We start from the raw sequence: 141,138 nt of genomic DNA, 5'->3' as shown, positions 1-141,138 counted from the left end.
ACCCTCGCCCTCACCCACCTGGCCCATTGCAACCCTTTTATTCTGATTTTCCTGACTCACACCTGTCTCCCAGAGGAGACAAAGTCACCTGTCTAATGGGCAAACCTGATCATGTCACACTCCGACTCAAAACTGTGTCATTCTCCCAAAGCCTAAGAGAACACATCTGAATACCTTTGCTGGCCGCCTGGGACTTCCCCAGTCACAGAGCCTGAGCTGCCCCTTCCCTGCCCCCTCTCCCACCCCTGCCCCTCACTCCCTAGACTCTCCAAGATGAATTACTTACAGCTTAAAAAATACCAGCTGCTCACTCACCCTGTTCTTGCCTTTGCACCTGCTCCTCTGAGTACTTTTCACTCCCTCCCTGTGCGTACCTTGGTAACTCCCGTCCATCCTTCCTCTCCGGGAGGCCTTAAATATCTCAGTTCACATCGTACTCTGTACATAATCTCACTGCAGTCTTTCCCAAGCTGGGGCTTAAGGTTGTATCCTCAAAATAACCTTTAGGCTTTTTTTCTATGTCAACGATAACCTCTTTCACCTGGGTATAAGCACTCCGATTATCTGGGCGTCCATCTTCTGAAAAATACTACCGCTCTGAGTCAGCCCCAAGTTGACGCTTAAGTTCACAGCTTACCAGTTACATGTGCCCCTAATCCATGTCTCAGCTCAGCCGTGAGAAGGAGAGGGGGGTGGTGTGAGGAATTATGAGAGGCAGGAGAGAGAGCCAGGTCAAAGTCCCGTGATGTCATGTCTGCCGTGTGAATGAAGGTCTTGCAACTGATCAAGCAGAGGACAGTGAGGGGAAGACCTGAATCAGCCAAATCGAGCAGCGGCAGAGAATGCAACAGGACTGAGGGCGTGGCACGGCCACGGACTCATTTAGCAAAGCAGCAACTGGTTTTCATCCAAACCACATCAACCATCAAATTAATTGGAACTATACTGGTTTGAAGTTTTAAGGTTTTGCTTGAAATTAATGTATATGTTCGTTTTGGTGTAGAGGAGCTAAAAGTATAATAAACTTAGAGCTAGGTTTATGGTTCTACAGCTTTAAGTAAAACATTAAAAAGAATTAAGTCCTAAGTCCAACGTGGTGTCCTGGACTGGCTCCCAGGACAGAAAGAGGACATTAGGAGAAAAGGTGATCAAATCAGCAGTTTGGTTAACAGCATTGTACCGTGTTGATGTCTTGGTTTGGTGCCTCTGCCACGGCCATGTAAGATGGCGAGGCCAAGGGCAGATGACAAAGTGCATGTGGAACTCTGCCGCCCATCTGCTACTTTGCTGTTCTCCAAAGATGGTTTCAAAATGAAGGGTTTTTTTACAAAAAGAGTTAAGGCAACATTGAGAGTCTGAGATTTCTTGTTCACGTACACATTTGGACATGAGTCAAGGTTGAAGAATACTGTCTTATAATTTTTTTAATTTGCTCATCCACGTCCCATTGACACCCAGGCTGCAGGACACGTCATCAGCTCTGTGATGCCTCCAAAGTCTCAGCCTGTGTGGATGCTCCCGAAGTGTGCGTCGAGAGAATTAATAATAATAAAATCCCCGAAGGTCATGGCATGCACGGGAGGCGATGCTGAGTGAAATGTCCCGCACAAGGCACCTCTTTCCATCTTCTAAAACCTTTCAAGGAAAGCAGTATTAATTTTCCAGTATTGCAAATGAGGAAAATAAGGAAAATGAGAAAAAACTGAGGTTCACCACAAAGAAACTTGCCCGAAGATATTAATAATGGTTCAATCTGTATAAGGGGTATGTGAATTGTTGAAAATACTGTTTTCTAAACTTTTCTGTATGTTTGAAAGTGTAAAAAGAAAAACAGACCAATTTGCCATGGGTTGCATGAGACAGCAGGAGGCATATAATCTGGGTGACTGATTATCACTTTCTCCTCCTCCTCTTCTTCCTCCCCCTCCTCCTCCCCTTCCTCACATCCTCATCCTCTTTGCCCTTTTCCCTGTTCTGTGCTTATATCCCATATCTGCCAGGTTCTTAATTGTAACAATTCACAGACCCTGGCCAGTCTAAAAGGAAAGGGAATTCATTGCAAGGCTGTTGAGAGGCTCGCAGGACCCCCAGGAAAGCGAGGGAGCCCGCTCAGAAACCAAGCAGCAGTAAGGGAGACTGGACCCTGTCTGCTATGGGAGCATACAGGAAGGGTGGGCTTCAAGGAGTTCTAAACCCCGCCCTCCCCCAAATGGATGCACAGTACCTGTTTCCTACAGAAAAGAGTCATCAACAGATCCCTAAAGGGATGGGGACCTGAATAAGGTTAGGAACAGCTGCCTGGATGGGGCCTTGGAATAAGCCTTGCCAGGGCCGCACACTGACCAGGCAATGCTGTCCACACTGAAGTGGCGAGGCTTCCAGTTTCTCTACTGCCCAGCCCGTGGAGCGGCTCTGTTTCTTCTAGAATTTGTTTCTGCGTTCTCTCTAGGAAGCATTACAATATTCTGTGGGTAGATTTCCCAACTTCATCTAGGAAACCTCATCCCTGGCCTTCCCCATCTCAGTAGATAGGATCGCCCCCACCAAGTGTTCACACTCCAAATCAAATCCCCCAGAAAGTCTTACCTGCTTCATCCCAGAGAAGGTTTTCTAGATTCTGCGTTGCCATTGCTACTGCCCCACTCCCAGCTAAGCCACCACCCCCGGGCTAACCCCAGAGCCTGCCTGATGGCCTCCCAGCTGCCACTCCCCCCTGCAGCAGCTTGTTCTCCCCTCAGCCCTCAGAGACATCTTTGAAATACTGCCCCAGATGGTATCACTCCCCTGCTTACCACCCAGTGCACGCACCTTTAAACCCCAACTCCTTCCTCATGGGGGCAAGAGCCTGTGCAGCTGGCTTCAGCCCAGCTCTCTGACCTTCTCTGAGGGCGCCTCTCAGAGACTGCAGCCACCTTGTCTTGCTTTTATGGCCCCAGCATCTCTGCACTTGCTGGTCCCTCTGCCTGGAAGGCTCTGGCCTCAGCTTGCCCGTGCTGGCTACTTGGCACCCTCGGGACCTCAGCCGGAACGTCGCTCCCGACCCCAGATGCCAGTCTCTGGCCCACAGCAGCCCCTCTCTGCCCCGGCAGCCTCCATCATATCCCGGTGCGGTATCATCTTTACCGCATTTATTATCTGAAATGCTTCGGCTCCTTGACATGCAACACCTTTAAACTCTGATTGATACCCGCCCACTGGAATGAAAGCCCCGCAAGAGCAGAGACCTTGCCCATCTGATGGCTGTATGTGCAATACTGTGCAACGCTGAGGACAGGACAAGCACAAGACTTGTGGACTGAATGGAAGAGGAAGAAGCTGCTCTGAGGGATCATCCCAGGTCTGAGCTCCAGTCCCGCGCAGACCTTCAGTCATCACTTGAGTTTATTCATAACCTGTGGAGGAATCGTCCCTACCGTAACACACCACTGGCGACTGGGTGAGTCTTCCCTCGTGTAGCACACACCGCCAGAGGCTTGGTGGCTCACGGTTCAGTAGGGCAGGACACGGCACGCTGTGGCTGGGCTCTCTGGCTCAGGGCACAGAAAGGTGGAAACGAAGGTGTCGGCGGGTGTGAGTTCTGTTCTGGAGGCTTCCGGGAGAGATCAGCCCCCAGGCTCCTTCCTGTTGTCTCCTGCCGTTGTCACGCCGAGACCCCCTGTTTGGTGTTTGTTAGTTTTGCTGGCGGTCAGCTGGGACGGCTCTCAGCTCCCGGGAGGGCCATCCCATCCCCAGGGCTTTGGGCTTCCCATCCCATCAGCACTCACAACAGGGACGCTGCTGGCTTCCTTCCAGGCCAGCCAGAGGGGGGCGCTCTGACTTCCTTTTCTGCCTCCAGCCCAGAAAGCGCTTCCTCTAAAGGGCTCGTGGGAGGTGGTGAGGCCCTATCTCAAGATCAACTGATTAGTAGCCTTAGTAGCATCTGCAAAATCTCTTCTGACGCGAAATTAACATAATGTCTCACATGCAAAGAGGAGGGAATTATACAAGGGCGAGTCATCTTAGAATTCAGCCTGCTGCAACAATTTGTACAGTCATTGTCGCCGTCATCATTGTCATCGTCACCCAGCACAAGTTACCTTTCCCACCGAGGCAAAAAGAGAAGCGTTCCTCCCTCCATGCACGGGACTCCTGGCTCATAGCTAGGGTTTGAGAAATTACAGTCAGGGAAGCATGTATGTATGCGGCTCCCACTACGTGTAAACACCTTGTTTAAACTGGATTGGAGTATCTTTAGGACTTACTGTACATTTTTTGGATTTTTTTCATGCTATTTCAATACTTCTTTACTCTTGACCATATGCACTATAACCATATCCATTCATATATTCATTCAACAAATATGGAGTGACCCCTACCTGTCCAACACAGTTTGGACATTCGTCAGTATGTCTGCTTTAGGCTGTGAGCTTCGAGAAGGCAGATTTCCAGTAATGACATTGCTGTACAAGGGAAGGCGCTGCTCTGTGGGCTGGACCGCGCTGCAGGTTTCGGAGTGTGCGTTAGGCACTGTCAACATTCTCGGGGGTGCACAGGCAGTTCGTACTTGGTGCTGCTCTTTGCCTTTACACGGCCTTACGTTATGCCTGTCGTTCATCTTACACGTCTTGAGCAGAAAAGAGAGAGAAATGTACGGTCAATGCTTTTACAGTTAAAAACACTGACTTTTTTATTGTGTTTAAATCCACAAGTGGCCAATGATACACTACAAAATGTTTGACCGTGGAGATGCATGCCTTAGTTATGACTTAGTTATAATAGGGACTCAGTGTCTGTGGAAAGAATAAGTGAATGGACAACTAAGTGAAAAAGGTTAATGTTATATTCATGTTATAGTAAAATAACATGCCATAAATGCTATATTAGAAATTTATTGTTGTTTTCATTAGTATTATTAATATAGTCATTTAATGTCTTGAACGAATAAGAATAAGTTATTATCTACATTATGGACAAAGTTAAGCTGGACTTTTAAAAAAGAATTTATTTATTTGTTTGTCTATAGGTTTTATTTATTTATTTTTAGAGAGCAGGAGAGAGAGGGAGAAATGTGGATGTGAGAAGCATCTATCGGCTGCCTCTTGTACGCGCCCCTACTGGGGACCGAACCCACAGGCCAGGCCTGTGCCCTGGCTGGAAATTGAACTGGCCGCCTTTCACCGTGCGGAATGACACCCAACCAGCTGAGCCACACTGGTCAGGGCTAAGTTGGACTTCAGAGGAAGGGAGGTTGTGTTTTGTTTGCTTGTTTGCTTTAGGTGGTAGGAAGTAATGTCAATTATCTTATTTCCATGAGGTGAAAAAATCTAACCCTGAAATCTCTCTTCTGTTTCCTCCCCTCTTCTTCCCCTTTCTCTTTTATTCATCAGCCAAGCATTTATTGACCTATTGCCAGGCCTTGGGAATATTCGGAGTAAAAGGCTGAATAAGACATCGTCCACTCTGCCACGGAGTTCCGTATGGGGAGAAATCAAGCCAGGGAAGCTGAGCATAAGACATATTGAAAGACTTGTTAGACTTGACCACAAAGATTCTCCCTAGGGCCTGGGCCCTGAACCAGCGGGCGGGAAACACCCCACACCCAGCCCCAGATAGTGGGGTGCTCCCTCCTTCCCAGGCCCTCCTGCCATCACTCACTCACACTTTGTGTACATAATGCCAAGTGCAAGTGCGCAGGCACTTCCAGCTTATTAGGAAGGGGACATTTCGGAGTGTTTCATGTATGGAATGCTTTGAATAAGAACAGTTGTTTACCGAGGATGGGCACAGATTAGTTACAGTACACAGGACCCAAACTGGCCTCAAGGCGACTTCTGTGCTTGAAAGCTTACCGCAGCCTCCACCTCTGTGATGGAATTGCCGGCTGGCATTTCAACCCCAAGGTCAGAGCTCTCCCTGTCCTGGTCACAGAGGGCCTCACCTATAGGCTTTTGTCCATTGTTTTCAGAACTGAGTCATTAGATTATAATGCTAGTGAATAGTCTACTTTCTAAGAGCATTTAAAGTGATCAGGTTACAACAAGAAACAAAGCCATTGACTTGGGAAGAAAGCAGCTCCCTTCATGGACAGCTTGCTTGGGCCTCTGGAACTCCAGAGCCACCTGCACCCCAATGACATGGACGATGACAAGTGTGGGACGTGCGAAGGGCCAGTGCAGTCACATAGAGCCCACGTCAGGAAGGCTGCACACTTGGTGTAAGAGTCTGCTGTCGCCATCTTGAAGTGCTTAATAATTTTTTCTTAATAATTTTTTAAACTTTTTTAATCCTCACCCAAGGATATGTTTATTGATTTTAGACACACACCCACAGAGAAGCATCAGTGTGAGAGAAACATTAATCAGTTCCCTCCTGCAACCTGGATGTGCCCTGACCAGGGATTGAACCTGCAAGCTTTTGGTGCACGAGACGATGCCCCAGCCAACTGAGCCACCTGGCCAGGGCACTGAAGTATTCCATAATCTTTGAATAAGGGGCTGCACATTATGTAGCCAGCCCTGTGTACAGGGCAGAGAGGGCAGGCCGAGGAGGGGCTGGAGAGGCTTTCAGAAAGAGGAAGGTACAGGGAGTACCAGGACACACAGCTGAAAAGGTAGGAAAGGGCCAGGTCATGAACATGGTGAATGAAGTTCAAGGTCAGGCGATCAGACTTCATCCTGGAGCTAACGGGCTTCCAGGCAGAGTGGCAGAGTCAGATGTGCACAAGCAGTCTTTCTGAGTGCAGCTAGATCTGTGGGGTCCAGCTGGCTAGGCACCTAGGAGAGTCCAGGGGAAGGCCTGTGTCAGCATAGTACTAGTAGTAATGAAGAGGTGAGCCTGGATCCAGCAACCGGTGAGACAGAGGCATCAGCAGCCCCTAATGACTGTCGTTAGGGCTAAGGGAGAGGGCAGTCAAGGGGCTTCCTGGTTTCAGAGTCAAGCAAGAGAGCAGACAGCAGTGGGTTGGAGGAGAACTGGGGGACACAACTAAATAATTCTGGATGAGGTTTATCGTTGAAATGTCCATTCTCATCACATTAATTTATAGATACGGTGTAATCCCAATCAAAATCCCAACAGGCTTTAAATTTTTTTTTTTTTGATAGACATTAGCAAACTGATTGTAAAATGTGTAAAAATGCAAAGAGTTTTTTTTTTTTTTTCCCAAAAACACTTGGGAGAAGAAAAACAAAGTTAGAGGACTTTATACTACCCAATTTCAAGACATAGTATTAATTGAAATTGTGTGATTCTGGAGTAAGAATCAATACACATGGCAGAGAAGAGAATAAAAAGCCCAGAAGTAGACTCCAATTAATGTAAATCATCCAATTTTTAACAACGGCACCAAAGCAACCCAATGAGAAAAGGAAATTCTTTTCAACAAAATGCTGGGGTAAGTGGACATCCATATGGGGAAAATGGAGCTTGAGTCCTATTGCATACCATACCAAAAAATATGATTCAAAATAGATCACAAACCACAGATCACAAATACCATAAAGCTTTTTAGAATTTTTTTTCACTCATTCTAGAACGAGGGGAAGGGAGGAAGAAGGAGAGGTAGAAAAACATCAATGAGTTGCTTCTCACATGTACCACTACTGGGGACCAAACCTGCAACCCAGGCATGTGCCCTCGCCAGGAATTGAACCCACCACCTTTTGGTCTGTAAGATGATACCCGTCCAACTGAACCACACTGGCCAGGGCTAACCGTAAAGCTTTTTAAAAGAAACAGGAGAGTATCTTGTGACTTGGGGGATAGGCAAAGGTTTCTTAGGTCACAAAAAAAAACCCATAATTGCAAAAAAAAATTGGTAAATTCGAGTTCATCAAAATTAGAAACTTCTAATCATCAAAAGACACAGTTGCAGATTGAGAGTAAATATTCACAAAACATAGCTGACAAAGGGCTTGTATCCAGGATATATAAAGGACTCTTGCAACTCGCCTCGTAAAAAAAATCCAATGAAAATATATTAGTATATTAATGACTAATAAGCACATGAAAGTGTCCTTTACGTAATTAGTCATCAGAGAAATGCAAATCAAAACCACAATGAGTGTTATTACACACACATCTGAGTGGCGAAAATGAAAAATTCCGACACCACCAGGGATTAAGGAGAATGTGGAGTGACAAGAACTATCCCACATGGCTGGTGGCTGTGTGAATTAGTGTGATCACGTTGGAAAACCATCATCTACCTGAGTTGGACACACAGAAACCCTAGGGCCAGCGATTTGATTCCCAGATACGTATTCAACAGCAATGTGCCCACGTGTTCAACAAGAGACCCAGACGCGAACCTTCTCTACAGCATTATTACTCACAGTAACCCAGCACTTGAAATAGACATCCATCTGAACACACCACAGGATCCCGACATTGAATACTGTACACCAATGAAAATGAATGACCCGGCTCTCGGTGGACAGAGGAGGGGATGTCCTACCTACACACACCTTTGCTGATGAAGCCAGGTAGTTTTCTGCCACCGGGCATTGCACTTCCTGCTCCCGTGTCCCTGCACGCCCTTCTCTCCGCTCCTCAGGTATCTGGGTCATTCTAAACTGGCAGCCTGGCGTTCCTTCAGGGAGGACCATATGTAAAGTGGATTTCCCTAGTTACTCTCGGTCTCATGGCCCTTTCTTCATAGAATTGTAAACAAATGTATGAATTCCTCATTTTTATTTACCTATTTACCTGTGTGGGGAAGGGGGAAGATTCCCTGCTTCATCCTCTGGTTCTTCTGGCTGGCCAAATAATCAGATCAGCAAGAGACAGACCCACGAGGGAAAATCAACTTTAACTTTGTACGTGCCTGGGAACCCCAAAGACGCAAGAGAGTCAGATGAAAGATCCCAAGACAGAAAGGGAAAGTGGGGTAGGTGTGCCATCCAGAGCGAGGAAGGAGGAGAGGTGCCTTGGGGACTCCAAAGGGTCAGTGCAGGACGATAAGAAGAGCAGAGGTTCAGTAATTAGTAGTTGGCCCTGCCGTGCGAATAGGTCAAAGGGCTTATCTCTGCCAGTCTCTTCTTCTGGGCAAGTCCCCTGATTCAGATTCCTCTAGATAATGAAAGGAGGTGGGGGGCAGACATTTCTCCTGAGCCCTGGCTGGTGTGGCTCAGTGCATTGAGTGCCAGCCTGTGAACCAAAGGGTCCCTGGTTCAATTCCCAGTCAGGGCACATGCCTGGGTTGCAGGCTGGGTTCCCAGTAGTGGGCATATGAGAGACAACCACACACACATGTTTCTCTTGCTCTCTTTCTCCCTCCCTTCTCCTCGACCTAAAAATAAATAAATAAAATCTTTAAAAAAAGAGAAGTTTTTCTTAAGGTCTTAGTCGCCTTTGGCTCAAACCAATACATGTACCGCAGAGGAACATCTTTGGGCGGCTTGTTCTGAACCCCCATACTTGCACAGGACCTATTTCTGCCCCCAAATGTGAACTCCCTGAGGTAGGTGGCCTTGCCAGTTGTGTTCCCCACTGTTACCCCAGCAATGAGCACACAGTAGGTCCTCCACTGTCGGGTGAACATGTGTGTGGGTGGCAGTCAGACTCGAAGACTGTGCCAGAAGTCCTCCCGTTTGGGAAGGAGAGTCATTAGCTGGCGGGTAGGGGGACTCAGGGGCTGAGGAGGAGGATTTTTCAGACAGAGCACCACTGAGTTTATTTGCAAGCCAAGGGGAGGTTTGGGAAGAAGGACAGTAAAACGATAAGGAAAAGGGAGGTGACCACTGATGGCCAGTTTGAGAGGATTTGTGGAGAGCACAGGAAGAGGTGCTCACACAGGCCAGGCAGCCGGGGCAAGTGGAAGAGGGAAGATGAGACAGATGAAGGACCAAGCCATTTGTGGCCATCCTGTGAATCGCAAAATCCCATCTCCCCTCATGAAGGACACTTAGGAGTACATAGTTCACACTTCTGCCCAACCAGAGGGTAAATGGCTTAAACCACCCACTCAGGGAGATAGATGGCAGAGGTCCAATTAGTGCTAACCACACCCAAGGACGGATGAAGTTAAGGGACTAAATCATATCTTGGTGCATCAGCATAAAGCTGATGAATATTCTATTAAGATTCTCCCCTAAGACCTCCCCTAAACTCCCAGCCTTTAAAACTCTCAAGACAAGGACTCAGGGTACTTTCTGCCTCCCAGAGTACACCCATGTTTTTCCCTTTCCCCTCCTCTTCCCCCACAGGCGTGGGTCTCCTAAACTCTAAGGGTCCCCACGAGACTTGCAAACAGGGGAGCAGTAGGCAGCAGCAGCTGGTCCCGGGCTCACCCCTGCACCTGTCTCCAAGGCCTGACTTTTTCAGGCCCCTCCATTTCTCTGACTTTCCAGTGAGCCAATAGCAGCCCCACCTAGGCCCAGTTCTGTCACTGTGACTTTTATTTCTCAGTGAGCCAAGGCAGCCCCACCTAGGCTCTCTCCTGTTGCTCCTTCTATCCTAAGCCCTTCCTTGTTTCACTGTGCTCACTGGAATAAACATACTCCCAATCGTATGCTCTTCACATACTCTGCTATTACGAAATCTTTCCTCCACAAAGTCAGGAGCCCACACACTACTGGCAGGCCCAAGCCAGACCCGCTCCCGGCCAGTTCCTGTCCAGTCACAGTGCTGGCCTCAAAGAGGAGGAACCTATCACATCCTCCGAGGTGAGAAAATAAAGGCGGCAGTGGGGCAAAGGGGTCTATGGGGTGATGAGTCCATGATGGCGGTATTAGAAGGGATGGGAGGGGACCGCTTTTCCTGAAGTAGGAGGCAAGGGCATGTACAGAAGGAAGACCGCAAAGCCCAAGGAGGGAACTCCAGCAGATGCTGACCCGGCTACATCGCCTCGAGGGCTGTTTCTCTGTTTGCTCTCTCTCCCACCAGCACATAGGTTCCCAGGAGCAGGGGCTGGGACTGCCTTGCTGACCACTCACCCCCCAGAGCCTTGAACAGTGCCGGCTCCATGCATAGCTGTGGAATGTATGCACACAGGTGTGAGCTCAGCCAAGGGACCTCTGGAGAAAGAAGGCCGTGTGCCAAGAGCGGTGCTGGTCAGCACTTGCAGGGCCCTTTCTGGGACAGCTGAGCTGCCAAGGTATAGGTGGAAAAGACACATTATAGAGCTGATCTAGCTTAGGGGTTTGCTGAGACAAGGTGGGGCATTTGTGGAAAGAGTAGGGCGCCGGGGAATCAAAGGTGCCCATGAGCGGGAAGTTCAGACAGTCAGGTCTGGCAGGAAAAGAGGCCAGATCGGGAGGAGGCGCCAGCGCGGGAGAAAGCGGGGGCGGGTCTGCGGTGTGTGCTCTGCGGGTGCATGCAGTGGGAGTTAGGCATGAGGGTGGGAAGGCCAGCAGGCTGTGGTAAGAGAGTGGGATATTGGTAATTAACTTGCATAGGTGGAGCAGTTTCAGGTGATGACAACGTGCAGGGTGTGGCCACAGGAGTGGGCAGCTGAAAGGACAAGAAAGGGATGGACCTTGGAGTGGAGGAGATCCAGGTGGTTAGAGGCAGGGGTGGACGTTGTCCTGGGGACACTCAAGCCACGCCTTCTTGGGCTGGAGAGCAATACTGTACCGAAGACAGAGGCCCGAGTCTTCCCTGAGGAAGGGGGAGTGACCAGATGATGCCATTTCACTCATTCATTCATTCACTCATTCCTTCATGACATACTGATTGTTGATTAGCTTGACCCCACGCTGAACCAGGCAGATGTGGGTCGTTCTCTGATGGGCCTTGTCATCTGCGAGGCCCTGTTGTTAAGACACACGTCTGCTTTCTCTGTCCTTTTCCAGGAGGGGCAGAGGGCGACTGATGGGCTGGATGGTGGGAGCCTCAAGGGCAGGGCCTTTCCAGGGACGTGGGGACATCTGGCCTGACACCAGCTGTTTCCCCCGGGGTCTGCTCAGGGAAGGCCCCGGCAAGAAGCCAAGGGAAGGAGATGTTCCGAAAGGGCCTGCTTGGCCTGGGAGATGGCTCCAGGGGGCCCTGAGGACTCGGGATCAGGGAGAGAACACAGAGCACCCCGGGCAGAACAGGCGTGAGGACAGCAGGGTGACCGGGAAGTGCGCAGGGTGGGGTGGGCCCCTGCACATTCACGAACACCTGGTTCAGGGGCATACCTGACCGGGCCTTCGGGCCTGCAAGCGCTCAGAGGGACTGAGCCCCACGTTTCACCGACACCTCTCGGCCCCACTTTGAATGTTGGTGTGTACAGGCTGCTTCCCGCTGCCGGCAGGTCCCACAGGCTCCGTTCCACACAGCAGGGCCTGGCAGGACATTCGTCGGCTCTTCGTGACTTTTCCGTGCGTTGAGAACCATTGCTCCTTTATGATCTCTCATGCAAAGCTCCCTGTGAGCACAGTGCTCGTTTTTCAAATGGAAGAATACCTGTGTGCTAAAAAAATGCTGTGTCCGTCCATGCTATCTTATCTCGTCTATCAGGGTGTCACTCCTGCCCCCTCAGTCCACGGGGAGCGGGGAGGGGGCGTACAGATCCACACGAGCGCTCACAGGTGCCACCAGCAGCTCTGAAAGGGGTCCTTCAAACGCTGGAAGAAGAAGGTGTTGGGCAGGAGCCTCACTTGCCCCCTAGGGCACCACCCACACTGTCCTCCCAAGGTGCAGGGGGTGAGGGTGTGGACTGTCCCCTGAGCAGGCTCTCTGTGGCATGAAAGGAGGAGGGGCAGGACTGGCCTGACCCCACCACTCTCCCCTGGGCTCTCCTGCCTCTGCCTGCAGACTCCCTCCCACTGGCCCCTGGGTCGGGCCAGGTGCAATGACCACAGCCAAGCCTTTCCTGAGGACCCACTGTGTGGGGGACACTGACACACCAGGGGGCAGTGGGGACTCAGAAACAGGATCAGGAGGACCTGTTTTGTCAGCAGAGCTGGCCTCAGGCTGAGGGCCGGGAGGGGGCGAGTGGCTCGGGGGGTAGCAGGCAGGGTCCAGCCACTCCAGCCACCCACACAGCCGCTCCCCCAAAATGTTGGCTGCATGGCGCTGAGACCAACATGGGGGTCAAGTATTCAGAGAATCTGACATTCTGGTTTTAAAGATTTATTTATTCTTTAATGTTTTATTGTTTATGCTATTATAGTTGTCCTATTTCCTCCCTCTGCCCCCCTCCACCCAGCCCGCCCCCCACTTCCAAAGTCATTCCCCACACTGTTCATGTCCATGGGTCCTTCACATATGTTCTTTGACTAATCCCTTCCCCTTCTTTCCACCATTCCCTACCCCGCCCCTCCCCTCTGGCCACTGTCTGTCTGTCCCATGACTCCAGGCCTCTGGTTCTGTTTTGCTCATTAGTTTTGTTTTGTTCATTAGATTCCTTTTATAGGTGATATCATATGGTATTTGTCTTTCACTGCCTGGCTTATTTCACTTAGCATAAAACTCTCCAGTTCCATCCATGCTGTTGCAAAGGGTAGGAGTTCTTTTTTATTCTCTGCTGCGTAGTATTCCCTTGTGTAAATGTACCACAGTTCTTTTATCTACTCATCTACTGATGGGCATGTAGGCTAGTTCCAGATCTTGGCTGTTATAAATAGTGCTGCTATGAGCATAGGGTTTATGAATTCTTTTGAATTGGTGTTTCGGGATTCTTAGGGTATAGTCCATGGTATGCTCATGTCCCCTTTCTCAAATATTAATTGATGATAAAGACATGGGTTTATTTCTGGGCTCTCTATGTTATTTATTTACTTTTAGAGAGAGGGGAAGGGAGGGAGAAAGAAAGAGAAACATCGATCAGTTGCTTCTCTCATGTACCAACCAGGCACTGAACCCGCAACCCAGGCATGCATGTGCCCTGACCCAGAATCGAACCAGCAACCCTTCGCTTCATAGGACGATGCCCAACCAATGGAGCCACACCAGTCAGGACAGAATCTGACATTCTTGACCTCTGATGTTCCAAGCACAGTGTGGTTCTCAGAATCTTAGTTTCAGCAATGTTTCTCAGCTGTTTATGCATCAGGGATATATTATTCATGGTAATGAACAACATATGTATTTACCGAATAATTCAATGTCTGATTGATACATGTATTCAATATGATATTTCTCAAGATGAGAATTCGCTTCTTAAACAAATACTTACTGGCAACCTGCCAGGCACTGTGCCAGATGTTGGTGATTCAAAGAAGAGTGAGGTGTGATTCCTGCCTGCCCTCTCATCCAGCCATGGGGACAGACAAATAACCCAGGACAGACAAGTGACCCATTGCGGTCATCGAAAACTGACAGGGGATGGGAGAGGCCAGGTGGTGTCGAAATTCAAACAAAGACCCGGGAAGTTTCACAGGCAGGTCATGCTTGGGCTGACTTTTTTTTTTTAAGGTTACTTTTTTAGTAGGTGATATTTGTGGTAGCTTTCTTTTTAGAAACAGCTATAGTGAGATACAATTCACATATCATATAATTCACCAATTAAACTGTACCATTCACTGGATATTTTGCCAGCCTGCAAAGGGAGATTTTCCTTTGGGGGGTAATTTTATATAATTTCAAAATTACAAAAAACTTACAAGAATTTCCACAGATATAGATATGCAGCTATATGGTGAGAGTATATATTTACAGAGAGATACATTACTCTTATTTTTTTGAATAGCTTGAGAGTAAGTTGAAGACATTATAACCCTTTACCACCCCCTATTTCAGCCCGGGGCGGGGGCCAGTCAGCTCTCCAAGGACTCCCAGTTCCTTTTAATGGACGATGCTATTGGGTGTGGACTATTGATGTTCAGAGCTACTGGTAAGTCATCGCTTCCAGGCACTCTCAATGAACAGAGCTAGGAAATGATCTGTCTGTCTGTCTGTCTGTCTATCCATCCATCCCTCCCTCCCTCCACCCATCTATCCGTCTATCCATCCACCTTGAAATCTAGGAGTTCATCACTCGTACCTCTAGTTCCAATGCAGTGACGCAGGGTTGACTGTAATGTTCTCTTTGTCTGTATTTGTGACTTCCTTCCCTCATGAGGGAGACCTGGCTTCCTTCCACGGTGCATTTGCTCAGCCTAGGGGACACCAGGACTGCCTCTCATACTGTTCTGAGAAGTGAACCGCTAGCTAGTGTTCAGCCATAACCTCCTTTAACCTCTTGATATAGTTCTTTTAAGATTTATATTATGTATTATACTTATACACCTTTTTTTTACAAAATTAGAATCTTAATTTTGGATTTCCACTTAAAATTTTATGCTCACTTCTTATGTCATTTACTCATCCTCTGAAACATTTTTAATGACAGAATGATATACATTATTAATATTAATCATTAATAATGATACAATAATGTAATAATGTAATAATGATATACATTATTCATATTAATCATTAATAATGATATACATTATTAACTTGACCAGTCCCTTTTTGCGGGGCATATATGTTGTGTCCAATTTTTAACCTTATAAACATACATGAATGATTATAGACACCGCTTGTGTTTCACATACATACCAATACTTATGCACACAGTGTTGTATCTTTGTGACCTTTCAAACCATTTAAAACTTCTGAAACAGCCCTGGCTGGTGATGCTCAGTAGATTGAGCACCAGCCTGTGAACTGAAAGGTCGCAGGTTAGATTCCTGCTTACGGCACAGGCCTGGGTTGCAGGCCAGGCCTCCAGCTGGGGTCGCACCAGAAGCAACCACACATTGATGTTTCTCTCCCGCTCTTTCTCCCTCCCTTCCCCTCTCTCTAAAAATAAATAAATAACATCTTAAAAACAATGTTAGTTAAAAAAAAAAAAAACCTTCTAAAACAGAATAGATTTAAGAAGAAGAAATAATTCTCACTCAGCTTCTCCCGATTCTTCAGGCAACCTCCAGCACTTGAGCTCCTCCTGGCTTTGGGTGATCCAAAAGTATTCACTAAGCACCTACCCCGAGCTAACAACTTGACCATGAACAAAACAGGTATGATCCTTACCTCCCTGAAGCCAGCGATCCAGAGTAAAAAGGTCAGCACACCAGGACCAGGCATATTTAGACATTTTGTGCTTTTTATCAGAACTCTAATAATTAGACCTTGACACCCCCATTTTATAGGTGATGAAACGGGAGAGTAGGGAAGTTGGGTGCAGCTAATAAATGATAAAAATGCAACTTGAGGTTGGATCCTCTCAGTTCTAAAGCCAGAACTCAAGACCCCTGGCAGGGCTCTTTGCTGTACCTCAAAGACTCTTCCCAGAAGCCCTTGCTCCACTCTGCTTCCTACCGGGTCAATGATATCAAAGACAGGCTTGAAGTCACGGAATGCACAAGTGACAAATGGAGCTCAGGTGTGCCACAAGGCAGAATCAGTATCTTCCAAAAGAACTCTGTCAGGGAGAAAGGGACCCTGGAAACCAGAAACAAAGAGAGGGAAAGAAGCAGAGAGGAGTGGGGCTTTTACGGCAGCCAATCCCCATAGAGACCTTGACTAGTACTTGGTTTGGCCCCGTCGCTGGGCCACGTCATTCAGTCCCCAGAAAAATCTTGCAGGACAAGTCCTATCATTCTCCCCATTTCACAGCTCACTGAAATCAGGTACCTGGTGCAAGTTCCCTCGGCCGATGAGTGGACTTTCACGGCTGACAGAGCCCAGTTCTTTGGAGAGGGCCGCAGAAGAGTCGTGTAGGTCTTATTATGTAACACGCAAGCAGCAGTAGAAGAATGAAGTTTAGGTCCCAGAGCTACCAGTAGCGGCACCCTTGATCTGATCGCTTGATCTTCTGGGGCCTGTTTCCTCATCTGTGGAATGAGGATCACGGGATTTCTCAGATGTTTTTACCTCCTCGTGAGCCTGCATCACACCCTGCGTGGTGTTCGGTCGTCACACCTTAGTGAGTTGGGGCTGCTCAGATTTCTGTTTCTCATCCTCGCTCTGCTCTACCACGAGTCAGAAAACTCTGATTTATTTTTACAGACCTCTCACTACCTTGTAGATACTGAAAAAACAAAAACACACAACCATAACTCGTTAAATGAGGAAATGATCAGAGGACCTTCCTCCTTAACTATGTCCATTTCGGCAAATAAATCATGAAAATTCCCCAGCCTTACTTTTTCTCCAACAGAAGAGCTGAAAACCCCCATGATATCTGGGTGTTGGCTGAATGAGGAAACGTAGATCAAAGTGCCCCCTTGAAGTAAGATGCTGTTGCTATTGCCACCTTGCTGAGTGAGCCCCGAAAGACCATCTGAGGAAGGAGAGGCTGTGAGAAGTAAAAGGGACCTTTACTGAGCACAGCGGGCTCTCAGGCTCTGTGTTAGGTGCCTCTATCATCCTATTCTCTATCATCAGGGCTATTCTCTATCATCCTCAGAACAAGTGGGAAGGTGGGCTCTCCGATGGGGGATGGGCAATCTACACTTAGCAAGGCTCAGCAGATTGGTCTGTTGACCTGGTCTGTTTCTACAACACCATCTGGCCTCACAAGGGACAATTCTGCTCATGTTTTTCTCCTCTAGAGACCAGACCCTCTGGGCTCTTCTCAGCAAAGCCTAGGAAAGTTCGCCCGAGTCACTTGCAGGGGGAATTACGTGCCTGTGCTAATCTGGACAGAGCGTCCTCTGAGGGCTGTCCCCACAGAGTCATAGTTGAAGAGGTCCAGAAGGGTGCCTTCTGGGAGGGGCGGTGGAAAAACAGAGCAACTAGGCCAGCCTTGTTCTTCTGGTTCCCAAACTTGACAGGACTGTTGGATCTTGCACAGACGTCAGCTGGCTCCATACATGACCACTGCCAGCTGCGGAGACATTTCAGGCCTATCTAGCCAAAGTCAGATTCATAATAAGCTAGAGATGATTCAAGGCAGATGGCATTTCCTGCTCAGCCTTTATTTTTAGAAGAGATAGCATTCTTCATGACCTGGGTCCTTCTGGGCTGTGTATATGAAGCACTCTCCATGACCCGGGGATATTTGACAAGCAGTGCTCATTCACTGCAGGTGTTAGAGACTTTGGGAGTGGGGGGGGAGGTTGGGGGATGGAAACTGGGTTGTTGAATGCTGCGTCAGGCTGACGAGGAAGGGAACGGCTTTCCTTCGATAGTGGGAATGATAGTTGATCTTCCCCTAAAACACCAAGGGACCGGGCTGCACAACTTTTGGCTGATTCCCCCCGTGACTGTGTTAAAGACTGATCTCATTCAATAGAAAGACTGGAGGGACTAACACACGTCACCTGAAAACTGATCGGTATCTGTGTGGTTGCCTCTGAAAATTTCAAATCAAAGAACCCTTGGGCAAGTGAGTGTGGGTTCCAACTCTCCCTTCCCCCCCTTCTCTCTCTCTTTTTTTTTCACGATGTAAGTTGTCTAACAAGATCTCTTTATTTGCTTTTGAAATGCAACGACTCTGACTCAGGTCTGAGGGTGACAAACTGCTGATGACACCAGGTTAAACTGCACTGATAAGATACATTTGACACATTTTGTGATCTTAAAAAAGCAATCACCAGCAGGGTGCCAAACTTTATGTGTAATACATCCATAATCTCAATCACGCCAAAAAGTCGATATGAATATGCATAAAAAGGAACACAGAGACTTTGAATGTTAACAGTGGTTATTGTCATGGAAACACAGGTGATTATTTTTACATTCTTCTTCATACTTTTCTGTGTTTCCCAAAAATCTCTATATGAAGCATAAAATTACCTTTATAAGCAGAAAAAAACGTTATTTGAGAAAAGTCAAGCTACCCGTACAGCATTAGTCACTATTACAAATTCCAATATTTAAAGATTTTATTTATTCACTTCTTGAGAGAGAGAGGAAGGGAGGGAGAAAGAGGGAGAGAAACATTAGTGTGTGGTTGCCTCTCACACACCCCCTACTGGGGACCTGGCCCACAACCCAGGCATGTGCCCCGACTGGGAATTGAACCTGTAACCTTTCAGTTTACAGGCCGGCACTCAATCCACTGAGCTATACCAGCCAGGGCTACAAATTCTGATATTTAACAAGAAGCTTAAGATGTGAAAGACTACAAAGACTGACCTTGAATTGAGAGATTTTCAGCAAGACAAGGAGCACTGTAGGTCCTAATGCTTCTCTGAACCGGATGTCCAGCCTTTATTTCGTGTCTGACTCTTCTTTCACAGCATGAAACAGTCTAGTTAGAGGAAACCATATGAATAGGAAGAGTGCTGCCACAGGCAAAGCCGGGGACTTCTAAATGTGTTGCCCGGTCTCTGAGAAGCTGGGTCAGTGGTTCTGAATGTTGAGGCCGGAAAAGCGTTGACGGAAATGGAAACCACGGGTCCTCTTTCCGAGTCATGCCTGCCCCTGGCAGGCTTGCTGGGAGCAGTGGGACAGACACACGACGTGGGTCAAAGGCCCCAGTCCCACTCGCGGCTGGGTCACTAGCCAGCGGTGTGGCGCCTGGCAGCACACAGGCTCTGTGCACGTTTGTCCCTGCACTTGTCTGTCCCCAGGGAGGTCTGTCCCCAGGAGGTCGGCCCCAGCTCCAGCGTTCTGTCTCCCCTGGCTGGAAAGAAGGGCATTCCTGGGTAAAGTCCAAAATTGGAGCTCCATTGTCAATATCCAACGAGGACACTCCTTCCCTGGAATTGCCACCTAATCTCCCTGCACAAACCAGGTTTCCTCATCCCTGGGTTTCAGGTGTCCTCCCTCAGGAAGATGTTGCAAGGACTGACTAATGCACAATGAGGATGAGGCAGAGCCAGGTGCTGGGAGTTCCAAGCTGCCAGACTCCAAACCCGAAATAGCATTGCAGCACTCTCAGCTCACGCTGTGACCTCAAAAGCCACTTTCCCACCCCAACCCGTGGGGTGACACCTGGCTCTCTTTCCAAAGATCTGATGGCACTCACAATAAGTTGACAGTCTTCGTTTATTAAGGGAGAGCCCATTCTGAAGGCAGCAACCATACCTTCTTCAACACCCCCTACTCCGCCCCAAACATTAATTCTGAGATTTTTTCTTTTTACCCCAGAAAGTACTGAAAACATCATCCACAGAGAAGAGTTACTAACGTTTCCTCCTTTACTCCAGGGAAAATGAATTCTCAGAGTTTTCTTTTTGTTTTGCTTTTTACTAGTCTCAGGTTATAGTGTCAGCCCGGATCGCGAGCTCCCATCGTGGTCCCGCACAGGGCGTCCTAAGTCCCTCCCCGCACAGGGCCATCTGGAAGGGGGGAAGGGGAGGTGGGCGCCTCGGGCAGTGGGGAGTTTCCTGGCAACAAGGCCAAGCTCTCGCCCACGTCCACGGGAAGATCCACTGCTCTGCCCAGGTGCGCTCCCAAACCTGTGGAGCTGTGGCGTCGCTTTCCACAGGTCAGTCCTGTCTCTCGGTGATTTTCCCTGAGACCCTCGTGCCCTGTCTCTGGGCCAGGGGTGGCGGACTGGAGGTGGGGCGGCCGCCGAGGGCGGGTGTCCCCGGCCCGGAGAACTTCGCCTCTCCCGCTACTGGGTCGTCTTCTTGTCCCGTCCCCTCTGCGATGTCGCGGGGCTGGCTACCCCTTCCGACCTCCCAGCACCTGGCCAGGTCTCGGCCCCCGCGGGGAGGGTCTTGCGGATATTTTCCGAGACCCGAGACCCGAAGGGCAGCGTCCCCTTTCCGCAGCCTAGGGAATGGCCCGTGGCCCCCGGTCAGGCGACAGCGGGAGGCGGGGCGGCCTGATGTGCGAATACAGGGCGGGGGGCGGGGCGACCTGCCGCTGGGATAAAGGCTCGGGGCGGGGCGCCGCGCTGAAGCCGCTGCCTCCCGGGAGCCGGCCGTGCGCTCCGGCCCCGCGCCCGCCCGCAGCCCGCCCGCGCGGCTCGCCGGCTCCCGGTAAGGACGCGCGGGATCGGGCACCCGAGGCGGCGGGGGGAAACGCGCGCACGCCGCGACCAGACGGGGGCCGCGCGAGCCGCCTGCGTCCCTTTGGTCCCCGCGGGCGCCGTCCTGGTCCGCCCTTTCTCCGTGGGAACCGGGGAACCGGTGTCACTGCTGCGCCCTCCCCGTAGCCTGGCAGGTGGCATCTCCCCAGGTTGTGCTCAGGCCAGTTTGTCCCCAGGTCATAGGACAGGGAGGAACTGCGATCGGTGTGCGGGGAGCAGGTTAGGAGGGACTAAGCTTATCTTGGAGCGGCGTGAGATGGGTGTGGAAAGGAAAGCTTCTTGATGGGTCTCTGGCTATATCCTGTTTTCCCCCCTAGCGGTCCGGAGGCGATTTGGGGGAGGCCATGGGAAGGGAGAGACAGAACGAGGGGAGGAAGGGGTGGGTGTGTACACGTCCGAGTGAGCAGAGCTAGTGGACCTGAAAGGCCGCAGACGCTGGACAGAAACTACCTGCTGGCCCAGCAAGTTACCTGCTCGGCAGAGTGGACACCCAGTCTTGTGGAAACGTGACTCTGGTAGTCCCTGCCCCACACTTTTTTTTTTTTAAACGAGTCCTTCTGAAGTCTATTTCAAAGCCAGCGTCCCTCTCCAGGTTGGGGGTTTGCCCAGGTGGGCTATTATGAAAGCTCCTCCTCATCTCATTTCCGCTTCCATCCCATCCTGCATCCCCGAAGATGCAATGTGGAAGGGAGAAAATAGTGCAGAAGGTCCCGGAGCCCAGCGTCCTGCGCCCCTGTTTTTGATGTCAGGTTTTCACTGGACTGGGGTGAGGGGAAGGAAAAAGCACACCCTCCCCTCCCTCCACTGCTCCAGAAAACCTGTCAGAACCCCCTAGGGGAGGAGGACCTTTGGGAATCTATGTGAAAACCTGAGGGCTTTTCAGGTGGAGATAAGAACAGGGCAGATGAGCATGTGCAAATGGGCGTCCTTGGAACTGTGGAATCTGAACTGGAAGGTCAGAGGGGCAAAGAATGGGAAACAGGAAAAGTGGCAGATCCCAGAGAGGGTGACTTCCCAGGGAAGGCAGTGGTGAAGAAGGAGAGGTATTTGACACCTCTCCTGTTTTTCTTTTTTCAATACATTTTATTGATTATGCTATTGCAGTTGTCCCAATTTTCCCCCTTTCCACCAAACCCAGTACCCCCCATTCCCTCCCACAATCCCACCCCCACTTAGTTCATGTCCTTGGGTCATGCATAATTTCTCCTCCTGCTTTTGTTTGTATGTGTGGCTGCCATTCTGGTCAGTAACTGGATAAAAGAAGACTGGAAGCATGTCGGAGTTTTGGTTAATTTCTGCCCCTGGAGATAAGGAAAATTTACAAGCACTGGAGAGGATGAACATGGTAACCTCCAAGTCCAACCTGTCTTATAACACCAAGTTCGCCATTCCTGACTTCAAGGTAAAGGTCCTGGGGAGGAGGAAGGAAGTGATGGTTTGGGTGGAGGCGGTGTCTTCTGGAAGCCAAGGAGAAAATAAGTGCAGCAAAAGGAGCAAAACTGAGAATCAGCCTGGGGGTGAGGATGGACAGGGTGGAGTCAATGGTCCGGATGGGACTTCATGCCACAGCCCAAATTTAGTCATGGAAACTACGGACTTAGAGCCATGGGACAGAGTGAACCAGAAGAGGAGTGTGGGGAGCAGTGTCTCCAAAGAGTGGGAAGAGCATCGTAACACTTGGCTTCTTGTGAGTTACTCTTAGATTCTTCCTGCTTCGTCTTCCACATCTACAGAATCCGATCATTCAGTTTAGAGCTGCAGGCGTGGAGAGCTTCAAGCCTGGACTGTGCTCTGGGACCAGGAACAGGGCAGGAAATCCAGGACCCTTCTGGTTCTGTTAGAGAGGCAGGAAGGGGATTTAGTGACACTCGGGGAGATGGCAGAAAGAGATCTGACTGTGCCTGAGTATCTCAGAACCAAGTTAGATTGAAAGGAACAAGACAGGGGAGAAAGACAGGTACAGTCCTCTCACGACATAGAGAGTGGACTTTTCACGACGCTTCCTAAAAGAGCAGGTTTCCGAGGAGAAGCGGCGTGGTGAGTGCTGGAGGGATGGTACAACCTGTGCAGAGGTGGCTTTTCTAGCACACCGTCATCTACGACTCTTTGAGCCTCAGCCTGCCCCTTGCCAGAAGAGCTGCACCGCCAGCTGCCACAGCTGATGGTGATGCCTCTGTGTTTGCTAGCGTTTATCAGACAGTATGCTGGGGGTCAGGCACTTCCAACGAGTCACCTCGAATCTTTGCAAGTCCCACGGTCTAGATCAGCACGGCCTGAGAGTGGGCACCAGGGTTGTAGTAGAGCTGGTAAGTGGCAGCTCTGGTTACTGAACCCATATCTTGCTGACTTTCAAACCTGCCACCGTTCATCCAATGAGAGACACTGACAGTGAGTAAATTCAGCACCCACTCATCATGTACTCCGTGAGGCAGTGCGCTGGCCTGGAAGGAACAAACAGAAAAAAAGACCGGAGTCCTGCCCAAAGCTGCTTACAATCAAATTTATTGGAAAGAAGGAACTTCACTTATTAGAGATATCCAGGCTTGCTCTCAGTTGGTTGGAGCATCGTCCCGAAGCCATAGGGTTGCAGGTTCGATTTCTGATCAGGGCACATGCCTGGGTTGCAGGTTCTATCACCGGTCTGGGCTCCGGTGTGTGCAGGCCCCTGGTCCAGGCACTGATCCCCATCCGGGTGCTCCTAAGGGATGTTTCTCTCTCATCCTTTCTCCCTTCCTCTTTCTAAAAGCAATGAGAAAAAATGCCCTCAGGTGAGGATTAAAAAAGAGAGAGAGAGAGACAAAGATCCAGGCTTCATAATTTCCTAGTCACTTTTCAGGGCCTGAATTGGTAGTTGGTAACATGACAACAAAGTTTTTTTCTTTTTTTCTTTTTTAATTGTTTTTTCCCCATTACCATTTTTCCTCCTTATACTTTCCTCCCCCACGCAATCACCACAGTGTTGTCTGTGTCCATGAGCCCTTTCTCCTCGATCCCTCCACCCCCTAACCACCTCCCTGCCACAGCCACAAAAGTTTTTCTTCTGATTCTGTGAATAGACCTTTAAACACGATTTAGGACTCTAACGATTTCCCCACTAAGAAGCAGACTGTGGTAAGTAATCAGAAAAGAAAAGGACGTCGATGAATGATGAAGCGGGGAAAAGCTGTCCCCTGCCCAGTGAGACCATTGTTAATAACCTTAGAGGACAGGGAAAGGGACTTGGTTGGACTCTCGGAGAAGAAAGGCTTTGAGAAATGATCATTTCTTTGACTTGCTCTCTGGTGATCCCCTCCTCGGCTCTGGGGATCAATCCGTGACCAGCAGGCCACCGCTGTAACATGAAAAGGAGCTGAGGGCAGGCCATGATCTCGTGGTCACTGCTTCCCACGGCGGAAACATGAAAATTTATCCTATTGGAAAAAAAAAAATGTTTTTAATTCCCAGATCCACTGACTTCCTTTAAGAGCTCTTCCCAGTTTCCGGGTTGGCCATTGACCAAGACAATTCACTCAAGGTGGAAATCACAAATTCTCTGCGCCATGGAGAAAGGCACCCTCGCGTCTCTGCCACGACACCCACGCCTCTCATTTCTTTATGGTCTTTCTAGGTGGGGACCTTGGACTCCCTTGTTGGCCTCTCTGATGAGTTGGGGAAACTCGATACCTTCGCTGAAAGGTAAACTGTTGCTTATTTACTACACACAAGCGAGAGCTGGACCTTGTTTTCAGACGACACAGTGCTCTGGCTTTGGCTGAGCCCATACTCACCAAAACCCAGTCCTAAAGTCACGAGGGGAGAGCCGGGGTGGGTCCAGTGAGGACACAGGGTCAACAGCGGCATGCGGGGCCCCCACATGGTTTTGTTGGCATGGGTTTGTTTCGGCATTTTTTAAAGGGGCTGCCTTCAAAATGAAGAGGGCGGGGGCGTAAGGTGCTGAAACACTCGGAGAACTGGAACAGTCTCCCCCCAAGGCTTTTTAAGTTTTGTGTGTGAGCTTGTTTTTGTAGTAACATATGCCCGTAGTAAAAAATTCAACAGCACAAAAGGAAAGCTATCCAGTGAAAATTGTTTTCCTCTGACCTGTTTTCCTCTTTCCTTTCCTCTTATATCTCCTCTTTTAAGGCAACGTTGTTAACGTTTTCTAGGAGAGGCTTCCAGAGACAGCCAGCACATGTACAAGTAAATATGAATGCATCGTTTAAAGTAATTTCATGCAGTGGACAGCATGCATTCCGCACTTTGCTTTTTTTCACTTTATCACATAATTGGAGACAGGTCAGTGCATAACGCACGTTCTTTTTATTGGCTGCATGACCTTGAATAGCTGTTGCCTCCATTTATTTGAATTTCCCTATCGATGGCCATTTACGCTTTGTGGTTTTGCTCTACAAACCATCTGTAGCGACTGCTCTTCCCCCCGCTTCTTTGTGCGCACGTGGAAGTGAGATAACTAAGAAATGCTGGTCCGAGTTTGCAGGTGAATTGTTACAGATGGGTGCCTCTTACCCTCCGAGAAGCTGTGGCTGTTCGCTCTGCCCCCCAAAAGTGTAGAAGGATGTTTGAAAGCCTGACAATCACTTGTTGTCTAAAAAGCACTTCTACAAGTTGGGTACAAAATCATTGAAAGTATTTATAGATCATAGAAAAGCACGAAAAAGAACATACAAATCACCCATAATTGTGCCATCGGAGATCACCAATGCTGTATTTGCGGTATATACACCCACAGTTTCGTGCACATAAATATTGTTCATGCATACATATGTTAATACATACACCTCTAGTAATAAAGGTGACATCATGTGACACATATTTTGTAACTTTTCATATCTCGGTCTTTTGATCTCACCATTAACTGTTCCACTGTAATGTTATGTCCTATGGATTGGCCGTCAATTATTAGGTTGTTCTCAAATAATAATGCCCTGTTTTGGTGAAATGAAAATCTGTTGTTTATCCAGTGACTTTTTTTTCTTTTGCTTCATTTTCACTTTTTTTAAGATTTTAAAAACTATATATTTTTTAAATTTATTTTTAGAGAGAGGGGAAGGGAGGGGAGAAGAGAGGGAGAGAAACATTGATGTGAGACAGAAACATCAATCCGTTGCTTCTCCCACACTCCCCGACCAGGGACTGAACCTGCAACCCAGGCACGTGCCCTGACCGGGAATCGAACTGGAGACTTTTCGCTCTGAGAGATGATGCCCAACTACCTGAGCCACACTGGTCAGGGCAGCAATGGATTTTGTAAAAATGCAGGTGGGGTGGATGGGGAAACGGCCTCAAGGGCCAGGCCACACACCTCCTGAAATGACCCCGGTTCGACTGCTAGATCTTGCCGCCACTACGGAGGGTTTCAGGATTTCAGGGCCTGTGCACACTTGCTACTTTTTCTTGTTGGTGGATGGTGACAGGGCTGCTACTGCCTTTTCTAATGCACTTTTATGGAAAAGGTCTAGGGTCTTTCTTTGAGGATTTCTGACCTTCAGAATCAGAGCCACGGGCCAGGAATTTGGTGTTCTGTGTGCAGTTGTTGTTCAGGCACCCATTGCCTAAGACTACAAAGAATCTGTTGCTAGTGTTTTGTTCTATGCGGATGTCAGGCTGACCACAAAGAGGCAGTCTGAATCGCCAAGAGGTTTGCGGCTCTTAATCTTCGAGAGAGAGAAGACTAACCCTTGGCTTTCTTATCTGTACAATGGGATAATCGTGGCCACGACTGTGCTTTCAGGGGAGAATGACGGGGGTAAAACAGGGTTATGTCAGGTATCATCAAATCCTGGGACTCACTCTGTGACAAGGTGACATCCAAGAGAAAGAGGCTCAATCCCTAAATATCAGCTCCTTTCCTGAGTGGCTCTGCATGGGGGTCTGGGGTCTGACAGATGGGGGGGGGCAGTGGTCAGCCCCCTGCCCTAGGCTGGTGGTTGCCTGCCTTTTTCTGACCCCGACAAACCACAGCGTTGGCTTAATTGAGCTGCTCCCAGGCCTGCTGCAGAAATGACACCGACTCAGCAGTTTATCTTTCTAGACCTTTCTAGGTCTTTCTTGGCTACTAGTTTTCTTCCCGAGGGCAAGTCCTTTAACCTCTTCTTCACCAGAGGGCTTTCCAGCTCTAAGATTCTGTGATCCTGACTCACCATTGCTCACTTTCATTTGCTGCTGTTGTCGTTTTCAGTCAGCATCGGGGGCTTGTTCTTTACCTGTTTGTTGTACAAGTTGCTTGTGATGGGGGGGCGGGGAGCACCTGTTTCAGAAACAGTGTGAATGAACATATGCAAACTAGCAAAGTTGAGGCCATCCTCGTGAAACAGATAGGACCCACATGAATTAAAGTGGTTCTTTTCTTTTCTTTTTTTTTTAAGGCTGCATGTGGTAAAAATGAAAACCACTGTGTATTTTCCTTGTAGGTATATATTCTCAAGAGCCTTCCGACCGGGAGAAAGAAACATGACGTGCTCTGAGACTCCCACAGTTCTTATTTCCAGCATTTATCTAGTCCAGAGAGCAGGGCTCCTTGTCTTAGGAGTTGATGGCAGAGCTTGGGGTGGAATCATGGGGTGTCCGCAGACTGGCTGCAGGTTTTCAAATGCCCTACCCCGTGCTCTGAAAGGCGCTCAGGTGTTATTAGATAAATAAATGCTCGCTGGCTGTGTAACCGGGGCAGCCGGAACCCGTCCGCTCTGCTTCTGGCCGGCAGCGCAGCAAAGGGACATGAGTTTTCAGGGTGTATTGTTTCCCTATCCTTTTATTATTTATTTACTCGGGGCACGGCAGTGTTTTTCCATGTAGCTGGAAGGCAGGGTTTGCTTACTGGAGCCTCGTATTTATTTTTGATTTATTCCCCCACGCTGCCTTTGTTAATTTACTCCGTATTTACACTGTAATTCATGCACATTTGAGAAACCAAACCATTTTATCTTTTAAAAAGCTACACAGCACCCCCACTCTGCTCCCCGTCCCCCCCCGCCCCCCCAGCGTTGGAGCCCTACACAGTATCAGCCGGTTTTGCTGAGCTGGTTGCAATATTGCATTTCCCAGGCGCTCAGGCACTCAGACGTACCTCTGTGGTAAACTGGTGACTGTCACATGCACCGGACTGCATTTCCTGGACTGGGGAGGAGCTGCGGACTTTCCTTTACCCACGTGCTTCCAGGCGGTTGACCGAGGGTTGGCTGATCAAAGAGGGTGGAAGTCTGCCTAGGGACGCAGGTCCAGCAAGTCTGTCCTCCTAAGGGCATTCTAGAGAGAAACACAGCGTGATTGTTGAAAATTACTGAGACTCCTCTGTTACTGCAAGACTACCAGGCGGAGGTCACCTGCGTGACATTTCTCTGATGCGTTAGACAAATATCAATCAAATGCCTGTGCGCACTGTGTGGTTTCCAGATTCCTCAGAGCTGCTTGGCAGTCCTGCTGTGTATTTGCTCTTCTGCTCTCTCCAAAAGCGGTTTCAAACCTTCCCCACACCCTGTTCACCCCCGTGGTCATCTGCTCATCCCGCTCAGCTGCCCCAGGCTTTCCCCCTTCCGATCTTCTGACGTACCCTCTCCTGTTCCAACCTGGGCACCCCTCTGCTGGAGCACTGGCCAGTGTGGAGTTTTACATTCCCACATGGGATTGTTTGCTTACCAGCTGTCTCCCCAGGCAAACTGTAAGTCCCACCAGGCCAGTCTTCCTGCACAATTGCATCCCCAGAGTGTAGAACATCGCAGGCCTGCAGTGACCAGCAGAACGAACGGATGGAAGGAAGAGCCCTGGAAGGGCGGAGCTGCCCAGGCCTCTAGAGACCTGCTCAAACCCTTCACGCTCCGAGTGAGGAAGAAACTCCCAGAAAGATCTCAGTGGGCTGGGGGTCTCGGTAGGGATGGGCCTTTGATCCAGATTCACCAGCGTGTCCATTAATGTCTGCCTGCCTGCCTGCCTGTCTGTGCCCACCCTGCCCCTAACTGGTTTCCACCAGCTCCTCTAGGACTTGTCTCACTCGTGACTCAGATGATTACCTTTGTTGTCAAAAAAAAAAAAGTATTATATTTACGCATTAGAAATATCAAATGGTATAAAGAACCAAAAGAAAATAGTTCCACTTTAACCCCAGTTCCTGTCCCTGTAGGTAACCATTAGCCTAGGGTCATGTGGTTCCTTCCCTGGTAAAACAGAATGAAAAGCACACATACACTTGCTCACAGTCGTTAGCCAGTTCAAATGCTCATGAATCTGGAAGACCTTATTTTGGGATCTCTACCAAGCAGGAACAGATATTTAAAAAGATGTATCCTCAGAGTCGAGGGCAGGAGCTGGCCCGTGGCTGGTGCCAAGATGCTAACAACGAGGCAGGTGGCACCACGCTGACAGCCCAGGGGTGGCGTCTGCATGGTCCTGAGTGTTTCCAGGAGCGGAGTTCGCCTTTCCGCTGACTCAATGCCTTTCCTTTGTCCTCTAGTAGAGCTTTAGTGTCTTATTCGGTAAAGGACCACACGATTTGTTATTTTTTCCCTAAGTACTCACTTTTTTTATTTTGTTGCTGTTATAAATGAGATATTTTCTCTAAATGCTTATTGTTTGTAAATAGGGGTTTTTATGTATGAACTCCATGACCTGCCCCTTACTGAATTTCTTTATTGTTTCTAGTGATTTTCAGCTTATCATCCAAGGCTTCCTAGGCTTGATGACTTTGTCTGCAAATAATGAGCTCTCCCTATTTTCTCTTATTTCTTTTTCGTGCTCAATTGAACTGGCTAGTGTTCCAAAACAATGTTCAGTTTGTCAGTGATGAGAGTGAACATCTTAGTCTTGTTGCTGCCTTTCATTTGAATAATTCTACTGTCTCGCCATTAAATATTATTTTGACTCTTGTTTTAAAATGTGTGTTATCATGCCAAGGAAGTATCTGTTTCTGTTCTACTAAGCGTTTGTCTTAGTGTGATATGAGAAAGGACAAAAAGAAAATAAGAATGAATCTTGCACATTTTTCAAATTCCTCTTGTGGGATGTAATAAATTGGTCTTATGTTTTGTTTTTTTCTTTAATGTGGCATATTTATTAATTAATGTAGTCCCTGAACCACCCTTGCATTCCAAGGAGAAACCTCACTTGGCAGGTTGACCTTTACTCGCTAATGTTGAACAATTTTGCACCAGTGCACAGGGATAACAATAGTGGCATCGTGATGCCGTCACTACAGCCTGATAGTTAACGTTTATCGAGGGCTCGCACTGCGACCCCCCAGGAATGTGCAGTGACTGGTGACGCCGAGGTTGGAGGCCAGGGAGCCTGGCTCTGGAGTCCCATTCTTACCCACAGGATTAAGACTGGTCCAGTGCTGACCGGTGTGGCCCAGTTGGTTGGACATGGTTGGTTGCAGCAGCAAAAGCGAGAGGTCACCGGTTTGATTCCTGGTCAGGGCACATGCCAGGGTTGCAGGTTGGGTCCCCAGTCAGGGCACATATGAGAGGCAACCGATCGATGTTTCTCTCTCACATCGATGTTTCTCTACCTCTCTTTCCCCCTCCCTTACCTTCACTCTAAAAATAAGTAGAATCTTTAGTTAAAAAAAATACACAAATAAGCCAGTGGCTCTCACACTGTACCATCAGAACCACCAGAATGTTTGCTTAAACGTAGATTACTGGGCTGTACCCCCAGAATTCCCGATTCGGCGGGTAGTCGCAGGCGGGGCCTGGGAATCTGCATTTGTGCATGTTCCCGGGTGCCAGGGTGATCTGTTCGTGGAAGGTTTAAACTATGTCATTTGACATGTTGGGACTTGGTCTGTTTCTAGGAGTAGTTTCTAGTCACAGAATTTTCCAGTGTTGTTGGACTCCTCTCTGTGGGGAGAGAGGAGTATCGGTTGCGGTAAATTTCACTTTCCTGCACCTAATCCACTTTATCTTCTCCACAGTATTTGCAAGGTCTATCAACACGTACTTGGGTGAGTTTTACGATGTGTCTGCTAATTTGTCTCTTTGGGAGGGGTTTCGTTTTCTTGGATGAGGCTACACAGTGGTTTATCCACCTCACCCCTTGTTTCAGAGAAGCAGAATTTTTCTCAAGCTTTTAAAATCATTTTTTATTGCTCTTCTCATTTCTAGTTTTTGTATCTGCAGTGCATCCCAATTTTTCCCCTCTTGCTTTATTTGGGTTAATTTTCTTGCTCCTCTCTGTAAAACTGAATTATATGCTTAGTTCCTATATTTTCTTTTTTCTTTTGGTCTGTAAACCTCAAGGCAATGAATTTTCCTCTGAGTATTCTGTACCTTTCGACACGTGGAATTTTAGTGTTTTTTTTTAAATCTCTGGAAGGTTCAGTTTTGTTCGGGTTTGCTTTTCATTTCTAATTCTATTGCTTTGTTGTTAGAGATGAAGTTTAGTGCTGGTTCTGCCTCGGGAGTCTGAGGTTTTCTTTGTGACCCGACACGGTGCTGCTCTTTGTAAGTGACTGCGGGACCCCGACCGGCGTCTTCCCCTGGTTCCATGGGGGGGCGTTGCTGATCCCACTGGACTGCGTGGTTGCCCTCTCTGCTGCACCTGCTTTCACACGTGGCACCCGTTACTGTTACTGCTCGCTGTGCCAGCTCTGTGACAGTTACACCTCTGCCGAGGGTTGCCGTGTGGTCTGTCCACAGTGCCACACCCCCGGGGGCCGTCCCGTACCTCTGTGGAAACTGCCATTTCTTTATTGCACCTTGGGTGCCAGCACTGTACCCGGTGTTTTCTCTTTCTCCATTTGCTCGTGACATCTTGGGCACAGCCCAGTGCACGGATGAACAGTCCCACGTTAGAGAGAACACACACATTCACACCCGTAAGTCCCACAGCTGGGCAGGGTCCCGTAGCTGATGCGTGTCAAGCCTTAATCCTGCCAACCTGCTTCTCTCCTGCCAGCCACAGGCCCTTGGCACTTGGCAGTTAGCTTCTCCCCGGCCTGCCCTGCCTTCGCCCTCCCTCCAGGCGCTGCTGGGATGTCTCTGCTTTGCCTTAGGTGGCTCCGTACCTGACAGACCCCCTCCCCCCTGCTGCCCTCATCCCACCCATAACTCCCAGCAGCTCTCACCGGACCAGAAGTCCAGCCAGCAGGAAGGAAGGAATGTCAGCTGGCCACTTGGGTAAGGGCCAGCCTGAGGCAATATTGTGAAATTCACGAAATAATTCCTTAGAGATTAAATTTCACTTAAGGCATGTCCACCTTAGTTAGGCCTTGGCCAGCTCCTGGAACCCGCGGCTGCCCCGTTCACCGGACCTCAGCCCGTGCCGTGTCGGTCTGTGACACCTTCAGTGGGTGGCAGCCATTCAGACTCCTTTTCAAGAGCTTAAGGAACATCTTGAAAATTTTTATTTATATTTATTTATTTTTAGAGAAAAGGGAAGGGAGGGAGAAAGAGAGGGGGAGAAACATTGATTGGTTGCCTCTCGCATGCCCTGACTGGGGACCTGGCCCACAACCCAGGCGCATGCCTGACCAGGAATTGAACCGGTGACCTTTCTCTTTATGGGATGATGCCCGACCCATTGAGCCACACAGGCCAGGGCAAGGGGCACCTTTAAATGGTGCTTTTTTTTTTTGCATGGCTTCATGCCCTAAGTTGATGTCATCTTCAACAGCTCATGTGGACACACCCTCCTTTGACGAGGCCTCTTCACCTCAGCACAGGCTCCCTGCCCTCACGCACCTGGTCCTCACGCAAACAGTCTGGCCCCTGCTCCCTGACTGTCCACTTGTGGCTCCAATAAGGACCAAGCCCTGCGGGTTCCACCTCCAAAGCCTGTCCCGTACCTGCCCACTCCTTAGCACTCTGCCTTCATCCACGCCAGCTTCATCTCCTTCCTGTGTTTTTACACCAAACTGCTAACCCATCTTCTGATTTTCTCTTATCCACTCTCCACACAGCTGCTAAAGTTCTTTTTAAAAGAAAAAGGTTTCACATGACTTTCTTGCTTGCGACTCTCCCGAGGCTGCTCAATGCCTCCAGTGTAAAGTGTGTGTGCTTGACCCTGGCTCCTGGATCCCTCGGTGCACCGGCCCCAGGTGTCTGCCCTCACGGCCACGGGTCCGCTCACCTCCCACCCCTGGGATCCACCTGGTCCTGGGCTCTGCTTAACCCTAGTCCGAACCACCCCCACCCCACCCCCACCCTGGCAGGGCAGGCTCCTTCCCGTCATCCAGTCTCAGTTTAAATGTCACCTCCTCCAGAGGCCCTCTGCAGACTAGCGCACCTGGTCCCTCTAGGGCACCAGGTTTTGATTCTCTGCGTTCCACGTGCCACAACTGGATGTTCGCCTGGTTTGTCTTTGTCTCGTACAGAATCTAAGCCCCAAGAGCACAGGGACCGTATCTGTAAGCCCAGCTCTAGAACAGGGTCTGGCTCACTCAGGTGCTGAGGGAATAGTTGCTGAAAACCCGTCCTCCCAGTCACAGTTCAGGGCCTCCGCTTTCAGCAGCTGTACGTACAGTCTCCTGGTGTGCGGGGATGTGGGCACCACTTGCAGCGATGCTGGTTGCGTGTGTCCAGGGAAGGGTCCGGGGCGGGGTCCAGGGCAGGGTCCAGGGCGAGGTCTGGGGCTGCCTCTTCAGCTGGGGCAGGTGGGGTGGAGACTTTGAAGCACATGGTGTTTTTCAATCAGCACTTTACACAGGTGTATTCCATTGAGTCCTGACGTACTTCTAAGAAGCTGATCCCAAGGCCAGGGATTATAAATGTGCATTAAAAAGCTTACAATAAAGCCTTTTTCCTTTCTGAACAGGTAGTCTGCTCACAGGCATCATTGTTGCATTCGGAACAATGCAAAAGGCTGACAGTGAGAAGCCCCCCTCCCACCATCTCCCCATCCTACCCTCCTGGCCCCCACTTAGTCGCTTGGATACATTTCCGGTGCTCCTTTATGCAAACACAGACAATTCCAGAACATGTTTCTATGTTTCCCCTTTTTAAACACAGAGTAGTACCCCACATGGGCTGCTGAGCGTCAGGCTGCTTTTTCATTTAACAGCGTCTCCTGGGAGATTTCCCCCATCCGGACCTAGCGCACATTCTGGCTGCCTGGCTTTCACTGCTGGGAAGCACCTGAAGTACCGGGCCGCCCCAGGGGTGGGTGCCAGCTCTTTGGCTTTTAGGGGCCAGGGCCTGTGGCCGACCGTCTCGCACCTGCATCGTTGCTGTGCATGTACAAGCTTGCAGGGGTATCTGCAGGATGAACTCAGAACAAAATCGCCGGTTCCTGGGGCCATGGCCTTGTAATTTAGGAAAATGACACCAGATTTCCCTGGGTTGGCCTTCTCGCTTCTCTGCCAGCCGTGAAGGAGAGTCCCCGTTTCCCTATGATTTTTCCAATGAACCGTGTTGTCAACTTGGGGGTTTTTATGGACCTCTCCGGTAAGAAACGCTGCCTCCGTGGAGTGTAGGCTTTTTAAAAAATGCTTTCATTCAAATATAAATAACATGCAATAAATGGCACATTCGAAAGGGTCCTTTTTGATTGTTGTTGAGTTTTGACATGCAGGGAGGGGCAAAAGTAGGTTTACAGTTTGTCGTGCGGCCAGTAACACAATAACCAATAACACAAGAGTAGACTCTTGCGTCCTCAGAACAGCAAACCTCCTTCTGCCCCACCCTGCACACACACGAAACCGTCACCGCAGTCAAGACGGTCGACATGCCCACTTCCCCCAAAAGGCCCCTGGGGCCCCTTTGTCGTCAGCCTCTTCCTGCACCTCGGCCATCACCGATTGGCTTTCCGTCACTAGGAGATCGTCTGCAGTTTTAGAACTCTTCTATAAATGGAATGACATAGTACACACGCTTGGTTTTTTGGTCTGGTTTTCCCTTGCTGTATCACTGTTTGAGATTTATTCATGCGGTAGGGTCGTTTTTCGCTGCTGCATAGCATTCCATTTTACGGGTAAGCCACGGTTGGTTTATCCGTTCTCCCATCGGGCGACGTTTGGATGGTTTCTAGTTTGGGGCGATGGTGAGTAGAGCTGTCGTAAACATCCGTGTACCGCCTTTGTGCGGACACGTGATTTCCTTCCTCTGGGTAGACACGCACCTGCTGAGGCAGTTAGGGTCCTGGGGACCCAGAGTGGCCGTTCACACATCCCCTTTGACCCTCCAGTTGTCAGATTGCTGCCTGGGCCTATGGGAGGGCTGTGGCTTACAGGGGCGCGAGATTGGGACCCTCCGGAACATGGGGTCCCAGGGCCTGGCCCCCTTGCCGGGGACGGAGCTTGATATAGCGGCTGCATGGAGTCCTATTTTGTTGTCATAGGAAACGTCCAGTCTTTGAGAAGTTCATGTTCTGGCAGAGGAGGCCGATGAGTAGAGAAGGTTAATTCTGGTGACACGTGTGTGATCAGGGGCCCTGGGCTGGGTCCCATTTCTCATCTCTGGGCTCTTGTTCCGCCTGCACCTCTGGCCGCCAGGTGTTCCCGTAGCCACCACGTGTGTGCAGGACTCCCACGTTTTCAGAGGTCAGTTCGTTCCGCGGGGCGCTCAGGGGAGGAGAGCAACGCGTCTGACAGTGGTAACTGACGTGGGGGGGGGTGGGGCGTTCCACTGGGAGCCCTGGGAGGGCAGCAGCCATGGTCAGTTTGCTCACCCCGGTCTCCCCATCACATTGCCTGGTGTGAAACGGACACTGTGTATGTGTGTATGTGGGTGTGCATGTGTGTGTGTTTAGTCCTCACCTGAGGATATGTTTATCGACTTCAGAAAGAGAGAGAAAGAAACACTGATTGGTTGCACCCCAAATGGGGATAGAACCCACAGCCCAGGTGCGGGCCCCGACCTGGAATCAAACCCGCAACCTTTTGGTGTACAGGACGACACCCCCACCACCTGAGCCACCCGGCCAGGACGCTCAGTGTGTGTTTGTTGAGTGTGAGAAGCAGCATGTATTGAGTGGGGTGTTATCCAGCACTGTTGTATTTGTTAGGAGTGAGTTGCCCCAGGAGGGGACCCACAGGCTGTTATAAAGGGTGTGTGGCATCCAGGTAGCTCAGGATAGTCCAGAGGGCCCCAGGACAGCAAGGGTGGGGTGAGGGGGTGGAGAAGGAGGAAGCTGGGCCGGCCAGGGTACTGCTTCTAAACTGTTCTAAGGAGTTAGAACCTCAGTATTGGGATGCCTTGGGAAACCAGTGGTGTGGGTGAAACACCACGGCGGCATGCGCAGAGGTGTATTTTTAGAGACCCGTCTGGCTGCCGTGGGAGGATGCATGGGAGGAGGCCAGACTGGGAGAGGCAGGGGAAGCAGAGGGGACACTTCGGAGGAAACCTGGAGAAAGAGGGCAGGATCCGCCTGGAACAGTGACCAGGGATTGGCCGGACAGACTCCTGGTAACTGTAAACTAGGGTGGTGTTGGAGAAGGGAGAGCAGAGCCAAGGGAAGGGACTTGGCAGAAGGCATGACACCCAGCATAAAGGGCCAGTCTTTGACATTGTCCTCCGGGCTGTGTCTCCACCCTAAAGCCAAGAGAAAGGCCAAGACATGTGTTTTCGTTTGTGCTACAATTCACCCACTGTAGCAGCTGCCCTTCGACGCACACAGTTCGTTCCCCTCCAGTGTGTGTGCAAAGCTGTGCGGCCCTCCCTGCCACCTACTGCAGAACCTTGTCATCGTCTAAAAGAGGAAAGAAAGCCTGTGCCCATTAGCGGTCACCTCCCACCTCTGTCCCCCCGCCATCGGCCACCTACTCTATGGATTTGCCTATTCTGGACATTTCGTGCATGTGGAAGGCCAGGAAACACAACCCCTGCAGATTTGCTGCAAACTGTGTTGATGGGGAACCAAATGGGGACTGGCCAGGTATGAAAGCCCACAGCTGGGGTGGTGGGAGAGGCCCCAGGGGTGTCCCAGCTGCCCCTGCAGCTGGAGAAGATGTTTGCCTGAACCACCTATTGCTTTCTCCTAAAACAAAACAAAACAAAACAAAACAAAAAACTCTCTTAGGGTAAGTAGGCAAGGAATTTAAATGCGGAGAGGTCTTATGGAAAAATACGGCCTGGCCAAGATGGAGCCGTAGGTAAAAACCCTTCGCTTCCTCACATAACCAAAAGGAGGATAACAACCAATCTAAAATCAATAAACAACCAGAAGTGCCAGAAAATCAAACTGCATGGAACTCCAACAACCAAGAAATTAAAGAAAAAATCAACCAGACCAACCAAACCAGTAAGAACCTGCAGCCACACTGTGGGCCACACGGCGGGGCTGGCTGAAGGCGAAACTGAGCCTCAGAGCTGACTGTGGACTACGGCGGGGGTTGCTGAGGTGGGAGAAGCTCCCAGACTCACACAAGAGTCCATTGGAAAGTGCGCTAGAGCCGAGCAGGTGAGCGGCACTCCTCCCTCACTGGCCCCTCCCCCACAGCAAAGAGGGTTGTCCTGCCTGGGTGACTACGTAAGGCCCCGCCCCCTTACAACTTATCAGGGGCACCAAGACAAAGAAATAGGGCCCAAATGGAAGAACAGAGCAAAACTTCAGAAAGAGAGCTAAGTGATGAGCAGATCGCCAACCTATCTGATGGAGAATTTAAAGCCCTAGTAATCAAAATGCTCACAGAACTGACTGAGCTGGGTCAAAAAATGAAAAAACAAATGAAGGATACCCAAAGTGAAATAAAGCAAAATATTCAGGGAACCAACAGTGACAGGAAGGAAACCAGGACTCAGAGCAACAATTTGGAACAAAAGGGAAAAATAAACATCCAACCAGAACAGAATGAAGAAACAAGAATTCAAAAAAATGAGGAGAGGCTTCAGAACCTCTGGGACAGCCTGAAACATCCCAATATCCGAATTATGAGGGTGCCAGAAGGAGAAGAACAACAGCGAGAAATTGCAAACTTATTTGAACAAATAATGAAGGAGAACTTCCCTAATCTGGCGAAGGAAATAGACTTCCAGGAAGCCCAGGAAGCTCAGAGAGTCCCAAAGAAGTTGGACCCAAGAAAGCACACACCAAAGCACATCATAATTACATTACCCAAGATTAATGATAAGGAGAGAATCTTAAAAGCAGCAAGAGGAAAGGAGACAGTTACCTACAAAGGAGTTCCCATAAGACTATCAGCTGATTTCTCAAAAGAAACCTTGCAGGCAGGAAGGGGCTGGAAAGAAGTATTTGAAGTCATGAAAGCTAGGACCTACATCCAAGATTACTCCATCCAGCAAAGCTCTCATTTAGAATGGAAAGGCAGATAAAGTGCTTCTGAGATAAGGTCAAGTTAAAGAGGGTCATCATCACCAAGGCATTATTATATGAAATATTATAGGGACTTATCTAAGAAAAAGATCAAAAATATGAACAGTAAAATGACAACAAACTCACAACTATCAACAAATGAACCTAAAAGAAAAGGAAAACAAAAACTAAGCAAACAACCAGAACAGGAACAGAATCAGAGAAATGGACATCACAGGGAGGGATTTCAGTAGGCGGGGGGGGGGGGGGGGGGGGGGGGGAAGGGAGGAATAGGGGGAGAAAGGTACAGGGAAGAAGAAGCATAATTAGTAGGCATAAAATAGACGGGGAGAGGTAAAAAATGGTATAGGAAACAGAGAACTCTAAGAACTTGTATGTACAACCCATGGACAGGAACTAAAGGGGGGAATGCTGGAGGGCGGGGCCTCCCCGCCCAGCCCCACGCCCCAGGCTCTGTGTGACCAGGGCCGGTGCCTGCAGCAGCGGAAGACTTTGTTCTCCATTTGGACATCAGTGACTGGCTCTGTCCTCCCTGTACACGCTGCCTCCCGCCAGGGAGCCGGGAGAATTTGGAGAGAAGGCCTGAGGCAAAGACTGGGCTCATCAGAACTTTTAGGCTTTGATCCTGGTTTGGCATTTTCCCAATTGCGGTTTTAATTGACCAGCTTCTATGAGTAGACCTTCTTTGCTACTACACGCCGGGGGCCTGATTAATTATATTAATACTTACAATTATCCTGCAAAATGGCTCTAATCCACATTTTACACCTGAGAGAGCTGAGGCTCAAAGAGATTAAAGAAACTTGGGTCAAGTTCCACGCCTGGTAATTGGCAGAGCTGTGCAAAGTTGGGTCCTTCTGCCTCCGAGTACTTTCTGAAGCCTTTCAGGGTACTTTCTGGGGACTTAAAAAGTTTTAATTTTCTAATGATAAAAGTGATACCAGCCCTGACTGGTGTGGCTCAGTGGGTTAGGGATTGTCCCACAAACCGGGAGGTCACTGGTTCGATTCCCAGTGAGGACACATGCCTGGGTTGCAGGCCAGGTCCCCAGCTGGGGGTGTGCAAGAGGCAACTGATTGAGGTTTCTTTTGCACTTTGATGTTTCTCTCCTTCTCTGTCTCCCTCCCTTCCCCTACCTCTAAAAATAAATAAATAAAATCTTTTAAAAAAGCAATACCCGATGATAATAGAAAATAACTAAAATAGGAAGACCGATTTTCACGAAGTTGTATCCATACTTTCTGTATAAGTTTGATTCTTGTTTGTTTTCCACATAGCATTATAATTCACACCTCGCTCCACAATATCAGAAATTCTTTGTCAACCTTATGTACAAAGGCTGCCTGATAACCACTCAGCTGCATGTACATCATTTACTAAAACAATCCCCTATTGTAGAACCTTCCAGCGGTTTCCAGTTCTTCACTGTCAGCCACACTGCTGCAAAGAACATCTTTTTCATTCAGACAGCTTTTCCTGTTCGCCCTGTTTCCTTAATTGATTCCCAGAAGCGGACATACTGGTTCAAAGGCCGCCAGCAGGTGAAGCCTCTTCCTCCGCATTGCCAGATTATTCCCCAAAGGGCGGCGTCCCCTCCTTTCCCCACCCGCGGGGCCGAGAGTCTCCTGAGGGCAGTTTGCTACTCTAACCTGCCCTGTGCTCTCTTCCTAAAGCCTCATAAAGAGAATGGCCCAGAGCGTGGTGGAGGTCATGGAGGACGCCAAGGGGAAGGTCCGGGAGAACCTCCTGGCCAACGGAGGTAGGTCGCCCCTCTGTCCTCACCTTGGTGGTGCCTCAGCTCCCCTGGCCCATCGGTAGTCCTGGTTGTGGCCACACAGGAGTGACTGAAATGATAAGGGGGGGGTCGGGGGGGGGGGCCAACCCAGGAGGCTCTGAAGTGGCAGACACTATGCACCCCGCTGTCAGCTCAAGAGCAGGGATGTTGGGAAGACCTGCCCCTTGGCCAGTTTATCGCCCCCTGTAGCTGAAACCCTGTATGAAATTCGAAGTGGAAGTGTCCAGTGGGGTATCCTGGGGGCCCTCCCCACCTTCTCCGTCAGCCTCTGCTCTCTCCCGCCTGGGACGCTCCACCCTGCCTCGCAGCCTCCCAGCTCCTGAAGGATTTATCAGCCGGTTCCCAAAAGGAGGCTCAAAATGCCTTGCTGTGCTGAGCCATGCCTCAAGCTGAGATCTTACATTGTGCCCAGTAAATAGACAGTTAGACCAAAAATGTTTTGGTCCATTCATTGTGTACCTAGAATTTGAGTGCACTTAAAATGTGCAAGATGAAAAGTTTGCGACTTTGGAGACTTTATTTATTTACTTTTCCTCTCTCTCTTTATTGTTGTTCAAGTACAGTTGTCTCCATTCCCCCCCTCCTCACTGCAGACTTTAGAATTAGGTGTTTAAATGTCTGTAGTTCATTAAACCCGTGACTCTACCAGGCATCTGTGCTGAAAGTGAGGGGTTAGATTCTATACTTAACATTGCCATCATCTGTTACACAGAAGTTCGTATTTTCCCCTTCCCGGCAACCTTAAAAAGCTTTTCATTTGCTTGTTTCAACTGACAAATGGAAATGTTCATACTCCCAGATCTGAACTTGGCTTTGTATGTGAATGCGGTTGAAAAATGACACCTTCTTACATTGCAGGTGTGAAGGAAAAAATGAAATGTTTAAAGAGTAGGTCGTGCATTGTTTGCTGTGTGTGTTCAGTGTGGTGCCCGCATGCCCCTTGGGAAGGGGGGATCTCGGTCTAGTCATCGGGGTACAGTGACCGGGCGATGACGGATTGCCCCAGTACCACCTCGCACATGGTCACTCTACCCATATGGCCCAGAGTGCAACCGTTTCATTCCCTTCCCCCCTCCTCCCTCAGGTCTCCCCGGCCTTCGCAGCAGCTCTGCATGCCTCCTGGAGTTGGGGTGCTTTGACTCTGGGGTCCCAGGTGGTCTTCTGCATCTTGGCCTTGCAGTCTGCTTCCTGCCTGGGTGGCTGGCCCGTGTCCCCCTGCCTGCTCTGGGAGGCTGCTCTGGCCATTTTGTGGCCCTTGGCAGCTGCAACACCAGGCTTGGCTCTGTGCAGCCTCGATGGGCAGGGAGCCTGCTTCTCTCGAGCACCCGGAGGGAGTCCCTGCACCCACACAGGCCTTTCCTGGTGTCAGCATTGGAAGAGCACCATTTGCCCCGAGTCTTCTCCCACCGGCTCCAGCTGGTGGAATTAAAGCCAGCACGCCCTCTTAGGACTCATGCAAGTCTGCACAGACTGAAAGCTAGCAAAACGCCTTCCCAAGTGCAATCTCTTCGTTTGCAGTGAGATTTCTTGCTGATGCTAATGCACAGATTATGTTATTAAAAACATCCAATGATCTTATTTCCCAGCACGTAACTTGTAAGGCCCTAGACAGAAGAGCTGACTTAAGGTAGAGAGCTCCTTTTCTACAAAAAAACCTGGTCTCTCGGGATCGAGGATTTGAGCTCACAGTCAAATGGTGACCAAAGCGCTTACATGCTACTCAACATTCACGAGACTTAATATCGAGTATTATTATTCAGTCACATCCCCCACGCAGAGGCCCCGACTCTAAGAGACCCTGCCTCCCTCCTCCAATAGAGGACATTCGGCTTTGCTTGTTTGTTTCATTATCTCTAGGCCAAGTGCAAGTTGGGTCCTCGTGAGCTTCCAAAGCTTGTTCTGTACCCCAGGCCATTGCCAACGAAGGCCAAGGATGCCAGGGCACCACCGTACAGGCTCTGAAAAGGACCGCGGTCAAGCGGCCTTTTACACTTAGTTTGGCTCGGGCTTTGGCTCTTTGGATGGGGAAATCCTTTTCTTCTGCAGATCCTGGAACCGGGGGCTGACAGAACCCTCTGGAGGAATTTGGGGTGGTCCCAGCAGGTGGGGTTTTAGTCCAGTCTCCTCCAGAGCACACCCCGGAACTCAGGTTGTGTGGAGGGCCAGCATCACCAGCCAGGGAGCAGTCAGACCTGGTCCTGCTGCGGAATGTGCTTCGTGGCCTTGGCAGGTCACCTCTCTGGGTCTTGGTGTTCTCCCCTGCCAATGACTTCATGCCTGTTCAGGCTCGTAGCTTTGCCTGGTCACCTTCCGCTTTTGTTCGCTTTGCCCTGAGCTGAGCCTTGGGCATGGAAGGCATGGGTGCGTTTGATCTCAGCTGAAACTGAGCAAGCATACCCTGGTCCAGCCTGGACCCTAGAATGTGCACAGATGCTCTCCACGCTGGAGATGCCCTCTGACCTCCGGGCGGCAGCCTGTGTGGTCACAGGTCCTCGTTCTGCTGCCTGCCTGCTGGGAAGGCCTGGCTTTGGTTCTCAGATGTGAGCATTGTAGCTCAAGAGCTGCCACCTGAATGGGCCTGTCCGCCTCATGGTCTGGACTCACAGGCCGCCAGTCTGAGGCCCATGTGGCTCCCTGGCAGACCAGGCTTCACTGACCTTGGCCAGGGGAGGGAGGGGAAGCCGGTTCTTTCCCAAGAGGACAGAGGTAGCTACAGTCCTGGACATACCAGATGGCCCGAGGGGGCTGTGCCCTCTGAGGGGTGGACTGTCCTCAGAGCCTGTTCTCACCTAAGGCTATGTGTGTGGACAGACAAGGCCTCCCTTGGATGAGTGACCGGGGCTGTGGTCAGTGGCTGGAGCAAGTGCTCCGGACGTTGTGGGGGGCAGGTGCTGCCGGGGAGGAGGAGGTCACCATCACAGACTAGAGCCTTCCGCAGGAAGGTCTGCACGGGCTCCTTACCCAGCCTCCCTCCTGCTTCACCCATCGGACATCCCTGCTCTGCTCCTGAGTACCAAGCACTGTGCTGCGTGCTGGGCATCCAGACGTGACTGCCCCCCAGAGCTGCCAGCCCAGGGCGCAGCCCTCAGCGCTCTGCGTGCCGTGGTGAGACAGAGACCGAGGGTCTGGGGGCCGCTGTGAGGAGGCCGCTGTGCGCCCTAAATAGATTCTGGCCCTTCTCGCGGACACAGGGAGCCCACTCGCTTTCGTCCGGGTGCCATGGAGATGCTGGACTCTGTGGAGGTACACAGAGACGAGAGCTCGGTCCGACACCCGTCTCCTCTGAGCAGCCCAGGCTGGGCGAGTTAGAACAATGAGCAGGGTTATTAGGAGTATTCGAATGTGGGGCCCTTGCTCTGTGCTGGGCCCTGGAGACACCAAGACAGCACCCTGCCCTCAGGGACCCCAAAGGGGCAGGCGACTCCGGGGTGACCAGGCAGCATCATCTGTGTCCTGGGATGGGAGAGCCCGCATGTACTCCGTCCTGATGTTGCAGGACCAGAGAAGCAATGAGGGACAGCCTGGGGGTCGAAGGTGGCTTGGCTTGGGGGGTGGAGTGTCCACCAGATGCAGGAGGTGGCAGAGGGAAGATGGGAAGGAGGACCAACCCTGACGCCTGGCATCTCCTGCCAGGGTGCCTGTCCCCTGGCCTGTGGGATGGGCGGCAGTTCCTGCCTGTCAGTGTGTGACCTGTGTGCTTGCCCAGTGCCTGGCCCACAGTAGGGTTCAGGAAGTGGGATCAGGGGCTCCTGGTGCCACGGGAGGAGTCCTTCCCGACCTTCCGGTTCTGCCCTTGACCATGCTCCCTGTAATTATCCAGACATTAATTCAGTTCCTCCCAGGGCTGTTTCCTTTTATAAGGTCATTTCCCTGCCATCCTGCGGCAGTACCAAAATCCATACTAATGCCAAATTGACACCCAAACCTGTGTGACTCTGGTCTGGCTGCCATAATGAAGTACCATGGACTGGGGGCTTACCCATCAGACGTTTATCTCATGGTTTTGGAGGCTGGTTCAAGGTCAAGGTGCCGGCAGGCATGGCTCCTGATGAGAACCCATTTCCTTCACTGTGTCCAACGCAGGCCTTTCCTGGGTACAAGCACATGGAGGGTCTCTAATTATATGGACATTTTACATAAAAATAAAGGACATACACTGGAAAAATGCACACCCAGGCCAGATACTAAGAACCACATTCACTAATTCCAACATTTTGCTTGTGTTTAAAACTCCTTCTTTAAAACAGACCCAGTGTGTTGAAATCACGTCTGTCTAGTGCTTGGACACAGGAGACAGGAAGATGGTTCATCTTGTGAGCAGGAGGCACCCAGGACAGGCTGCATGTCTTTGGGGGTTGGCTGGGGGCCCCTGGCGTGCCTTTGGGGTACCTCGAATCAGAAGGATAACCCAGCAGGGACATGTAGTCCAAGCAAATGGAAAAGGCAGGGAACGAGCCCGGCATCCGCGGCCTCTCAGCCAACTTTGTTCCTCCCTCCTGGTGACGCGGCACCTGCTCTGGTGCAGCCAGCTGAGGTCAAGTCTGGGGCAGAAAGCGCAGCTGGGACAGTGTCCCTTCAGCCTGGGGTTTTGGGTGCGGGCAGTGGCCAGGCAGCTGCCCCGGAGCCCAAGTCTGTCCTCTGGCCCCTGTCATTGTTCCCAGGGTGGGAGCGTGGTGCGCGGTTGGGGCCGACAGCTGGATCTTGCTTGTCGTCAGCCCTGCTCACGTGCCGAAATGTGTTTGTGTTCTTCCAGTCGATTTAACATCCTTCGTGACCCACTTTGAATGGGACATGGCCAAATACCCCGCGAAGCAGCCGCTGGCCAGCGTGGTGGACACTCTAGCAAAGGTAAGAGAAGGGCCTTCCCTCAGGGGACACTTGGCTTCTGTGACCGGGGCCCTCTGACTGTCTGACATGGATCTACATGGCATTTGGGCCCTGGCGAAGCAGATGGACTTTCTGGGGGACCAGAGGCAGGAGGCGGGGTTGTCCCTGTGGTCCTCCCTCTTGTCCGGCATGGCCTCCAGCTTTTGCTTCCCGGCTCTGGGGGCCCCAGGGGGTCTTGCACCCATGCTGTCTCCTGTTGTCTCCCCGGGGGTGGGTACTGAGGGTTTGTGACACCCTGTCCCCTCTCCCTCCATGCTACGTGGAGCCCCTCCTAGGTCTGGTCTCCTGCTGGCCTGGGTGTCTGGGAGAGAGCCTGAGCCCAGCCAGGAACAAAGCCCTCCTGTTGTCTGCTGAGCCGCCTGGGCAGGGCTGGGTGGGCCAGGGGGAGGAGGTGGCACTGGGACTGTCCCCGTGATGCAGCAGGCCTCTCCTCACTGCAGTACTCGGCCCTGCCTGGGGCCAGCAGGCCCAGGAATGTGGGTGCAGCTCCATGGGCACTCCTAACGTCACAGAGGTCCCAGCTCCTCCTGGGACAATTGGGCAGTGATTCTGGAAGGCCCTCCAGGAGGGGCTGCCCGGAGCCCCTGTGCCAGGTATGGTTCCCAGGCGGCTGTTGTGCACCTACCTCCTCCACTAACCCAGGAGCAGATGGCCAGTCCGGGGAGGCTGGGCGGAGCCAGACAGGGCAGCCAGTGCCCATCTCTGAGTCCCCTGGGGCAGTGCTCACTGAGAGGCTGTCCCAGGGTCACCAGACCCTGTGATGAAGGCCCCGGAGCACATAGGGGCCATGGTTGAGGGGGCAGAGCAGGCTGGAGGACAGAACCTGGCTTCTCTCTAGTCCAGGGGATCCAAAGAATGACTTGGGCAAGGAAGCAGAGAGAGGGGAGAGAGCAGGGGTTTGGTGGCACCCTGTGTGCCTGGGACCACACAGGGCTCTTTTGCTTCTTTTCCTTCTCACGTCCACCCTGGGATGGGAGGTAGGTGTCACCTTCCTCCGATTCCAGTTGGGAGGCTGGCTGAGGTGAGGGGCCTGCTGCAAGGGTTGCAGGGTTGAGGGCTGAGTTGTGCGGCGTGCAGGGCACCTGCCCCAGGGTGCTGGGCTGCAGGCCCTGCTGCCTGAGTCAGCCCAGCAGAGGCTTGAGGCACGGGCTCCCCAACCCTGCCCTGCCCCAGAGCCCCAACGTGGTGCCCTCGGCCCTGGGTCAGGCCTGCTCCCCCAGTTGAAGGTCTCAGCTGTCAACTAGACACTTTCTAGTCCCTTAGAGAGCTGCCGGGAGGTAACCGTTGCTGTTTGGCGGGTGTGGAGTAGCGCCGTCTGGGTGACTGGGCAGGTCTCTCATCCTGGGAGCAGCCCTGTCCCGACACAGTCCGGGGAGGCTTGACCCGCTCAACAGCCGGGAGCTGAGTCTCCTGCCCCTCCTTCAATGAAGAGGTGTGGGGAGAGCTTCTAGCCCTGCACACTGAAAGGCAGCTTGTCCCCTGGCTGGGGACCCACCCAGCCTGGCTGTGTCAGCCTGCACAGGCTGGGTGATGCTGTTGTTTCAAAAAAGCCCCAAATCTCACTGGTGGAACAGCAACAGATCCATTCCTCCACCACGTGCATGTCTGCCTGTGGCTGGTGAGGGTTGGCTCCCTGCCAACCCACAGGGTGCTGGCAGCTGGTGACGCCTCGCCAGGTGCCGCAGGGGCCTGCCTCCCATGGCAGTGAGCCTCCAAGGAGCAGGGCTGGTGTTTGGTTCTGTCGAGCATGCGTGCTCTCAGCTCTGCCCAGTGCTGGCCGCTCTGCGGGCAGGTGCACAGGGGGCCAAGGCCCGCCCGCCCTCGGGGAGCTCAGGCCGGTGCAGGAAAGGACTTACCCTTGTGCACGAGCTGCTCCATGGATTGGATTAGCTCACACCGGTTCTGTGGCTCTGAGCTCAGTGAGGTTCAGGAATGGACGCCGGGTCACACAGCTGGTCAGACTTGGAACGGGTCCTGGGGCCTCCACTCCTCTCCCTGTCTTGTTGGGTCCCAACATCCGCTGCAGGTTTTCATTGGCTTGTGTTGAAATCAGAAAAATGGAGAGGTCACAGCATTTTTTGAAAAAATGTAAGTCTTATTTTAGAAATCAAGACCTGTGGGCTGTACTCACGTCAATGTGCTGGTCACAATGTCACACCGTCTCACGAGAGGTCTCACCACGGGAGGGGACAGGGATTCCGTGGGCTATTTGTACAATTTTCTGTGAATCGACAATCATTGCAAAGTAAGGAACGTTTTTAAAATTGTAAACAAAGTATAAATCTTTCCCCCCAAAATCAAACATAACCAAGTGTAAAGCTAAAAAAAACATTAAAGGTCTCCTGTGACACTCCCCAACCCCCCATTCCTGCTCCCTTTAATCTCCCTAAACTTTAAACTGATGTTTAGAAGTCTAAACAGACCCTTCCAGCTGTATAAAGAAGCATATATTTCAACTCAGAACTGTCCGTACCCCACAGATTGCCCCCTTTCCCTGTAATGATTCTGGGGTGTCCCCGTGTCACCATGTGCCTCTCTGTTGAATTTGGTGGCTGATCATGAGCCACTGGTGAGGTGTCACTGATGGTGGCTGAGGACAGAGATGTGGGAGGACGTGGGCACAGCATTTCAGGAGCCACGGGAATGGGCCCCGCACCCCACAGGTGGCAGCATGGGGAACCTACCTCGTTTGCAGTCCCCATGCCGTGGGTGCCAGGTGCTGGGGCACCGATTCCGTGGTAGGAGACTCTGCTGTTGCAGTGTGGACCCTGGAGGGCAGGGGCTGGCGGGTGTCCTCCCAATTCCCAACAGCGTCCACCGCACAATAGGAGCTCACTGAGGCCCTGGGCTGCCACTTGCAGTGGCTTCAGAACGCTCACTCGTGGCAGTCATCTGCTATGAGGGCTTCCGGTGGACTGGGCACTGGTGGGCACTTTTCTCTCACTGCTTCTAGCCCTTGGGGAGGACACTGTCACCCCGGCTGGGCTGATGGGGCACCTGCGGCAGGAGAGCTGGGCCTTGGGCCTGGCTTGTCTCATTGCCTGCCCACCACAGGACGGGGGCTGGGGTGTGCTCCTGAACATTCTGGAATAAGGGATCTCTTGAACATCAGGCTGATGGCAAGCCTCTGAGCTAAAGGAGCCTTCCCACCTACGTGGAGCAGGGAGGGGCTGCTGTGGAGCCCCTGGAGACCTGGGCACTATTGGGGCTGAGCCATGGCGGTCCCCCTGGGAGGCAGGACGGGGTCAGCCTGAGCTGACCTCCAGCCCAGCCTGAGTGCGTGTGCAAGCGGCGGGTGCCCTGGGGCCGAGGGAGGGTGCCCTGACTAGGAGATGGGCTGGAAGTCCAAAGACTAACTCCCTGAGCCTCTGCATTTGCAAAGAGGGGCTACTCACCCCTTCCTGCCCTCCCAGGGCCTCACTGGGGGGCTGAATGTGGGTGCTCGGAGAGCAGGGGGGTGAAAGGGAAGCCATCCATGGTGAACGGGCAGGACTCACAGTTTTTCCTGAAGGATGCCAGGAGCAATCTGTGGCAGGTTGGAAAAGTTTGACCAACTATTTGAACTCTTCTGCTCTTACGAATAGCAACTGGCACAGATCGAAACCGACCTGAAGTCCCGCACGGCCGCCTACAACACCCTGAAGACGACCCTGGAGAACCTGGAGAAGAAGTCCCAGTGAGTGCCCTCTCCCCGTGCCACTCGCGGCCGCCGAGCCTGGCAGGGGCAGGATCCCAGCCGGGCAAGGCGTGAGCCGTGCTGATCGTGGGGTGACCGGGATCTGTGTCTGTGAGAGTGAGACAGACAGATGGACGGACAGACAGACACACTTCTGACTCTGCAGGAGCTGTGCTGAGAGGGGTAGACCTGAAGCAAACAGGGTAGAGGGTGGAGGGGAGGAGAGGCCCAGGCCGGAGTTCACGGCTCATCCCTGCCGGTGCCCAGAGAGGAGTAGATGCTGACAGGAGCTTCCTTCCCTTTGCCACCCTCTCCCAAGTTATTAAGAGCACCTGGGCTGCACCCCAAGACTCTTCCCCATGGCAGCTCTGCAGAGGCCCCTCCTCACAGAGGCAGCAGCAGGCTGGGCTGCCAGAGCCTGGCCTCTAGTGAGGACCAGCAGAGGGCAGCGGGCTCTGTAGCTGGAGCAGAGCAGCTTCAGAAACTCAGGTGCCTTCTCTGCCCCCCTGAAGGACCACCAGGTGGGAGAGGGAGCAGACCAGCGTCCCTGCAGACAGCTGGTCACCAAGAGGGTGGGAGGTGTCAGGAGAAGAGCTTAAGGTCAGTGTTGTGATGGCCGCTACTGTCTTATGAGGCAGTGAGCTCCCTGTTGTTGGAGGCATGTAAGAAGAAGCCATGTGAGCTCCTGCTGGGGAGGCTGGGAGTTGATCATGAATAGGGCTGAGTTGGCACAGATGATCCTCCCAGTCCCCCCAGATTGTGGATCTGATTCTGTAGACGGTTCTCTGAAGATACTCCAGAGAAAGGAAGTGTCTGGGGGCAGCTGGGCACCAGCCACCCCCTTTGGATGACCATCCTCCTGGTTGGCTCACCACTGTGAGCAAGGAAAAAGTCACCAGGGGGGTGTCCCTCCTACTGCATCTGCTCTCTTCTGATGGTCCCTGAGCAAGTTGTCTTCTTGTGAAAAAGCAAATTGTACATTTGTGGGAAATTTAAAACCAAAGAGGGAAAGATGCACTTCAACTAGAACCCGTCCTTGGTTGCCTGGCTTTGAATCAGAACTAAATGGCACCGATGGGGTTTCACCCTCTCCCTGCTTGGCCTGACCAGGGAGGAGTGGCCAGAAGGGCAGGGCACCAAAGGCATACAGCCCTAAATGATGGCCTTGGGGTAGATCTGCCGTGATAGTGACCAGAGTACCACGAGGCCATTCGCCTGCTGGGCCATCCACTCGCACCCCCAAATCGTGGACACGAGAGTGGTCTGGGACGTGAGCAAACACCTGGTCCAACCTGCTCAGTCAACTGGTAAAGAAGCCCCTCACCGACTCAGCATATACTCCAAGGGAGGGAGGCGGGGGGGGGGGGGAGAGGGAGGGGAGAGTGAAGAGGGTGAAACCAGCCCTCCCTCCCTCCTCCGCTCTTCTTTTCTTCGTCTGGTAGACATTTATTAAGCACCTACTGCACACTCAGGCCTTATGCTAGACCCTAAAGACAGCAAGCAGAAGAATGCACACTTTCTGCCCTTGGACCGCTCACACTCACTCACTCCACAAATAGTTAGGGAGTGTGTGCTGTGTGCAGGGGCTGCACGAGCGTGAAGCAGGCAGGTGAGGTCTGACCGTGCAGGGAAACCTTGTGCCTTCGGACAGGGGCCCCAGGGGCTTACCAGTGATGCAAGGGAGGTGGAGGGGAGACATGGGATGGCATTTTACCTAAAGCTGCAGCCTCAGCTCAGCGCTCGAGAGCTGTTTATTTGGGAAGCATTGCAAGCTGTGTCTTAGCTGATACGGCGGCCTGTGGGCTGACGGAACAGCCAGTCCTATTGGCTGTGTCGTGGGGCGTTTGCTGGTACAGTGGCCGTGATCCACGGTGCTAAAAACACCGTGACCCTGGTGCAGGCCCGGTTCCACCGGGCACACAGAAAGCCGCTTCGGGTGAGTGTCCCCTGGCTGCTGTGAGGCGTGTAAAGCGACACGGTGCTCTCTCGGGGCCTGTGCCTGCCCAGGACAGCCCAGGCGGCTTCGAGAGCTGGCTGCTGTGTTGACACTTGAGTAACGAGCTGTCTGCCACCAGTGGTGCCCTCCCGACAGCAACAGGGTGGCTTGCGCGAGGGCGGTGCAGATGACGGAGGTGTTGGATTCAGTAGCCCTGTGGGTGACTGGTGATAGCGCCTGAGGCCCTGCCAACCACAGCGGCTCTGCTGGGGGCACACTGAGCCCCAGGCCCCCTCCCTGGGGAGCAGCCTGAGCCTCCCCTGTTTCCTGCTGGCCACTCCTGTTCCTGCCCGACCCCCTTGCTGTGGGTGTGCCGGGGTCTGTGGCACCTCCACGTGCCTTTCTGCTGATCGCACTCCCTTTGTCCCACGTGCACCCAGGGGAAACCTCTTCACCCGGACACTGAGTGACATTGTGAGCAAAGAAGACTTTGTGCTGGATTCTGAGTATCTGGTCACACTCCTGGTCATTGTCCCCAAGTAAGTGGGAGAGGAAGGTGGGCAGTGGGGTCTCGACCTGTGTCGGTCATCACAGGGGAGACTGGCCCTGCCCCAGGAGAGGGGGGAGCAGCCCCCACAGCCTGGTCTCCGGCCCTGGACGGAAGCTGTGTGGCGATAGCAGGAGCAGGGGACAGTGCCTGTGGTGGTCATACCGGTGACAAAGAGCTGTCTCTTGAGCACCTGCTGTGTGCCAAGTGTCACAGACACGCTCACTTCCCCGCTACCAGCCCGGGAGTGGCTGTGGTCAGTTGTCTTGCCCAAGGCCACACAGGGCCAGGGTTTCAAGCTGCCAGCGGGATCTCTGGCTGAGTCCTTCACACAGGCCTTTCCGGTGGGTGCTCGGGGCCTCCGGGCAGGCAGGGCCCAGGATAGGGCTGGGTGGGCGGCCCCCGCCCTGCAGGGCCTCAGAGGGGGCCTGGGGCTCTCCCTGGCCCTGGTCCTGCTCACCCCGGCCCCTCGGGAAAAGGGGTGTGCAGCTTCCTAAACACTCAGGATACCCCACAGCCTTTTCTGCAGAAACCACTGAACCGCTCTGTGTTCTCACAGACCAGACTACGCACAATGGCAAAAAACCTACGAATCCCTCTCGGACATGGTGGTCCCTCGGTCAACCAAGTAAGTGCGACCTCAGCTTCCCCCAGTGCCCCTGGGAAGCATGTGTGGGCGCTCTGGGGCACCCAGCCACCAAACACTTGTGCCCGCATGAGCCCCTCGACCTGGAGTTCCTGCACAGCCATGCGACCATCTTTTGGAACTTCACTTCCCTGCCCCTCCTCCAGGGAGCCCTCCCTGGCTGCCCCCTTCTGCGGCACTCTGCTCTGCCTTTTCAGCACAGCTCAGTATGGGTTCTGGGGCAGGGGTGGGAAACAGTCTCACAGCGTGTGGCCTGCTGGGGTCAGAGCAGGAGCGGGCAGTGAGGGCTGGCTAAGTCACAGAAGAAGGGATAAGAGAATGTAGTCACACGGCGAATACCAGCCACAGAGCTGGGAAGGCCAGTGATGCAGACTGCGTGCCCCAGCACGGGCAGGCCTCGCTCTGTGGTGCTGAGCGAGCCGCAGAAGGCGCGCACACAGCACAAAGCTCCTTACTTATGGTCTAAAGATGGACGGACTCCACCACGTGTGACTTGGGCCCACTCGGGTGCACAGCAGAACTATGGGCGTGTCTGGGGATGAGAAAAACCAAGCTGAGCACAGAGGTGGCCTCGGGGCAGAGAGCAGAGGGCAGTTTGGGGGCAGGGATACGACACAGGGGGTTTCTACTGTATGAAAGTTGATGTCTAAAGCTGTGTGGCAGACACATAGTTATTTGAATGTCTGCAATAACTTGTGATCTTCACAGGTTCAACAGTGAGGCCCCTTCCTCTGCCTCCCAGCCTCGGGGCTTGGGCTCAGCCTCAGGGCAGCCCCGCCTGTTCCCAGCTGCAAGGCTGGCTCTCCCAGGGTCCCAGATTCCCAGGAGATAGCAATCAGGAGCTAAAATGAGGGTTGCAGGGGACAGGACAGTCACAGCCTGAGGTCACACGGGAAGCTGGAGGAGTGAGCCTGGGGCAGCCAGGTCTGCAGGGGGAGGTGGCGGGGGGGGGGGGGGGGGGCACCAAGGGCCCTCGAGGCGGGCCTGCTTGGCAGGCTCTGACACTACCCCTCAGCAGCCAGGTGCTGGGAAACAGGCTGGGAGAGCCTCTCAGACTGGAGCCCTAGGCCCTGTGGGCCCCCAAGAGCCCCAGAGCTACTCCGGAAAGGGCTCTGGGGCCCAGGCAGCCTCTGTGGGTGCTGCTCTGAGAAACAGGAAAGGCGGCCCCGCCAGCATGCTCACAAAGCTCCGCCTGGTCCGAGGGCTCCCCTTTCTGGTCACCTGGCCGGCAGGACTTGCAAATGCTCAGATCTCTGGCCCTCACAACCCCCATACCCTTGGGGCCATGGTGGTTTTACATGGAGATGTGCTGGGAGGCTGTGCCTGATTAGGCCACTGTGACATTGGACATCAGATGGCCACTGTGAGGAGGTCTTCACCAGCGTGTCAGGGCCAGGGGCACCTGTGCGCACGCAAGGGGACTAAGACCCAGGAAGGAGTAGCTTGATCTCGCAAGCATTTTGTGAACAGGAGCCAGACCCCAGGTGACCGCTTGCTAGAGGCCAGTCCCCACCTCCCCTGAGGGCCTGCATCTAAGGGTCTGGAAGGCCTGCGAGCCTCTGGCATAGAGGGCGAGTGGGAAGAGAGGGAGGAGAGGGAGGAAGGCAGCCGGGACCACAGAGTTAGGGTGCCCTGGGTTCCCCGCCCTCCACGCTTGCATGGCCCCAGTGCACAGGCCACAGGCTGAGGGGACAGAAGCCACCTCCACACTGACCTACTCCCGAGGGAGAGGACAGGCCCCTCCCAGTCCAGCGCCAGGTTAGGGCCTGAGGATGAGGCCAGCGACTAGACGCTTCTTTCCCACAGACTGATCACCGAGGACAAGGAGGGCGGCCTCTTCACGGTGACTCTGTTTCGAAAAGTGATCGATGACTTCAAAACCAAAGCCAAAGCCAACAAGTAAGGGCCGTGGCGGGCTTCTCCGGGCTCTCGGCTCCACTGGGGAGCTGCATCGTGAAAGCCTCTCATTTGCTTGCTTTAAGGTTCATTGTCCGAGAATTTTACTACGATGAAAAGGAAATTAAAAGGGAAAGGGAGGAGATGACCAGGTTGCTGTCTGATAAGAAGCAACAATATGTGAGTACCTGGGTCAGGACGTGATTTTCAGGCAAGACGGGGACAGAGGGCCCTGCCTGGCCCCTGACCTCTCAACGCCGGCGTCCCCACGGCCCTGGGCACACACCACCCGGGAGCGTGTGCTCTCCTGGGGCTGCCAGAGCAGAGCCTGGGGCGAGGTGACAAGCACAGGTTGTTGCAGAACTGGCACCTGAGCCATGAACCATGGCGCTGGGCGCCCTCCGTGCGCAGTCTCACCGAGTCCTGGCACTGTGCTGCCCAGAGGGGCTCGGCCCCACCCTGCCAATGAGAAACTGAGGCTCTGAGCGGTCAGAGCCTCGGGGGCCCTGGAAGGGTACCCTGCCTGATGCCCCCGAGGTTGAACAAAGCAGTCGGGGCTCCAGAGTGAGGCCCGAGGTCACACCGCTGTCCTCAACAGTGTGATTTCCAGGTGTGGTGTGACATCTCCATCCCCAGCACCTGTGTTTACCTTCACTCTGCTTTTAGCAAAGAGTGGGTGCTTATCCTTGAGACTTCCGACAACAGCCACTCAGAAACTTTTCAGGGGTGAAGGCGGCCGAGCTCCAGGGAGAGAAGGCCAGGGTTTTTTTTTTCTGAACTGTGACCAGGGGCACTGGGGAAAGTCACTCAGATGCAGCGTCCTCAGCTGCCGCTCGGGGCTGAGCCCTGGGGCCCCTGTCTGGGTGGGTGTTTTGGTGTCCCCTCCCCCAGTCCCCACAGGGAGGGGTCCGGCAGCAGCTACCTCTCGTGCAGAGGGGAAGAATGAATAGGAAGCACTCTGGGTCTCTCGGAGGAAAGTCCGTGGGTAAACAGAAAGCTGTAAGTACGTGCTTGGCTGGAAAGCCAGAAGTGCTTCTCCTGGGGCCTCGTGTTTGCCCTGCGCCTTCCCAAGCTCGGCCGGCAATTCGGCATGTCTGGCCTGACCTCCGTGCCAATGGCCTTTCCGAGGGACTCCAGTAGACCAGCCACCCTTAGGAGTGAGCACCAGCCGTGGGACCCCTGAAATGGCTCCTCAGAGTCCCCCTGGACTGGCCTGTCCTCTTTGACAGGCAATGGGAAAGGATCGTATGAAGTGTCCCCAAGCATAAACACGCACACAGTATGTGTATAGACGTGTGCACCCTGGAGGGACACACGCACACCTCGGGTCCTCTGAGATGAAGGGCTGAGTCAGACCCCTGGGCCCCCCACCCAGGCAGGAAAGGGGGTTGCCACCAGAGCTGAGATCCAAAAGGTCCCCTCTGAACCTTGTCTGCAAGACCTGGGACTGTGCCCGAGGCCTCTTCAGTGGCCCTCGGCTCCCTGCCGTGCATGGGCGGAAGCCAGATCATGGCAGCTTCCACGCGTGTCCAGGCGGCAAGCCCTGCCTGGTGGACTGGTGGTCAGGTCCTTTGGCACCCACCCGCACACTGGCACAGACCCCCTGAGGATCAAGGTGACACACGAGTCCGACACCTGCCGCCTGGGTCTCAGGTTACCAGCTGGTGTCAGCTTCTGCACCCTGCGCTGGCCCAGGGAGCCCTGCCAGGACCTCTCTGCGGGGGGGAAATGGGGCTTGGGAGGAGACGCACCGACCTGGAGACAGTCCCTTTCCAGGCTCGTTGTGTGCCAGTGAGCAGGGGACAGCTGGGCTCAGCCCGGCCCCAGGCTCTTGAGACTCTTACCCCTTAGCCTGTGTGCGGGTGGGTAGGACCCGCTTCCCGCATCTTTCTGGTTGCTTGTCAGCCAGAAGGGACGAGCTGGGTCCCGGTGTCATCAGTTCCCTTTGAGAGCACAGGGCAGGATTTTACTGAGCTTGGCCCCTGTTTGAGAGAAAAATGGCGCTGACGGGTGACATGTCCTAACAGCAGGTAGCATGTGTAAGTGCACCCTGACCACCAAGGAGGCCACCATGGGCTGCACTTGGTGGGGACACCCCGACGGAGCCCGGACAGACAGCTCCGCAGGCAGAGTCTCTTCCATTGCACCTCCCGGAGCTGCCCCGCACTTGCCTGCTTGCTCGAGGGGGAGGCCCCGGGCCAGGCCAGGCAGAGGAGGGGGGTGCGGGAATTGCCCCTCACCAGCCATGGGCTCTTTCCACGGAATATGGAGCAAAGCAAAGACTTTCCACGTCCCCGGGGCGGACGGCACAGGCCTCCTGTCTGCCAGCCCTGTCAGGCGATGAGAATTATTTCTGTGTTTCTCATGCATGTTTCCTGAAAGATTAATAAATCATTTCTGTGCCTTTAGCAAACTTCCTGTGTTGCTCTTAAAAAGGGATCATCCACCTTCCCGGACCACAAGGTTAAGGTAACCCCGCTAGGTCACCCCGATAGGCCTGCTGCGGGGCACACCGACAGAGAGAGTGAGGGCGAGGGCGAGGTAAGCAACCTGCGGGAGCCCTGGGGTTCCCTGGCTCGCATGTCCTCGCCAGCGCAGGCGTCTTCTGAGAAAACCAAGCCTTGCGCTTTCTGTCATCTCTATGGCTTTTGAGGTCTTCCCTTCGAGGAGCCCAGGACGGTTTCTTCCTCCTCATCTGGAGGCCTCTTTGGGGCTATGCGTGCCCCCCGCCCCCCAGTGGATGGTGCTTTGGGGCCAGGGTGCCTCTTCTCTGCCTGGAGGTGGCTGCAGCTGGTGACGGGCAGGCCCTGGCTGTGAGCAGTGGTGGTCAGGCAGCTCCGCTGTCCTGCCCTGGCTGGACCCACCCCTGACCTTTGTGGGCAGTTGGAGGTATCAGGTGGGAGCTCAGAGCCTTTGCTGCAAGACTTTGAACTTCCCCAGATGACTGGCCACCCCAGCATCGGGGACAGCTGCCATGGCCCGATGGGTTGTGGTCATGTGAGGAGCTTCCTGAACCCGGTGGCCGTGGCCGACACGGGCAGTGGGCCAGAGCCTTCCACGAAGGCAGCCCCTTGGTGATGATACAGTGTCAGGTGGAAGCCTGTCGGCGGCCTGCTGAAAGCCCCGAGGTCAGGAGCTGCCCAGCCCCACCCTGCCGGTCTGAGGGGCCCCACGCATGTGCCTGGGGTTGGCCCGCTGAGCTTCCAGCACCAGGCAGCCTGGAGAACGGGGTCCCGGGCACCCCCTCCTGGGCCTTGTCGGACCGACTCGCTGCTTCTGCTGGCCCCTGGGCGTCTCTCTGCGCAGGGCTTGCTCTGTCAGACCTGCGCCCTTTCTCGGCTTGGTGTCAGAGGCAGAGGGGACCAGAGGGGTCACGCTCGCCTGTCTCTGCAGGGACCCCTGCTGCGCTGGCTCAAGGTGAACTTCAGCGAAGCCTTTATTGCCTGGGTCCACATCAAGGCGCTGCGGGTGTTTGTGGAGTCTGTCCTCAGGTAGGTGGGGGAGGAGCTGGACCAGCCGTCCTGCCTGCGGCGGGGTGGCTGGACGAGCCAGGTCGCTGGCCACCTGGGCTCCTCTTCCCCTCCCGGCCCCTCCAGTCTCCTCAGACAGGACGTCTCCCCCGGATCCCCCAGCTCCCCCAGCTCCTGGCCAGGGCTTCCTGATCCAGTGAGCCCCCTGCTGGCCGGTGCCCTTTCCTGCCAGACCCATGGCGTCCCCTCCTGCTCCGTGGCCCACTGCCCCCGCAGCCACCAGGGCCCTGAACTCTGCTCACACCCTGACTGACCTCGTGGCCCAAGCCTCCAAGCACCAGAAAAGTCAAACCCAACCACACCAAACCACCACCACCCGAACTTATTTTACTTTTTTTTTAAGAAAAGCAAAATAGTTTCACTGTGGAAATTCCGGAAACTATAGGTAAACACAAAGAATGAATAAAATCCCCTGACATTTTAATAGGGAGAGAAAACACTGCTAACGTGCATGCTGGTGTGTACTCCTCCAGATTTGGGGTTTTTGGCTTTTTAAATGTATGGAGGTGTATAATTCTGACTAAATTTTTATGAAAATGGGATCTAACAGGAATTATCTTTGAAGCCAGCTTTTCTTCCTGCTTTGAACATGTGGGATGTTGTGAACACACCGCTGGCTGCACCCCACTTCCGGGGATACCCCTGCCCTGGCCGGCAGGCTCCGATGCTCTTCCAGCCCTTGGACCCTCTCTGCTGGTGTCCCCTCCTCCTCACCCCAGGGCAGGTACCCCAGGGTCCCCTCCCAGCCCCCAACTTGGTCCACCAGCCCTACTCTATCTGGGGGGATGGTGCCCAACTGGGACGCCTCCGCCCCCTCACCCTCGCACCCTGCCCCCATTGCCTCCACCCACCACTCCGTGCCTAGCCAGGCCTGTCAGCCTGCCCGTGTCTTCCTCTGTCTCCCGCCTCAGCTTGCCCAGCTGTTGCCGCGGGCTCCTGCTTGGTTCCCTGCCTCCAGTTCACCCTCCCTGTGGCTGCCAATGCAGTTTCGTCCAAAAGCAGATGGGATCTGACCGTGGCTCCTTATTTTCCCTGCCCCCTCCCCACCCACCCCACCACGTCTCAAAGGCTTGTGATGATGAGGGTTTCCTTGCTGGGTTGCCGGGCGCACTCAAACTAACCTGGAGTATTTCGGCCATCTCTGGCCAGCCGGCGCCCAGACCGAGCCTGCCGGCCTGCGGGCCTCGAAAACCAGTGTCCCGAACACAGTTGTGGCACAGGAGCACTAAACAAAGGCGCGCTCAGGAGTGTGTGCTGCAGGGAGTGTTCCTTGGCCCCACAACCCTGGATAATCAGGGCTCTCCCCATCCTCCAGTCAGGGTCATTTATACCTAATAGCCTGCAGCTTGCTCTTCACCTGCTTTGTATTAGTCTCATGTCTGTGTAGGGTTGCTCAGTGCTTTTCAAAGGCTGTCCCCACGCCAGCCTGTGGGGAGATCGTAATCTAAGAGAGTAGATGTTGACCCAGCCAGCCTATTAGAGCAGACAGACAGGTAACATCCGCTTCCTCCGACCTCCCGGTGACCTTTGCCCGGGGAGTGCTCCCCAGTGCTTTTGACCTCTTCCTGCCCCGGGAGCTGCAGGGGGTGCTGGGGCTGAGTCAGTGCTCGGAAGGAGTGGGTGCTTAGTGTCTGTGGACTGAAGAACGTCGGAGTGAGGAAGAGCTAGTTCTCTTCAGGGCGGAGAGAGCCAGGGGCCTCCGACACGGGCAGGGTCTTGGTGGGGAACAGACACCAGGGAGTCCTCGATGACTGATGTATGTGGGTGAGTTCACCCCCAGGGAAGAGACAGAGGGAAGGGACCAAAGGGACACCTCAGGGAACCCCAGCATTTAAGGAGTAGTGGCCGAGAAGCCTGCGAGGAAGTCAGAGACAGGAGGCGGTCGTGCCCAGGGTCCAAGGAAGTGGAAGGTCAGGGTTCTCACGTTGGTTGTGTGACAAGCTAGTGTGGTGACACCATTTGCAACAAGAGCTCAGGGAGTTAAGTTTTTGTTTGCAACAGGGCAAGAGGGTGGTGAGTTCATGGGTAGGGACAGCAGGAGAGACGAGGGCAGCCCCAGTGTTCAGTGTGGAGGTGCAGGCTGGGGCCGGCCCTGTGCTCGGCTGACGTGGCAGCAGTGACCGGCAGCCCACTCTCATGGTGCCACTGACTCCACCTTTCTGCAGGTCAGAGACCTCAGCATTTCAGGGCGCACTGCCCCATCAGCAGCCGGCAATGAGGCCTGGGGGCGTTTGGGAGCGGGGCTTAACTTACGGACATCCGGAAATAAAAACTAAGCAATAGTAACAGGTATTTGCCCCTGTGAACCACGGGCACGTCGGGCAAGTCGGGCAAGTCAAAGGGTGTCACTGCCCTAAGGGACTGTGTTCAAGGCTGGCTTGGGGACAGGAAGGCGTGCAGGTGACAAGCAGGGAACAGCCGAGCATTTGCTCCCTGATGGTGTATGTTTTAAAAAATCGACACTCACCGAGTGCATGTTTATTATTTATAGTTTTCAACTGTCTTTGGGCAACACCACAGAAAAAGCGCCCGGCAAGTGATTTCAAATGCACTCAGGCATGCGAAGTCCACGTAAAGTCTTTTGTTCCCCCGAAAGCTGGATAAGCCAGATTTTGTTGCTTTTCCTTTTTTACTGGAGAAAAGGCAGCGAGGCTGGGTCTGGACAAATGGTCTCAGTCAGAGCCGTCAGTCTCGTCACCCAGTGATCACAGGCAGCCAGGACGGCCTCTCCGCTCCGCGGTCAAGAACTGCCGCTGTCAGAAGCGGGTTGGCGTGTTCTGGTGTCTTCTGTCTGGAAAGATCTAGTGATCGTTTTCCCCGACCCTAGACACTTTGCTCAACTGAGTTTTATTTTCTCAAGCCACGCTGGCTGCAGCTTTTCACTTTGCTAGAACCTACTCCGTTTCTCCTTCGGTTGGCTCTGCCCACGTTTGCACCTGGTGTAACTTATGCATTTTGTCTGTCTGAGAAGGTACGGACTCCCCGTGAATTTCCAGGCCGTACTCCTCCAGCCTCATAAGAAGTCATCCACCAAGCGGTTAAGAGAGGTTCTGAACTCCGTCTTCAGACACCTGGATGAAGTGGCAGCTGCGAGTCTGTTGGACGTAAGTATCGGACCCAGAAGTAGCTGCCTTTCTGCAGAGAGGGTCAGCCTCTGCACAGGGGACATCCGCTCCCCAAAATGGTACTAGACAGACTATTGTGAAAACCTACATTTTACAAATATGAAGTGTCAGAGGCTGTGTGTGTGGGGGGGGGCAGACGGAGGGTTGTGCAGGGCAAAGCACGCAGTCAGTGTCTGGAGAGCTTCCTTGAAAACGTAAAGGTAACACTGGAGAGTAGCCTACGCACTCGCACATTACTATGTCTTCCTTTGCAGGCGTCCGTGGAGATCCCCGGGCTGCAGCTCAGCAACCAAGACTACTTCCCTTACGTCTACTTCCACATCGACCTCAGCCTTCTGGACTAGGCCCCGTGCGGGCCCCACTGGGCTTTCGCGTTCACGCAGAGGACATGAGGGCAGACTGCCTCTCCCTCAGCCAGAGCAGCTCGAGTGTCCTCCAGAATGTAGATTTTTAGAGAAAGTGCTCACAGAAGTTAGTTCCAGTTGTATTTATTTTTTGTAAGATACAATAAAGAAACGCTCAGTCCTTTCAATCGGCTCTGTACTCATATTCTAACAGATTTCAAGCCTTCGTTTTTCTGAACGTTTTACATCAGTGGGGGCTGCCCCTAAATTGGTAGCCTGCTGCTGTGAGTCTTGTCTTCACGGATGTTTCGTGAGGACTCAGCAGCACGCAACCCCTGGGCACACTGTCCAGCCAGCTGCATCCCCGAACAGCAGCCACTGGCGGTGGGCTAGAGAGGACATTGGGCATAAAACACAGCTCTCGGGCCGGCCCTTGTTCTTCACCCTGCCATTCCACGTCCCTGAGGCAGCCTGGCCTCGGGGGACACACACCACCTGTGTTGTCGCCACGCCCAGGTGGCCCCCTGCGAACCACAGGTGTTTAGAAAGGAAAGACATCAGGGCCAGACATTCATAGTAATTTACTGGCTAAACAGCAGACTGAGAATTTACGATGTGGACACTAATTTCATACATTTGTTGGCATTGTCCAAAATATTGTTTTATTCTTTAATGGAAAAAGCCATTAATATTCAAATGAAAGAATCACATTAAAAAACTTACATAAGAAACAGCCTCCAAGAACACCCAAGCAGCAGTCAGAGGGAGGGAAAAGTGTTTCAACAGCCCATCAGTTTTCTTCAAAATATTGCTCGATGGAATACAACCCAATTCACTGGCTACAATTCATAGAATTTTTCATTGTTTTCTTGAGATGCAAAAGTTCACTGTCGCAGTGTTTTCAAATGGCCAATCAAGTGCTACTTCTTGGTTAACAAGGCCACTGGTAGATTCATCTGCTCGTACAGAATGTTCCTTCACTGCTGGAAAAATATGCTCCCAAGAAAAGGAACTGAAGTCTCTGCTGAGCCCCTCACAACTCGTCTTTCTCTAAGTCGTCCAGCTCCACATCGCTGAGGTCAATGTCATCTTCCACAGGAAGCTGTAGAACAGAAAACCACCGTCAGCCCTGCAGGTCTGCCGCAGACACAGACAGGCGACCCTGAACCACAATTTTACTGGCAGCCATTTCCCTTGCCCCCTGGGAGGGTGGGGCAGAAGTGCCCCCGTGCCGGCACCCACTCCAAGGCTGCAGCTTTGCATCTCTGTAAGGCAAAGCAAATGAGTTCAAGGGCACACGCTCACTCTGGGCAGTCACCAGGAAGGCGACCTCATTACTGACGTTTGTCTTGGTTGCCTGTTAAGAATACCAAATGCCACATAGTAATCATTGATAGGACTTGGTCTACAAGTGACAAAAGGTGCACAGGGTCAGGAAGGTAGAAAGCAGGTGAAGAAGGGGCCAGCCCCGAGTCCCACGCATGCGGCCTCCGTCCCTGTGCCGGGACTCACCTCACCGTCCTTGCCATCCCAGGGTTCTCTGGTGCTGATGGAGGGGAAGGCTCCACCCCCTACAGGTGCTGTGGATCCCCGCCCAAAAGACAGCTCCCTTGGGAGAAAAAGCAGAACAAACACAGGCATTATAAGGGCTGCCGGTGAGGATGAAGAAGCAACTCGGGAAAGAATGATGCACCCGTTGCGTTTATGAAGAGGCATTTCCCACTGTTATTCCTGGGAAACACCTCGTGAACAGTGTTACCTTTTCACTGTTACCTGCAGTGTTTGCAGCGCACACCAATGGCTCTTAAACGGGGGCGGCTTTTGCCCCCAGAGGACATCTGGCAATGCTTGGAAACATTTTTAACTGTCACAGCTCTGAGTGTGTGGGGGGTCTACTGGCATCTGGGGGTCAAGGCCAGGGATGCTGCTAAACATCCTACAATGCACGGGACAAAGAAAGAACGATCTGGTCCAAAAGGTCAACAGCCAAGGTGGAGACACGTGTGCCAGTCAGAAAACAGGATGCATATGCTCTGCACCCCATTTCACGACCGTCCACTGAACCATCACTAGTGCGGCACAGGACAGGTGCTGACCACCAGACAGATGGACGGACGGGCGGAATAAAGAGGGACTCAGCACAGAAAGCCAGACCTGCGTCTCGCCCAGGCTATCTAAAATCTGCACTAATAATAATAAAAATAAAATAAAACCTAGAGCTAGAACGACTCAATTTACTAGGCAGGGGAACAGGCCAATCCAGGCTCCGGCTCCTGTGGGAAATACACGGCCCTGCGAACAGTGAAAGAAAGCCAGTGGCTCTACATTTTACTAATCAGGTTACTTACTACCTCTGGACATCAGCCTTGTCATCAGTAAAATGCCGAGATGGATATTTGGTGGATGGGGATGGCGCTAAAAAAAAGGGGGGGCGGGGAAAGGCAGCGAGCCTCCTACTTAATGTTGGCAGTGAGCACAAACAGAAGGACGAGGGAACATGCCAACCCTCCTTTACAGAGGAGCAAAGTTCTGTGGGAACTGTGCCTTCAGGGCAGAGCCCCATTGCCCGCAAAGTTTTCCCTCCCTTCCGCCACCGTCTTCAGGTTAAGGGAACCTGCTCTCCAACTGGACAGTCATGAATTGGTATAAAAGTCAGGTCCTGCTGTCACTTCTGGGTACACGACGCACCATCACACACGTATTTTCTGGCTGCTACTCCAAGAGGAACACAGCGTGACACCTTCAAGGAAAGATGCAGGGATCGCCGATGTGCTGGGTTGACTGCCGATGCTGCTGCACTTACAAATTGTTAAAACTTCTCTGGGTTGTTTGGCCAACTGCCTGACCGCGGCAGGTCTGCGGGGTCTGAGTACAGGGCTGGGGGACGCTGCCCCAGCTCCCTGCCCAGCCCAGCGGCGGCCTGCTGGAAGCGGTCTGCTCATGGGCGAGGCGCTCCGCACACACATGGTGTCCTCAGGAAACAAGACTCACGTGCAGCTAGAAGCAAGCGCACCACCACGTGTTCACTACCACACACTGTTCTCCACCAGGAACCAGGTGGGTTCTGAGGGTTTCTGCTACCTCCAAGACAAGAAGTTTGAGAACCCAGTCATTGTCTCAAGTTCGCAACACGCTCTCGTTCCCTGTATCTTTCCCATGAAGCGTTTACCTTCTCTGTACTAAACAAATGGGAAGAGGAAACTGGCTGAAAATAAGTGTGAGTAAAACTAAAGCTGGGGTTAGGACCTGTACTTCTCAGAGGGGCAAAGGTGCAATCTCACCGTGCCTCACTCATTACTCCCACACCTTCTGAAGGCCTCTGACATTGGAGTGAGAGGTTAAGAAAGGATGAAGGACATTTTATAAACAGTCTTCCTGTCAATGTGCTGTGTCCTGTTCAACAGGAAGCTTCCTGAAGGCAGGGAACTCCTTCCTAATTGACACTGTTCCAGAGACAAGAAGTCAACCATCTGTCCATGAAATATTTACCAAGAGCTTATTACCAGCCAGGCTCTACAGCAGTAGGTAGAGATAAGAGTCCGTGTAACAGAAAGTCACCCCGTCAGTTATGGAGAGGAGGCCTTAATCAACTACCACACCCCTGAGAAACAGTACAGGGTCAATGCCTTGCCTGCCCAAAAGACGCCGCGGTCGGTCTCAGGAGGAACTGAATGGCAAGGCAGCGTAGAGAGCTCTATAAGCTGGTCTCGGAGTTCGAGCACCTACCATGTTGTTGCCCACTGCTGGAGTCACTTAAGTAGGGACACCCATTTTCTAATAACTACACTCTAGGGCCAATGCCCAGAAATGAAAACCAACCCTATCACCTGAGGTCAGGGGTACTGAGCATGCTCAGGTGGGAATGGGGAAGACTGGGCTGCTTCTCGCCCATGAGACCTTTATGAGAATCAGGACGAGTCCAATGTCCACTGAACAGAATGGCAAAGTGAACTGAGAACAGGAGAGTACTAGCATCGTTCACTATTATAGAATACTACCATGGAAAAGAGAATAGAGCCCAGGGTAGAAGCTCCGAATTTATAAACATCTAATCTCCAGAATGTCACAAATGCAAAATAAATCCTTTTGTTGCCTGGTCTATATAAACCTAGTTCCGAACCAAAAACCACAGCAGAACCAAACACAGGAAAAACAAAACAATTACCTGAGAAACTCGTTAATGCCCTGCTCACTGAAAGACCCTTTGAGAAGAGCGAACTTCATCTTGCGCGCGTTAATGGCCGCCATGGCGGGGTAGCCGAACCCTCCGATGCCCAGCGCGTTCTCCAGCTCCGACTGGGCTCCGGCCTCTGTCCACAGCCACCTGGAAGAGCAGACTGCTGTTCAGGACAAAGATCCCTTCCAAACTGGTTGGAATCTAACTGGCAGATCTTAATTGAAGAATAAAAGATTACACGTCAAATATTCTATGGAATAAAATGGGTGTGGAGACAAATAAAAACGTGGCGTTTTTAAAAAACAATGTTTTCTAGATGTGCTCCTCGGGGGCCAGCTCCTCTCTCACGTTCCCTACCCCCTAACTCCGCGAGGCCCCCGAATGGACCGGTCTACCTGTAGGCCAGTTTCCCCGACCCGCCTCCGAGTACCGTCCACTAAGCCTCATGAATTTTCTGTCTTTGGCGCCAGTATCATTTAGGTTATTATGTGTGGTCTTTAAAAAGTGTCATAATGTCTTTTTAAAAGTTATAGCTATGTCATCCTTATTCAATACACAAAAAACACTTAACTAAAAATAAATGGCAGGAAAATAGAGGCGTACACGTTGTTTTGAAACTCTGCCTAGATCTGGCTGTTACTCAGGAGAGGGCAAAGAAACCACTCCGTGTGTTCTTTCCTGATCCGCCCCTCCAGGCCGCACTAGGACTCGGCTCTGTGACTGATTAACTCTTCGCTCGCTGGCCTGGGACCCCGGCGGCCATTTAGACTACAATCCCTAGGAAGAAAGGTCTGCTGTGGTACAAGTGAGTGCCTTATACACAAGAGACCTGTGTTACTTCTTTTCTTCCTGCGTGATACAAACATAGGAACACGTCCTATAGGACACGGAGGGAACCGGACCCTTTCAAGCACTAAACTTTCCCACCCAAGTGATGGAGACACCGAGTTCAATAACTTACCCCCACATTTTCTTTTTGTACTTGTCTGCCAACTTCAGGAGAACTTCCAAATAAGAATTTCTGCCTGCAGCTCCTGATGGAAACACAACATTTCAAAGTGAAAGCAAAGGCGCCTGCAGCACTGAGGGACTGGGAACGCGCGCTCAGGGCAGCAGCACAGAACAGGAACAGAAAGGAGCGCCTGCTCCCCGTACCAGTGTCGAGGATGTGGGGCAGGACGGCCACGACACAGAGCTGGTGCTCCTCACACGTCTTCTTGGCGACGTCCTCGTTGATGATCTGTGGGGCCCGGAAGACAAGGGATGAAAAACAGAGACTGAGCACCGCCGCTTGCCTTAAAGAGCAAAGCAAGAGACAGAGAAGACGTCTCCCAAGTGGCACTTCCCTGTCCCCATTCCAGAAACAAGGCCAGGCTGCTCTGCAGGAGGTCTCCGCTCTTCACTGCTCAGCCACCCGCTGGGGTGGTAGCGAGGAGGTTGCTCTGAACTCAACGCTGGGCACAGCCTGGCTCTGACGCTCAGCTTTGAATAGGTAGACGGACGTATTCATACACATCATGTGTTTGTATGAACCTGAGGCTCACTGTGCCTCAGTTTCCTCGTATATAAAATGGAGATTAAAAGTAGTATTACCTCTAAGTGTTCATGTGAGAATTGAGAAAAATCTACACAAAAACACCAGAACAGAGCCTGTTACGTGGTTAAGTGCTTAATAAATGTTAGCTATTATTCTGAGAATGAGAAATGAAAGATCCACTCTATTTTTAAGAAGCTTAGGTTCACTTTTTCTCACAGTGTAATTATTTTAGCGCTAAAGTTATGAAAAGCAGCAATTAATCGGACAGATTTGCCCCTTTGAAAGTACAGAAACACTTTCAAGAGCGTTTTAAAGGAGCAGGAAGAGAGCTTAATTTGAGAAGACAGAGAGCGTCCTCACAGCTTTGGTACCCCCGCTGTCCGGCAGCACCAGCCTCGCCCACGCCGCCAGCCCAGCGCCTCACCTCCAGCAGCTCCGGAGGAGGAGCATTATCGGAAAACAGGTCCAGCGCCCGGGAGACGATGTCGGACCGCGTCCGCCCTCCGTCATAGTCCACAGGAGGCTCGCCTTTCTGAAATATCTTGATTGTAGGGAATCCCCTGATCTATTACAAATCAAACCCACATTTAATAGGAAATAAGGTAATCTTTACGGTGTTTCTAAACCCCCCTTCTAGGTAACCTAATATAACAAATGTCCAAGGGATGGCGCCCAGGTCTGCTAGGCAGGGGTTCAACAACCCGACTGCCAGGCTCGGCCACGTCCGACTCAAACCCTGGACTACACTTAACGTATATGCTCTAGAACAGACGGCTAACTTCAAAGGCCCTATGAGCAACCTGGAAAAGCTTGGGAAATCTAAAGGCTCATATTAAGCACACAAACATAGTGAAATACCGGGGAAAACCCCCCAATAACAGTCCTGAATTCCAGACTTTTTAGTTATAACAATAAAGTGACTTCAAAGGCTCAACACTCTGCCCCCCCCCTCAGAGGGAAGCCTGGTGTACTAGCTGAGGAAACAGCGGGAACCTGCGTCGCTCACAAAGGACAGTCTTAGAGACAGACTCACCCCGTAGCGGCTGGCCAGCATCTGGTTGACCGTGGCGTCCACAGCCGCGAGTTTCACTTTTCCTTTCGTTTGCTCTTTTACCTCGGTCGCAGCAGCGGCCCATTCTGGCTCTAGGCTACAAAAAAATATCTTAACTCTCAGCACAAATACTTTCACTGACGTGTGTGTTTCTGCTCAACCCAGCTGTGTCACCCTTGGAAACCATTTTCAGTGTGGCTTTGAGAGACAGGATGCTGCCTTCCACGAATGCTTCCCAGGCCTTCCTTCGTCACTCCCCTGGAACTTGGATGTTCGCTCCCTGTTAACCTTTGAGAATACGAGAGAGGACACGCCCGGCACTAATGCCAACGTTCACCACTCGTGTAGGGCCGGAGACTTTCGGCTCGCACCTGTGGCCTGGTCCAGCTCGTTCAAAGGGAGCTGTGCACACTCACGTGTGGGTCTGAAAGGTGCCAACGCGCTCCGGACAGAGCGAGCACACTGGCAGGTGCCACAGGCAGGTGGTGCGGTGGGCGAGACGGGCGGGGAGGGCCGAAAACCCCGGAGAGAGCGAGACAGCGGTCTGAACGCCCTGGGACTTACTTTTTGCAGTGTCCACACCAGGGAGCGTAAAATTCAACCATCCAAACGTCTTCGCTGTCGAGAACATTCTTGTCAAAGTTGTCGTCTGTCAGCTCAATCACGTCTTTCTTACTTGAACTTTCACCCCTGCCCTGTCAATGTGACACCGAACAGTAAACTACCACGTGGCCAGAGCACAGGGTCCCCAGTCTAAATACTCCTGTCACAAAAACTGCCCCTACGATTTAACAAAGTTTTTGAGTGCTCCTTTCTAGTGAAAACCACTTTACTCAAATTAGGGACATTGTGCAATACTATTATTTTATTTTTGCTTGGTGAATAATACTTTCCAGCAATTACAAGCACATTCAGTGTAACACTAACACGTGTCTAAATCTGCCACTTGCTATTTTTGAGAGACTTCAGCACGGCTCCAAGAGTCGCATTGATGACACCGCGCTAATTCAGACCCAAGCACGGCTGCTGGCTACCCCAGGGGACTACACGTCACTGCACTTCCTGCCCTTTCGTAAAGTCTCCACCATTCGAGAAAGCTAACAATGACATCTAGCCCTTTCCTTTTCTCAGATACTTTCCTTCAGCACTAGCCCTAAGAACCAGGCAGGATCGCAATGCTGTCTCCGCTGCCTGGGTCCACAGGCGTGGAGCTAGGGGAGGCGACTGTGCTCGTTATGTCTATGCTGGAAATAAAAGGCAAGAACACAGAATCTGTGGATGTGCTCCCAGTCTGTACAAAGAAGCTAGTTCTACTGGTCTCGTAAAAGAGCAGAGGGCCATTTTATCTGTATTTATCAGTAAGGATTCACTGTCTTTTCACAAGGTCATAAGCATATGTCATGGGGAAATATCACATTTTATTGAAGGGCATCTAAAACACCCACCCATGGAGCAGGAACTTCTTTCTCTTCTTCCCTATGCATTTATGTAGAATTTTCTTTGTATTTTGGGCTCACTGCCACAGATATAGGCCAAGAAGTTATCCAAATTCCACCTGTTCGCCCAAAGTCAATCTGGAGGAGAGCTAGCCCCTCTCCCCACACTCTATAACCATGTGACAGAGTGGCCTGGAGCTGTCCCCTCTGCAGCCCACACTCCCTACTTCACCCTGGCGGAGAGGCCTCTCTGGAGGCTGGTTCTTGGCCTGCAGTTTGGCAAGATGCCCTGAGACTGACCAGCAACGGTGACAGTGACTCTGAGGAGGCCGAATGAGCGGGCTGGATGTCTGATTCCCTCTGGGGTCAGTTGACCCAACCTCCTATCATCTTTTAATTGAAAGTTCACCAATTTACAGTATTTAAAAAAACAAACAAACAAAAAACCACAAACAAACCTACCTTCTACAAGCGGTCTACTCTCAGGTTTCAAAATCATCACACGCTAAAAACAGACACAATAAAGCCTTACTTGTTTTCCAGAACTGTATCCGCCACCCTTTCCGCCCAGGCGGTCCTTGACGAGCTGGCGCACGGCGCTGAGAGCAGCGTCTACGATGGCCTCGGCAGTTCTGCCACCTGCAGGCGGACAGGGGCCTGATCACTCGGTGGCAGATGGGCTGCGCGCCTCTCCGTGCTCAGGCCCTGCAACTAGGACTCAGTAAGGACAACAGCCTTTGGCAGTCTGCCAACACCTGCCTGCTCAAGCAGTCAGGGGCCGTGCTGACTCGGAAGTATAAGGGTAGTATTCTATGCCATGAGGCAAATTTCAGAGTTCTAACGCAAAGCTCTAATATTCAGAAAGTTGCATCTTTCTTTCTTTTTTTAAAAATGACTTTTCTAATCAAACTCCCTAGGAAGAGATAAAATCTGAGACCCCGCCTCAGACCTGGCCTAAGAAAACCCAGTACAGCACGACTCAGAGCGAGCTCCGCCTAGCGGGTACTGCAACCCTGTGGGACTCCCAGTGCCGCAGCCTGCACAGAAGGGCAGTGCGGAGCCCAAAACAGGCCCTTCCCACCAGGCTTTACCTGGAAACAGACCAAGTCAAGAAACAGATGAGCAAAAAAGGCAAAGAGGCTCTGGCTGGTGTGGCTCAGTGGACTGAGTGCTGGCCTGCAAACCGAGGGGTTGCCAGTTTGATTCCCAGTCAGGGAACATGCCTGAGTTGTGGGCCAGGTCCCTGGTGGGGGGGCGCATGGGGGGCCAACCACACATTGATGTTTCCCTCTTCCCCTCTCTCTAAAAAATAAGTAAAATCTTAAAAAAAAAAAAAAAAAAAGGCAGAGGGGATTTTCTCACTCTAGAGCAAGGGTCCAAAAATTCATCCTTTATTTACAAAAACAGGCAGTAAGCCAAATGCAACCCTACTCTAAACATTTGATTTTTGCAAGTTAGCAAACAAATCATTATTCTGAAGCAGAGAAGCAAACGTTTATTCAGAAAAAATGAAACACATTGTTTATCAAACTTCAGAGCTGGGAGTCTAGAAGAAAGGACGTAAGGCTTTCCAATATTTTGAACCCCAGCTTGGTGGCATACCAACAATGTGACTGTATTCACCAAGTCACATGGTTCACGCGTACCACACTTCAGTGGTAATGTAGGTTTCACACACCCACTGTACACAGAAGCAGCAGGTCTAGAGACTTAAGCATTCTACTGGGTTGGCCAAAAAGTCTGTTACATTTTTTTCCGTAAAACAAGACACATTTTTCATTTTCACCCATAACTTTCTTTACTGATTTGGATATTTAGAGTGTGTTAGCTCTCTCCTGCTATTGGCTTCTAGTGGGGAGAGGCCAGGGGGGCTGCTAAACATCTTCCAGTGCACAGACAGCCCCATGGCAGAGAATTATTTGGCCAAAATGTCAACAGTACCAAGAAACTTTGCAAACCACTTCTGACACATTCAAGCAGTCACAGCACCTTCTCCACACACTGCACAAGTTTTCTTTTGCATTTCAGTTGTGTTTTTACCTTCCTTGAAATAATAATGCATAATATACTGAAAATGTTGTGTATATCCTTCCATCTTCATTATTAAAATGACTGCACAAAAATTCACCAATTTTGATGGTTTTTTTTTTTAATGCAGGCTGATATGACAGCTGTCATGATACAATCAACAAAATTGTTTCGAATGAAATTAAAGACAACTAAGCACTACTAGAGCCGTCGTACTAAAAGGACTTTTTGGCCAGCCCAACATTTAGCCATGAAGCCGGAGTGTGGTGAGGCCAGAAGCAGAGCCGGCCGGCTGCCACCCCTGCTGCCGTTCTCCAGATTCTGCACCCCCTCGTGCTCCCCCTTCGGCGAATGTTCTTGCTGTCAGCTGCACACAGGGCAGGCCACCAGTACAGATGATACAGTAACACCGCTTTTCTGGCATGCTGACTCTGCAACGCCCCCACCTCGCAAACTTGTTTTTCTCACATAAAGCAAAACTGAAGATGTTCGACTCGTGAAGTTGCTACTTATATGTCTCATGTAATGAATCTTAAAAAACATTTATCAAATGAGCTTTAAACTTTAAATACATTATGTCCAATACTTTTTATTAGGACCATGAACATGGCTCAACCTAGCAATGCTGATTATCTTAAATATGTTAACCTGTTTGTGGTATCTTACATGAAATAATAGGACTATCTATAAAAGAACACACAGGGTAACTAAAGTAACATTTAGCTCTGAGAGTCTGGAGCCAGAATTCTCTCCTCAGCTGCCTCAGTGACCAGGAGCGGATACTCATGAGTTCCTTATCTACAAACTGGGCCGAACACGCAGCCCTTATTATCATCAGCTCGGGGGACGGAGTGGCGGCTTTAACACTGAGTTCCCAGCGTCCACAGCGGCACTGTAAAGTACTAAACAGCTATAGCCAGCACAGACTGCAGAGATATAGGCACGAAGAGGCTGAGGAACCCGCAGGTGGCGGGGTTGACAAGCCACAGAACCCAGTTCTCTCCTGTGTTTTCCCTCCCCACTCAAACGAAAACTCCAGACAGGGCAGCAGCCAGCAAAGTCCTTACCCTGGTAATCTTCTGGCCTGTTTTTGTTGGATCCGAAAATCTTGATGGTGGGGAATCCCTGCACCCCATACTGACCTCCGAGGGACTGGTGTTTGTCTGCGTCAACTGCACCCACTTTCACAACACCCTGTGGAAATGTGAGAGAATTGCCTGTTTCTCTTTCACCCTGAGAGGACTCCACAAGAACCTTCATCTGAGTCACGTCACCCCAGAGACAAGAAGATGACGGGCAGGGTTATGTTTACACACAGAACGAACGGGGGCTTTAGTCTGGGAAGCCGTTCCCAAGTGGAATGATGGGTAGAACACAAGTTAGCCCAAGGAACAGAATTGACACAAATAAACAACCTAAAAATTAAAATGTACATTATACCTTTGCTTCCTACATGATTCGGGCACTAAAACAAGGATTTTGAGCTTTAATATTGCAAATTAGCTTCTTATACATTAAGCCATTTGCATAAATCAAAACATACACAGGTACTTGTAGACACCTCAGAAACTTACTTTTAATGCAGTTGCCACTTTCTTCCATTCTGGTGTCAACCTTTGGCAGTGGCCACACCTTTCAGAGGATAAAAACAGAACGCAACAGTTAAAGTCATTGATCCCCAATTCAAAAATCACCCGCCAAGTCTGTTGAGTGACAGGCACAGTGACCACGGTCTACAAGGAGTACAAGCGCCTATGAAACAGGAACCTGAAGGAGCTCAGTATTTTATGACTTTGCTACAATTCTTTTTCATCTTGTAACTTTACAACATTTCCAAATTACTGCTCAATTCAATTATGTTCAAAGAGTTTAAACCAACTCCATCACTCCTAACTCGACAACTGAGCTTGAACTTCAGTGCATATCTGGACAAGTGTCCCTCAGCGTGCGGCTTGAGCTGTATGAGGCAGAATGCAGTTTCCCGGGCCCCAAGAAATCTAAGATCCTCGGAGAAGGAGTTTAAGAACATATATTTTCATAAATTCTGCTAGTGGTTCGTTCTTAAACCTATTACAGTTTGATATTCTCTGATCTAGTCCAACCTTTTCATTTTACAGATAAGGCACCCGTACTAGAGCCTAAATATCAATGAGCTTTGGCCCCCACAGCAGCATGTGGGGTTAAAACGCACACTGTCCCACGTCAGTAAGCCTGACACATGGAAAGCACAGGACAGCACAAGGCGGTGGTAATAGAGCCAGAGAGACAGAGGAGAGATAAGACCATGAGGAAAACCCTTAATCTTTTAGGACTAGTATTTGAAAATGGGGCGGACAACAGACAACAACATACCTAGAAAAGTGCTTCCTAAAAGTGATACGCGTGCAACCTGTTGTGTTTGTACCACCGCAGGTAGCTATGTGCTCACTGTCACTGATTTGTGATACCCATCACACGAAGACGCCTCGGCTGGTTTACCCACGGGCAGCCCGGGTCTTTCATGCCGTGAACGAAGTGAGCTCCCTTCTCAGTTGGCCTATGAGGGCCTGCTGGGCAAACGCGGTGTGCCAGCGCCCCAGTGGGCGGCTCCACCCAGGCCTGCAGGTAACCAGCACAGCCATGAAGGCCGGCCTTGGTGCTTGTGTTTGACAGATGGTGAGACACAGGCTGGGCTGTCACGAAACCTTGCCCACCCCACCCGTTCTGCGCAGAGCCACCTAGCAGGTCTCACTCCAGAGCCTGCGCTCTCAGTCACTCAGAACAGCAGCTCTCTCCGGCCCTCTACAGGACCTTCTCGGAAGTGTCCTGAAGGGTGGTTTCTACATACTTATATATCCTATGTTTTGGTGTGTAGGTGAGCTACTTAGAAGTCCAGGAGTCCAAGTTTTAGAGACCTTTGTGCCTCTTTAATGTCAGTTTACTCTACGAAAGGAGGATGCAAGTCAGAGATTGTCAAAGCATGTATCTCCTTAATTTTTAACGTTAAGCAATGTAAAGACACCTCAAAATGCCATGTAAATATAAACAGAGCACACCCTCTGATTCAAGGGCTCTCCACCTGAGGCCCACAGACCCCCTGACCCTCACGAAGGGTTGTGAATAAAATTTAAGGGCTCCGTGAACTTTGCTGGCAGCCCCGCCCCCTGCTCCTCTTCACCGACCTGTAATCGGAATTCAGGACTTCCCTCAACTATGAGCATTAACAAGGCACTGCAGTTGGTTAGTGCCCGGCCGTTGTCTTGCCACCACTACAGAGTCGCATGCGTCGAAAAACATCACTTCTGCTCGCTGCTGCTCCGGAACTCTGGGAGGCAGCTGTGAGACCTGCTGCTGGACCCTGTCCGTACTGTCCTAGTAAAGCAGGACTACGTAAACACACGCGATCTCTTTTAATGCATTGAGTAAGTTAGTATTTTAGGTTTCCTCTGAGATCCTCTATGCTTTACTTTCACCAACCTGCCAAAGGACAAGCACAAAAAGAGGCTGAACGTGCCTGCTCTAATTAGACAGTCTTGTACCCGGAACACTACGAAGCAAAACCCTGCCTGTGTGACAATAAAAGTGAACCGCTGGATCCAGATCCCGCCGTCTCAATTATGCCGTCTGGCTTAGTTCTGGAATGAGGCATATTCTTATATATATTAGTTCCCAGGAACAAGGTAAATTACTCATGCCAATAAATAACTACTTGTTCATTTATTAACACAAATGAACTAGCCCATATAAAATTCTCACTTGGATTTAACAGCCAAAAAACAAATACGAGCTTTTAAAAAAATAATAAAGGTATTAAGATGAACATTATTCACGATGTGGCAGCATCAACGTTCAAAGTAAAGGGTTTTGCCTTCATTTGCTACACTGACGAACATTAAGTAAAATATTTCATGAGGACTGGTATTATGTTTCTAACACTCAGGTCCATGGTCCTCCAAAGGAAAAATGGAAGCAATAGAATCAGGCATACCTAAAATGCTAAGATCTCAGGTAAGAATGTGACCGACCACCCCGGGCAGCTTCGAAGGCACAGCTCACATCTGAAGGGACCCCTCTGGCTCCCAGACCAGCCGCAGCCCACCTGCGGGCACAATGGCTGGAGCTGGGGTCTGCTCCCAGGGCACCGTCGCCTGCTCATTTACAGCAGTGATGGTCTTGCGTGCGTTTTGCACCATTTCCACTGACCTGTCTCTAAACTTCTATTTGTTGGGTTTTTGTTTTGTTTTCATTAAACGTTTCAACTACACACTGTGTTCTATGTCTAATTGTACGCTGTTAATTTCAGTAGTATGTACATCTTCACCCCACAAGGGCTTTTTCCAACAATGAATTAGGCAAGAGAAGAACTGTCACATCAAACCCGATTTTCTAATTATGTATTTCTGGGAGCAACCCTCTTCAAGAAACAGAAGGGAGCTGGTCACCGGCCTTCCCTTTTCTCTGTCCAACGTCCTCCCTGTGTAAATCAGTGCCCAGTCCGCTTCCCTGCTACCTACCTCGTCACAGGGATAAATCATCTTAAAGCTGCAAGGGTTCTTTCTCTTCCTTCTGTCCTGCAAAAATTAGCTCCCTCACCCATTATTTTCACTTGACTCAACCTCCATGGCCCTTAACAAACGCTTTGTGGAGCCTCCCACTTCCCCCCACTTCTTTAAGTAGGTAAACTAGAGGGCCGAATAAGATCACATTTTTATGTAGTATTTATCCTTGTAAAGTACCGTAAATGACTGACAATATCGTATAATACTTACCATGGAGCAAAGAATTCTACAAGCCACAAACTATCGCTTTGAATAACTTCTTGGTTGAAGTTTGATGGAGTTAATTCAATGACATCATCACTAGAGGAATACAGACCCTTCGCAGTTAGAAAGAAGGTACAGCTCACCAGACCTGGAGAAACAACCAAAAGCAGACCATCACGGCAGGGCTTGCGCCAACAGGAAACCCCAGCGACCAGAGTCTTCTTCAACTGGTGGAGGCCCTCCATACAGGAGCACAGCTTAGGGCGGGCCCTCTTAACGCCACGCCTGTGCCTCGCTACCTCGGGTGCCCCTGGGGTTTTACTCCCTCAGGTGTGTGCTGAGCAAGAAGGGAGCTGCACCGGAAAAAGGTTTACATGTTATTCTTAGTGCCTTCATCCCCGTGACCACCCTGTGCGGTGGGACTACTGCTGCCGTTAGCTGGGCAAGGACACTGGAAAGCTGGGAGGTTACATCTAGCTGTGACCCGAGTAATCCGCACAGCATTTATTTCTTATGTTGCTCAGTTGTAATATTAGCATGTCATCTTTATTAAAGCTTTTTGGGTTTTATTGTATTTACTGGGGTGACACTGGTTAACGCAATTATACAAGTTTCAGGTGCACAATTCTGCAACAATCAAAGGGTTTTTTTTAGGGAGAAATAATTATTTGTCTTCCCTACTAGACTGGGACTCTCTCAAGGTCTTGAGAACTCAGAAGTCTCTTGAATGGTAACACTGTCAAAATTTCACCTCCTCCTTTTAAGATTTATATGTAATTTCAAGTTTTCTAGTCGCATTGTTTTATACCTCCAGAACAATGCTAAATAATGGAATGTTCTTGATTTCAGCAGAAATATTTCCCCATTTTCATGGTGCTGCCTTTTGGGCTGAACAGGTAAACTACATGTTATTAAAGGAATTTCCATCGCTGTCTTTTCAGCATCTATGAGATGATCATGCACTGTCCTTCAATCTGCTGACCAGTGAACTGAAAGTGAGACCGGCCTGTCCCCCAAGCAGGGTGTGTGCCCACGCCACCCCAGTCCCATCTTCCCGTGCTTACTTCATAAACAGAGTTTGGAAGATGTCAAATGGAGCTTTTTTGAATAACCCATTGGTAAATTTCTTTTGGAAGGCGTGTACACCAAGGTGAATTGTTTTATTGCTAGGAAGTCCACCTAACACTTACACAGTGCTTTCAATTTTCAAACCACTTTCCACTACATCAGGTCACTTGATTTTCCAAAGCATCACTAACTGAGAGCGTCACTAACTAAAGGCAGAATGAGACCAGGGGCTGTCTACGGCTGTAGACGTAAGTGGCAGAGCAGCATCCAACTTCCATTTCCAAGCCTTTCCCATTAAACCACGCTGTCCTCCCGCTGGGAAGCTGGTGTGCCAGGGGCATGAATAAACAATCACACTGTTCAAGACTACTGCATTTGAATGACAGAGCCTGCTAATGGAGAAACTCGAAAACAAAACCTGAGAAGCCACTAACCGGTTACCATGGGGGTGGGGAGGCAATCGGATTTGCTTTCTAGAAAGGAAAGTGTGGGCAGTGCACGGGAGCTGTCAGCAGAGCGTGTCACACAAACCAAGGGCAAGATGGGACAGGCAACAGTGACAACTGCTATTGGGAGCTCAAGCAGGAAGGACTGACTACTGCATGGGCTCTCACGACAAAGAGGTCACTGGCAGCTGGGGTGGGGCAGTGCAAGCAAGCAGCAGCAGTCTGCAGAAGCCTGGAGAGCAGGAGGGAGCAAGGTGGCGAAATCAGTACAGGTAACTCCTGAAACAAGTTTCATCATAAAGAGCACAGGGCGCAAGTGAATGTGGGACAGAAGGCTGGTTTCGCTGTAAAGATGGGAGTGGACCAAGCACGAGAGGAAGAGGTACGGGCAGAGGGAAAGGCTAAAGATAAAGCACAGAGAATCATGAAACAGAATAAAGTGCCCGGAGTCAGGTGGAGGGGAAGGGACCCCCAGTCTGTGATGGATGATCTCTTCTATTTTTCAGAGGATTCATTCACTGATACAAGAGAAGGCATTGGGGAAGAGAAACATTGTTACTGATTGCCCTTTGTACGTGCCCCAGCCTTGGGCCCAAACCCGCAACCTGGGCACATGCCCTAACACGGAATCAGACCCATGACCTTTTGGTTTACAGGACAATGCTCCGACCAACTGAGCCACACCAGCCAGGGCTCCCTTCCATTTCAAGAGGTGGGAAAGGGTGAGTGTGGAGGAAGATCAGGCCAGCCAAGCTCCCTGGAGAACGGTGCTGTCCAATGTGGTAGCCATTGGCCACACGTGGCTACCCCACACTGAGACTCGCTGTAGGTGTAAAAAGCGCACTGCATTTCAAAAACTTGGTATAAGGAAAAAAAACTACCTCATTAATATTTTTAATATTGATTATATGCTGAAATGGTATTTTATTCAAATGGTATTTTAGATATATTGGGTAAATAAATGCATATTAAAATGAATTTCACTCATTTCTTTTTGCCATTTTAAATGTAGCTACTAGAAAATTTAAAATTACACAAGTTTGCACTACATTTCTATTGGATGGTGCTGCTTGATAATCTTTTCATTGCTACAGGAAAAGTTAAATAGAACTTGATATATTTAGTGAAGCAAGTAAATTAAGAACCTAAGCAAAGACAGTCTTAATTCTAAAGGCAGACTGGTCCTGGAGAATCCCCTGTGGAGATCTACTTCATTTAAAGAAGCTTATCTATTTTTTTTTTGTAAAAATTGATACATATTAATACTTGTTCAATACACTGAGTTCACTGTGAAGATTTCAAAAATGGAAGAGCCAAGGCAAAGCTGTCCAGTCCCCTCTAAAGCCATTCATGTTTTCACGGACATCTCCGTGCAACACAGGCCTAGAACTTCATTATTATTTTATGTAAATGGCACCTTAACATATATGTATGTACCCACACATAGATATACATATATACACATGTGTAGTCCCTCCTGTAACCTTTTGTCACTCAACATAAGTTAGGCACAGTCTATGTAATACGTACGGACCTATTGCCCCATGTAACCATTTCTGATGGCTTTATCATGCTGCCAGTTCACCACTGACAGAATCTGTTTCCCATTTTTTACTGTTAACAGCCCAATGCTGAAAATGCTTATTACTCCCTCCCCGCAATGAGTATGATTACTTAAAATCTTAGAGGGTACTGGGGATATGGCTAGTACTTTGATATATTTATCTGTTGAACTACCCTCAAGAAACTGACATCTAAACTAAGAATCACACTTCTATGATGCTGTGTGCCAGGTATTGGGCTAAATACTTAAAGTACATTAACTCATTTAAGAACTGTAGGTGGTATGTACTATCATGTTCATTTTTTGGCCAGAAAATGGAAGCAGAGAAAGGTAACTTACCTAAGGCCATATAATTAGAAACAGAACCTGGTTATGTAACCCAAATTTTTAACCAGAGGTCTGGAGACTGCAGAGGCCTCAACCCAGGGAGGGCCGGCCGCCAGGCGGCTGGCGGCAGGAGGATTAGGCTCTTGCCTTTCTCCTGCCCATCAGGACAGCTGTAAAGAGCACACTGCGCATTCAGGCTCGAGCCACCAAAGGGATGGTCCAAGACTCCCACCTCGGGAACGTGCTTCCTTTCCGTACAGAGATGGTCACGTCTACGGACACTCACTATGCCATAGACTTGGGCTACTTTTTCCTTAGTAGGGGTGTTGGACTTCCGTCTTTTTAACTTCTGCCTGGTCCTCACAACAGCCGCCCTCCTTATAAGCGGCTATCCCATGGAAATGCCTCGGTGACGGAGCTCCAAGACCGAAACTCCTTAAAAGGAAGTGTGACCTAGTAGGTTTAGAAGGAAATCAAACATAATAATCCAAAAAACTCCGGGCCCACCTAAGATGATAAAATAGGTTGAGTGCTGACCAGTATGGTTCTGTTTCTAAAAACCACGTCGCTGCTCCGCTCCCCGGTAAGGAGCACGCGCAGGACACCGGGACACCCAGCCTCTGGACCCCACGCGAGCAGACGGCTCTGCCACGCCCGCTCCGTAGAGCGGAGGATGCTCTAAACCCATGCCGGCAACATCTCCCAAGAGTGAGCGCCCAAAGCGGTCCTCTGGAACCCAGGAGGGCTCCCCCAAAGGCTGCGCACGTTCACTAAAATAACCAGTTAACGGACAGAACCGCGGCCTCTTTCAGAGCGTGGTCTGAGTTCACTTGGGGGCAACTTTTAAACAGGGACCCCCCCCCCCCCCCCCGCCTGCCCCGGTCTATTCCCTCTGCAACAACACAGTAAACGTTTCTATCTCGTTTCCTCCCTTCAGACATGCAGTAACTCGTCGCTCCTCCGAACAGCCCAGCGGAGTACTAGCCCCGAGGGGTTGAAGAACGTGCTCTGAGCCAGGCAGCGGGGCAGGGAGTCGACCCTGTGGTGGGGGGCCGGGCTCGGGTCATCACCGCTGCAGCGCCGGGGCTGGGACCCAGAGGAGCCCGAGAAGGACGGGATCCTCAACTTGGCTCACTGTAGTCTTTCAAAGAGACACTTACATAATTCAAGAAAGCCTGGGTTCCAGTTAGCTTTTAAAAGTTCGATCACCTGTAAGGTGCTGTTGCACCGTAAGGCCAGGTTTTGAATGGCACCACTCCCTTCAGAGGGCGACTACCAGGCCTGGTTTCAGGACTGGGTTTTGATGGTTCAGTTTTTCTTAGAAGTGGGAATTCCGTAAAACAAGTGGTGAGGAAAAGCAGCCGTGCGAGGAGTACGTGACTCTCCCGTACAGTCGAGCCCGAGGTGCCTTTTAGGTTGCGCCCCAATACTCATCCTCCCCCAGGTACGAAGCCACGCTGACCTCAGCTGCTCAAACGCAGCTCCTAGTCCCCGCTCTCGCCCGGCCGCCCCCCACGCCCCAGCCCTGCAGGAGGTCGGTACCCGCGCTCGGACCCAGGCTCGGGGGTGTCCCGGGAGGCCCCGAAGCCCGGGATTCGGGCCCAGCCTCGGGGCTTCCTTCACCCCGCCACGCTGGCGTACACGCTCCCCCCGGGGTGGGCTGCGGAAGCCCCCGCCAAGGGCGCCCTCTCCTCCCCACGCGCCCGGAGCCCGTGCCCCGAACGTCCGCCCGAAGGCCCGCGCGGGAGCTCCGGCCAAGGGCAGTCCCCACCCCCGGGGCTCCTCAACCGTCCCCCCAGGCTCCACAGGCTTCCCCGGCAGCGTCCCCGCGCGGGCCAGGCCCGCGAGCCCCCACCCAAGAGCGGAACCTGCCACGGCCACGCGCCTGCCGGCTCCCCGGGCTGCGGACAGCCGCGAGAGTTCTGGGCCTTCAAACCGCTCCCCAGGACCCGGAGGGCCGCACCCACCGAGCACCAGGCGAGCCATGCCGAGCGTCTGTGCCGTCGCGCAGTCCTGCCGCCGCCTCAGCTCTGCCGCGCCGCGCCCCCGTCGCCCCACGTCCCGCCCTCGATCCGCGCGAGGCCAGAGGCAGGCAGCGCGACGGGGGCGGGCCGGAAGACGCTCGCCAAGCCGTGTCCGCAGCTCATTGGTCCCTGAAGGCTTCGTTCATTCTCATAGCCAATGAGTGGTGGCCGGCGGAAGGAAAAGAACTATCATTCTTGAGCATCTACTTCAGGCCAAGCATCATGATAAACATTTTAAGCCCTTGAATTTATTTATCTATGAGTGGTGGCCGGGTAGAGGTTACCGGTTTGGTTTTTTTAATGAAGGCGGGGCGAGCGGCGGAAGGAGGGACTTTCTGGGGGCGGGACTACCCAACCTCTGCGTTCTCGTTGGCCGTCTCCCTTCGCCAACCACCTCCCCTCCCCGGGCCGTTGGAGTCCACTCTTTAGTTTTTCTTATCCCTCGGTTCCTTACTCTTTCTTTAACCCCACGTTGCCTCGAAGGAGCCCCTTTCCAGCCCTCATTCATCCTTGGCCTCCCCATCCCTTATCCTCTTTGTCTCCTGGGAGGATAACTTTCTTTGGGCCCTCGGTGCATCCAGGACCTTATTAAATGATGTTAATTTTTCTTGTTCCCGGATGAGTACTCAGTCAAAAAACACTTGCTAAGCACGTGCTGTATATAACCTATGTCACCAAGTACTTTGTTGAATTACTTTAAAAGTTACCATGTCCTGGGCACAGAGGACTGTTCAAAGCCTTTCCCAGACAGGACCACGTTTCCCGAGGGACTTAAGCTTCAGCGCTCCTCACACGGTTTTCTTCTTCGCCCTGGGTGGGGCCCTCGCAATGCCTTCACATGGTCTGATATGTCTTGTAAGATTTGCAAAAGTAAAATGTTTGAAGTATAATAAACTAAGACTAAGATATCTTCCCACTCCAATTTCCCCTCCTATGTTTGGAGTAGACTTTAGCATTTTGGTTTTTTATTAGTAATGGTTTCTTCCTCTGTGCCGTCTAATACATAACACAGCTATGATTCTGGCAAAAGCATTTATGAGCACTGTGGGGTCCAGGAATGGTAGTGACTGGTAGGGAGGCACTAGACCTGAGTCTGGAAGACTTGCTAGACAAGCAGGAGAATGTCTTTCGGGAGAGAGGGACCAAGGGGAGTGAAGAAGGCATGGACAGGTGGACCTACACTGTGAAGAGGAAGCAGCAGCCAATGCCCGCTTTGGGGGTGGTGCTGGGGGCTGTGTGTCGTGGTGAGACCTTCAGATTGTAGCACCCAGGCTTGCCCCTGCGGATCCCTGAGCTTTGATTCTCTAAGGTCTCTTCGAGTTTATTGATGCTGTTGAAAAATCTAGGACTTGGTGTGTCAGGGTAGTGAATGGTGGCCTCTAAAACAAACAACCCTAAAATCTCATTGGCTTATACTGTAAAGGCCTGTTTCTTGCTCTGATTGGGAGTGGCTTTTCAGGTGGTGACTCAGGGACTCTGGCTCCTCCCACCGTACAATGCCACCATCTTCTAAAACATGCACCCTCACTCAGCATGGGAGGTGCTGTCCCAAAGGAGGCAAAACTGGCTCTTGGAGGGAAGGAGATGAAAAAAAATCTTAGATATTCCTAGGGCTACTGTACATAAACAGATACACAGTATATCTGTGCTTTTCAAATTTCATGGGAGAGAGGAAATTAGGAAGTATCTAAATAGGCTCCTTAGGAGGATGATAATGAGAAAAAGGAAAAGACAGAGTCTGAGAATCACCGTTCTCGAACAGGGCTGTTCAATAGAAATATAATGTGAGCCATAACATATAAAATTAAAAAATTTCTAGTAGCCACACTGAAAAAGTAGAAGATTAATTTGAATGATATGGTTTAACCCAAGATACCCCCATTGTTATCATTCCAACCTGTAATCCTATAAAAATGATTAATAACCTATTTTACATTCTTTTCATAGTAAGTCTTTGAAGCCCAATGTATATTTTACACCTACAGCACATCTCAAAATAGCCACATTTTGAGTGCTCAATAGCCATATGGAGCTAGAGGCTGCTCTATTGGACGGCACTGTTCTGGCCCCTCCTTAGAGTCCTTGTTTGGCTCTTCTGCATCTGACTGACTGAAGAACAAAGAGAACAAGGCGGATTGCACGGGTAGTTTTGGCCAGGCCTGGTACCATCCTTCCACTCAGATCCCATTGGCCAGAAGCCAGCCATGTGGCCTCAACTTAACTGCAGGGGAGGCTGGGAAATAATCTTGTCTGGCTAGGAAGAGAAATTGCACAGATTAGGATCAAGAGCATCTCCACTGCCGTCTGGGCTCCAAATATCCATGCTATTCTTCTTCCACACAAGGAGTAGACGCAGTCCCTCTCCAAGGGGGCTCCACCCAGCGTGCATCACTGCGCTCAGCTCAAAGACCTGGATGTCTGGGACATGCGTTGACCCTCTAGGTCAGGGTGTGAAGCCCCTGGGTATAGAGCTCGTGAACTGAAAGAACGAGCTATCCTCCCCACCTGCAAACCCCCCATGTACGGTGTTAGGGCAGGCAGGAGAATCATAAACACTCGCTGTCAGAAAGGAGAAGAGTAGACACAGAGCCTTTCAGGGAGTCTGATGTTGGAGAGGCTTCCTGGGTGGCGGGGGACAGAAAGGGGCTGTGCCTGGCAAGGGCAGCTCAAAGGCGCAGAGGAGGAGAAGGGCTTGGTGCAGGCGAACCCTGAGTGGTTAGTCCTCCGTAGCAGGCCGACCGGGCCCAGTCCCCACAGCCACGCAAGTACAGAGTCAGAGACCGCGCCGGTCACTTTTCTTCTAATGCACTATGGGTTTTAAGAACAAAAGATTAGCACCTTTTACATGACCAAATTTGTTGAATCCTAGAACTTTGGCCTATATTTCGTATGGCTCTCTGGGTGCTCAGTAAATGAGAATTGAATGTTCCAGGGTTGGGTGATTTGAGACAATTTCAGAAAGTCCCCTTGGCCGTGGCTGGAAGCTGGGCCGATCAAACACCAGCTCCGGGCCGTTGTTCCTCGAAAAAACAGAAAGGACCACAGTGATATTCTCTGAAGCGTGGCAGACTCTTCCTGATCTGCCCTCAAAGGCTTGATCACCAAGCAGAAGAGAACACACCAGCTGACTTAAGGAGGAGGGAAGGGCAGTCCAGAAACCTTGATTTTTTTTTCCAGGACAATTAACAGAATTAATGACTCCAACTCCCACCACATTTCACATAGTTCATAATATTACTAATAAATAAATAAATATGTTAACTTTGAATGTGCTATCTCCCAGAACTTTTTAAAGCAGGGTTGGGGGTGAGGATGTTGATGAATAAAGCAGAAAAGTTTCTTTTAAATCTCCTGTCTGGAAGTGACATACCTCTCTCACTTCCACTCCCATTTACTGGACCAAGCAGGACGCAGGAGTTCAACTAGTGGGGATTATATCTGTTTGCTAGGGCTGCCGTAACAAATACCACCCACTGGGTGGCTTAAACAACAGAAATTTGATGTGTCGTCGTTCTGGAGGCTGGACGTCCAAGGTGCAGGTGCCGGCAGGGTTGGCTTCTCCTGAGGCTTCAGCCCCTGGCTTGTCTGCTGCCCCTTCCTCTCTGTGTTCTCACGTGGTCTCTTTTCTGGGTGCACATGTTCCTGGTATAACTTCCTCTTCCTGTGAGGTTAGGCCCCACTCCATGACCTCATTTAACCTTCACATCCTCCTTAAAGGCCCCGTCTCCAGTCACACTGGGGGCCAGGGCTTCAACATATGGATTTTGAGGGGACACAGTTCAGTTAGTAACAGCGTTGTATCATTTTCCCGCAGGGAAGAGCACGCTGGGGAGGGAAAGTGGAACATTTCACAGAGAATGAATATAATCCACCAGATTGTAACCCAGCTTCTGCGACTCGGAAGTCCAGCAAGGAGCCCTTGCTCAGGGGTCCCCAGCGAGGGACCGGGAGCTCCCTGAGGACACGGGCTCAGCTTATTTCTTGTGCATCCTCCATATTGCCCGGATGGTGGCTGACACCGTCACGCTCAGTGAATTCCTCCAATGTGTGTACTATTTTAATTCTATTATAGCGACAAAGAACACCCCTTGAAAATAAGGAAAGGAAACTACTACCACACTCCTAGGAAACCCCTCCTTCAGAGGGGGGCACAAAGGCAAATTGACCTCTGGCCCTGGCTCTGCAGGGGCCAGGGTATTGGTCCCCAGCATGCTCGGCTCCCTGGGAAAATTCTCAGGGGGCTCTCTGCTGAGCCTTGGCACCAGGGTCAGTGAAACGGGACTTGCTCCTCCTATTAAAATGACAACTCCATTCAAAGCCACAGGTTGGTGCAGTCGGGGGACACTTGATTCTGTCAACTCCCTGAGAAGTTGGCCCCTCCTCCTGGTCATCAGGGGCAGAAACTGGGGCTCATCCTGGGCCCCGCCACTCCTTTCTCCTGGGGTCAAGTCCCCAGGTAGTTTCCATGACAGTGACAATGTCAGCAGACCCCCACACCCCGCAGAGTTCCTGTCTGACAGAACCAAATCTCTCCCAGGTTCTTCCAGGACACTTGGGGTCCAGAACCCCGCCCGGCAGGGGCCCTCCCCTGGGCAGCCCTCAGGACCACTGGTGCCTGCAGCCTGTGGACTGAGCATGTTTCACACCCTTCTTCCTCTCCTGGTTGACCCGTGTGACTCCGTCTGGCTCCTGCAAGTTCCCATTCCCACACCTGCCAGGTCCGACGCTACCTGTCACTTTGCCAAAAGCTGTAAAACTGAGGATGTTGGCTTTCTACTCACCAAACAACAGATCCCGTGGTTACCAGGATCTGCCCTCCTCAGTAGGCACAGGGGATTATCAACAATTTTTTTTTCTTTCCCAGAATCAATCCCCAAATCCTGCCAAACTTGAAACCTAAATAATATTTCTTCTCCCCATCCACACAGATCCTGACCTAGCTCAGATTTCAGCATCTGGGACCTCAATTGTTAGAAGAGCCCTTCTTGGTCCTCTTCTAGTCCACCCTTCCCCAGAGCTTTCCATAGTTTTCCAGAGCTTTCTAGAGGGTGAGAGGGGCCTAGGACCTTTTCTTATTTTATTTTCTGATATACTAAAAACCAAACACATGTCAAAGTAGGGTGATAATGTGATGAATCAAAGTTCACATGTTTACTTTGAACAGAATTAATGCTTTCATTTAAAAACTGAAATGCTAACCAGTTGTGCTAGTCGCTAGGTAAAATTGTAGAATTAAAAAAGTTAAGATAGTACATCACAAGTGGTATGACCTGGCGGTGACGAGACACAAGGTCAGAGCAGTTCCTCGAAGACCACAGTTTTCTACCTTGCCAGTTTGTCTTTGCGACTAACATCGAACCTCACTTGGAGATGACCTCTGAAGTCTGACTGTGGATTCCTTTGAGAATTAGAAGCTGGCCAAAATGTCCTTCTGGCCTCCTACAGTGGCACAAATCACACTTCCAAGGCTCTGGTGGCGGAACTGTGAAGTTCGACTGCCTTAGGCGCTCCCTCCCTGCTCCAGCCGCCCTGGGTTGGTCCTGTTGCAGGAAGATGTCCCTCTCTGGCTGTCTCTGCCTAGAACGTCTCCCCCCACGCCTCTCCCCACCCCACTCTTGGCTGGTTCCCATTCAGTCCTTAAGACCCAGGTTCTCCCACAACTGTCCCCAGGGAAGGTGAGGGCCTGCTGCTCCTCCAGGATCCTGTTCCTCCAACTTCTTACCACAGGTGCGCCTGCCTCCTCCAGTGCCCCCTGAGCAGCTGGAAGGGCCATGACCTGGTCAGGTCTATATTCGCAGCTCCTAGCAGGGGCCAGGGGAAATGAATGAATGAACCTTCCAATAAATAAACGTATAAATGAATGAAATGCCACGGAGCTCTACACCTATCAGTTCTCTGTTTGTTTTGGGCTGGACAATTTTGTTTGACCTGGTGGAACCTGGTAAATTTGCAAGACGGCTGCAGCCAAGTTCCGGTCCAAGGCCAAAGTCCTCTTAGTCTTTACCGGGAAAGGGGCTTGGGGGCGTGGTCACCGCACCTGAGTGCAATCAGGAGGACCACCAGGTGGCGCCAAGTTCCCGTGCTGAAAGTTGCAATCCGTTTTCCCCTCATCAGGAGTGCGTTCCAAGAGACTGCAGATTATTCCAAATTGTTTTCCCGAAGGAGTATTCATCTGTGGGTTCACTCTAAAATTCCAAATCTAGCCCAGAGGGGAAGAAAAATTTTGTAAATGATGTTTAAGTCCAGTTAAAGGGAGAAATTAGTACAACGAAATATTCAGAATGTTGCCCCAGTTTGGAAGCTACAGCTTCGCTGCGCTGCTCTTACGGTCCTCTGGTCACTGCCGCTGCGGCAGCCCAGGCCCTGAGAGAGGGAGCTGCTGTGCCCCTGGACACACGTGGAGTCTGCCTTCGCAGAACAGACTGGGACAGGACCACTATCTAGTGTTACCTGTGTTGGCAGGTTGTTCAAGAGGCAAATGGGCGCACTGGTCTGGCGGGGGGGGGGGGGGTGTCCTCCGGGCACCCCCCCCCCCCCCCCCCCCCCCCGCAGAGCAGCTCTCTGGGAGAACACCTCATTCCTTGTGCCCCAGCGAGTCTCCCCGCCCCCCTTGTTCCCTGTGGTAATGACCCCTTCCCTCCACAGGCTCCCACCTCTCACTGTCCTGAACTGTGAGGGGCCCTTCCCACCTTGCTTAACCCAGAGGGCCCTCGGGGAAGTGAAGACCACTCACTCCGCCCCAGGACCCTGCTGGAACAAGCCTTCACCCCACCTCTTTCTTCCTGGGATTCCTTTAACTCCCAGGCAGCTTAAGAGAGTTTTCATACTACCTGGAGCCGTAGGTGAGTTTACTGCAACTGAATGAGTATGATGAGTTTTAGATCTGAAGCCTGATAGTCTTCGTGTTGATTGGCTCTGCCACCGCCATACCCTCTCTCCCCCCACCTTTCTTCAATGCTTGCAGGGCCACAGTTTGCCCAATTCCGGGGGCCCCATTTACATTGTAGTCTCTGTAAAGGGCGCCTTCTGGACTTGATCTTCAAGGGCCATCCCACTTCCGCAAAGTCACTCAGCTCGCTGAGAATGCTCCGCACTGGGCGCGCTGCCTGGGGAGGAGGCGGCCAGTTCCTTCCCGACTGAGAGCCTCCCCTGCCAGTGCGCCGACAGGCTCTCCACTTCCAGCTGCAAACACCGACCGCCTTAAGTACAGGGCAGGGACAGATCCTTGCCAGGTCTCTCCTGGACCTGGATGGGACGGGTCATGAGGTGGTAAACCAGGTACAACAGGGAGCCTTCTGATCCCACTTGAGGCTGCAGCCCACTCAGCCCAGCCCCCTAAGGTTCACACCAGCTTCACAGAAGGTCCAGCTGTCAGTTTGGCCTTCAGTCGTAATCTGTCCTTGGCCAGGACTCTGAAATTCAGGGTCTTCTTCCCTCTACTGTACTCCCTCTCTCCTCTCCCCCTGCTGGCTCAGGGGGACCAGGATGGCTGGGGAGGTGGAGTCTCAGGGCTCCTTCTGTGCTGCTATTTCTCTGTGCTCAAAAGCACCTCATCCCCCTGGAGGGTTTCATCACCCTTCAGATGGGTGATGGATATACAGTGTGGAGAGGCTGGTGGGCTGGCAGTCTGCACAGAACATTCCAGGGACCCTTCTCAGAGGTTTCTAAGGGCCAGGGAACCTGGGTGCAGGCCTTTTGAGGCCCCTGAATCCTCACACTGATGGCAGATTGGAGCTCTCATAGGCCAGGGCAGGGGACTCGGGCGCACATGTGTTTCCAGGCAGGGCGCCTGGCACACAGCAGGCTGTCCCATGGCATTAACGAGGTAAGTGGGTATGCAAATCAGAGCTGGACAGATTCAGTGATGTGCCAGGGCTGGACGCTGCAGTGTCTGGAGGCAGAGCCCGGGGCCCCAGGACTCAGGGCGGCAGCCAGCAACCGGTTTTCGGGAGAGAACCTCTCCCTCCTCCAGGGCTTGCCGGTGCCTCTCTGCATCCCACTCACCGTTGGCGGATGCCACAGGGAAACCGAGTTCTACAACAAAGTCCTCTCCATACCCCACTCTCCCAAGCTTCTGAAGAAGATCTAAACCTGACATTACCAATTGTCTAAATTCCATTGCAAACTCCCAGCAGCTTATACAGTGAGCATTATGCAGAACTGAAGAAACCCCCCTCCGTGCATTTCCATCTCTTCTCTGGCGGCAGCAGCTGCACCATTTCAGAAGGAGGCAGCAGCTCCATCTCCACCCAGGCCCCACTTCTGAGCAGAGATCGAAATGGTGAAAATCCTGAGCTGGATCGAAGGGAAGCTCTTTCTCTGTGGGCCGTGTGTGCTGCCTGCACAGTGTGCTTTGGAGAGAAACGGACTCTCAGTGGAAAGGGAACATTCTGGAACCTTCCAAATCAGGGTGCCTCCCGCTCTGAGGGGCTTCCCTGCTCCCCCGGGGCTGGGTACAAATCTCTGGCAAGGCCTCCCTGTGGCTTTGCCCCTCCAGGTGGCACTCCGAGGGTTGGGGCCCCGCTGGACCTGGACTGACCAGGTGCTCAGTGGACAGTTGATTGGATGGAGGACCTGGCCTTGGGCCTAGGAGAGTCCTGGTTCTTCTCGGTTATAAACACAGAGAGGTAGGTCTTTCCCCTTCCCTCTGGACGTTATTGCCTGGCACGTTCAGAGTTCTTGTTGAATGAATATATGTCGTAGCGTGTGTTTATGAGCCTGGGTGTCTGGGGTGGGAGAGCGGCAGCAACAGCGAAGTGACCCATCCCTCTGTTTTCCCGAGAACTTACCCCGTCAGCCGCTGCTTACCTGAACCCCTCAGGTAACTAACCCCCAGGAGCAATGTGTGAGCTGGGAAGGATTGTCTTCCTTTTAGATGTGAGCTGGTGAGAGGTCCTGGGACTCCCCTAGGCTGGAAGGTGTCTAAGTGGGCGACAGCCGAGTCTGTCAGGCTCCAGGGCCCGTGCGGCTGACCAGGCTCCAAGAGTCCATTTTCTGTCCTATCACTGTGCGGCCTCCTCCTTGGGCTTATTTCTTTAGTCCCGCTTTCTCAGCCCCTCCAGGAGTGTAGGGGGCTCAGTCTGGCTGAAGGAAACCACCAGGAGAGGCGTCGGTCTGGCCAGCCATGTCCACTAGGTGTCGCTGCAGGCAAAGGCTAGCATTGGTGCAGAAGCCAAAGAGGTCAAGGATCCTAGGGGCAGGTGGAAAACAGGAAGTATGGCTCCTACACGCATTGAAATCTATGAGGTCTGTCCAGAAGGTATCCAGCCATGTAATATGAAAAATAGAGACATTTATTGAAAAAGATACAAGATATAAGAAACACTGTACACGGGACAATGACCCTTCAATCCCCTTCAAAGCAGGCACCTTGGGACCTCACACAGTTCTCCCACTCGCCATCAGCTGCCCGTTGTATTTTCCTGAATCTCATCCACGGTCTGAAATCCCTTCCCTTTCAAAGGTGATTTTAGTTTTGGGAAAAGCCAGAAGTTGCAGGTTGCCAAATCTGGGCTGTAGGGGACCTGAGTCACCTAGGTGATTTGATGTTTCACCAAAAAACCCCTGCACGAGATGAGATGCATGAGCGGGCCCATTGTTGTGATGAAGCTGCCAATCACCAGTTGCCCATAGCTATGGCTTCTGAATCATCCAAATAATTTCTGTGGAGGAATGTTCAAGCTTAATGCAAAATGTGATGCAGATTCGTTGCTCTACTTGCTCGGTCATCTTGAATGGGATGACCACACAGTACACATGCTCACTCTACTGCCCCCACCGACTAGTACAGTGAAGTCATCATTGTTCAGGCATGTGCATTCCAGTCTACTCTCCTTGGCTGCCTGTTTACATGGTTGTTTTGCAAATCATTCTCCTTACATTAACAATGGCTGGACTTTTTCCAGGCACTCTTTGTATTTCTGTGAGTTAAATCTAGAAGATGTTTTCAGAAATGAGTCTTGGCCCAGGAGGAACTTGCTGTGAGCCCTGGCCTGGGTCCCACCTCTCAGCCTCACCTTTCTGCAGCCTCAGCCCTCAGAGGAAGCCATGGCCACAGTCCTGCTGGAAACCCAGCCCCCTTGTCCTTAGGTAAAGGATGCTCAGGGTGAGCCCTGAATCCACATCCCTTCTCCTCTCCCTGCCCATTGGGTGCCAAGTGCAGGTTCCCCCATCACCAGGCAATTGTGTCACCACACCCGGCAAAATGACCAGGCTGAATCAGAGCCACTCGGAATAGGGGTGGCTGGCTGTGCCGGGGCTGGGTGGGTGTGCTGGGCATTCCCGGGACAGGGTACAGCAGGAGCAAAGGCCTGGGGCTGCGAATAGCTCGTGTTCAGGGGAACTCTGCAGTTCAGTGTTTCGGGAGTTTAAAGAGCCTGCGGGGCCGTTGGGATGGATGTGGGGGGTTGGGCAAGGGGAGGCGGGCTTGCCATCCGTGTTCAGGAGGGTCTACTGTATCTTTAGGGCCACTGATGGGGTGGGGATATGATTTATGGTCCACCCGAGGACACTTTTGACAGTGAACAGGTGCTACAGATAATTCACAGATGGTAACTGCTCTTTAGGAAGCATAAACTGACCGTCCCAGACAGCTGTCCTGGAGAGCCGCGCAGAGAGTGAAGTACGGAGTGAGACGTGAGCAGATTTGCACATTAGAAAGGTCTCCAGCCGCGGGGCACAGGACGGGTTGAACATCTTTTCATTTGAAAAAGTAAACCACGTTCAATGTAAAGAAATCAGACGGGTCAAAAAGTAGACAGGGAGCACCCTTCTCCCCCACCTTTACTCCGAGTTCCATTTCTGGAGAGCAAGTTCCGTGCTGAGTGTTAGCGTTTTCTTCCAGAGTCTGAACACCAGAGCTTGTACATACACGTCCCGCTTTGGCACGACAGCGACACGTGACGCCACTGTCGCAGCCCTTGCTTGGTATTTCCACGCCTCCAAATCGTCCTGGCTAGAGTGCACAGCCCGCCTCGGCCTCGTCTTTTTATCGGCTTTAAAACGTTCCCCAGTCCAGCACGTTGTTTTCCACATTTCACCGGTGGGGGCGCCCTGCGGTTGTCACCAGCAACGCTGCAGGTAAGGTGTGCAGACGGCGAGCTCCTTGCCCTGGAATTGAGGAGTCAAAGGGGATATACGTTTATAATCGGGATCCGACATCAAATCGTCCTCCGTGGAGCGGAACCCGTTCTCCGCACAGGTTCCGTGCATGTGGATATTAACCGCGGAGGGAGTCCTGGTGGCTGGGCGAAGTGGGTTGTCCGACTGGAGGCGGGAGAGTGATGGGTGATGACTGCCACCAGCCGGGACAGAGTCGTGAGGGTCTCATGTAAGACGGTCACAGTCGGGGTGGCGAGAAAGCAAAGATTTGGAGAATTACGAGGAGGTGAAGTCAGCCTGACCAGGGGATGGGGGATGACTTCCACTTTTCTACCTTGGGTAACTGAGGGCTGAAGGTGAGCTGGGTAACTGAGATGGGGGTACAGGCCCCTGGAAGATGAGGGGCTGCTGTGGAGGAGCGGGAAGGCGGCCCCAACCAGGTGGAGACATCTATAAAGAAGGCGGATACATAGGCCTGAGGCTGGGGAAGAGCTCGAGGTGGAGCCCCGTTCCGTTCCCTATGGCAGCTGAGGCCTGTTTGCGGACGTGGCGGCCTGGGCCAGTGCGCTTGGGAGACAGCATGGGCAGCAGAGGGAAGGGAGAAGCAGGGGTCCTGGGAGGCAAAATTGCAGAGGCCCGCCCTCAGCATTGGCCCTGCACTTGCCCTTCTGAGAGTCAGGGCTCTGGGGGAGGAGCCTGAGGATCAGCAATATTTAAGGAGCAGACTTGGGGCAGAAGCACAAGGAATGTTCTGGAGGCTGCGGAGTGACAGGTCTGGTTGGGGAGGGATTAGAAAGGGTCCATTAGTTAGAATGATTAGGAGATTGTGCATGCCCTTAGCGGAGCTAAAGCCACAGAGGCTGGATTCTATGAAACAACAGTAGGATTCAGGGTGTTCACTCATTGGTTGTATCCTAGCAACAGTATCTCCTCAACAGGGGTAAGTGTTCTAGACCTAGAGACCAAATTATACAGGAATGCGGTGTTCTAGAATGTCTGCGGGTTTGTCAGTCAATTTCCTACTTAGAGGTACTCAGGAGATTGGAAAAACTGAATTTCCAGGTAGTCGATGGCAGGCGTTTATCGTAGTGATAGAAAACTCAATGCTTTGCGGGGGTCCCCTCTCTGGAACTCAGAGTTTACTGGAGGGAACAGGGTAAGAGCCGGTTCCCAGCAGAGAAAATGAGCTGTGTATCACACTTGGGCGCCTGTTAAATCCGACATCACAAATTGTTCCTAAGACTTCTCTGTGGGGTTAGTGCTTTCCTGAGACCCTGGCAATGCCTCCCTCCCCTCCCTGTGAGTCCCGTAGCATCAGTGGGGACGGTGGGACCCACAGATCACCTTTAGCAGCTGCCAGCGATGCCCAGGAGATGGGGAGAGGGGGTGAGACCGCCAAGGCTGCCATTCCCCTGCTGGGCACTCCCCCACCCTGGCACCTCCATGCCTCCCGCTGATGTATGATTTTGTTCTGTGAGCCTCGTCCCCCAGTAGACAGAGAGTGAGCTGGCCTCGGAGGCAGGGGCTGCTCTCAGGCCACTCTCTGAGGCGCTCCTTTCTCTGGGAGAGGACTGAGAGGCTACCGTGTGAGACTCAGGAAGTGCGAGGATTCGAAGGGTCTGGTCTCTCCCTCTGAGGCCCTGCCAGTTGAGTGGAGGAGGTAACCTAGCAGCTTCCTTGGGGGAAGTGCAACACACCAGAGGGAAGAAGCCAGGATGAGCTGGGCAATCAGCAGAGACTTCTTGGAGGAGGCGGTGCCTGAGCCAGATCTTGTGGCACAGGAACGAGTCGGGCTGGTGGCAGATGTGGGCTAGCATGGGGCTACAGGTACAGGGTTTTGGCAAACCCGGGGTTCAAAGTCCAGACAGGCAGTGTCTCTGGCTTTGTGCCCGGCACGGAGTGGCCTCAGCAATTGCTGTGCAGTGCAGACAGGACCGGGACCGGGTCTTTCCTGGGCAGATCAGTGTGAACGGCAGTGTTTTCTTTGTCACCGGCAGTCTCCCTGTCCCTAGGGATCACTGACAGAACATGCTTTTGAGCCCAGCTGTGGGATGAGAGCGGCGAAGAAGATGCTGTCAGCTCAGCCCTGAGGGGCCGGGGGACTTCAAGGGCAGTGTAGACCCTGTTCTCAGGGATCCTGCAGATGGAAGTGGGGTGACGGGGTGCCCCTCAGATTCTCCTGAGTATTACATAGAGTAATTCGATATAGCCTTGGGCGGGGTCAAGCCCAGGTCTTCTCTTACTTCGCCTTTCTCACTTTGCCTTCGGTTTGTGTTGAGGGACAGCAGGGACTGGTCTTAGTGCTTCCCAAAGGGACGTCACAGGACCTAACTCCTGTCGTCCTCAGGGGTCTTTAGGAGATCCGAGCTGGGGAGAGGGCCAGAAGGGCTGGATTCTTCCCTGAACAGCGACATCTCCAGACACGTGGCTGACCCTCGGGATGCCAGGCAACAGTGTTCTTTTGGCACGTAGGTGACTGTTCCCAAGTAAAGCCCGTCTCAGAAACTGTCCGCTTGTCCTGCAGACAGCTGGGAGCACGTCTGACCCTGCCTGGCATGTCCTCTTCCTCTTGATTAGCTTCTGGTTTGGGGTTTGAGGGGAACTCTGGTTTGGGGTTTGGGGTTTGGGGTTTGAGTAAGACATAAGCATGGTAACCAACAGGCAACTCACTCCAACCCCGGTGGCTAGCCACTGGGTTAGACTTGCCTTGCCGGAAGCGCCTTCCGAGCTTGCCCCGGAGAGCCTGGGAAGGTGCTGTGCGAGGCAGAGGCCCCGCTGAGGGGGTTGTGCCCAGCCTGGCACCTGGAGCAGGTGCTGGGGGAGAGACACCTGCTGCCTGGCCCAGCCTGCTGCCCTTCCTGGGTGAGCCTGGGCACGTCACCTCCCTTGGGTCTCTTAGGCTTCGCTAAGAGAGTGGCGTGCCCTGGAGCCTTGTGAGAATACGGAGTAAAGCTTGTGAAACGGATTTTGTAAGTCGCGTGCAAACAGCAAGGGTCTCACCCCTCAGTCCCATGGGACTGTGTTTTTGTGGGTGCCGGAGTAAGGGAAGCTGGGTGATGTAATAAAAATCTTCTTACTATGGTAATCTTCAGATACCAGTGAAAACAGGTAGACCAGAATGATGGTTTTCTGAGTACTCACGGCCAGTTGACATTTGGCGCATCTTGCTTCATTCATAAGTCAAGTTTATTGAGGAATAGTTTACATACAAATAGTTCACCTAATTTTTACTTTTGATGAATTTAGACAAATTTAGACATTCTTGTACATTACCACAATCGGATACTTAACATTTTCATCGCTTCCTGTGTGCTCCCTCACAGGCCGTGGTCCATCCCCATGACCCCAGGGCCTGAGGCCGACCCCTGGGAGGAGGGGGCTCCTGTCCTCCTCAGCCAGGGCTGCCGGTGCTGTCTCCCCTCAAGAGCTGCGCACCGTGGGGGAGCGATGTTGCCCTCTCCTTGGTGAGCAGGCGACTCGGCTTCACGTCCCCAGCAGGCAGTGTGGGGACGTTTGGGAGCCAGCTCTCAGCGCCAGGCCCACTGGAGCCAGGCTTTGGTCTCCCAGACTTGATGTGATTTCATCGTTGGCTCCTCTGGTCTGAGTTTCCGCGGCTCTGTGGTTTCTCCGGGTCGATGTCAGGGGCAGGAGCGTCAGCAGTCACAGTTCGCCTCCTCAGCGTGACTGTCCTTCCAGTTGCGTCAAAGGGAACTCATGCTGTCACCGGGTGGACGGCCGAGGCCAGCAGGCCAGGTTCTGATGCCGTACACAACCGGTCTCTGGGTTTGTTGAAGCAACCCCCCCATTTACATTTCATATTTTCCTATGTCTCTGAAACCCAACGAATTTTGACCAGCAGTTCAGTTGGGATCAGGAGGGAGACCTGTCAATCGTGTGACTAAAACACAATGGTGACGTAAGAATGGAGTCATAATGCCGTCTGAATTGTTCCTGCTCTCGGGGACTGAGTTTCGAGCACAGAGTCGCTGGCAGTGAATAATTACACACCAGTGTGCATTTCAGTGGTTTCAGCACTTTTTATATTCTAATTCTAGGTATCTGGTTAGCAAAACGGACATTTTTATTTGCATACAATAAAACACCCAAGAATTATAAAAATTAAATACGGTATTAAAGTCAGCTTATAATTACTGCCTACGACAGCTCCAGCAGCAGCACCACCCTTCCTGCGAGAGCCCCAGGCTGGTCTGGCCGCCCTGATGCTGGGGAAGAGCGGGGAGCCCACGTGGGATCTGGAGCCAGACGGACCCACGTCCAGGTCCCGCCTGTGTTACTCGCCAGGTGGGTTGTACATCCAGGCTGTGACCATCCCGCTCCTCTTTTCCCTCGGAGGGAATACAAATATTTGTATTGCACCGGGCTGTCGGGAGGACGTTTGCTTTGGTTGTTTGCCCAACGGAAGTGAATGTCCTTTCAGCTTTTCCAAGTTGTCACATCCAACTCCACACCTCCAAGGGCTTGGATGTCTTCCTCACCCAGCTTGCCCCCTAGTGGAGAAAGCTGGATGGCAACTTCACAACAGAAGGAGGGGCATTTGTTGATAAAAATAAAAAATGACCACACAGGGGAACAGCTGGTAGAGTCCAGGAACAGGCCCTCAGCCCAGCAGGAAGGGTGCAGACTGAGTGTGAGTGGGTGTTAACTTGGGAGACTTGGGTGTGGGTCTAGACAAAGGAGGAGCTTGGCAGGAAGGCTTAGCAGTGCGTGCAGGGGGAGGCATTGCCAGTGGTGGGGGGCAGGGGCGGGGAGACTGTGAGCCCAGCTGCTGCGGCTGCCCCTTCCTGGCTCTGAGGTCGCTCAGGACCCGCCCTGTCCTCTGTCCTCCGTAGGCGGCTCCTCAGAGCTGTCCTGCAGCACAATGTGGACTCACAGGGTCCATCTTCACAGCCTCCGAAGTGGGAGCGCACAGGGGTGGCTCCCTGGGGCGTGGGGCCAATATGAGAGCCCCCGTTTGGATTTAGCTTCGTCTTGTTCTAGCACTCTAGTTTTGGTTTACTTGTTACATCGTGCATACAATGTGGTAGTTCAATCGTATGCACTGTTGCACCCACTGACACAAGAAACAGATGTTCGGAGACTTTCAGGACGTTTACAGAGATGTTACTTTAATGGCCAACTCTTTTAACCTGCGCAGGGGCGGACTCTCCATGTGTCCCGGAGACACGGTGCTCTGAAGAGCTGCAGATGAGAGCCGCGCTGAACGCTCACAGGCTAGCTCTTTTATACAGTGAGAAGCAAGCAAGCAAGTTACAAAAGCGGGAGTTGCTGTTATCTCTGCATAGCTCTGAGCTCTGGAGGAGTTTTGCTCTGGGTTCAGGAGGAACTATCTGTCCGTCTCCTGTTGATAAGCTTATTTCGGATGACGATTTGTTTCTCTTCCTTATCCATTCTAGTGACCTTCAAGAGGTTTTCTGCTTAGCATGCTTATAATTGTCTAGCCCTCTTTCCTAGCTCTCAACATGCACCACGTACAAAACTTATGAAAGATAAAGGTGCACTTACTGGGCATTCACACTCTAAATATAAAAATAAACTGATGGGACAAAATGTGGGCCAGAAACAGGCCGGGTGATCACAGGAAGTTGATTTACGACAAAACACACCATGTGACCGAGCGGGGGGTGTGCTGCTGAGATCCCAGTAGCCTCATAGGGAAAAACGGAAGAGGGCCCTTTCTCAGCCTTTTACAAAAATCATTCCAGGCAGATTCAAGGCCTAGCACTTTTCAGGAATCACAGCCCTTTAAGGAGATAATGTTTTGTTTTTTTAAAAATATTTGTTGATTGATTAGAGAGAGAGGAAGGGAGGGAGAAAGAGAGGCAGAGAAGAATCCATGTGAGAGAGAAACACTGATCAGTAGTTTCTCATTCGTGCCCCAACCAGGGACTGAACCCACATCCCAGGCATGTGTCTGGACTGGGAATCGAACCAATAACCTTTTGCTTTGCGGGATGGCACCCAACCAACTGAGCCACACAAGTCAGGGCAGAAGATGATGTTTATCTTTATGACTTGTAATAAAGAGGGAAGTCCTTAAATGAAATATGGAGAAGTATAGATTGTAAAGGTAAAAGGGGGTAAAACTGATCACACCGAGAGTAAGAATTTTAATTTGTTAAAGAGACATGAAGAGAGTCCATGAATCTGTCCCTTGCAGAGGGCACTGTAAATTGGAACACGTGGCCGGAAAACAATGGGGCACAGGTGATCAGAAAACAATACCGCTAAAGCAAAAGATGCCAAGACCCAGCAGAGCTGCCTTCCTAGGAGCACGTTCTAGAGAAAGTCTCGTCAGGGACGCTCAGAGCAGCTTCGCTCCTCGTGGCACAGAACTGAGTGTGCGTTGGTCTGGGTGTGCGTTGGCAGGCGGAGGGATAGACAAGTTCCCGGGATATTTAGGCAGCGGAATGCAACAGAGAAGGGAAAGCAGATGGACTTCAGGAACACATGGTGAGGCCCCAAAGTGCAGTAGAAGAACCAGCCTCTATCATTCCATTCATGCAGAGTTCAAAATGTGCAAAACTGAATACGTTTTCAGGGCTGCAGACCTGGGAAACCATGCCATACCACAAGGAAGTGTAAACACGGAGTCCGTGACAGGTGTGGGGGAGAGGTGCCGGGGAGGGCGTGCGTTCCTGTGCAGGCGCCAGCCGAGTTCTGGTCCTTCGCTGGGTTGTGGGTGTGTGGGTATTTGTAACACGGATGGTCTTTGCAGCCTACACACTGGTTATAAACACTCTTCTTTATTTATATCTACTAACATCTATATCTACTCCATAAAAACAATGGTTCAAACACTTTGCATTTGCAAGGGAGCACAATTGTTGCCTCTTCTTGGCCAGCCCTTGCCTTTCCCCGGTAGCTCGCTGGGAGCGGGCAGGCGCTACGCAGGGTCTAGTCTGTGTGTTTCTGACTCTGCCCACGGTGCTGGGTGCGCTCTGAATAACTGCAGCGAGGATGGGATGGTGCCGAGGACGCAACACAGAGGGAGGCAGAAAGTGGGCTCTCTGGGAGGCACCCTGCCCTTTCCATGGCCACCTCAGAAGCAAGGAGCTGTCCCTGTCCTTCTGGAGCCCACCTGGACCATTTTTGTCTAAGAGTAGTTTAGCCAGGCCAGTGCCAGGCCCTGCGAAGCCCTGGGAGATGCCTCATCCGAGGAATCAATCAACAGAGACCACGCTCTGTGAGGAGGAGATAAGAATGGAGTGCAGCCAGTGGATGCGCCATCATTCTGCTTTACCTATGGTTGTCAAGGTTACCAGAGCCTCGTGTTTCTTAGTAACCACTCCTCCCAAAATAGCCTCCATTGGCGCCAGCCAGCACGCTGCACCCTGTGTCGTGATCATTTGCACCCGTTCCTCCTCTCGTCTCTCCTGGCGCCAGGTGAAGAGTTAAAATCCCCACTTCTCAGATGAGAAAAGGGTCCGGAGGGGTTGGGTGACTTGTGCAAAGCCAGATGACTCACAGGTGTCAGAACTGATGGGAAAACCCAGACTTTCCGAGGCCATTGAGGAGAACTCTCCCTACACCCAGCTGCCGCCTCATGGCTAACGGTTTGTCACACTTGTCACACCGCGGGGGACGAGGTGCTGATCGGCACTCAGCTGCCAAGGCCTGATGTGTTGCGTGTAGAAGCTGACACTGCCCTGCCTTCTTCCTCACCAACAGAGCCCTGATTTTCTCCACGTGTAGAGGGCCCTATGCCTCCCACAGTCGTTCCCTGCCCTGGGAGTAAAGGCTGACGAGCTGTGGCGATAGGTCTCGCCCTCGCCCTCGTGTGAGTGATGGTTTGAGAGTGTAAGGGGACCCCGTCCTGGCCGGCGGGGGTGGGTGGGTTTGCAGGGGAGTGGCTCTGGGAAAGGCGTTTCTAAGGAAAGAATTACCCCGAGGAAGGCCCCTCCTTGGTGACTTGCCATCTGTCACCGTGATAGAGTCTGTCCCTTGGCCATACTGCCAATGATGTCTGAGTGGAAGGGTTGTCCAGCTTGGAGAGGCCACCTCTTCCTCGAAGCCAGATCCTTCCCTTTGGGTCCCCTTCGGTTGCACCTGTGGCCTTCTGCTCTGTGGTGGGCTCTCTTCAGATTGGTCCTTCCAATCCTATTGGGCCACAAGCTCCCTGGGCATTTGTCCCTTACACACCCCCACCCCCCAATCCAATGGCAGAGGAGGCAAGGAAGGGTGTCACTGGGATTGGGGCTAGTGCTCTTGGCTCTGTCTCTGGTGGGAGGTACCTGTACCCCACTTATGGGGGATTCCTTGGTGACTCTTCAGAAGGTCCCCAGCTGAAGTACAATATCGTCCTCCTCAACATCTAGGGAGCAGGCTTATTTTGGAAACTCTTTCAGATGAAAATCTTTCACAGTATAGTCGTGGTCTTAGGATTTGGGAGAAGTTTTGTTCACGGGAAGACGACGATCACTCACGGAAAGAACTGTACTCCATTCACTCGTCCCCCTTTGTTAAGGGCCCCGTTGTCGAATGTCTGCACAGCGCAGCGGAGTGAATTCCCACCCATGGAGAGCTGTGCTGAGCGTGGTGGGCAGGTCTGGCTCAGCCAGGCTGGGGCCGCAGGGGCAGGGAGGGGCTGCCTGGTCCTTTGGGTAGGAGTGAAAGAGACTGGAGGAGGCAAAAAGCAGGGTGAGGTCGAGAATTGCTCATTTGGGTCCCCGAGTGCCAGGTGTAAGACTGGGCACTTAGTGTGGCCTGCAGCTCCTGGGAAGATGTCGGGAGGGTTCAGGTGCGACAGGGACACATCACTGTCGAGACTGTGGAGGGACAGGCAGAGTGAGGAGTGACGCAGGAGGAGGCAGCAGCGGGTGTGTCTGTGAGAGCTACTGGGGAGGGATGAGGAAGGAGCAGCCCCCTGCCTAGGAGGGAAGAGTCCTGGACGTGGGGCCAGAATGCACGGGTCCTGGTCCTGGTCTGGCCTCTTAGTCGACGTCACATTGGTGAGGCCATTTCTCTGTCTCTGGGTCCTGCTTTCTCAGGGCAAACAAAATGGAGAGACACCAGGTTCCCCACCACCCTGGTTCTCTGCTCCTCTCTGCAGGAGACAGACATGTGACAATCTAAACAGGTCGCAGCCTCAGACCGGATGTCGGGGTGGGACAAAGGCTCAAAGATGCCTCCCTCCCTGTAAGGCAGAGGAGCAGGTGGCTCGGGAGGAGAAGAGACATCAGCACAATCTCCCTGTGACCTTGCAGGCCAAGGGCTCCCACTAATGACTTTCCATGAGGTCCATACATGTTGAGACCTCAGGAATGCTCATGTCTGCCATGGCTTGTTTTTCTAGCTCTTCTCGATTTTGTTTTTTTGCTTGATTCCCAAGCATGCTTGAGAGTTAATGAAGCAGTTCTATGATTAAACCACTTAGAAACTTAGAAGACAATGTACTTGGGTTTGAATGGCATGATTAGAGATTGGGGGAAAAACATCTGTATGAGAATGACATACAAATCTTGTGTATCGCCCCCTTGTACCACATCCCTGAAAAAATAAGTTCACTCAAAGTGCTCAGAAATGAGCTACTTCTGTGCGTTTTGGTAGAAAGCAAAAGCATTTCTATTTCCAGTGGAGCGCTCTATGAAGCACTTCAAAGTGCAGATCTGAGCCCTGGCTCTGGCTGCACACAGCTGGGGAGGCTAGAATCCTCGTCACTTTTGGAGAAGTGGGTGACGCTGCTGAAAGCCACCAGCATTTGCTCTGGCAGAGCCCTCACCTGCTAAGATGCTGGGGCGCCATTCTATTCTTTGCAGTGAATCACTGAATATATTTTAAGTTTTATTTTTGTTGATGGAGAAGTGGAGGCTTTAGGATGAAGAAGGGACCAGGGTGGGGGATGTAGCTGGGCAGAGTCTAGGGCAAGCAGACAGAGGCCACGTGGGATGAACTTGGGCTCCCAACCCTATTTCCTGCCTGCGGACACACAGTGGGCAACCTTGATCTCGGCATTGACCCACATTTGTACAGTTCAGTGCTTTGCAAGGCTCATCTCAGGCATTACTTCACGGGTTTCGGATCCCTCTTGCAAACAGGGGCAAATAGTTGCCTTCAAAGGGCACACATCGTTTGCACACTTGAATTTGAGATGCGCTCAGATTCAAATCTGTCTAGACTCTGTGCCAACTTAGACCCACGTACATATGTGTGAGTAAGGTGCTGGGCGTGGTGCCAGGAGGCAGCTGGGAAAGGTGGGGAGAGTGCTGGATGGAGCCAGGAAGATCCGAGGTCAAACCTTGGCTTGCCACTTACTAGTTACTTGACCTTGGGCAAGGGAATTAGCCTCTCTGAGCCTTCTTTCCCTGTCTGTAAATGAGCTGGCTACCACGCCTTCTTCTCAGGGTGTTATGTGGCACCTGTAAAGGCACTAACCTGAGTTTTCCAGCACACTTGCTGTGTCCCAGGAGGGCGTGACCAGAGCCCTGGAGGACCCTGAGGCCATGTCACCTGTCCCAACAAGCCGACCTCCCATCCCACTTCTGCTTTGCTGCATAACTTAGTGGACATGTGGCAAAATGCAGTGATCCTCGAGGGGGCTTTGGCCAGTCACCTCCGGTCTCAGCCCTCGCCCAGCGCCTGGCCCATGGCCTCCGTCAATGACAGAATGGAGCTGGGTGGTGGTCGGTAGGCAACTGGATGAGCAAGAAAGAAAAATTCTCCCTTTCTCCCCCACCCCCTCCCCATGACTCCTCCTCCCTATTGTGGTGCTCTCTCTCTCTCTGGCTGGCAAGCTGTTCACATAGCTCTGACCATTTAGTGGTCGTTTTGCTTTTAATTGTTTGCTGTGAATTGACTCGCTTACTGAACAGCACACATTCAAATGTACGTCCTTATGTTGTGCTTGGACAGGAGAGCCTTGGGTTGCACGTTGGGGGACCAGGGATGGAGCTTGAGGGCTGCTGTGCATGTCAGGGACCCCTTGAGTCTTGGTGTCCCTGTCAGGAGAGGTGGGGAGGTGACAAGCCCTCCCTTGGTGTTCTGGCACAGACCCTGTGTGTGTGAGCACTGTGTGTTAGCTCTGAAGGGAGGAGGGGTTTGTCCCAGAGCAGATGCCCTCTGGAGAGAGGTGGCAGCGCCCACCAAGAGGCGGGGTGGTGATGGGGCTGGGGTGACGAGGGCCAGGTGCTGCCGGCAGATCTTCAGACTGGGAAGAGTCGTTTTGTGGGATTCCGGAGGCTCCTAGGGGTACTTGTGCCCCACAAATTCTTTATGGGGCAGTGGAGGGAGCAGGCCCTGCCTCACAGTGAGTCCCAGTTCCTCTGTAAACTCCATGGTGTTCTTGGGAGATATGAAAGCCATTTTTCCCCTCAAATATTGAACAATGAAGAAAGGGGCTCTTAAGAGCCCGTTTCACTCAACGCTGAGCTCTTCGGTGGTTGAAACTTCTTCAGTCAGTCTGCCTGGGCTGCCATCAAATGTCACCTGGGGGCTCCAACCGCAGTAATGTATTTTCTCACTTTTCTGGAGGCTGGAAGTCCAAGGTCAGGGTCGGTTTCTGGGGAGAACCCCTTTCTGGCTTGCAGATGGCTGCCTTCTTGCTGTGTCCTCCCATGATGAAGAGAGTGTGCTTGTATCCCTTCCTCCTCTTATAAGGACACTAGTCATATGGGGTTAGGGTCCACCTGTATGACCTCATTTAACCTTCATTCCTTCCTTGAAGACCCTGTCTCTGATACAGCCACCTGGGGTTAGGGCATCAACACATGGATTTGGGGAGGACAGAGTTCAGCCCACAGCAAATCTCCAGGGTCAAGTCCGCAGAAGTGGAAGGAGCTGGGGCTTAGCAGTCAGTGTGACCTGGGTGTAAGGCCCACCCGCCCCCTGGGGCTGAGGGACTGGGCACGTTTCTGACCTTTCCCAGCCTATTTCTCTTCCTGTAGAAGGCGGCTAACAGGCCCGGAGCTCCTGGGTTTGCTCAGAGCTTAGACAAGGGCACAGCTGTGCAGCAGCGAGAACTCCATCAGGCACCTGGCGTCCTCAGGGACGGTCAGCCCCTTCCTTTTCCGTCCTCTCTTGAGATGCCAGCCCTTGGCATCTTGCTCTTTGCACGCTGAAGAGGTTGAGCTGTCTCTAGGGTCTGCTCCTTTGTCCTAGGACATAGTGTCTAGGAAGGGCCACTGGGCCCTAATGAGGGTCACAACATCTAATTGTCAAGGTTATTCAGGTGAACTAAGGTGCCATATGGGAAAGACCTGATTCAGTTCTTGGCCGGTAGTAATGCTCAATAAATGTACTGGAACCGGGCTCCAGATGAGGCTGAGTTGGCAGGATGTCAGTCAACAAAGATTTATTGAGCCCCTACTGTGTGCCAGGCACTAGGACCGTTGCTGGGGAAGACACCATCCCTGTTCTTATGGGACTTTGAGTCTTCGGGGAGAAGGGAGGTGTTAATTGGATGATTACGGAGGCTCACATCTGTGGTCTGGGGTCCACGCTGCCCCCGTCTCTGTGCTCCTGCTGCTGCATCAAAGATATCCTCTGAGGGGCCTCTGAGGGCCTCGCCAGCCCGTCCGCTCTGGGAGCGGGGCCCCTGGGTGGTGGGAGGATGCTGGAGTTCCTGCCCTAAGTCCTTGGCACCTCATCAAATGCCAGCTCAGCCTGCAGCTATGCATTCCCGTTCCACCCTCTCCTGTTCGGGTGCCTGCCAGACAGCCACCCCTGGTCTCCATGCATCAGAGAGCCACTTCGTACCCCCAGTCCTGCTCACAGTGGGGAAGAAGTTGGCTCAGGAGAAGCAAGTTCCTGGGAATGGAGGCACCTCATTTGTTGATACTCTCCACACTCAGTGACTGCGAGGGCTCTGGACTGGGCTGGGTCGGCTGCTGTCCTGCACTCTGGCCCAGCTTTGCTGGGGGCTCGCTGGGTGGCACAGAGCAGTTTCTGCCCTCTTGGTGGTACGGAGGGTTTTGTGGTCTGAAAAACTGCATGGGGCGGGTTAGGTGGTGTGAGGCAGCCTGGTTGGGTTGAAACATCACCCAGATTTGGCAGAAGTTAGAAGAGGGGACCTCAGCTTGTCACCTTGACTCTCTGCATAAGTGGACCTTTGTCTTGGCAGAAGGCTTAATGGAGCAGAAATTTGAACCCGCTGCCTGGAGAGCTGATCAAAGGCCTTCCTGAATTGTTCTAATAGTCTCCTCTCTTTACCAATAATTAAGAGACAACAGCAAATGGAATTTAAAACCAAGAAATACAAAGCCTCGGACCTGGCGAGCTCGGTGCATTAGTGAGCTCCACAGTCCTTTGCTGTTCGGTTGGTTTCTCTCCGTGAAGGCCTGTACTCAGGCATCGAGGCAGAGACTGCTCACTGCCCTTTTCTTTTCGGCAATGGAGGCCCCTGAGTTCTAGCCAGGTACATAATCAACCCCAGCAGACCGCACTGCGTGGACTCCCTTGCAGCTAACTATCCATATGACCAACTTGGCCAAGAGAATGTGAGAGGAAGTGGTGCATGCAATTTACAAATTATTGTTATTTTTTATGCTCACCCAAGGACATTTTTCATTGCTTTTAGAGAGAGGGGAAGGGAGGGAGAAGGAGAAGGAGAAAACCAATGATGTGAGAGAGAAACATTGATCAACTGCCTCTCTTATGCACCCTGACCAGAATGGAACCTGCAACTTAGGCATGTACCCTGACCAGGGATTGAACCAGTGACCTTCCTGTTTATGAGATGATACTCCAGCCAACTGGGCCACACTGGCCAGGGCCCACATTATTTTCTTAAGTACATAAATTGCTGGCCCTGCTCGCTCTTTCCAGCTTTCCCGGGGCTGGCATGTGGAGTGGTTTGGAGGAGTGGGTGACCGCCATGGAGAGAGAGGACAGCCTAGGGGACGGCAAAGCAGTAAGACAGAAAAACTTGGATTCCTTAATGACATTATTGAGCAGAGACACCTGCCAGCCTTGGCCCAGTGCCCACATTCAGACTGCTGTGTGAAAGAGGAGCACATTTCTATTTTAAACCATTGTATTTGGGGGCCTCTGACATCGCAGTGCAGCCTACACCCCATGTGCTGCATGTATTAGCCACAGCAGGGTGTGGTCAGCTGTCCTAAGTATCAGCACCACGGTGGCTCTGTGCTGGGTGTTGCTGAGACGTTTTCATTGCTTCCCCTCATATCACACAGGTTGCTAAGTCTTGATAAGATATTATAGTAGACATATGCTTCCCATCTTGCTTATGATTTTGAATACCTTTTAATTTCAAAGCCCAAGGATATGCCAGGTAGCACTTGGGGAAGCTATCACTCTTGGCAGGCTTGAGTACTTATTTATATTGGGCAGTGAAAATTATGTAATCTGGTGTGCTCCTTTATTCTTTTGACTCCCAGGAAAATTAGAGCCAGGCAGAGTTATGCTCATTATAACAAGACTGCTACCAGAGGTTCCTTTTTTTATTGTTTATTCCCCTCCCTCTACTTAATTTTCATTGGTTCAGGGACCTAGTGCGTCCAGTGTCACACTCCTGGTGCCATGCGCACCCGTACCCTTTCCTCTCTCCTTCTGACTCGGTTTCAGTGTTTTCTCTCTGTGCTGATGGCCTTCCTCTTCTGCACTTCTACTAGAGCATGTGTCACACTGAATTTGCTCTAGCTGGTTGACGTCACTGCCAGCAAGTGAGCCTGTTGTGACCCTCACCACTAACTACCCCCCTTATAGCTAAGGGCAAATTTGCCCAAGATCAAGCCCTTGTAAGCTGGTCTCTTGCGGGACTCCATGGAGACTCGCTAAAGCCAAGAGCTTGAGGCAATTAATGCTGCTAGATTCCCGAGGTGGCCACGTCACACGAGCTGGAGTGGCAGGGCTCCAACCCCAGCCCCCGATGACAACACAGGGAGGGCTGCTGGCCTCCGCACCGTGGATGCGGAGATGGCAGGGCTGAGTTGGAGTCAAACTCCTATGATGTCACACAGATGTTGGATCTGAGCCTCTGATGGGCCAGGCTAGGAGCCTGTCCCCTCTACCCAGGCAGCTAAAGAGCCTCACAGCCCCAGGGTGAGGGTCCGTGCCTCTCCCAGGTTCTGATGCCCACCTGCTGCTGCTCCATGGGTCTCCTCAACAAACAGGCTCCAGGGGCCCTGGTGCATGTGCCGTCTGGCCATTCACCCTGCTTCTCTGACACCCCTGAGATCCGTCCTGCTTCCTTTTGGTCATAGAACCTAAGAGGTTTCTTGGCACCTGTGGTTGCTCAACCAGAGGCAGTGTTCCCCAGCAACTCTTGCAGCCCCTACGGCCATGAGAGTTCGTCGGCAGAGGGTGGACAGAAGGGATGAATGCAATTTCCAGATCCCATTTTTTATCAGGAAACTGCACACCCTGGGGCCTGCCACCCTGGGCCCCCCACCCCAGCCCCCCACTGGCTGAGACACCACAGAGCGTGGGGTAGGGCAGCGTTTGGGTCCAGGTTGTCTGTCTCCAGAGGGGCTTTTTGTACCTTAGGGCCCGTCAGAGCGAACAACTGCAGAAACGCAACATCGTGTGCATCCCAGCTCCTGTCTGTCACCCCGGGGCCCACACCACCTCGCAGGCTTCGGGTGCTGAGATGTGGGCGGTGTTTTCACATCTACGGAGCTAGTCTGTGGAGAGCACCCAAAATAGACCGCAGGGCTGCAAACAAGTTTCCTTCTCGCTCCCTGCCTCACGCTTTCCTCTTTGTTGCTTCTGCGCAGAAGATTAGGGCAAATTGATCGTTTCCTCAGTGGTCAGAAAGCACGGATCCCAGTTCGGGGCTTGCGGGTTGGCAAGCTCTTCAACTGCATCCGCACATTTGTAAAACCAAACGATCAAACACTGGCCCTGCCTCGCCCTCTCCGGGCCTTGGTGAGGGAGGGGGCTGGGGCGGAGAAGGCAGCCCCACACCACGTTCCTAGTCTGTCCTTTGTTCGAGGGGGCCAGAGGCAGTGGCTCTGGGAGCTCCTGGTCAGGTGCGGCGTCCACGAGGTGTCAGGTGAGTGCGATGGACGCGCTTATTTAGAGCTCTGTCTACGCAAAAATGTGGCATTAGTCACGTGCCAATCAGAAGAAATGAGAATAAATAATGCTTCTTTTCTCTCTTAATGACAAACTTTTGCAAAAAAAAAAAAAAACCCAACAGGAAACATCCTCTGAATCTGGTAACAATGATAAAGACAGGTTGACTGAGATACAATGGAAATCGCAAAGCTTAGGTGTGCAGTTTTGTGAGACTGGCCGGTGTGTAGGGTTGTGTAAACACCATCAGGGTCCAGGCGACGTGTCTGCAGTGTCCCTGAAAGTCCCCTCTAATCTCCTGTGAAGTCAGTCACTCTCCTTCCCCCAGCCTCTGATTGCGCCTCTGTCCATACACTGTTGCCTGTTTTCCGGGCTGGCAGAGTGTAAATGAAATCAAACGGTAGCGGTAGCTCTCTGTCGGCAAAGGCCTCTTTCTGAGTAAAGTCACACTCTAAGGTGTCGGGTTTTACTGAGGGCTTCGGCCCCTCTTATTTGGAGACACACGTGCACACGGCACACAGCCCGCGGGATCAGAGCTCCCAGGACACAATCGGGAAGTGCTGCCCTGGACCCCGGACTCCGGGGTTCTATCCACATTGCCCCCCCCCCCCCAAACGTGGCCATCAAAAGTGGCAGCTGTGGGATGGTGCAAGGGTACCTAGCTTTGGCGGGCGTGGGGGTGGGGTGTTCTGGGAAACTCAGGCCCAAATCCTGGCTTCACCATGTAGTAGCTGTGTGATCTCAGGCGCGACAAGAGACCTTTCTGCATTATTTTTATTCACTTGTCAAATGAGAACAACCTAGAAGAGTTGTCCTCCATCTTAGCCAGCTCAGGTGCAGTAACAAAATATCACAGACTGGGTGGCCTCCACCACGGAAATTTATTTTCTCACGTTTCTGGGACCTGGAAGTTCAAGGTCAAGGTGCCGGCTACTCTGGTTTCTGCTGAAGGCTCTCTTCCCAGCTTGCAAACTGCCACTTTCTTGCTATGTTCCCATGTCGTGAAGGGAGAGAAAGAACAAATTCTCTAGTGTCTCATCTTATAAGGTCACTAATTGTATCCGATCAGGACCCACTCTTACGACCTCATTTAACCTTAGTCACTTCCTCAGAAGCTCCGCTTCCAAACGCAGTCACAGCCAGGGAGCTAGGGCTTCAACATATGCATTCGGGGAGGCCCAAACATTGAGTCCATAACATCTGATGTTTCAATATCATGAGGAGGGTTAAATTAGACCCTTGATACAACCATTAACACGAGTCCTTGGGAAAATAATGCCTCCTATAAAATATTACTACCCTTCCCGGATTGCCTACATGGTAGAAGTTTATTTTTCTCCTGTGTTTGGATCTTTTAAACAGATGAGCCTATGTCCTCAATAATGCACAGGGATAGCCGAGGAAGGAACACAGCAATATAGCCACCGGAATATGCGTAGGCTGCTGTTGACTTGGGAGATGCCAGAAAGACCTTATTTAATTTAATGAAACTCTTATTGATGTCCCCTCCATGTCTGGGCGCTGGAGATACATGGCTGAGACACAGAGGGAGCAGGCGAGCTGAGTGCTTTGGGCAGGAAGGACCAGCCACCCCTTTCATGCAGAGGAAGAATGAAACCCTTACACACAGAGTCCTAGGTCTCCCTTGCTCCCATCACGTCTGTTACGTCCCAGCGTCCACACTCGGTCCTGCTGGTCATTTGAGGCTGCCGGTAATCACCTAGTGGGAAGGACGACGGCACCTCCCATCTACCGCATACCTACTGTGTGCTCAGAGAGCTCACACACGTGATCGAGTTCAGGTCCATTTCCTTGACCCTGCAGTTTGTAGGCGTGATGTCTAAGGCTCAGGCAGACAAGGCATGGGGTGGCAGAGCTGGGCTTTGACCTTGGATCTGACTTCACATGCTGTGGCACTGGTGACCCAGCCACAATTCTCAATAGACTGCTCTGTGGGTGGGGGGCGGGTTCTATCAGTTATGTCCTTGTGTGTGTGAGAACCTCATCGGAGTCGTCATACCTTCTCTCCAACAGCATGAGGGCCTCGTGGACCGCTGGTGGGGCAGTGGTGGATGGGCAGGTGGACAGACAAAGCGGTTGGCAGCCTCCAACAGAGAGTCCTGCCAGCAGCCTCCAGCCCCCACCCCCACCCCAAAGGTCCTGGGCCACAGGCTGGGACCACGGCTCTGGGTTTTTGATCCTCTTACCCTTCTACATGCAGAAGAAAGTGAGGAGAGAAGAAGAAGGCAGTGAGTGGACAATGGCATGTCTTTCCTGGTCCCCACATCCGGGATCAGAGGCTGCCCTGTACCAGCCTCGCGCCTGCTCTCCTGGGGTCTGGCCGGTTGGCTTCCTTGTGGCTTGTGTCTGGGGCTGGAAAGGGCGTATCACCCATGGCCTGCAAGCCGTCATAGAGAAGCCCCTTCAGGAACTACAAGGCTGCATGGCAGAGGGGCACACTTTTCAGTCTGCATCCGGTTGCAGGGACTTGGGTGTTTATCCACAATCATGGAAGTCAGTTTACCCCAGGAGACCAGGAATAGAGTAATTCTAGAGCTCAAATGGAGTGATTTTTGAGACGTCAGACCCCGGGTAAATCAACGCCACTCCCACTTTTAAACCATCAAAATCAAGGTCTATTTGTTAAGCTGCTTATTTGGTACAGACAAGCTGCCAAAACTACAAAGAAAACGCTCACTCCTGGCTCCTGCGAAGGCTTTGAGAGGCCAACCTTCCTTCTCGCCACTGAGGACACCCAGTAGCTTAACCCCTCTGGCCTGCCTTCCCAGCTCTGGCGTCTTTGCCGTGAGCGTTTCTCGGGGCTGGTGTGAGCAATGGGCAAGGGGCTGACAGCTTTATTATAGATTAAGCATCTCTGTCTGAGGGATTATCTGTTCTGTTGGCGTATGTTATTTAACCCTTGCTTTGCAAATTGGCTTTTCACATATTTATACACTCTCTCCCCAAGGGGCTGCCACGGCTGGAGGGCAGGAGTCCTCTCCTAGAGGCCGTGGCTGGCTGGCACGTGGTGTTCGGTGAACACCTGCGGTGTGAGGGAGCGTGTGCACGTCCACACGTTCATCACAAGTGCACTATTACCGGGGAGGGAAGAGTTAAGGAGCCAATCCTGGAGAGGCCGTGAGCAGTTTTTAAGCCCAGCTGCTCGGGGGGTGGTGGGGGTGGTTGATAACAGGACAAAGTCCGCAATTATCGTTTGAGGGACTTTTTGTCATGGGGGAGGCTTTTAGGGAATCAGCCCAGATGACATTTTCTTCTAACCCCCCGAATTCAGTTTCCTGGGGGTGGCAGCTCAGAGGAATAGAGGTGCCCATTTGCGTGGCGGGGAGCTGTCCCTTCAGACATTCTTTCCAGAGCAGAGAAAGACAGGGCCACAGGGGAGAAGAAAGCCAGCCATTGGAAGGCGGATGCGGGCGAAGATACTGACTCTTCTCCCTGTGTTTCTGCTTGGGACCAAGGGAGGGCCCCTGTGGATCTTCCCGGGATTAAGAAGGAGGTTTGCACTTGAAACAGGAAAGAGTAGAAGGCGGGAGGAAAAGGAAGTGACATACCACAGCCACAGTGGGAGAGGTCAGCTGCCCGCAGAGCAGCCTCGTTTTGCAGGCCGCCCTCACGGATCAGGAAGCTGTACCCGCTCCTGGTGTCGTGGGGGTCAGAACGGTCACCCCAAGTGTGCCTCCATAGTATATGGATTGTTTTGAGCTAAAAGCAGCCAAGACCCTGTGGGATCAAGAGCAACTTCTGCCCCACACCCTGAACTACTTAGAAGAATTTGAGTTAGAGGCCTTGCCCATAGTAAAAGATTATCAGAGAGAACCTCTTTTGCCCAAGCTATAGTGCGGGGCAAACTTCTATTTACTAAACACCCGCCCTTCTTATCATCTGGATCTGGCCCTTTGGACTCCCCAAGGCGCCTTCGCCACTCCCTCGCTCCGAATGGCACACGCACACTTGTGTTCTCTGTCTCCAACCTCACATGTGTGGGGTTCCCATACATACGTGTATTTAATGTGGTTATTTTCTCTCGTTAATCTGTCTCATGTCTGTCTACCTGACTATTAGCAGCAGAAAGACCTAGGAGGGTGGAGGAAAGTTTCTTCCTCCCCCGCGGTGTGGGGCAGCGTTTCTCAGTGACCCATTTGGTTGTCTCGGAACTCTGTGTTCGGGGAAAAGAACCTCAGGTGTCGCTCACCAAGTGGCTCCACTGACGTTCTTGGGACTGAGGTCCTTCGAGGCTGTGCCACCCACACCTGGCATGTAGGCTGTACCCTTGGAACTTCAATTTCCCAGAATCAGGCTCATTTACATATTCATGCCAGACCATATGCCCCCATTTTTTTTTATATCAATGTGTGGTTGCCTCTTGCATGCCCCCTACTGGGGACCTGGCCCGCAACTCAGGCACATGCCCTGACTGTGAATTGAATCAGCAACCCTTTGGTTCACAGGCCGTGCTCAATCCACTGAGCTACATCAGCTGGGGCCATATGCCCCTAATTTTTATTGAAAACATATGGTTGTCCGAGGATGGCTCCCCACCCTCGCCCCCAGGTACTGCCCTGTTCTCTGAACACAGCAGCCTCTCGCCATGCTCTGGCTCTTCTGGCTGAAAAGCACTCCCTTCCCCGAGAGGCTCGTTCCCTTCTCACTCCTCCTTACGGTTCCATGTCACCTTCTGAAGTGAGTTTCCTTAATGTGTAAAATGAGAACAGTTATCACATGTTTTAGTCTGCTCCAGCTGAGATGACAAAGTACTGGGTGGTTTAAACAATACAAATTGATTTCCTCACAGTTCTGGAGGCTGGACCTCTGAGATCAAGGTTCAGGCGGATCTGGGTTCTGGCTTGTAGACAGCTAGCTGCCTGCTTGCCGTGTGCTCACACGGCCTTTCCTCTGTGCTCAGCTTCTCTCAGGTGTCTCTCTTTATAAGGCACTAATCCTGTCAGATTAGGGTCCCCTCCTTAAGGCCTCACTTAACCTTAATCAGTTCTTTAGAGGCCCCCTCTCCAAATACAGGTGCGGGGGGGGGGGGTTAAGGCCCCACCCCATTGATTTGGGGGGCATGTTCAGTCCGTAACACCGGGTCCATAGTTGGTGTTTCAGAGCCCAAGAGCCCCTAAGGGCGACGTATCAGGAAGCAGAGGCTCTCACTGGACAGATGGGGAAACTGAGTCCCCAATGGGAAAGTGACACACCAAGTGAGAGACGTGCCCGGTTGTGTCCACCTTACCTTCGCTCTCAGAGGCCAGCGCCAGGGGTAGGATAGCTAATGTGTAGGGACATCAGGACATCTCTCAGGATGTGCTCGTTCGTGTGGTAAGTGTCCACCTGAGTCTGGGTGGAGAGAGTCGAGGCAGGTCTCAAATGTCACTGAGTACAAGTCGACAGTCCCTCAGGGCCAGATATATTTTGGAATCAGATTTCTTTTCAAAATTATGAAAGGTAATACGGCCTATACTCCATTCACTGAGCAGCGCCTTCAGGAGGCCCACAGGTCTGGGCTGCCCACTGTCACCAAACACGCATTTCTGGGGAGAAACCTCAGCACTGGCTCGCCATGTGGGGTAGCTACAGACAGCACCTCAGGTCAGGGCTTGTGTTGCCCCTGAGTGAGAATGCAGACCTCGGGGACTGTGCACTGTGACAACGAAACAGACCAGACTCTGGGGGAAGGAGAAGGAAAAACAGCACTGGGGGAGGAGGAAAGCGGGTGAGTCTGGGGGCTCCCTCCCATACCCTGTCCCTCAGCTTTCTCATGCTCTGGAGACACCAGGGCAGCCTGTCGCTTTGCTGAGGGTGGGGGCCCCCCCATTGCTCTCAGGTGGCCAGAAAGGAGCTCCAGTGATTTCCCGCCCCCTGCCTGCTGAGCTGGAAACAGCCCCACCCACCCCCGGCTGGAGTGAGCAGATGTTTCTCTGGGATCCAGAGTGTAATTAACACCTGTCAAAGCACTGGGCTGGATGGGAGGGCAATTCCACTCTCATCGCAACAACTGTTCCTCAAAATGTTCACTGTCCAGGGCAAACGTTTCCGACTCGGAGGGGTGAAAGACCATCTTGTACAACGAAGTGGCAGGTGGTGTCTGTCTGGGCTCGTGCCTCCGAGTTCCGTGTTTGATGTCAGCCAGCGTGCTGACAGATGCCTTGATGAGGTACGGAAACTCGTTTGTGGTGGACCCGCAGCTGCACACCGTGATGCCACATCTGGGAGTGACCTTTCGCTTTGTTCCTCAAGAGTCAAGAGACCCTTCCGTAGGCAGAAGGGATTATTTGCTAAGTTTCTTTATCCCCATAGTTATTTTGTGCAAAGCAAAAGAAGGGAGAGATGACCTTAGAAGATCTCTTTGTGATAAGTTATTTTAGGGAGCTCTGCAAACAATTACATTGGTAGACATTGGCAAATGAATTGCTGAGAAGGTTGTGGTCTTATAGGACACTGCTGTGCATGTCACCAGGGTTTTTGTTTCAATTTCGGAAGATGCCAGAGTTGGTCACACTCAGTAGGCTGGCGTGGCCATAATAACAGTGACAATTATAAGGAGTTCTGGGCAGTACCACTGGGTTTGTGAGACCCCTCACATTCACCCCCTCCTCTGCAGCTCACCACAGCCTTACTATGCGGTTTCTGTTCTGATGCGTGCGGTTTACAGATGGATGCACCAAAGCCGAGGGCTTCAATGACTCGCGCAGAAGAGTGGGAGGAGCAGATACCATAAGCCATACATTTCCCATAAGCCCTTCATGTTCCTGCGTTGGGAGTGGAGGCATACACGGCAGCATGCAGGCCATATAGGAGTGGAGTCCAGCAGAATTCATGGTCCACCTTAAATTGATTACATTGGCAAAGACACACCTTTGAAATAAGGTCACATGTGTTTGGTCTTGGACCCCCGCTCCCGGCTTGGGGCTCCTCCTACCACCCTTGCAGTTTCCTAAGGGGGGACATCCATAAGGGTTGCTTGTTAATGAGGTGACTTTTGGGGGCTGGTCACCCCCTCCCGAACCAACTATGTGATTAAGGGGTTGGAATTTCCAGTCCTACCCCTAGACCTCCCCCCCACCACCACTCCGCCAGGGGAGGGGAAAGGGGCTGAAGATTAAATCAGTCACCAGTGGCCAATGATTCCATCAGTCAGGCCTCTGTAATGAGGGCTCCCTAAGAGCCCAGAGAGACAGGGGTCTAGGTGGGTGACCACGTGGCAATGAGGGGAGAGTGTCATGCCCAGAGTGGGCATGGAAGCTCCACGCCCCTTCCCACAAACCTCACCCTGGGCCTCTCTTCCATTTGGCTGTTCCTGAGTCATATCCTTTCATAATAAACCGGCCATCCAGTAGGTAACTAGTTTCTCTGAGTTCTGGGAGCCACTCTAGCAAAGTAATCAAAGCCAAGGAGGGGGGCGTGGCAACCTCCCATCTGTAGCCAGTTGGTCAGAAGCACCGTGATGACCCGGACCTGTGACAGGTGTCTGAAGTGGGGCAGCGGGTGGCAGTCTGGCAGGACTGAGCCCTTCACCTGTGGGACCTGATGCCGTCTCCAGGTAGATAGTGCTAGAGTTGAGGTAAATGCAGGACACCCAGCTGGTGTCGGAGAATTGCTTGTTGGTGGGGGAACGTCATCCCTCCCCTCCCCACATGTGGGAATTGTGATCAGAACCCTCTTAGTCACATTTGCAGCTACCAGGGGTAGGACTTCCACACACACTCCAGGATGCGCAGTTTGTCCCAGAACACACCCCTGATGCTGGGGCCTGTGATGTCACCTGTGGTCCTATAACCTGTCACACTGCTGTGCCGCCACCAGTTTCCACACAGCCTGAGGACATCCAGGGAAACAAAGCCTGCGTCTCCGATTATGTCCTCAAAGACAGGGGACCAGAAAATGAAGTCCCAGATTATGAACCTACATTGCCCTTGGCTGTGAGCCTTAAGAGATGAGGGCGTTAGCTCTCTCAGCAATAAGTAGCTCTGTTTTAGTCCACATTCTCCGGAAAACAGAGTTGGAGGCAAGTCATTTTGGGGAGGGAGAGAGATGTTGCAGGTCCAGGGAGGCAAGGGTGAGGGGCACAGGTAGAGGGACAAGAAAGGAGGGAAAGCGAATTCAAAGCGATGCAAGACCAGGCAGGCCACAGCCCCTAGAAAATGCAGCAGATTCTGAAGTCACTGGGGGTCTCTGGAGAAGCCCTATGAACCAATGCGTTGCAGAACAACCCACGGGGGGGGGGGGGGCGGGGGCAGTTTCTAGGAAGGACAGGAAATTTATCTGCCAGCCCCTTCTGGGCTCCTGTCTCTCAGGGTTAAAATTTGCCCTCTTGTTTAGTAACTCTTCCGCAGTTCTGGGTCATGTTGTCGAGCCCCCACGGGTAACCATCAGGGAAACCAGAACCCCAAACTCTGCTCCCCCTGAGACCAGGAGTGGTAGGAGGAGCCAGGTTCGTTTGCTGTGGCCTCGGTGAGCCCAGGCAGCAACTGGGGTAGAGGGCAAATCCAGACAGTAGGGTCTGCGGCCCGTGCCACCCATGTAGGCCACGCCGCTCCAGGCTGGGCAGCCGAGGGTCTGCAGCGCCTGTTCACACCGCATGCCCAGGGGAGGTGTGGCGGAGGCTGGGGGCAGTGGGGCCCCTAGCTGCCGCCCTACAAAGGACCCAGAGATGGAGGCTGGGCCAACGGAGATGCAGATCTGGGCTGATTCAGGCTCTAAATGTCTTGACTCTATTTAGGAAACCTGTCTGCATGTTGTTAATACCTCGCAGCCAGGAATCTGTGGAGCTTTTGAAAATGTGACCTTGATCTCAGGGGTCATCAGACACAGGAGCCTGGTGAAGCTCCTGGTGGGAGCTCCGAGGAAGCCCCCTCCTGCACCTTGCACTCAGTTTCAGACGGGGACAGCCCTTGCCAAGTCCATGCTCGCCATTCCTTACACAGAGGCAGAGGCCGGCCATTGTAAAGCCCTAAGAGGAAACAGCCAGGGTGCAGCTGCCCTTATTTGGCTCAAAAGCCAGTGAGAAGAGTCTTCCTTAAAAAGAGCAGGGGCCCGGAGATGCGCTGCCCTGGTGCCCTGCCAGCAAGGGCTTGTGGCTTCTGCTGTCTGCTCCTACCCGGCTGGCAGTTTCCCAAGCCACTCTCCTGGTGATTCCTGCATGAGGGAAAGTGTAGGGAAGCCCAGTGTGGTTCATTGTGGAAAATCTTCCACCTGCCGTGTAAGAAAACACTCTTCTCTCTGTGTAGTTCCCACCAACCTTATATGCAAAATCCCTCAAAATTAGAGGCTTTGGCATCCATCCACCCATCCATCACCCACCCATCCACTCACCCATTGGTCTATTCCACCCGTCTATCCACCCCTCTGTCTTGTACCATCCATTTATCCATCCATTCATCATCCGGCCATCCATTCAGCTACCCATTCATCCAGCCATCGTCCCTCCACCCATCCTTCTGTCATTCATCCATCTCCTCAGCCACTGATCCATTCCATCCATCATCATCGTCATCCATCCACCCCCCTCCATCATCCATCCATCCTCCATAGTCCATCCATCCATCCTTCTGTTGCTGGGGTTGCCAAGTGAAGACTTCAATTATAAAAGATCACCTTGGCAAGTGAAGAGGCAACTGAGACTCCAGGAGGCAAAGTGACTTGTTCAAGGTCCCGCAGCTAGTGCACGGCACAGGTGGGACGCTAAGCTTAGTGCTCTGACCCGAGGGCCAGCCTGCCCAGAAAGCTAGCGTCTTCACAGTCTCAGGGCGCGGAACAAGCTCACTGTCAGGAAACAGGAAAAGGCCTCTTCTTCCCGAGAGCTTTCACGTTGTACCACTCCCCATTCCCTGCACGTCATGAGCTCTCCATCACTGGAGGCATACAAGCTGAGACTGACGCCTGCTTGGAGGGATACAGTGCATGGAAGACCTAAATGGTTTGAGTTTCCTTCCAGTTCTTAAGTTCTTCCAGGGTCCACCTGTACAACTGTGAGGTCCTATTTGGTTGTGGTAACCACACAAGGAAGAAAGTTCTACACCCCAAGGGGCTCTGTTGGTAGCCGTGTGTGACTAAGGCACAGGGCACTCCCAGGGACGCTGCAACCATATGCGTTTGTGACTGGCTGCTGCCTTGGGGGAAGGCACTCAGCTCGTGACATCATAATTATTTGGTTCTCTTGCACTGAACACCCCACAAATGACAGTAATTATCAAGCCCTGCCCAACATGACATGTTCTTCAAAACACGAGAAGACATTGCCGAATTTTCCCTCTTTAGTCCCATCCCCCCTCCCTTCCTCTCTCCAGCCCACCTCCCACTCTGCTCCCTCCCCCTCAGCCCATGGGCACCACCCTCCACTTCCCACACCCTGCCCCTTTTGTCCTCATTTGACCCCATAACGGCCCCCCTCCCTTTCCATTCTTGGGCCAGGCCAGGGGGACATGGAGCTGGCAACAAGCACTTGTCAAGTGCTTCCCAGAGTGGGCCCAGAGGAGTTCGGAAGGAGAGTTGATGCTGGGCCAAGCCCACGTCCATGGCTTTTGGCTGAATTCCATGGGCCATGAGGGGGTGGTGGCTGTCCCCCTGCCTCCAGCTCCCTCTCCCCTGTGCTGTGCTGGGGACGGGCTTCCTACATGGAGGCTCAACTTCAGTGAAAAACACGGGGCTTGGACATCCGCACCCCTTTTCAACTGGGTTATTTGTTTTCTGACTGTTGAGTTTTAAGAGTTCTCTGTCTATTTTAGATAACAGTTCTTTATCAGTTGTGTCTTTTGTGTCTCCCCGTCTGTGACTTGTCCGCTAATTCTCTTGACATTGTCTGTCACAGAGCAGATGTTTGCAATTTCGATAGTGTTCAGCTTATTAATTCTTTCTTTCATGGATTGTGCCTTTGCTGTTGTATCTAAAAAGTCACTGCCATTCCCAAGGTCACCTAGGTTTTCTCCCCTGTTGTCTTCTAGGAGTTTGTCACTTTGCGGCTTGCAGTTAGGGCTATGATCCATTTTGAGTTAATTTTGTGAAGGGTGGAAAGTCTGTATCTAGATTCATGTTTCTTGCGTGCGGATGTCTGGCTGTGCCAGCGTCACATGTTGAAAAGACCATCTTTGCTTCACTGTATTGCCTCCCTCCTTTGTCAAAGACCAGCTGATCATACTTACGTGGACTGTATTCTATCCCATCGATCTGCTTGTCTCTTTCTCGCCACTGCTACCCTGTCTCGATTCCTGTAGCTCCATGGTGAGTCTTAAAGTCAGGTAGTGTCAGTCCTGAGTTGGCTGTTTTGGGTGTTTTGCCCGCATATAAACTTTAGAATCAGCTGTCGACATCCACACAATGATTTGCTGTGATTTTTTTTACTGGGATTGCACCAAATCTACAGATCAAGGCAGGAAGAACTGCCATCTTGGCAAAACGAGTCTTCCTCTCCATGAACTTGGGCTAGCTCTTCATTTATGTAGTTCTTCTCTGATTTCTTCCACCAGAGTTTGTAGTTTTCCTCATATGGGTCTGGTAGAAATTTGTCAGATTTATGCCTAAGTATTTCATTTTGGGAGGAGGTTACTAATGTAATAGTAACGTAATAGTGTATGTTTGCATTAATCAAAGGGAGAGTCTCCTGGGTGGGCCAGGCCTAATCAGGCGAGCCTCTTAAAGGGGGACTCAGGCCTTCACTGAGATCAGGGAGGTTTGGCTGCTGGCCTCAGATTAAGCCTCCATGAGTTCTGTAGTTGCAAAGAAGATGAATTCTGCCATGTGAGCAGGGAAGAGGGTCCTGAGCTCCAGATGAGACCCCAGCCCCAGCCACGCTTTGAATGAAACCTGTGAGACCCTGAGCAGAGACCCAGCTAAGCCCTGGCCAGACCCCCGACCCAGGGAAACTGCGAGATTGTGCACGCACTTGTGGCTTTAAGCTGCCGAGGCTGTGGTAACTCACCGGGCAGCAGAGCCGAACCGCTGCGGACAGCGCTGCTCTTTGACGAGGAGGCTGTTGGGGGACGCCAATATGGGGCTTCTACAGTTTTCAAATTTTTACAATGAGCATATATTAATTTTGCAATTAAAGAGAAGGAAAATGCTAAAGGGCTTGGTTTTCAAACAGTTTTCTTCTCTTTGTACACTCCCAGTGTGCTCTAAAAGCAAACTCAAAAGCAAACAGCATCCCCACCCCGCCGCCCCCTCCCCCGGGGGATGGGGGGGGACTGCACTACTCCAGACTGTGGAACCTGTTTCCCAATGTTTTTCTTTCCCGAAGAAACACAAAGGAGCTTGATTTCCACCGAGGGACTCCTGTCCCCTAGCCACTGGGCAGCGGCCCTGGTCCAACGGCTCTCACATCTTCCTACACATCTGGGATGTGCAGCGGCTCAGTCTGGTTCTCAGTCCTCCTACCCACCACCTGGGCTGGATGAGTCACAGCGGAAGAACTGGGGAGGCGGAGGTGTGTGGATGCACAGGGATCCGCCCACACTGGGACTGGCTCCCTGGAAGTCAAAGCCCCTCCCCTCTCCTCCCCCTCCTCGCCCTCCTCCTCCCTCCCTGCCTTCTTCCTCCAGTGTCTTCACATTTCCAGCATCTCACAGTTCATAAAGCCTGTTCACACCCGTTACTGCATTTGTCCCCTATTTGTTCCTTATAAGACTTTGTACTAGTTCCATTTTGCAGATGAAAGAAACTGAGGCATGGAAAAGAAAAAAAAGCCTGACATTTCCTGATGGTTCAGTTTTACATCCTTCTCCTCTCTATCCGCCCCCAACTCTTCTCCATCAAACCGCCTTGTACCCAGCCAGTCTCCTGCATGTGACTTTGGTGCCACTTTATTCAGACAGGGATAGGTGGGCTGAACCTTCAGGTGCACAGCAAATAATGAAAAGTCAATTTTCGATGGAGTACAGAACCGAATCTTGATGGAAAGCATTTTAAATTCAGCAAAACACAAAGAAAATTTAACCTAACAGAACTGATTATTCCATAAAACAGGAACAGATTACAGTTCACATCATTCTTTGTCTAGACAAATCACCTCGGTACTCACGTACTAGTTTTAATTATGCCACCGAAATGAAGCATTCTGTAGCCCAAAATGTTATTGTTCAACAAATTAAAAAAATACATATTCAATAAAGAACAATACAGCTCAAACAATCGCTCCCATGGTGCCTGCGTAGCTGTGGGTTTTTCCCTCCCTATTTAAATGAAAAGCCCACCTGAGTCAAAACCGCTGCTGCTTCCTGTGTCTGACAGAAGGTTTTACATTCCCTCATCACCAGGCCCCCGCAATGCAAGCCCCCACAAAAACAATGTACAAATCTAATAGAAGGCACATGCAAGACTGAATATACCACAGCAAGGAACATTCCGTTTTTAGCCAAAAAAGTACGGACTTTTTTCCCAGGTTTAAGCCTTCAGGAAATTCTCCATGGATACAGGCTCCTGCCTCGGGTTTCTACTTGTCAGTGACCTCCGATGAGAAGGTGGCAGATAGATTTGCTTTTAGCCTTTGGTACCCCAGGCTAAGCCTTCACAAAACCCAGACGGGGCCGAGGGGTCAGATCACAAAAGGTCTGTGTCCAGGACCTGGGAGGAGGAGGCGGTCTAGGGAGGACTGGGCCCGTGTGAGGGAAGGAGGATATCTTAGTCTTCCACGGCTGCTATAACAAATTACTCTGGGCTCCTGGAAGCCTAAGATCAAGGTGCCGTTAGGGTTGCTGGTGAGGCCTCCCTTCCTGGCTTGCAGACAGCTGCCTTCTTGCCACACCCTCACACGGCCTTTCCCCCCACTGTGAGTGGAGAAAGAGAGACCTCTGGTGTCTCTTCTTATGCGGACGCTAATTAGATTCGGGCCTCCCTTCATGAAACCTTAATTATCTCCTTAAAGGCCCCATCTCCAAGCACAGTCACATTGGGGGTTAAGGCTTCAACATGTGGATGGAGGGAGGGGAACAAGTGTGGCCCTGGCCCGGGGGAGAATAAGTGAATCTGAATACCTAGCCTGCAGCTGCTCTCTAGCCAGCCCAGCAGAGAGGCGGGCGAAGAAGAGTGAGGCTTGTGGGGACATGCAGCGGGGTGGGGGTGGGGGGGGCATTCTGGGCTCAGACATGTCAGCGGTCAAGGCTCTGAGGCTTGTGATGGTTTGAGGAGTCCGGGAGGTGGGGGCACGGGGTATGCAGGTTTGGGGGGAGCGAGTGAGTGCCAGCCTTTCACACCCCTCCCTCCGTGGTGCTGGGGCTGCTCCCTGCAAGGTTGGATCCCCGGGCCTACCTTGCTCCTTGCGCCTCTGCTGTGTGGCTTCAGGCTGCTCTGGTGCCTCCAGCAGGAGTCTCCTCACTGCCCTCCTTTGTTACCAGGTCTGCAGCGTCCAACCCCCCTGTCCTTGACCTGTGGCTTACAGCCGCCTCTCTCTCACTCCGGTTGTCAGTGGGCACCAGCTCAGCTGTGGGCTGTCTGGGGCATTTTCTCTGCTGTATTTTACATCTGCCACCCCTCCCCCCTCACTTCAGCCCAGGACCAGCTTTCTTCCCCAGACAGGACGTTCTGGAGGTGGAGTCGGCCTCTGGATACTATGACGAGACATAAGTCATACTTACTTTACCCGTGTGATGTACTCTGATGTTTTCTAGTTTATGAGCTATGCTATCTCTTTTAAAAAATGCCGGTAATACTCAGTAAACTCATCACACAACCAATTAACTATTGAGCGGTGACCCGAGGCCTGAAAACTTGGGGCAGAGGTCGGACCTCTCCCAGCCGACTGGGCTCCCTGCGGCCTCCTTCCGGCTTTTCCCGGCAGTTTCAGGCCTGCCAACCTGCCTCCGACCACGTGCATTCCTCTGAACCTGCTGCTCTCTCCCAGGTGAGGCAGGCAAACCAGGTGAGAGCCACTCTTCCGGAGGCCTGAATCTCCAGGGTGGCTGGACCAGCGAGGTTTCTGGAACTCCTGGCTCCTGCCTGAGGGGTGGCCATCACACACACCGCTGATGCACACTTAGGCCCAGAGAACACCTTTTCTGAGCAAATGCAGCCTCTCTCCCTCTTCCTGTCTCTCCCCAGGCTTCCAAACCGATGGGCCACTCCTCAGCACCCCCTGTAAGGAAACTCAGGAACCACAGCTCCTTGCACAGAGCTCTTGTTACCACTGATTACTGCGAGCTGTAATCATCGTTACAAAACATACAGTCTCTGCTAAAGATGAACCCTGCTCCCAAACCCCGTGTGTGTGCACGCATGCTTGCCATTGGAGCTCAACATGCATTTGAAGAAAGGAGGAAATGAATGGGTGTTTTTAAGCCCATTAAGCTTAGGCTAAGACACAATTGCAACCGACCTCTGCCAGTTCTAGGGAGCCATTGAAGACGAGGGAGAAGGGAGTGAACGAGGAAGGGCTGGAGGAGGGACGGGCTGTGTGGAGGAGGGGACGCCCTGCCCTGTCCTGGGGAGAAGGACTGGCCTTAGAGCCGGGCGGGGGCACCTCGGCTCAAATCCCAGCTCCACCACTACCAGCTGCACCACCAGGAGGTGGGAGTCGAAGTGTGGGGGCGGTGACAGGAGGCTGTCAGGGTGCAGACCTCGACTTTGCCACTGCTGGCTGAGTGATCTCGGCAGCTCGCCTGACATCTTGTTTCCTCAGAGAGACGCTGGGAGGATTAAATGAGGAATGTGCAAAGCATTCGGAATGCGCTTGGCTCGTGCTGCCTTTATAATAAATATTATTATTGCTCAACCTTTCTGAATCTCAACTTGTGACTCGGTAGTAACAGGTTCTAGGTTTCTTTTAAATAAAGAGGAAATAAAATGTGTAAAACGAAGTTTCACCGCACGATCCTTTCCCGGTGTGATGGATTCTGATAGTGCACAGTCTCATTAAAGAAAAGAAGAGATTGTCAGGGAGCTGGCAAACTGATTTCATGAGCCATTAATGGATAGAAAGTCAAGTTTAAAAAAAAAACGCAGCCTACAGAACATATTTTAAAAGACTTCGTTTTTCAGAACAGTTTTAAGTTCATAGCAAAATTGAACAGGAAGTACGGAGAGTTTCGTAAACCCCTGCTTCCCCCGCTATCGACACCCCCACCAGAGGGGGTCCTTTGTTACAACGGATGAGCCTGCGCCCACGCGCCATTATCACGCAGTCCCTACTCACACTCATGCTCGCTCTCAGAGCTGTACCTGTGTGGATTTGGACGACAGTATAGCGACGCGTGTCCCTCATCACTGCATGACACAGAGTGACCCCACTGCCCTAGAACCCGTCTGTGCTCCGCCCGGCCGGCCGTCGGTCCCCATAGGATGTAGTTTTTAACCCGGCCCCCTGGTCACAGTGACGCTGGGTAGTTCGCAGTGTAGGTGATGGAAGCTGGCGCCGTGGCTGAGAGACAGCTGCGGCCACAGGCTGGGAGAGAGGGGAGGCTGTGGGACATCGTGCACGAAGCCAGGCAGGCCCCCACGACAGAGTGGGTGGAGGACGGGGTGGCAGGAGCCGTGGACACTCGGGGCTCTGGGAGCTAGTGGTGGCGGCGGCACTGGGCTGCGGGGAAACGGGAGGCGGACGACAGCAGGACTCGGAGGCGGAATTTCAGGCTGCTAACCGGCGTGGGTCGATCAGCTGGGCCAGTGGAAAGCTCTGAATTCGGAGGAGCTGGGCTCTACTCCCGTCTCACTGCGTGACTGTGGGCAAGTCCCTGCTCCCTCCGGGGGGCTGGGCCGGACGTCCTTACTGTGCAGCGCTCGCGTGAACGTGGAAAAGCGCTGCCCGGCGCCGGCAGCGTTAGAGGGAGGTGCAGGCGCTCCGAGGGCGCAAGGGCAGCCTCCGAGGGGCTCTCTGGGCGCGTCTTCCTGCAGAGCAACAGGCAGGCAGCGTGCTCTCTCACCATCTTTCTTCTCCCAGAGAAACTTCCCGGCCTGAGCCGGCCTGCCGCTTTAAAGGCCGGGGTCCTGGGCCCTCGGGGACGCGCGGCGCTGGGGAGGGCGGGCGGGCGGGCGCGCGGTGGCGGCAGCTGTGCCAGTCTCCCCAAGGGTTAACCCGTCCCCTGCAGCTGCCGCGCGTGCCTTGCAGAATCTCACCAGAAGAGGGTACAGTTTGGAAAGCTCTTGACGTCAGGCTGGAATTCCTATTGTGTTTAGAAACGGCTTGGGCAAAGCAAGCCCAAGTTCGCTCTCCGAACACCTCGGCGGGCTGCGCGGGTCCGGTGGCCCAGGGACACGTCCGGCGCTGGGGGCGCGCGCGCGCTCGGGGGCCGCTTGGCTCCAGGACCTGTCAGCCGCTGTCTGCGCGCCCCGGGGCGGAGGACCGTGCCTGCCACTCGCCAGGAGACCCCACTTCTGCAGGAAGCCGAGCCCCAGGGGCCGATCGCTAGGGAGCCCAGGTGAGTGCCCGCGGCGAGGCCGGTGGCCACAAGAGCGCCCGGCCAGCGCGCCTCGGCTCCTGGATGCCCGCCTGGAGCCCCGCCGCCGGGTGCATGCCTCCTCCGCGGCGCGCCTCCGCCGGCTGCTCCCCTCAGTGACCACCCTCCCAGGCGGGCGAGCGCCGGCCGGGCTTCCCCGAGGGCCGCACGCCGGTGGGACCCGCGGACCCCCAGGCGGCGGCGGCGGCGGCGCGAGGACCTGGGAGGATGGACGAAACAGCGGAGCGCAGCCTCCCGGAGCCGGGCAGCCAGGACTCCCGGGCTGGCGACGACATCGAGATCGTCGTCAACGTGGGGGGCGTTCGGCAGGTGCTGTACGGAGACCTCCTCAGCCAGTACCCCGAGACCCGGCTGGCGGAGCTCATCCACTGCCTCGCCGGAGGCTACGACACCATCTTCTCCCTGTGCGACGACTATGACCCCGGGAATCGCGAATTCTACTTCGACCGCGACCCGGACGCGTTCAAGTGTGTGATCGAGGTGTATTACTTCGGAGAGGTCCACATGAAGAAGGGCATCTGCCCCATCTGCTTCAAGAACGAGATGGACTTCTGGAAGGTGGACCTCAAGTTCCTGGACGACTGCTGCAAGAGCCACCTGAGCGAAAAGCACGAGGAGCTGGAGGAGATCGCGCGCCGCGTGCAGCTCATCCTGGACGACCTGGGCGTGGACGCGGCCGAGGGCCGTTGGCGCCGCTGCCAGAAGTGCGTCTGGAAGTTCCTGGAGAAGCCGGAGTCCTCGTGCCCAGCGCGCGTGGTGGCCGTGCTGTCCTTCCTGCTCATCCTCATCTCGTCCGTGGTCATGTGCATGGGCACCATCCCCGAGCTGCAAGTGCTGGACGCGGAGGGCAACCGCGTGGAGCACCCGACGCTGGAGAACGTGGAGACGGCCTGCATCGGCTGGTTCACGCTGGAGTACCTGCTGCGCCTCTTCTCCTCGCCCAACAAGCTGCACTTTGTCCTGTCCTTCATGAACATCGTGGACGTGCTGGCCATCCTGCCCTTCTACGTGAGCCTGACGCTCACACACCTGGGCGCCCGCATGATGGAGCTGACCAACGTGCAGCAGGCGGTGCAGGCCCTGCGGATCATGCGCATCGCCCGCATCTTCAAGCTGGCGCGCCACTCCTCGGGCCTGCAGACCCTCACCTATGCCCTCAAGCGCAGCTTCAAAGAGCTGGGGCTGCTGCTCATGTACCTGGCCGTGGGCATCTTCGTCTTCTCCGCCCTGGGCTACACCATGGAGCAGAGCCACCCGGAGACACTGTTCAAGAGCATCCCACAGTCCTTCTGGTGGGCCATCATCACCATGACGACAGTGGGCTATGGTGACATCTACCCCAAGACCACACTGGGCAAGCTCAACGCAGCCATCAGCTTCCTCTGCGGGGTCATTGCCATCGCCCTCCCCATCCACCCGATCATCAACAACTTCGTCAGGTACTACAACAAGCAGCGGGTCCTGGAGACGGCTGCCAAGCATGAACTGGAGCTCATGGAGCTCAACTCCAGCAGTGCCAGTGGCGAGAGCAAGGCGGGCGGCTCCCGCAGCGATCTGGACAACCCGCCACTGCTGGAGCCCGTGGCCGGGAAGGAGGGCAGCTGGAGCGGGCTGAAGATCTCCCACAGCGACACCTTCATCCCCCTGCTGACCCAGGAGAAGCACCACAGGACCCGGCTCCAGAGTTGCAAGTGACGAGGGCCGTCTGGGCACAGGTGCATGGATGGTGTGACTGGCCCATCGGTGACTGCCCAGGAGGGGCTGCCCTTGGTCCCCCAATCCTGTCGTGAATGAACCTGAAGGCCCTGTTGGGCACCTCTGAGGAGGCTGGGTAAGGCCCCTGTGTGTTGCTGGCTGTCCAGGAGCCAGGGGGAGGGAGGGTGTTTTGGAATTGAGGCAACGTGGGGTGATGGAGGCAGTGTTTTACTGATGGCAGGATCCCTCGCCCAGCTCTGTATCTCTTTCAATAAAGCCCCCTGCTCTGTGTCCCCACCCGTGTGGCAGGCTCTATCACAGGCTGGGTAACCCTCCCCCCCAAGACATGGGGGGGCTCAGGCATGCCCCTGTGCTGGGCTGGGAAGTAGGTGTGCAGCCCAGGGGGGCTATTTTTAGTTGAAAGCTAATTAAAGAAGGGCTTATACCCAGGGTTCAGCGCCAAGGAGCCTTCCCACATTCCACGGGGCTGTGTGCCCGCGACTCCGGCTCCCTTCTGAGGAAAAGTGCTCCCTGGGCGCTCCCAAGACCGGACGGGCTCCCAGGGCCCGCAGCCCCAAGCAGCGTGGCCCCCACCTGTATGCGGCCCTTTTCACAACTTCTGTCTGTTCCTTCCAGCAACCCTGCCAGCTAGGTATCCCCACTTTACAGCTGAAGAAACTGAGACCCAAGGTCACACAAAGGAGGGATTCCATCCCAGATCTGATGATCCCAAGCCCTCGCATTCTCTCTGATACCAAGTGACCTTAGTTAGGACAGAGGCATATTCTTAGACCTATGAAGGGAGGCTGCTTCTACCGACCAGGGCAGGTGCTGGGCTTCCTCAGGATGGGCGAGCCTGTCCTCCAGCCCATCTAGAACCTTCTAGAACCAGTACCTCTGAGGTATCAGCTGATGGGCAGGCCTGAGCATGCCCCAGGTGGCCCTCTGCTGGCCTGGTCTGAGAGCCCCAGGGAAACAGGGACAGGCAGACCTGGGTTTGAAGCCAGGGGAATGAGGAAGTGATTTCTGAGATGCCTTCTAGCTCAGTTTTCTCTGCTGTCCCTCCCCCACTCCCTCACTAGCTTTGTGGTCTCTGCCCTGTTGATCAAACTCTCTGATCTTCATTCTGAATATGCCCCAAATGGGAATATTAGAATTAACCTCAGAGAATCCTGGTGCTTAGCAACAGGCCTGGCACATAGTAACTGCTCAGTAAACGGCAGTTGTCTCTCTTCCCCTGGGCTGTGCATTCTGGCCTCCTCAGGCCAGGGCTGGGCCTGCAGGTGGCACGGGGGATGGGGATGGGATGGGGGTGGGGGTGGGGCAGGGCACTGTCACACCCTTCTCAGTCAAAGGCAGTCTCCTTGGCACAGAGTCGGTCCCAGCAGGCCCTTTCTCTGGGCTTCCACCTTCCAGGAACCCAGAGGTCCTTCCTTCCTTCCCCTGCTGAGGCAGCTGGTACAGAGAAAGGAGCCTGCAGGGGGACTGGGAGGACCCGATGGGGGGTCGGGGGAGGTGGTCCCCATTTGCACCATCCTGGGCAGGTCTTTCCTCTTCCCTGGGCCCTGGTTTTCCTGTCTGTACAAGGAGGATGATTTTATGGGTTTCCATTCCCACTGACCTCCCAGGATTTCAACGCTCAGGGCCGCAGGGTCTGCTGTGTTGGGGACACCAAGGCCGGGAGGCTGTCGTGTTGGAGGGGGCCTTGGAGGGGGCGCTTGGGAGACTCAGGGCCTTGTGGGGTACAAGTTCCTATCCAGTGCTGTGCACCGCCCTCCCCCCAATGTTTCTCCAGGGAAATGCTGGGTCAGGTGCCCACAGAAGGAAGGCAGAGGAAGGAGGTGGGTTGGGGCTGTGGGCTTGGGGGAAGGAGAGGGGTCTGGGGAAGAGTGGACTGGACTGGACTGGTGTGAGGGCTCAGTGGGGGCTGCTGAATGGTGGGCTGCCTCTCTCTGTCCTCCTGTCCTAGAGCCCTAGAGAAGAGGGCTCTGAGCCCCGAGAGAAGGAGCTGGGGCAGGGGACAGCTGGAGATAGGCCAGGAGGGGCTTTCCCTGCTGTCCACCCGGGGCCAGGGGAGAGTATCTTTACAGCCACGAAAGCATCTTGGAGCCCATTTCACCCACTGTAAGGAGGAGACTGAGCCCCGAGAGGTAAGAGGTTCGTGTGCTATCCTTCATGCATTAGGGTCACACAGGATCCAGGGCCCAGGGGAGCCCAGAGTGTGACAAGTCACCCTCATATGGTGCCATGCTTTGTCGTAGAGGAGTGTCCAGGGGCTTTGGGGTCCAGGTGGAGGGGCAGCTGGCTCTCCCTGGGGACTCTCCAGTGTCCAGGCTGCGGCTGTACCTATGACATTAGAACCCAGGGGACACCCAGGCCTCAGCGTGAAAGGCACACAGACGCCTGGAGACCTGGCCGACGTGCAGATTTTGAACCGGTGGATGTGGGTGGGCCCTGGAGCTCTGCACCCCCAACCAGCTCCCGGTGGGTCTGCGCTACAGTCCAGGGACTGTGCTCTGAGCAGCAAGAGGCCAGAGCAGGGGCCAGGAGGCACGGCCTCCGACCTGTGTTTGGACAGTCCATGAGTTCAGAATGGTTTACATTTTTAAATGGCTAAAAAAAATCAAAGAAAGAATAACATTTTGTGACACGTGAAAAGTACCTGACATTCAAATTTCTGTGTCCACAAATAAAGTCTCATTAGAACAAAGCCACATCCATTTCTCAGGTGTCTCTGGCTGCTCTCCAGCTGCAGGGATAGAGTTCAGTGGTTGTGATGAAGATGATACGGCTCTTGGAGACTAAAATGTTTAGTATCCAGCCCTCTACAGCCAAGTTCGCCAGCCCTGAGCCATAGGAAGTGAGGTCCAAGTCCCAGAGTGTTGCCAGCACCAGGAACAGCCTGAGCAAAGACAGATCGTGTGGGGCACCTCGGAGAGGGTGAGAGCCGAGACCCGTGTCCCTCTCCCACCGCCTCTGGGTACAGCTCCCCTCTTTCTTTTCTGAGAACCTTTGACCCCTGGTTTTCTGCAGTGGGTCTCTCTAGCCCCGGCTCCTGCTCTGGAAGCCGGCCCCTTGCCCTTCTCTCCTGGCTTCTGTCTTATCAAATCTCCCCCACTGGGGGCACCTTGGCCCCATGTCATCTTCCCCTACTGGAGCGAATCTGACAAACCTCTTGTAACCTGTTCATTTCTACTGAGAGAGAGAGACAGAGAGAAAAGAGATGTGTTTCTTGGAATCCCAGAACATGCAAGTGAGAAGGAAAGCAGGCACCCTCTACTCCACCCCCACCGCCTGCCAACACCTGGTGTGGACGGGAGAGCTGTGCCTCCAGGTCTTGAACAGTCGAGTGAGGGGGATGCATTCAAGGCCTGAAGGCCCCTGCCAGACTGAGGGTCCACCTTGCTCCCACGAAGCGGGGAGCACAGATGATGCTGTTCTGAAGACAGAGGCTGGGACTGGTGTCTGTGTGTGTGAGTAAACCGCTCATGCCGTGAGCTAGCTCTCCACAGCCCAACAGGCGGGCTGGGAGGCAGGGGCCCGGAGAGCAGAAGCAACAGGCTGGTGGCGAGGGAGGAGCTGTGCCCATGGCCTGTGGCCCACACTCACCCAGAGCCCGACCGTGACCCTCCCCTCCCCCCATCAGGACGTGTTGCCCACAGGCCCTCCCAGGGTTTGCCCCCAGCTTCCTGTAGGGTGCAGGGTGCCGTCATCTGGCCTTCTGGAGGCATCCCTACAGATGGCTAGGTTTGGCTGTGGTGCTTTTAAGGAAAGAAAGAGAAGGAAGACATTTTCTTGGGCAAGCAGCTTTGGAGCAGATGTTTGGGCCATGCGGAGTCGAGGATCCAGCCTGGCAATTGCAGCAGGTGTCTGGAGCCTAAAACCCGCCAGCTGCGGTCTGCAGATACCGCACACGATGCCGGAAGGAAATCTGTGACCTGGAATTATGTCACACACACTCCCCCAGGATGCGTGAGAGAGGCAGGTAAGACCCTAGCAACTGCCCAGGGTGATGGTAATGGGAGAGCATCCCTGATTTACAGGAGTCCTGTTCATGGGGAAGTTGGGGTGCTGACAGGCAGGGGTCCTTGCCTTCCCCAGCCCTGGCTGTGAAGGGGCTGCCTCATCCTCCTAAGCCCAAGCTGGGCTCGGGCCTCCCCCTCCCCTGCAGGAGGATAATTACATGTCTTCCACAGTCCCCTGACATCTCCCTGGGTGACGAGGGCCAGGTGCTTCCAGAGAGGCTGTCCCCCTTTCTGCCTGTGAGAAGACAGACAGCTCCTTGCACTGTGCTCTGGAACCCCATGCAGCAGCAGAAAGGGGATTTCAGCCACATTCAGGAGGTGGCACCCCTGCCCTTCCAAATGCTTTCCCACCTGGAGCAGCCCGAGATGCAGCTACAGAGATGCTGTCGGTGTCCAAAAAGGGAAAACAAAACAAACAGAAGCAGGAGTTAGGAGACTCTGTTCTGGCATTTTGTGCTTCTGAGGCTATTGTCATCGGCCAGCCCCAGCTGCTGGAACAGTGATCTGGTTTCCCTCTCTAAGCAGCTGGCCAGAAAGGTAGGACTGCTTTGGCTTCAGATGAGACCCTTGCATCCCAGGAGGCACCGTAAATTACCTGTGGTCCCACAGCTGAAGAGAGGTCAGCAGGGTAGCAGGGTTGCATCAGCCTCTCAGAAGGAGCTGGGAACCCTTCTATCTTATTCCATACTTGGGAAGAGAACATGGTAATTACCCCAATACTTTTAGACCCAAATCCTTCCCCTACCCATGGGGCCGGGCACCCCCTACAGACCTCTGAGCTTCCCCTCTTCTGCTTTCTTTCTCTTACTCTATCCTTTAGGATCTTGGTTCCCCCCAGTCTCTCGCTCCCTCCTGCCACAGGGCTATGGCACACGCTGCTTGCACTTTCTGATGGAAATGTTCTTCTCTCCCCTGCTTACTTAGCGTTTTTCTGCTTTGCAGCCAATCGCAGTGCCTTTCCCTGACCTCCCTGTCTGGGTCAAATGCCTCTTACTGCGCTACGTGCCTCTCTGCTTACACTCATCACATTTGCCACGTTACCTTTATCCGTATGAATTTTATTTACATAACTAACGTCTGTCTCTCCCACTAGATGGTCAGGTCTTGGAGGACAGGGTCTGGGTTTTCTGCTTACCCTTGACCTCCCAGAACACAACACAGCACTGTGCCAAGCAGATAGTATGTGCATGGTAGGTATATGGTGAGTGAACGAATTTGCCCCTCGCTCAAGGAGACACTGTAGCCTACTTATGTCAATAACACTTCGCAGCCTACCCAGTGTCTCTCTGCCAGACACCAGAAAATTTTTACGCCTTCTGTAGCTACCCTGTTTTCCACAGTACATATAAACCTCTATTTCTCAACACATCAGCTCTGGTCAGTATCTCTTGATATAAAAAGTGAGGTGAGGTTCCTGTGGTTCCCTGTCCCCCCGCCCCCAACCCCGTGACTGCCCACTCACCGGCCCCCAGGCCTCTTGTTGCTGCATTGCCAAGCTGCAAAACACGGACACTGTGTTCTGTGACTATAATTATTTCTGTGCTTTGACAGTCCAGCTGATTCTAAACGAATTTAAACCAATAACCGGCATTTTAAATAGTGTGATTATACAAGGGCCTTTGCGGATGTAGAGAAGGGGGTGGAGCCTGACGCTATAGGGCGAGGGGCGGGGCAAACGGTTTTACCATTTCAGGTTTCAGTGTGCCCTCCCGTTGTCACTAGGGTTATCCATTTCTTCACTAGTTCTTGCTAAAGAAGGGTGTGTGTTTCCTCTTGGAGGCATTCTTTTCAGAGCCTTCTGGTTTCCTGCTTGGACTGGCACCATTCGCTCATGGACTGTATGGCACGGTTGTTATCCTGTGATCTTTTTTTTGTTTTGTTTTTTGATCCTCACCCAAGGACATGTTTATGGATTTTTAAGAGAGAAAGGAAGGGAGAGAGAGAGCAAGCAATGTGAGAGAGAAATATTGATTGGTTGCCTCCCATATGTGCCCCGACTAGGGAATCGAACCCACAACCTTTCGGGGTACAGTACGATGCTCCAACTAACTGAGCTACCGGGCCAGGGCTGTCCTGTGATCTTTCTTCACATCGCACCCCTGGGTTTGGTGTAAAGTTTCTTTGCTACTCTCATCCTCTTTCTTGGGTGCTGTCTTTGTTTTGCTGGAGCTATATCCTTGGTTATCTTCCTCAGGATCGGCCTGTGGGTGATAAACCTTCTGAGTCTGTGCGTGCCTGAGTATGTCTGTGCTTTGCCCTGAGACTGACAGGTGGACTGGACAATACCTTCCATGCTAACTCGTCCAAAGTCAGTCTTCTGTTTGTTCTTTTGCTGGTCATTTGATTTTTTCACTCTGGAGGCTTTTAGGCTTTCTCTGTATCTTTGGAATTCTGAAATTCTTTCAGGATATAAAATTTCACCTAGAAAGTATGCAGCTTTGTAAGCTTTTCCCATTCAACACTTGTTAGTGACTTTGAATTTGGAGACTCAGGTCTTTCGTTAGCCCAGAGAAATTTACTTTTATTGTTGTTTTATTTTCTCTCCTGCATTTCTTCTGTCTTTTTTTCCCCCTTCAAGGACTCCTATTAGAAACTGAGGATCACTTCTACATATGTATTAATAATAACTTTGTTTTGTGTTCTCTTGCCTTTCTGCCCTCTTTTTTTTTTGAGGATTTCCTTGGCTTTATTGTCTGCGTGATTGATTTGGTATTCGCCTATGCTCATTTTATCATTCACCTAATTACCTCTATATTTTGGAATTATGACTCTGAATTTCCAAAAAATCTTTCTTTGCCGATTGCTCCTGGTGGATGTCAGCTGGTGGTCCCATCCAACTGGGTTCCCTTGGGCAGAGGGCCAGGAAGCAGAAGGGCAACATTGTTTCTAAAGAGCCTGAACCTGGAGGGGCACAGTGGGTCGGAGTGGGCTCTTTCCAGGGTCTGAGATGGGTCTTGGTGGAAAAGGCAGAGCCTAGGCCCAGAGAGACCACTTCCCAAAACCCTCCTCTTGATGCCTCCAGCCTCAGCAGCACTCCCCCTCCCCCCCGCAATCTGTAACTGGGAAAAACATTTCTGACCTCACGGACTTCCAGTGAGGAAGAAAAGGTGTGTGTGGACACAGCTCGGTGGGGGGGGGGGCCCTGGATTTGCACGTTGATTGTGAATGAGCCTTCGTCACCTCACCCAGCATAAGGCCTTGGCGTCTTCCCACACCCTTTCGTCAGAGTGCAAAGCTGCCTTTTGTCATTCTTCACCCCAGAGCCGTCTGGCTTTTGGACTATATATATGTATGTATGTATTTTAGTCTTTTCTGGGCAGCTTCTCATGCATATTCAAATCCTAGCAGTTAGGGTTTTGGGAAGGATCCAAATGTTTGTTGCACAGTGTAATTGATCTTAATATAGCCACACCACCAAAGGCTGCGGGCCACCAGCTCCCAGCTCCACACCTCCCCGCAGCCTTTTGGGCCAAAGGTCGACACACGGGATACACTCCGCCCACGGCCTCATGGAAATGCATTGTCGGGCTTGGAGGAGTCCTGTCTCCCCCCGGGTTCTTGTTTTTCCTTGAAGCCGGTGCCTGGTTCTTCGTTCATCATCCTTCCCATAGGTGACCTACCGTCATGAGGGGGGATGGGAGAGGTCATGCATGTTCCTAAGCTCTGGACAGTGACAGCGCCTCCCACTCAGATCCCAAGCCCTCTTGTGGGGCTGCCTGGGGCCAGCACTGCTTGGACCCGACAGGAGGCTGTGGGTAGTGCGGCAGAAAGGCAGCAGGCTTCTGGCCACCAGGCCTGGGCTTAAGTTCTTTCCGTCCCTCCTCCCAGTGAGGGTTGGGACATATCAACACCTCCTCCTGTGGCACATGGCAGGGGAGGCCATGCGGTGTCAGTGAAGTCCTGGGTTACATCGCTGAGCTCACATCCTGGCCGACCAGGCTCCCCGCTGTGTGAGCTGGGGCAAAGGTCCCCACCTACAGGAAGGGGGTGGTGGCCATAGTGCCGAGCGGCTCCAAATAAAGTGCTTGCAGGTGTCTGTGGCCGGCGGGTGGGCAGGGCTGGCCGTGCGGCATTATTAATACAAAACTGGACAAGAGACAGTCACCCTTCTTCCACCAGGAAAGCTCTGGGGGCATAGAAATATTTCCAAGCCTTTAAGAAAATATTCATAAATCCATATTTATGATTGGCAATAGCAACCAAAAAGGAATATCTACCCCGACTGTTAGAAACAGAGACAGACATTAGATGGAGAGCAGGACGACAGCTGGGGGGGTGGCTAGGGGTGGAGGGTGGAGCAAAAAGGAAGGCCTCATGGACACGGACATCACTGTGGTGATTGCTGGGGGCAGGGGTCGCAAGGGGGATAAATGGTAATGGGAAAAATACAATAAAAAGTTAAAAGAAGAAATATTTCCAAACTTTAAAAACATATTCATAAACCCACATTTACGATTGGCAATAGCAACTAAAAAGGTACATCTACCCCAGCTGTTGGAGACAGATCGATGGGGCTGATTCGGGGGAAGGGCTTTGTATGCACTGCAAAAAGTAAGTCACCTCCTTTGTCCAGAGCCTCTGACACGAAAACACGCGGTGACTGTGCCAGCTGCCCACGACCAGCGACACAGAAGGCACAGCCCATCAGCTCGGTGTGCCAAACACGCCGACGAGCCAGGGAGAGCAGACTATGCTTTCCTACATGCGAGGGGAGCTGGGTGCCTGCAGGAAGCTGGGAACCATCACCTTCTGGACACACACGTGTGTGTTGTTTCCCCACCTCGCGGGCTGTTGGGGAAGCACCTGCCTGCTCTGGCGTCTCTCGGTCTCCAGGTCGGGGAAGGTGGTGACAGGTCGCTCAGCACAAGGAGGCCGGGCCGCTGGAGGTGACTCCCTCAGAAAGAACTTGCTGAGCCGTATTTATTGTAAACCCCATAGATGCTTATTACCTAAAATGAAAACAATTCATAAAGGTACAAATTAAAAGTATAAATCCTACCACAAGGAGACAACTAGCTATCGTTCAAACTTTGGTGAGACCCTTCCAGACCCCCCTCCGGGCAGACAGTTCCCCCCCTCCCCGGGGAGCACATGGTTCTCTCCCCTGTAAGCCCAGAAGGGAGGGGGGGCCACAGCATGCTGCTGTCCCCCCCAGGAAGGGGCTCTCTCCATGGCCTGCAGGTGGCCACCTCCTTGCTGTATGCTGGCACTGGTCTTTTCTCGGGGTGTGCCAGTGGGGAGAGACAGACAGACAGACAGACAGAGACAGAGACAGAGAGAGAGAGACAGAGAGAGCACTGCCTCGTGCCTCTTCTGAGAAGGACCCTAACCCCATCACAGGGCCCACCCTCCTGACCTTACCAATTCACCTCCCAAGGCCCCGCATCCAAATACCATCCCACTGTGGGGAGAGGGCCTCCACGTGTGAATCTGGGGGGATGCAAACATTCAGTCCACAACAGGGGGAAGCCTTGTTAGGCACCTACAGTGTGCCCGGCATGGTGCTGGCGGCCTTATGTCCACTGACTTACTGGTCCTCACACACCCCGAAAGACACGGATCGCTGTCCTCCGACACATCAGGAAGTTAAGATTTGTGAAGGAGTTGAGATTTAAACCAAGAGAGATCTTCGGCTACTCTGCAAAGGGTTCAGGAAAAAAGAAAATTCAAAAATGGCCCCAGAGGGAGGGAAACCGCCCTGTTAGGGGTGACAGGAAGGTTGCTTCGGCCACTCTCATGCCCCCTCCCAGCCCCCACCCGCTCAGACTGTCCTGGGGAGGAGCGGCCGCAGGCACTGACCCTCCGTCTCACAGGAAGGGGTTCTCAGAGCACTGTGGCTCGTGACATCAAGCCTCAAATTGGGCAGAATAAGTCCTTAAAGATAGTTTTCTCTAGCAATTACACTCGCTGTTGAGCAAACCTTATTAGTAATTAGTTTGCCAAAGATAGCAGCCCCTCAGAGAGCAGAAGAAATGGTAATTACTGCAGCCAGCCTCTCCAGCTATATCCTGCAGAAATAAACACCCCCCATCCCCGCTGCCCCCCAGGATCTCCCTGAACCGTTTAAACCCTGGAGCCCCAGGCCCAGGGCTCTGCTGCTCACCAGGTACGCCAGCCTGTCTGAGACTCATTTTCCTTGTCCGCTGAGTAGTGAGCACAGCTTCACCTTCATCACCACTCTGCCTGTCCAGCCGGGCAACCTCTCGCGCTCCCCAACCTGCCGGGGTGGGGAGGGTATACTGGGGTGCTTCACTGACATGGGGGTGTTTGAGATGAACTGCGAGGGCCCTGCAAGCAGAGGCCCAGCTGGAGCACAGGGAGTCTGACCCAGGGCTGCACCAGCAGGGACCGTCACCGAGGACGTGGGACCTTGTGCCAGGATGAACTTGATTCTCAAGGCCCTGGGGGAGCCACTGGGGAGACCAAAGCAGGAATGCAACAGGAACCGATTATTGGGCAAGAGAAAAACTTTCAAGATAGGGGGACAATGGCCTGGAAGGTGGCCAAGACGGAGGAAGAGAGACCAGTTAGGAGGCCATGGCAGCCACTGGGGAAGGAGGTGGGCTCTCAGGGACCTGCTGGAGGACAGAGCAGCCACAGACCTCTGCTGACGGCGCTAGCGGCTTTCAGCAGAGCAGCGCACAGTGGAGAGTTGTTTGGATTTTTGTTCCCATGTGACTTTGGATACCCTGAGATGTCCGTCTGCCAGTCTCACTCTCCCATCAGGCAGTGTGGGGGATGGTAGTGGGGGCCCAGCGGTGGGTGGACTTCCAAGAGAGGGTGCGGAGCAGGAGCAGAGGGGATTCCTGGGCAGCCTGCCCTTAGGGACCGGGTGCAGCCAGGCACCAGCCGAGGAGACCAGGCCCTCTCAGAGCTGTGTGAGCAGAACCAGGAGAACTCAAGGTCATGGGGGTCAAGTGCAGAAGTGACACCAGAAAATATGTTTTAAAAACATTTTTTGGTCAGCTGAGGACTTTCGGCCAAGATGGAGGCATAAGTGGATACACTGTGTCTCCTTGCACAACCAAAACAAAGATAACAACAAATTAAAAACAAAAACAAACAGAACTACCAGAAAATTGAACTGTATGGAAGTCCAACAGCCAAGGAGTTGAAGAAGAAACCGGACTCATCCAGACTGGTAGGAGGGGCAGAGACAGCAGCTGGGTGGAGAGGACTTGTGGGAAGGCGGCAGCTGGAAGACTGGGCAGTCCCACGTTCGAGTGCAGATAAACCGGGAGGAACAACTGGGGAGGGAGACAGACCCACAACCCAGGGCTCCAGCACAGGGAAATAAAGCCTCAAACCTTTTAGTGAAAACACCCGTGGGGGTTGAGGCAGCAGGAGAAACTCCCAGACTCACAGGAGAGTTCGTTGGAAAGACCCACAGGGTCCTAGAACATATACAAACCCACCCACCTGGGGAATCAGCACCAGAAGGGCCCCATTTGCTTGTGGATAGTGGTAGAAGTGACTGAAAACCTGTTCCCTCTCGGACCCACCCCCACCACGTACAGCGCCACAATGCAGCGACAAGGGTTGTCCCTGCCCTGGTGAACACCTAAGTCTCCTCCCCTTTCTATGTAACAGTAGCACCGAGACAAAAAAAATATGGCCCAAATGAAAGAACAGATCAAAGCTCCAGAAAAAATACAACTAAGCGATGAAGAGATAGCCAACCTATCAGATGCACAATTCAAAAGGCTGGTAATCAGGAAGCTCACAGAGTTGGTTGAGTATGGTTGCAAAATAGAAGAAAAAGTGAAGGATATGAAAAGTGAAATAAAGGAAAATATACAGGGAACCTAGAGTGATGGAAGGGAAACCAGGACTCAAATCAACGGTTTGGACCAGAAGGAAGAAATAAACATTTAACCAGAACAGAAGAAACAAGAATTCAAAAAAAATGAGAACAGGCTTAGGAACCTCCAGGACAACTTTAAATATTCCAACATCCAAATCATAGGGGTGCCAGAAGGAGAAGAAGAAGAGCGGGAAATTAAAAACTTATTTGAAAACATAATAAAGGAGACCTTCCCCAATATGGTAAAGGAAATAGACTTCCAGGAAGCTCGGAGTACCAGAGAAGTTGGACCCAATGAAGCACACACCAAGGCACATCATAATTATATTAGCCAATAGTAAAGATAAGGAAAGACTATTAAAAGCAGCAAGAGAAAAGGAGACAGTTACCTACAAAGGAGTTCCTATAAGACTGTCAGCTGATTTCTCAAAAGAGACCTTACAGGCAAGAAGGGGCTGGAAAGAAGTATTCCAAGTCATGAAAAGCAAGGACCTACATCCAAGATTACTGTATCCAGCAAAGCTATCATTTAGAATGGAAGGGCAGATAAAGTGCTTCCCAGATAAGGTCAAGTTAAAGGAGTTCATCATCACCAAGCCCTTATTATATGAAATGTTAAAGGGACTTATCTAAGAAAAAGAAAATGATCAAAAAAATGAACAGTAAAATGACAACAAACTCACAACTATCAACAACCAAACCTAAAACAAAAACAAAAACAAACTAAGCAAACAACTAAAACAGGAACAGAATCACAGAAATGGAGATCACAGGGAGGGTTATCAGCAGTGAGGTGGGGGGGATGGGGGAAAGAGGTACAGGGAATAAGAAGCATAAATAGTAGGTAGAAAATAGACAGGGGGAGGGTAGGAGTAGTATAGGAAATGTAGAAGCCAAAGAACTTACATGTACGACCCATGGACAATGAACTAAACGGATGAGAATGTAGGTGGGAGGGGTGTGCAGGGTGGAGGGGAATAAAGGGGAGAAATGGGACAACTGTAATAGCATAATCAATAAAATATACTTAAAAGGAAAAAAATTGTCAGCTGAAAAAACACATTTTTTTCTGATTATAAAAGTATTTTGCATTTAATTTAAAAAAGAAAAGCATAAGAAAGCAGAGCCAATGACGCAACTGCTGTTCACACGTGGCTTTTAACCCTGTGAATGGGTATCTACATACTTTACACAAACATCTACTACATATACAATGTCTCTGTACGTATAAAATACAGTCACAGCTGCAAACGTATTAGAGACATTATTCTGAACTCTGTATTTTGGGGGGGCGGGTCATAACAAGTTCTTCAGAAGCACTCAGCACCACTTGGCCATACTGCGCATGGGGCATGCCCCGTTTCTCTGTCAAAAACACTGCATGGTGTAAGTGACACGCAGCGCTGTCCCCTCCTGGGGCTGAGGGACCGGCCTTGGCAGAGACTAGGATAAGGGGCTATAAGCGGAACTGGAGGCGGGGAGGGACAAGAGGCAGGGGCCCTGGCTGAACGCTCCCCGGCTCCTTGGACCTGGCAGGGAGGACCTGTCTTCACACCCCCCACCCGTCTTTAGCATTAAGGAACATTGCTAATGCAAAAGGGCAGAAATAGCATCTCTTTTTTGTTGTCTGGAAGCTCTTGTAAGGCTAAAACCCACCAAGCCTCAGAAGGCCATCTCCCTGCGTCTAAGCCCTGAACCAGTTTCCTGCTACTAAGCAGTCTGGCGGCTGGGCTTCCAGCAGCCTGTCACAGCTGGCCCGTGGGTACCAGGCCAGGCGGGAGGGACAGCGGCAGGGATAACCGTGCAGGATCTGCTTCCTATAGGGCTGCGGTGGCCATGCACGCAGGCAGGAAATCGTCCCCGTGGAGTGGAGTTCGGGGCCTTCCCAGGGAGCCTGTGGCTAAGATGCAGCCGGGGTCCCTGGCTGGAGGCCGCGGCTGACTCACTGTGGTGTGTTTGTGGCAGAACCGTCAGTTGTCGCTCGCTCAGCTCAGAGGGCTAAGGCCCGTGATAAACCCCCAAACCTCAGCATTGGAGGCTCAGAGAGGGGAAGTCACTTTTGCAAGGCCACACAGCAGGGTACTGCCCGGATTTTCTCCACCTGTTATCTGGCTCCTGTGCAGCTCTGTCTCTTGTCAGAATGTAACGTTTGTTACTAGATTTTATTCTCAAAAGAATTCTGTGAAACAGGCAGAGCTGGGAGAACAGTGTGACGTCCCATGGGTGATGATGAGGATGAGGATGAAGATGATACAGTATGAGTAACCAGAGTGAATGTTTACTGAGGCTGTACTCTGTGCCAGGGTCTCTGCGGGAGACTTTGTATCCATGGTCT

General features: G+C 52.3%; 3 protein-coding genes across 8 annotated transcripts; 2 read left to right on the top strand and 1 right to left on the bottom strand.

The window, feature by feature from the left end:
- The first annotated feature begins 20,652 nt into the window (after nucleotides 1–20,652).
- ATP6V1C2 (ATPase H+ transporting V1 subunit C2) lies at nucleotides 20,653–60,584 on the top strand. Of its 6 annotated transcripts, none has more exons than XM_053924029.1 (14): nucleotides 20,653–20,768; nucleotides 22,066–22,220; nucleotides 24,426–24,493; nucleotides 39,688–39,773; nucleotides 44,563–44,657; nucleotides 48,281–48,372; nucleotides 50,749–50,847; nucleotides 51,415–51,483; nucleotides 53,308–53,400; nucleotides 53,484–53,577; nucleotides 55,807–55,938; nucleotides 56,791–56,888; nucleotides 59,899–60,031; nucleotides 60,307–60,584. In XM_053924029.1, the coding sequence occupies exons 2-14, from the start codon at nucleotides 22,092–22,094 to the stop codon at nucleotides 60,394–60,396; spliced, it is 1,278 nt and encodes a 425-aa protein (XP_053780004.1). In that variant the 5' UTR covers nucleotides 20,653–20,768; nucleotides 22,066–22,091; the 3' UTR covers nucleotides 60,397–60,584. The 6 variants fall into 6 exon arrangements, with proteins under 6 accessions (XP_053780004.1, XP_071077686.1, XP_024408231.1 ...); XM_053924030.2 differs by lacking the exon at nucleotides 20,653–20,768 and adding an exon at nucleotides 24,941–25,093 and having other exon boundaries at nucleotides 22,153–22,220; XM_071221585.1 differs by lacking the exon at nucleotides 55,807–55,938.
- A 447-nt stretch (nucleotides 60,585–61,031) lies between these two features.
- On the bottom strand, nucleotides 61,032–80,875 carry PDIA6 (protein disulfide isomerase family A member 6). Its single transcript, XM_053924031.1, has 13 exons — nucleotides 80,740–80,875; nucleotides 75,374–75,515; nucleotides 72,200–72,257; nucleotides 71,693–71,819; nucleotides 69,130–69,236; nucleotides 67,726–67,856; nucleotides 67,144–67,258; nucleotides 66,535–66,675; nucleotides 65,729–65,813; nucleotides 65,535–65,607; nucleotides 64,562–64,720; nucleotides 61,909–62,005; nucleotides 61,032–61,498 (listed from the first exon to the last, which is right to left on the bottom strand). Exons 1-13 carry the CDS (start codon nucleotides 80,756–80,758, stop codon nucleotides 61,430–61,432), a joined length of 1,323 nt encoding a protein of 440 aa, XP_053780006.1. The 5' UTR covers nucleotides 80,759–80,875; the 3' UTR covers nucleotides 61,032–61,429.
- A 44,611-nt stretch (nucleotides 80,876–125,486) lies between these two features.
- Nucleotides 125,487–127,241, top strand: KCNF1 (potassium voltage-gated channel modifier subfamily F member 1). Its single transcript, XM_024552421.3, has one exon. It carries the CDS (start codon nucleotides 125,487–125,489, stop codon nucleotides 126,972–126,974), a length of 1,488 nt encoding a protein of 495 aa, XP_024408189.1. The 3' UTR covers nucleotides 126,975–127,241.
- The last annotated feature ends 13,897 nt before the right edge of the window (nucleotides 127,242–141,138 follow it).

The sequence above is a fragment of the Desmodus rotundus genome, chromosome 5 (assembly GCF_022682495.2).
Source record: "Desmodus rotundus isolate HL8 chromosome 5, HLdesRot8A.1, whole genome shotgun sequence".
Lineage (NCBI taxonomy): Eukaryota > Metazoa > Chordata > Mammalia > Chiroptera > Phyllostomidae > Desmodus > Desmodus rotundus.
The sequence above is the reverse complement of the archived record's forward strand: the minus strand, read 5'-3'. Positions and strand labels throughout refer to the sequence as shown.

Bases quoted from the DNA above. Each gene is read 5' to 3' on its own strand.
- KCNF1 (XM_024552421.3), top strand. From the start codon at position 125,487: ATGGACGAAACAGCGGAGCGCAGCCTCCCGGAGCCGGGCAGCCAGGAC.
- PDIA6 (XM_053924031.1), bottom strand. The intron at 72,258-75,373 runs GTAAGTATTATA...ATCCTCTGAAAG, and splicing joins GTAGAATTCTTTGCTCCATG to GTGTGGCCACTGCCAAAGGT. The intron at 64,721-65,534 runs GTAAGTTATTGA...CTGCTCTTCCAG, and splicing joins TACAAAAAGAAAATGTGGGG to GTGGCTGTGGACAGAGGCCG.
- ATP6V1C2 (XM_053924029.1), top strand. From the start codon at position 22,092: ATGTCGGAGTTTTGGTTAATTTCTGCCCCTGGAGATAAGGAAAATTTA. The intron at 48,373-50,748 runs GTGAGTGCCCTC...ACGTGCACCCAG, and splicing joins AACCTGGAGAAGAAGTCCCA to GGGAAACCTCTTCACCCGGA. The intron at 53,401-53,483 runs GTAAGGGCCGTG...GCTTGCTTTAAG, and splicing joins ACCAAAGCCAAAGCCAACAA to GTTCATTGTCCGAGAATTTT.